The 102,721-nt window shown below is 42.6% G+C and overlaps 1 protein-coding gene across 6 annotated transcripts; it reads right to left on the bottom strand.

Annotated features, from left to right (window-relative positions):
- Nucleotides 1–41,924: 41,924 nt before the first annotated feature.
- spsb1 (splA/ryanodine receptor domain and SOCS box containing 1) lies at nucleotides 41,925–102,279 on the bottom strand. 6 transcript variants are annotated; one of them, XM_069918407.1, is made up of 5 exons: nucleotides 102,177–102,248; nucleotides 100,005–100,074; nucleotides 62,569–62,616; nucleotides 59,584–60,415; nucleotides 41,925–43,235 (listed from the first exon to the last, which is right to left on the bottom strand). In XM_069918407.1, the coding sequence occupies exons 4-5, from the start codon at nucleotides 60,272–60,274 to the stop codon at nucleotides 43,108–43,110; spliced, it is 819 nt and encodes a 272-aa protein (XP_069774508.1). In that variant the 5' UTR covers nucleotides 60,275–60,415; nucleotides 62,569–62,616; nucleotides 100,005–100,074; nucleotides 102,177–102,248; the 3' UTR covers nucleotides 41,925–43,107. The 6 variants fall into 6 exon arrangements, with proteins under 6 accessions (XP_069774508.1, XP_069774507.1, XP_069774512.1 ...); XM_069918406.1 differs by lacking the exon at nucleotides 100,005–100,074 and having other exon boundaries at nucleotides 102,177–102,279; XM_069918411.1 differs by lacking the exons at nucleotides 100,005–100,074; nucleotides 102,177–102,248 and adding an exon at nucleotides 99,463–99,484.
- Nucleotides 102,280–102,721: the final 442 nt, after the last annotated feature.

Raw genomic sequence — 102,721 nt, 5'->3', positions numbered from 1 at the left:
CCTCTCTCCGAGGGGCCTCATCTAACACCCGTTCCAAAACCCGGCCAAACAAATTCGGTGACTCCGCAAAACCCTGGGGAAGGACCGTCCACTGGCACCGACCCTTCCGTCCTGTAAAGGGACCCTCCTACCCAAATGCAAACACGTCCCCACTGTCCACTGCCAAAGGGGAGGTCCAGAAGGCATCCCCGAGACCAACCACACCAAACCACCCACCATGGGGGTCAAACCCACCCATCAACGCACAAGGGCAGGCACAACCGGACAACGGATAAGAACAACTTTGTTTAACTCTCTTAAATCCCGCACCAATCGACATGTGCCGCCCATCCCTTGGACAGGTAGAACCGGAGCACCAAAGGGTGACATGCAGGGTTCGAGCACACTGTCTTCCACCAACCGGTCAACCACTGGCTGCAGACTCCTTCGGCCAGCCACAGGAATCGGACACTGTTTTCGTCGAACTACCTGGTCGGGGTCCTCCAGAGCAACTTGCAGGGGAGGAACATCCAGCCCTCCTCCACTGCCTCCCCTCACCCATACCCCAGGACCCACCAGTCCCCGATCCTCCTCCGTCAGCACACAAAATTCAACCCCGATCCCCGTGGTCCGGCACCGACAGCCAACTGGTCCTGCAAATCACGTCCCAGCAAGCAAACCCCAGGTTGGGGAACTCGCAAAACATCCTCTGTCACTATCCCTCCTCCCATTTGTATCTTTACACTCTTTAATTTGGGGGCTGCAAAATCTCTCCCCCCCCCCCCTCCGAAATCATCACTGTCTCCTCTGTTCCAACACCCCCGGGCCGTCGCAAAACATTAGACCGGGCTGCCCCGGAATCCACCAGAAAAGTCATTCTGTCTACCTAAAATGGATGAGAGGGGTGGGTGGGGGGGGTGGCTTGGGAGGAGGGAGGGGGGAGGGGGAGAAAAAGTCACTGTATATGTGTGAAAAAGAAAAAGTGTATATCATGGCTAATGTGATTTATGGTGTGAAAAATAAAAAATTTAAAAAAAAAGAAAAGTCATTCTGTCACCGTGGGGTCCCACGCCCAAACCTACCAATGGTTCTCCGTGCAGCCCCACAGCATGCATCAGCTGAGAATTGTGACCCCCCCCCATTCATAATCTGCCTCCATCAATGCGCAAGATCGCGTTTCCCTGGCCCGCATCAGGCATTCCCTCTTAAAGTGTCCCTCCTTTTTACAATATTAGCATACTAATGCTCCTGTTTCCCAATTTCTGCCAGGGTCTCCATGGGGTCCCGGGAACGGTCGCCATCCCCGGAATCCTCCTCTACCCTTACCTCTGTCCTGGTCTCCACTTCCCCACTCCCGGCGTTCCTCCCAACATCCAGGAGCCGACACACGGTTCCTCACACTTCCTTGCTTTACATCCACAACTTTCTTTACTGCCTGCATCAAAATCTTAGCCTTTCCTTTGTTTTTTTTTCTTCAGACCTCTGGACATATGCCCTTTGTGCGATCTGCAAAAGCTGTGATAGTCCCTGTTCATGTCAATTCTCCATCTTTTGTAATTTCTTCCTGATATCTGGAGCTAAATTAGTAACAAAACCCGTCAATACCAACTGTTCACCTGCTGGGATTCTATATCCAACCCCTCATATTGCTGTATGGCCGAACGTAATCTAGTCAGAAATGCAGAGGGGGTCTCCTCGGGACCTTGGGGAACCTCAAATCCCTTCTCAAAGCTCTGTCCCCCTGGAACAGACTCCTTCATTCCCTCCCCTAGATTAACCCTGTACTCATCCATTTGCGTGCGACCATCATTAGTAGTCTATTATAGACATTAATTCATCCCAGGTATATATATTAGGCCCCAAAAATTGATCTAATTGTTCTGCACATCCCAGAGAGGTCATTTCCTTTTTAAAATTGCACACCTCAGTACTAGTCAGAGGCACGTTTACGAATCCGAGACCCCCTCCATCCCCTCCCAAGGGAACCTCCCGTAAAGGTCTCATCCAGTTAGTTTCTGGCTTATCTCCTCTTCTATGATGGTTAGATTCCTGCCCTCTGGGAGATAAATCAAAGAGTCCAGCCCCTTCCTCCCGAAGGGCCTCACACTGTTCTTCTGAATGACCCTCACAATCAAAGTCTCCTCCCTCTCGTGTCGATTGAGGCGGTAATCTTGCACTCTGTGAGCGAGTCCTCATACCACTCCTACTTTCTCCTTCTTTCTTTAACTGTGGAGGAGGAGGGGAAGGTAAAGAAGGGTAAAACATAGGGGAAAAAGGGGAATGGGAGCTGGCACAAGGGAAACATAAGGTGGAGGAAGGGAATGTAGCACATCCCATCCCTTTATTTTGGGGGCAAAAGGTTCCTCATCCTTCTTATTTGTAAGTTTCTTCTCATCCAAAATCATCTGATTAGATGATCCACTAAGCCAACAGGCTGCATATTCCCTACTCCCAGTATTGTCTCCTTGATTTTGGTAGAGCCAGGTGTTCAATGCCTGACACATCCAGTCCTCGTCAGCTCCGAACTTTGGCCAATATACCGAATTCCCTTTTATCGGATTCTTAACCCATTCCTGACAACAATACCTGACCATGGTCTGCTTATCCTTCTCACGGGTTTTCCCCGCACTACAATTGGATAACATTAGTCCTAACGGAATATGTTTCGGTATTTTATCCTCCCATCCTTCTTTAGGACTTTTTCCCTTGCTACTTCCTCCTCCCATATTGGCAAGAAAATAAAATTCCTCTTAGCGGAATCCAGTAGCTATTCCTAGCACGCTTCCTTAACGTCCTCCCATCGTTTGTTCTCAATGCCTCTTCTCGGATATCACTCGCTTCGTCCACTGACCAGCTACCCGTTGTCTGGGAGTCCAGCTGAATCAGCTGGGGTGCACCTAATCCGTCGTCAGGCGCTCTGTCAGTGGAGGGAGTGCGATCCCGGACGAGACCCCAAGTTGTGAGAAGCAGAAGCGCCTTCACAGTTTTCACTCGAGACAAAAATTGAGAACAAAGAACATTTATTTTACAACAATGCAAAGTTGGGTGCTTCCCCTTACCCTGGGAATACACACACATACTGGGGCTCACCCAACTTTTATCCAGGCAGGAGATGTCCTTCCCCGGGCAGGTTTAACAAAAACCAGAGAAATCGATAGAGGTCTGCTGGCAACACAGCCATTCAACTTTCAAGCATCTAATTTAAGTACAGGTTTTCCTCAGCTTACGTTCAGGCACTCCCATCATAAGTGGAAAAGGCTAGTGGGATCAGTGTGAGGACCGACATGGGACTTTCAGGAGACCGCGGGGAAGTGGGATCTGTGTGGGGACTGATAGCGGGCTGTCAGGAGACCGCGGGGCAGTGGAATCAGTGTGGGGATCGACACAAGGCTTTTGGAGAGCGCGGGGCGGTGGGATCAGTGTGGGGATCGACACAAGGCTTTTGGAGAGCGTGGCGCAGTGGAATCAGTGTGGGGACTGAGAGCGGGATGTCAGGAGAGAGCTGTACATTGCAGTGGCATCAGTGTGGGACCAACACAGAGTTGTGGGGAGCCACTGAACATCATCGCCTCTCCAAAATCCAAAGTACAGTATGAATTTGACCATCGTAACTTTGAAAATTGTAAGACGGGGATGATCTGTACCAGGTTTTCTCTGGATCTAATAGTCAATAAGAACAATGAGGAAATGGTTCATTTCCATCTCAATTGTTCTCTGAAGTTTCCAGTGAAAGATCATCAGAAAACCATTTTTAGTTTAGCTTCCCACTGTCATGTAATTAAACCAAACCACCAACCAGCAGGAACATCTGAGCCACAATGCGATTCATGGGAATCTGATTTTGGAGGGAAGTGAACATCACAACAAGGGCCCACATCAAATTGTCCCCTCTCCAATGTTCTATTTCCTCGAATTAGATATTTTGTGCGTGAGTTCCTCAAACATTGCATTATAATCAGATTCCAAGTTTCTTCTCAGTTCAAATAATATTACAAACACACGAAAACATTTCAACCAGATGAGGCAGAATGAGCAGGTGAATTTTGACCGGCCATTCTCAACAACTCTCCTGCACTGCCAAGGTTGTGTCCTGTCTGAGAGGAACCCCTTCTGCTCTGTGTGACATCGATGCAGGGAAATCAGGCCAGGAATCCCAACAACTTGAAGGGAGCAACAGATTACCCCAAAGCCCTGCACTGACTGGCATCTCAGTGAAGGCTGTGGAAGATGCACCAAGAACAAGGGCAGAGCTCCATCCACAGTCCATCTGTTCCTCGTGGGCAAAGCCTGGGGAAATCACTGGGGCGCCCGACTGGCTCAGTGACCATGGACCTGTCAGGGTGGGAAATACTTGTCGTTTGAGACTGGAGTCTGGAACAGTGAAACATGAAGGTCAGGAGACACTGCAATTGTGATCAAAACATGATGTTTCTCATACTTCACCCCAAGATCGCTCTTCTGACCAGGCAGAACATCCTCACAACATCTATCTCACATTCTTCTATGATTCAGAATAATTATCTCTAATTTTTCTGAACTCCAGAGAACACAGGCAGGGTTGCATCTTCTTGTCATCTCCAGTTTCAGCAATTAAAGTCAAAACCACAGGCACATGTCATGTGACCCTTTCTGAGTAGAGTGACGCATCCAGGTTCCATTTACTCAAATGGCCCACCCAATGAAAAATGAAGGACATTATCCTAACACAATTCAACCTTAATATACAATGAAAACTGGGTGTTCACATGTTCCACCGCATGTCGGGGTCAGGTTCTGTCTAGTCATGCAGTCGCTTGAGCAATACAACAAAGTGCTGGAGCATCTCAATGGGTCATGACGCATCCACAGGAAGCAAAACGCAGCCAACCTTTTGTGCCTGAGGTCTTTCATCAGGAATGTGGAAAAACAGCTCGATGGCTGAATAAAAAGGTGAGGAGAGGGGGAAGGAGGGGGTTGTGTGTGAAGGAAACGTCACCGCCCTGCCTGTCTGGAACACGTCCTCCTTGTCTGAAACTTATTCAGAAGTCACATCACCTGTCAATCAAGGTTGGACTACACTCACCCATTAGTGCACACCTTGCCGTTGGTTAATATAAAGCACCTTGGGTCATTATTGGCTCAAAGCACAGATGAGCACTGTGCATAACACCAACACACAGCACATCCTTTCTTTCTGCCTCGTGGTCCAAGCCCCTGACATCACTCTATTCCAGGTCACTGCTGTGAACATCATTTGAAATGTTGAGGATAAGGGGTGCACTGCATGGAAGCTGAGTCATTAACTCTGTTTTATGTCTGAATGAAGTGAATTTTGTGTAATATTGCACTTTATAACATGATAATTGAATTTTGATGAAGATCTACCGGGACCAATGCCTGAAGAGGGCGCACAAAATCAATGAACCGGTGCGGACTCGAAAGGCCAACATGGCCTGTTTCCGCTCCGTAAATGGTTATATGGTTAATACTGCAAGAGGTTGGTACTCAGAGAGAGCTGCAACTCCTTGGTCAGGGTGTGTGTGGGTGTGGGTGTGTGTAAGAGTCCCTGTTTGTAGTGTGTAAGCAGGTCGAGTATAGGTTACCATTGTTGGAGTCCAACCAAAGTCCGAGATGAATGTTTATATTGTAGCTTAAGTGAAATAGTGATTGAGTACCGTTTAACACTCCCCATTTGTTGCCTGTGTGTTAATAGAAGTTGCTTGTGATTGAAACACTCGTGTCTAAACTCATCTCTCTGTGATCCCACTGAACCCGATACTCTTCCCAACATGACAGAAGGGGGAGATGGAGAAGCACAGGCTACAGGGTGGCTAACCTTTCAATTTAGACATACAGTATGGTAACAGGCTATTTCGGCTTACGGGTATGTACTGGAGGCGTCGGTTAATTGGGAGGCATGGACTCATGACCCAAAATGGCCTGTTACTGTGCTGTGTGTCTAAAAATTGAAAAGTTGGCCACCCCTGGGCTTATAGGAGGGAAGGTAAATGAGAAAGCTGAGAAGTTATGTGCGAGAGGGCAAAGGGTCGCACTCTGAAAGGGGTGGGAAGCTGAAGAAAGGGAAACAGAAGGGTGGGAAAAGAGAGGGACAGGAGGAGGGGGTTAACAGAAATTGCAAGTTAATATTAATCACCTGCTTGGAGCCTGCAATGGAATTGAAGCTGTTCCTCCAATATGCAGATGGCCTTGATTTGGCAGTGAATGAAGCCATAGACAGACATGTCTGTGTAGTGCGTGGAATTAGAGATGGAGGTGAGGATGAACTGTTTCTCTCAGTGAATCTGGGGAATTCTCTGCCCAAAGGAAGCAGTTGAAGCTGCATCAGAGGAGATGGGGAAAAGGAAGGTAGATGGTGTCCAGATCAGCCTTGATCTGAGTCAACGGTGGAGCAGATTCAATGGGAAGACCTGCTCCGATTTCTCACATGCTGAGATAGGGTGAAAAACTTCCTTTTGTATTCCATTCAAAGGCTAACAATCACCAAGCTCCTGTGCCTATTTCCATAAACAAGAGAGACAGGAAAGGAAGACCATTCAGTGGTCAAGATCCATCAGCTCCTCTGATGCAGCAGCCTCCACTGCTCCTGGAACCTCTGCCACTTCTTCCTGCAGTTCCCACACATCATCCAGCAATGTGCAGTCAGCCATGACTTGCCTGACAATCACCTGTCAATAATTTTCAGTGAGCACAATTGGCATATCCAGATAGACCTGACAGGGGTAGAATCCTGTTCCCATCTGTCAGGAATTTGTACGTTCTCCCAGTGTTTGCGTGGGTTTCCTCCAGTCCCTCTCAAATTCCTAAACATGGGTGAATTTGAATGTAATCGGGCAGCACAGATGTGAATACCCAGAATTCCTTTCTATTGTGCTGAAATAAAGAAGGCTAAAATGTAAAAATATTAACTTTGAAAACTTTATACATTAAAAATGAACTCCCATTTTGTGTTAAACTCAATTAAAATATTTTTAAAAGAGAGAATTTTATCCATTTGATTTAATAAAAATATCCTGTCCTTGATGTACTTATAAAATGCTGAGGGATTTATTTCACTTGCTCAGCGAGATTTTCTACCTCCTCCCATCATTTAACGAGGAGCCTTTACACTTTCGAGAATCCTCAAAGACCTCTCCCACTTTCAATTTTCGACACCTCATGTTCTTAAAAAATCAATATCCCATGAAATCTGGGATCCTTGGACTCTCTTTCCTCACCTTTCGTGTTGGTTCTGAACTCTCACTCAGTGACTCTCCTTTCCGAGATGTCAACCACCTCTTCCCAGTCCCGTTCACGGCAGTCTGGGCGAAAAAAAAAAAATCAGACACACCGAGCACCGTTACACACAAATATAGAGTCTGTAGAAGTTGCAGAGTTGAACAGAAAAAAATACTGCTGCAATTTGGTCTTTTCAACCGACTCTCACTTTCTTCAATGTGAAATTGATTCACCAAAGTATTTCGAGTTAAGAACCATCTGCGAAATTTATCAGAGTTGAATTAAACTCACCTGAAGGGCAATTCACTGCATGTTTGAAGTACAAAAGAACAATAGAACAAAAGGAATAGGATCAGACCATTTGGCCCATTGAGCCTGCTCTGCCATGGCTAGTCTGGTGACCAGCTCAGCTCCAGCCTTTTCCCCATCCCCTTGAATTCCCCTCCTGTGCTAAACAGATTTATTTTTTACCTGCAAAATTTTAAACTCTTGCCTCTCAACAAAAGGTTTTTTTTAAAAGAACAAAAAGCATTAATACATGGTCAACTCTTTAATGACATCAATCTGAAATGAAAATTTTATACAAAAAAAAATCAAGCAGTTAACTTAAAAGGATCAAAGAGGTGTGGAGGGCCTGAACAAGATGTACATCTTGTGTGCTTTGAAATTAAAATTGCAATCAATGAGAATCAGATGTTTTCTTCCAACTAAATTCAAGTTTATTTTCTTAGCAGTCACAAACCATTGATTTGGGGCAGTTTTTCCCAATCCTGGTCTCTCAGGCCTAACTAAGCACACACATGCATTCTCAAAAATGTATTTTCATTGAAATACTTGAATAAATGATGGATTTGCATGCTTCATGCAAGTTTGTTGACATTAATTATATTTAGAAAAATATATATATAGTGCCCACACGAGCTTCTTCCTCCAAATTCTCTCATTCATTCCCAAAATAGGTTCTGTTATAATCGTGGCCACTCGAGTGAAATCGGTTTTCACCCCCTTCCCCACTACCGGCATCAGAAGGTCGATGACAGTTTATCCTACACACAAGGACGTCAAGCAGATACTCCTGTTGTGGCAATATCATTGTATGCAAAACACATTAACGATGAGTACAAATTTAAATTAACACAATGTTTCAAGAGAAAAAATGGATAATAAATATAAAAGGATAGATATCAAACACAGATGCAGTTGTGTAAATAATTTGCTGTTTCAACAGCACAGGCTGATCTCTGGTGGTCTGAGAGCAGCTTGTGGTAGTTTTCAGAGCTCAAGGAGGTTCAAGAGCCAGAGAGGAATTGGAAGAACACTCTCCTTGAATCGAGAGGTGCTGCACTTTTAGCTTCTGAGCTTTGCACCTGAAGGCCAGCCAGAAGAGATTGTGATCAAGGTAATGGGGGTCCTTTATGATGTTCAAGGACAAGGTTCCTTTTATTGTCACATAATGATACATTAAAATGTAACAAACATGATATGCTTTAACTTTTGTCTGCTGCAAGGCACTCCAAGATTTGCTATGAGCCTGGCACCCCTTACAATTTGAATGAGTAAGATTTCCTCGAGATAACGCCTCATGAAGATGTCTGCAATGAACAAGGGGCGATTTCTCCGATTTACTTGGCTCAGGCTGTCACTTTCTACATCGTTCTGTTTTCCAAGGCACTTGAATTTCCACACTCTCCTGTGATGCAACCAGAATCAAGTGAAGAGACCGAGAGGGATACAGCACGAAAACAAGCTCCTCACCCTATTGAGACCACAACAACCAGCCACCATCCTACACAGATCCACGTCCTTTTCTCATCAACTCCTCCTGATTCAGCGCGTCCTCTGCGCAGCAAGGATAATTTAGGATGGTGAGGTAACTGACCAAGGGATGTGGGAGGAAAACTGTGCACCCAGACGAAACCCACACAGTCACAACACTGCCCAGACAGGACCCGAGGTCAGGAATGATCCCTGGTCTCTGGCGCCATGGCTCTATCAACTCACCAAACTGTGCCATACAAGATTGACAAACAATTCTGTGTCACTGCAAATGCAATGACCTGGCATGGCAACAAGCCATTCAGCCCGGCTGTTCAAGCTTGTCCCATTTGTCTGCCCACATCCCTTTAAACCTTATGATGAAAAGGCATTTGGATGGACGCCAATAACCGTGGTTCCCGTCTCTACCACTTTCTCTGGCAGCTCATCCCACACACCCACCATGCTGTACTCCTCGAGTCCTCTTCAAATCTTTCCCCTCTTCAAATCTATGCCCTCTAGTTTTTGATCCCCTTCCTCTGAGGAAAACACCAATGACTATTTACCTTATCTCTATCATTTAATAATTTTATAAACCTCAATAAAGGTTTCCCCTCAGCCTCCCACATTCCAGGGAGAAAAGTCTGAGCCTATTATTACAATTCAAGTGCACCAGTTCCGGTCATGGAGCTTAATTGATTGTTTTCTAATTGTTGGCAACTGTTGATGCTGGACTATCGACAATCTTCAGAAGAATGGGGAATGATTAGCCATTGGAGCCTCGTCTCTTATCCAATTCAAACCAACTGCAGGATGTGACATTAACATTTTGCCAGGAATTGGAAGGAGTTGAAAACATGCAGAAACAGGGCTAAAGTGTTTCAGTTCCATCCTGGAACTTGAAATGAGCAGATCCCCCTCATCAGAAACAAAATAGCTCCACACCTGGACTCTTTTCAAGGGGCAATTACCCAAGCCCTCAGATTTTAGCTTTCTAAACCCTACAAATGCTTCCTTTTCCTTTTTGACTAAATCTCTCAAACCTTGACATCCTCATCATTCTTCCTCAAAGAGATGTTGGGACTGAGAAAGGGCAATGGCCTTGGATATCAAGGGGAGGCTGCTTGTCTGCCTGTCCATCTCTCTCCCTTGATGATGGTTATTGTCTGGACTTACACGGCACGTGACTTGCCTCCATTAGCCCATGCTCGAATGTTGTGTGAACAGAACTGAATCTTGTGCAACCACCAGTAAATGTCCTGAACATTGCAATGGAACAGAGGTCATTGATAACCATGGAAGAAGGTTTGCATCCAGGGCATCACACTTAGAAACTCCTGTTCTGCTGACCTTCCACCACCACAACTATCCTCCTCATAAAGCCTCAACATCACACCCATGTTCTTATATTCCATTTCTCTTGAAATGCATTTGCCTTCATCACCACTGATTCGACATGCAAGTTAACCTTCATGAGGACACCCAGGTCCCTTTGCATCTGGGAATTTTCAATTTTATCCCCATTTTGAAAATACCCTGCCATTTTATTTCTTCTGCCAAAGTTAATGACTGGACACTTTTCTCTAACTAACCCTTTCCTCACTGGAAGGGTAATGGATACAACACCTCGTTGCAATGTCAGACAATAGTCTCCATCCAATGCCATCGTTGAAGTCTGTTGCAATGCAGGGGACCTTTGGTGCCCTTCAGCAAGATTAGACTTTGACACAAGCTATTCACATTACCTCAGAATTAATTCTAACAGGGCAGCATGGTTAGCGCCAGCGACTGGGACCAGGGTTCAAATCCCGCGTTGTCTGCAAGGACAGAGGCTGTACGTTCTCCTCGCGTCTGCGTGGCTTTTTCCCAGGAGCTCTGGTTTCCGCCCACCCTTATGAAATGTACCAGGGATTGAAGGTAAATTGAGTGCAATTGGGCAGCACAGGGCAAAAGGCCCTTTTACCATGCTAAATGTCTAAATTTTTAAAATTAAATAAATATATCATTGAAAAGGGGCAGCACAGTTGGCGTAGCGGTTAGCTCAACCCCTTAACAGCATCAGCAATTAGGATCGGTGTTCAAATCCCGCCCTGTCCGTTCGGAGTTGGTACATTCTTCCCGTGTCATCCAAGAGGCAGAGGATCATTCGGATCAATTCTGGGGAAGGTCTGACCTGTTCAAAAAGGACAAGCAACATCTGAACTGGAGGTGGACCAATATCCTGGCAGGCAGGTTTGCTCGGTCGGGCTGCTGGGGAGGATTTAAACTAAATTGGCAGGGTAGTGGGGGGGGGGGGGGCGTTGGGAATCAAAATGTGAATGCAGAGATTAGGGTGGAAGGACAAAGCATGAAGCTATGTGCTCTAAGTTAGTGATGAGTATTAGAGATAAAGGAGTATACAAGGAGGATACAGTATGTGGACCGGCCGACGAGAGGAAAGGCCATACTGGATCTGGTTCTGAGGAATGAACCTGGTCAGGAGGCAGACCTCTTGGTGAGGGAACATTTTGGTGAGAGTGATCACAACTCCCTTAGCTTCAACATAGTCATGGTAAAGGAAATAAATAGTCAAACTGGGAAAGTGTGCAACTGGAGAAGGGCTAATTATGAAGGGATGAGGCAGGAACTAGTGAGAATAAATTGGAAACAGATGTTTAAGGGTGAAAGCACGGAAGTAATGTGAAGGAAGATTAGGGGCAACTTGTTCAGGGTTCCAAGATAGGTTTGTCCCACTGAGACAAGATGGTAGGAAAAGGGAACAGTGGCTGATAAAGCAGATGAGGAAGGTCATCAAGAGGAAGAAGAAAGCATATATTAGATAGAGGAAACAGGAAAGGTTCATGAGAAGATATGATTGCCAGGAAGGAGCTAGAAGAGCTCAAAGGGGCATGAGAAGGCCTTGGCATGTAGGATTAAGGAGAACCCTAAGGGTTCTATATGTAAATGAAGAACAGAAGGATGACAAGAATGAAGGTGGGCCCGCTAAAGGACAAAAGAGGCAAAATGTTCCTGGAGGTGGAGGAGGTTGGGGAAGTGCTAAATTAATACTTTGCTTCAGTATTCACAAAAGAAAAGGGCTTTGATCATGGGAGGTCAGAAAAGACCAGGTCTGTGTTCAGAGAGCATGGAGAGTAAGGAAGAGGAAGAGTTGGATCTTCGAAGAAACATCAAGATCGAGGAGCCCCCGGGGCTGGACGTGATATACCCCAGGCTGCTATGGGAAGTGAGGGAAGAGATAGCTGGGGCAGTAGCTATGATCTTTGAATCTTCTTTAACTGCAGGGGATATGCCGGAAGATTGGAGAATGGCAAATATAGTTTCCTTGTTTAACAAAGGTAATAGGGAGAATCCTGGGAATTATTGACTGGTGAGTCTTACATCAGTGGTGTGTAAACTATTGGAGAGGATTTGAAGGATTGGATCTATGAATATTTGGAGAAGTACAGTCTCCTCGAGGATAGTCTGTACAGCTTTGTGAAGAGAAGGTCATGCCTCACCAGCCTTATTGAGCCTTTTGAGGAGGTGACAAAAGAAATTGATGAGGGTCGGGGGATAGAGGTGGTCTACATGGATTTTAGCAAAGCATTTGACAAGATCCCCCGTGAGAGACTCATCCAGAAAGTCATGAGGCATGGGATCAGTGGAATTAAAAAATTGTCTGGATAAAAAATTGGTTTGTAGGAAGAAAGCAGAATGTCGTCGTGGAAGGAAAGTATCCAGCCTGGAGGTCAATGGTTAGTGAAGTGCCCCAGGGATCTGTTCTTGGACCCCTGCTCTTTGTGATTTTTATAAATGAAGAGGCGGAAGGATGGGTCGGTAAGTTTGCAGATGACACGAAAGTTGGAGGGTGGAGCTGAAGGTTGTCAAAGGTGACAAGAGGATATAGACAGGATACAGAGTTGAGCAGAAAGGCAGCAGATGGAGTTCAATCCTGATAAGTGGGAGGTGATGAATTTTGTAAGGACAAATCAGAAGGGTGAATACAGGATTAATGGTCGGTTATTTAAGGGTGTGGATGAACAGAGCGACCTTGGGATTCAAATCCGTGCATTCCTCAAGGTTGCCACACAGGTTGATAGGATAGTTAAGAAAGCCAAAGGGATGCTGGGATTCATTAATAGAGCAATTGAATTCAGGAGTAGAGAGGTCATGTTACAACTCTCTGGTGAGACCACACTTGGAACATTGTGTTCAGTTCTGGTCACCTCATTATAGGAAGGATGTGGAAGCTATGGAGAGGATGCAGAGGAGATTCACCAGGATGTTGCCTGGATTAGGAAACAAGTCTTAAGAGGCAAGGTTAGCAGGGCTGGGACTTTTCATACTTTTCATGTATGTTGAGAGAGAGGAGACTTGACAGAGGACTACGAGATTATAAAGGGCAGAGATAGGATGGACACCCAGTACCTGTTTCCCAGGGCAGGAATGACAAACACCCCAGGACATAATCACAAATGCACAAAGTTAGGAGAGGTAAGATTGGGGAGACATCAGAGGCAAGTTTTTTAAAAAAAACAGAATTGTGGGTGCCTGGAGTGCCTTGCTGATGGTGGTGGAGGCTGAAACATTGGGGGCATTTAACAGACTCTTATACAAGCACATGGATGAAGGAAAAATAGAGGGTTAAGGGGTAGGGAGGGTTTTTTTAAAAAGGGATATACAATTCAGTACAACATAGAGGGCTGAAGGGCTTGTACTGTGCTGGAGTTGTCTATGCTTTATATAAACCTCCTTTGAAGAAGACCGCAGAGCCCACCTCACTGACAAAAGACAAAGGAGGAAAACCCAACACCCAACCCCAACCAACAAATTTTCCCCTGCAACCGTGTCTGCCTGTCCCGCATCGGACTTGTCAGCCACAAACGAGCCTGCAGCTGATGTGGACATTACCCCTCCATAAATCTTCGTCCGCGAAGCCAAGCCAAAGATATCTGTGTGGGCTTTCCCCAGCAGCTCCGGTTTCCTCCCACCATTCCAAATACTAAAGGAATAAATTATAGACTCTTTATCAGAAGCAATAACCTACTCCTTTACCTCTTCTGAATGAGAGTGCAAGTGATGCAAGGGGCTGAGAAAGTGCGAAGCAAAACTTGTTGTGGGAAGAGCTGCTGAATTAATGAGAAAGTTGATGCAAAATCTGAAAGAACAGGTTCCCCTGTTACTAGGCAGCAACCAAACTGAAAATTGAAAACAAGATCCTTACCGACACCCAAATGTCACAAGTCCCCAAACAGTGCATGGTTCCCTTTGAACCACGACAGATTGTTTTGTGTGCATTGTCTGATCAACCTGTCACCACAAGAAAATCATTCAACCATCATGGTAACTGAATAATGCAGTGTAACCGGAAATAAAACAGGCTGCAAGTACCTTGCTAGCAATCAGGTGGAAGTTGTTTAAAACAGAAAATAAGAGGAGGCCAATCAGCCTTTCAAATCTGCTTCACCATTCAACAAGATTATGGTCATCTCAATATTACATTCTGACTGTCCCCTGCATTGTGTTTAGAAATTTACCTCTTTAATGTACTTAGTAACAGCCTTGAAATCCTTCTGTTGTGGGAAATTTTTAATCAGTTTCCTCAGCTCAGGCTTCCACAATCCCTGACCCTGGGGGAAACTGCCCCATCTACCCAATCTCATCTGTCATCCCTGTCAGAATTTCATACATTTCAGTGAGTCCACTCTTCATTCTTCTAAACTCGAGCGAAAGCAGACCCTGTCGATCCAATCTCTGCTCAGACAACAAATCTCTCAATGTGGTTTGTCCTTACAGAATAAATGTTGGCCCTCTATTGAAAATTAAAGATATACATGCCTCCCACCAATTCCTTTGCAGTCACAAAGCTATACAGTCTGGGCACACACCCTTTTCCCACTGTCCATGCCATCCATCGACACTAATCCCACTCAGAGAGATAACATGCACACCCAGACAGATTTACAAAGAATTACCACAGCTGAAACTCATCCCTCAGGTGAAAACAAACCAGCTGCAAGGCAGCAATAAACACCCCATTCTCAAACAGGCATGTGGATTTCATGCTTAAATAATGGTGTCTGAAAATGAAAATAACGCTGATTTATAATATTTCATCTCATTTTCCTTGCCCCAAAGCAAATATTTGAAGATCCACTTGGTCCACCTCATACTGAGAATTTCTCATGTCAAATTTTGTGTTGGGCTATCTATCCCTCTGGATTGAATGAATTAATCTATGAATACCTCGCAAACAGCGAGTTGTGAGAGGAATGCAGAGGGTCAGACAGCATCTGTGGGTAAAGACGATCAGTCCACGTCTTGTGTTGGGAACCTTGACAGAAACTCATTGAAACATTCTTGAATTTTTCCCCTGTCCACAGAGAATCCTCTCCTATGACAGCATTTGGCATTTGGCCATGCACGCGATGTGGCCTTTCAGACTTGGCCAGTGGCATTGGCTTGGAAGAAAACACTGATATTGGATCATTTATCCTTCCAGTCCTTTAGTAAATGCAAAATAATTTGTGGAAACAGCCTTGAGGTGTCTGCTGTCGTCAAGTTTATTGTTGCAGTGAACTGTTTGTAGAGTAGACAGCCGACCCCTCCTCTTGGCTCTGCCCCAATATAAACCCTGTTTTCCCACCTTACCCCCAAATGGCCTGAAGACCTAGCCATTAGTTGTAAGCTAATAAAAGTGTGTTTGTGCACCTCACAAGTCTCCGAGTACCATCGATCACGTTACAATTGTCATCTGACTGTATGAAACAGGTTCTCTGGTCCTCGGTGCAAAACACGCACACATAGCACACATACAAAGAAGTAACACACATACAGGACAAGAATTTCATCCACAAAAATACTTTACATTTTAGAGTCACGGATGGTTAGTGTGAACAGTTGCTTTGGTTGTTCAGCAAACTAATTGAGAGCGAGATCAGTGCTGATTGGTAGACCATGGGTTTTGTGCCAAGGTGAACACCTTGATCTTCAAAAAGCAGTAAAAGTCTAAAAAATCCAGGTGCTCAAAATCTGGACAAGCCGAGAATCTGAATTCTCAAAATTTTTAAATTTACCGGGCTTCTGTGTGCGTGCATGGGTAAGTACCATGTATGTACAGCGGCAACAAGCAACCACACTTCGTACAGGGAATCTTATTGCAAAGAAATTCATTTGTCGACTGTATTTTTCTTTTACAAGGTTCATATTAAACAGAATGTCAAGCATTACATGCTTCTTTTTTAAAAACGTGAATAAAAGTCATGTTTTCATTTTTGTCGTGTTGACATTTTTCTTTAAGACTGCTTGCTTTGAAAAATGAAGCATGCTGTATTTGCTATGAATAAACTATCAAAATTTACCTGTTCATCTCTTCTTTATTCCTCTTTAAATTTTAATGGCACTGCTCGAGAATCCAGAACAACCGAAAATCTGGACCAACCCAATCCCTGAGCAGGCCCCTTCTTCCCCGGAGTCTGTAACCTCTCACAGCTGCTGCCGATCATAGGCACAGACCCCACGGTCAGATCTCAGATGCACATGGAAGGAAAAATGTATTGATCTCTGACACTCTTCGCTGGGCCTGCTCTGGTGCAAAACAAGTGTTGAATAAAAAAAAATTTAAGCTCTTTGTTACGTGCTAACCAGCTGCATCACATCTAGTATGGAGAAACCAATACTGCTGAGCAGAAAGTGCTGGAAAAGGTAGTGGACACAGCCCAGGACATCATGGTTCAAACCTTCCCCACCATCAAGAACATCTACAAGGCACTGCAAAATCAGTTGACGCTTGCGAGTGGATTCGCAAATCCAAATGGAGAGGGGAGATGTGGTTGTCCGACAAGGGATAAAGGACAACTCAGGAGGTGAAGGGGAGATTGGGGATAAATAAGATAGAAATAGGAGAATAAAGAAAATGTTGGATGTTGTAGGAATGTTGTCTTATAAAGAGTTGAAAATAAGAAAACAGAAATGGAAAAGGAGGAAAGGTAATGATGGAAAAACGGAAAGAGAAGATAAACAAAATATAAAAGGGCTACGCTGAACTATATGTCTTTAAATATTAATGGAATACATAACCAAATTAAAAGGAAGAAACTACTAAATTTAAATGAATAAATGTATTCCATTAGAAAAAATAACATATAGGTTAAGAAATAATATTGAAATATTCGAACAAGTATAGGAGCCTTACATTAAATACAATAGCGAAAACCTACCGGGGACAAACATTACCTAAGTTGATGGAAGGAGAAGGAAAGAAAAGAATGGACTCAGTAGAATTTCTGGTGTAAGTTTGTTGAATGACAACATTGTCTGACTGGCTTAATGCAACCTAGATTGTATACCTAAAATGGATGAGAGGGGGGGGTGGGGGGGTGGTTTGGGAGGAAAGGGGGGGGGGGGGGGAGAAAAAGTCACTGTATATGTGTGAAAAAGAAATAGTGTATATCATGGCTAATGTGATTTATGGTGTGAAAAATAAAATATTTTAAAAAAAGAACATCTACAAGGAATGCTCCCATTGGAGAACAGCAGCAATCATCAAGGATCCACACCACCCAGCACATACTATTTCCCACACTTGCTGTCCAAGAGCATCCAAACAAAGACAATGCCACTTGCTTCCTGACAACACCCAGCAATGGTTATACCATTTGCATTCCAAATCACTTGCTACGTCAGCCCGTTCTCTCCTCTGCTGATGTGTAAAGGACACCAGAGATTCTTGGAAGTATTCACTGTTCCAGACTGACACTCCTGGAGACCACTTTTTAATTTATGTACAGATCCTTTGGGAATCTCCTTAACCCAACGTGCCATTTCAAGGCCACTTTTATCCTCCACACCAACCCCCCACACCCCCCCATTCCTTTATCTTCCTTGAGGTTTCTCTAAGATTTCAGCTTCCTAAACCTTGCGTGTTTCCTTTCCCCTTTTGATTAAATCTGCAATATCTCACCCAAGACTTAAACCTTGCCATCCTCATCTTTCTTCCTCACAGAGATCCTGGGACCTCGAAATGTCAATGTCCTTGGATATCAAGGGTAGGCAGCTCATCTCGCCCCCTTGGTGATGATGGTTATTACCTAGACTTTAATGGTACGTGACTTAGCCCCATTAGCCCATGCTTGAATGTTGTACGAGTAGAACTGAACTTTATGCAACCATCAGAAAACGTCCTCAACATTGCAAAGGAAGGGTGATCATTGATAACCATGAAAAGAGGTTTGCATCCATGATGGTGCACTAAGAAACTCCTGACTTTGCACCACCACAACCATCTTCCTTTGTGTGTGCGTGATATGCAGTGACCAGGCTGACCAGAGTTTTTTTTTAAAAAAAAAATGCCATTCACTCAAATGCTGCTTTGTTGACAATGTGATCTGGTGCCACAAGGATGGCAGTTCTGCCACAAGTAGAAACATTCTCGGCCTTCTTCCCTCTCTCTTGCTCATCTTTGTGCCAGTCTTCCTCCCCCTGCCTCAATCCACCAACCACTGCACTCGTCTGAAGCTGAAAGACAGATCTGCCAAAATCAATGCTGATGAGAAAGTCCTGAACCCACAATTCTACATAACCCAAGTCACCACATCATCACCAATCTACAGTTTGCAATCTCACAGCAGCTCAGGCTGGCTAATGGTGAAAGGATCTGCTGTACTGCAGGCCACGGACATGCCATACCAAACAAGGCTAATGCAGCACTTTATTGCTGAGGATCTATCGAACCTGGCCAATGGTACAGGCCCAATTATTTAATTGGGAACATGCAACAGCCAAGTGAATGCATTAAAATCAGTTACTCATGGGCTAAGAAACCCTCCTCTCCCTGATCACAATGTGGCAGATATCATTTCTGGTCCACTGAGTGAGTCTCAACAGGAACAAGAGGAACAATGGGACGCTGGCATAGCAAGTCCATTGCAGGACCAGTCATTGGTTCACTCTTTCAAGTGAAATCACAGAATTAATCAAATCAAGAATTTGGAAAAGCTGGGTTCAGTAACAGTAACCCCGAAACTTTCAGAAAGTTTAGAAAAACCTAATGACTGAGGTCCTTCAGGGAAGGGAAACCTGTTGTCCTTACCCAGTTTGGCCAGACCTAATGTGGTCAACTTAAATGCCTCTTTAGTTCAGGGTAATGGCAAAAAATGGCAAAATACTGGCGAATGAGAAAGACAATGTTCATCTTGGAAACATGAACCTCGTGCCTCCATTGGATGGCGCGAAGCTCACGCACCCCTTTGACCTTCTCAGTTCCCTTCCACTTGCTGTCTAAGAGCATCAGAACAATGTCACTTGAATCCTGACAAAACACAGCAGCTCTCACCAATGCGTTCAGATTGGTCCAGCATTGATAATCGGCCACCCTTTCGCAAACAAAATTAGGAAGGATTCAGCAGGTCAGGTAGCATCCATGGGGAGAAGGAGACAGTTGGCATCGAGTCGGGCCCTGTTTTCAAGAGGAGAATGGGAAGGGAAAAATACCAAGTGGAAGAGGGGGAATGGAGTGGAGGTGCAAAGCAACAAATAAATATTCTCTTCAATTAAATATTAGGAAGATTGAAGCAATACATTCAACCCGACTGAAACTCTCCTCTGGCCCATGTCAAATTGATCACAACCTTTAGTGATGTATTTGAGCTTGTTCATGGTTTCTGAACATTAGTGTGACATGAAGTACGTGGCCTCTGCTTTCTCACCTGTCCTTTTGATCAAATGCACTCTCGCCTTTGCCGCCCAGGATCAAAGTTACGGAATTTTTTCCCTCAACATCCTTGCTTCTTTGCTCAAGCACATTTTAGGGGCAGCCAAATCTGGCCCTTTCATTGTATTCTTGGAACTTATTAAATGGTTAAATGGCTGTTGTTGTTTCCCAAAAAGCACATTTGGAATAAATGTGTGTGGGACAGTATCAAAAGGCAAATCTCCAACATTTACTCCAGAGGAAATAAAGTTATTTCACATTGGCCACATCAAGGATTGGGTCTGGACTGTTGGGATGTTTATTGTTGTGTAGTTCTGGTTCTTTGATATTATTCCAGCACAATAATTAATAAAAGTTACGGCACGGGGATACAAGGCAAAGTAACAGGCTATTTGGCCCAACCATTCATGTGGGAAGGCTGGAGGCAAAGCCATGGACATTCAGGGACCTGAGGTGCTGAATGGGGATGGTTGGGGCTGGGGGGGTGGGGGGGGGGTGGGTGGTGAAGAATGCTTCTCTTTCTCTGGCTGTCAGGGAGCACTGGGCAATTTTTGGTGATAGCTAAAATTTGTCTGTATTTCGGTCGTCTAAAGGACATTTTGTGTCATGACACATTTTTTTGTTTCATTGCATGACAGTAAAATAATCTTGAATCATTGCAGTGTAAACCTCTGCTCAATTCTCTCACATTTGCTTGTTCACCTTCCCTCCAGGTGCAACTGCAACATCCACCTGAACTATTCCCCATGGTAGCAACTTCCATTTTCTACTCTCAGGCCATTTAGAAACTAGTTTGTCCTGTCTAATACTTACCGTGATTTATTCCACAGCAGTAACCTTCTATAATGCTCTTTCCCACTAGTGGAAGAAATTGAAGGCATTCAAATATATCAGAACTTGCAAAATTTTCCATTAGTTCAACTCTTCAACCTTGTTCATTATGAACAAGTTTGGGCCCGTTTCCATGCCAACCTTGTTGTCTACCTCAGCTCGTCCCATCTACCAACATTTGGCCCAAGTAGGTGACATTTTTAATGAATGATATGGATGAATTGGCATAATGGCAACAGCAGGTTAATCCTGAAAAATGCAAGCCAATGGGAGTAACAATCAGGTGGGGCCTCGGAAGTGCTGGGGATATGAAGACCTCAGTGCACCCAAGGATTTCCAAAATGCAAGACATTTTGTTGCATTAGCCAGGACACAGATGACAAGAGTAAATAGGTAATGCTGCAACATTAACCTGAAGCTCAAGTTGTGAGGGTAGTTCTGGTCATTGAGCAACAGAAGGGATGTAACTACTGAAGAAGTTGCAGAGAAAAATCAATTTGGATGCAAAAGTAAAACACAAAATTCTGCAGGCACCTTGGTTGAACTAAAACATCTTCAAGTCCATACCTTGAAGAAAGCCTCAAGCCCAAAAACATTGGTTACGTATCTTGAATTTTGTTAGATAAAGTGCACTGTTTGACCTGCTGAGATTCTCCAGTGTTGTATATTAACTTGGATGTGGCCTGGAACAGTGTTTCAGTTATGAAACTTATCCTTGTTTTCATTGGAGAGAAGGAAGAGGGAGTGACAACATTATCAGGACCAGTACAAGGGAATCTTTCCCCATCAGCAGATGTGTCTATGACCACGGTTAAATGGTGTGGGTCTTTAACGAGCAGAATTGGAAGGTGATCGTATGTAGTTCTGCTTTTATTGGCTCCAACTTCAGTTTGAAGATGAGTAGTTGGAGACTTGATGATTGCCACTTCCTGAGTGGTGGATGCAGTTTCAATATTTGTTTAATGATTTGTGAGCCAAGTTCTGGAAAATGGGATTAACACAAATAGGTCCTTGATCAGCACCAACTTGGGTTAAGGTGCCTGCTTCCGTTCAACACTTATGCTTGGCCCATTTGCAAATTTTAAATCATGATTTTGAATCAGGTAAAAACACAAATGCTGGGGGAACTCAGCGGGTCTCAGTTTTCACAGGAGGTCAAGATATATAACTGATGTTTTAGGCCTGAAGTAAAGGGCTCAGGCTTGAAACGTCAGTAATTCATCTTTACCTCCTCTGAAGGCTGCAAGACCTGTTGAGTTCCTCGAGCATTTCTGCGTTTACTGCAATCACAGCATCTGTGGACTTTCAGGGTCTTTGCCCTCAGACAGCTCCAAGAAAAGTGCAGAGAACAAAACAAAGGACTCTACATCACCTTTGTTGACCTCACCAAAGCCTTCGACACCGTGAGCAGGAAAGGGCTTTGGCAAATACTAGAGCGCATCGGATGTCCCCCAAAGTTCCTCAACATGATTATCCAACTGCACGAAAACCAACAAGGTCGGGTCAGATACAGCAATGAGCTCTCTGAACCCTTCTCCATTAACAATGGCGTGAAGCAAGGCTGTATTCTCGCACCAACCCTCTTTTCAATCTTCTTCAGCATGATGCTGAACCAAGCCATGAAAGACCTCAACAATGAAGACGCTGTTTACATCCGGTACCGCACGGATGGCAGTCTCTTCAATCTGAGGCGCCTGCAAGCTCACACCAAGACACAAGAGAAACTTGTCCGTGAACTACTCTTTGCAGACGATGCCGCTTTAGTTGCCCATTCAGAGCCAGCTCTTCAGCGCTTGACGTCCTGTTTTGTGGAAACTGCCAAAATGTTTGGCCTGGAAGTCAGCCTGAAGAAAACGGAGGTCCTCCATCAGCCAGCTCCCCACCATGACTACCAGCCCCCCCACATCTCCATCGGGCACACAAAACTCAAAACGGTCAACCAGTTTACCTATCTCGGCTGCACCATTTCATCAGATGCAAGGATCGACAATGAGATAGACAACAGACTCGCCAAGGCAAATAGCGCATTTGGAAGACTACACAAAAGAGTCTGGAAAAACAACCAACTGAAAAACCTCACAAAGATAAGCGTATACAGAGCCGTTGTCATACCCACACTCCTGTTCGGCTCCGAATCATGGGTCCTCTACTGGCATCACCTACAGCTCCTAGAACACTTCCACCAGCGTTGTCTCCGCTCCATCCTCAACATTCATTGGAGCGCTTTCATCCCTAACGTCGAAGTACTCGAGATGGCAGAGGTCGACAGCATCGAGTCCACGCTGCTGAAGATCCAGCTGCGCTGGGTGGGTCACGTCTCCAGAATGGAGGAACATTTTTTTTTTTATAAATTTTTTTATTTTTCACACCATAAATCACAATAGCCATGATATACACTTTTTCTTTTTCACACATTTACAGTGACTTTTTCTCCCCCCCTCCCTCCTCCCAAGCCACCCCCCCCCCACCCCCCCCCTCTCATCCATTTTAGGTATACAATCTAGGTTGCATTAATTCAGTCAGACAATGTTGTCATTCAACAAAAATACACCAGAAATTCTACAGAGTCCATTCTTTTCTTTCCTTCTCCTTCCATCAACTTAGGTAATGTTTGTCCCCGGTAGGTTTTCGCTATTGTATTTAATGTAAGGCTCCCATACTTGTTCGAATATTTCAATATTATTTCTTAAACTATATGTTATTTTTTCTAATGGAATACATTTATTCATTTCTATATACCATTGTTGTATTTTCAAATTATCTTCCAATTTCCAGGTTGACATAATACATTTTTTTGCTACGGCTAGGGCTATCTTAACAAATCTTTTTTGTGCATCTTCCAAGTCAATTCCAAATTCTTTATTTTTTATGTTACTTAGGAGAAAGATCTCTGGATTCTTTGGTATATTGTTTTCTGTTATTTTATTTAATATCTGATTGAGATCATCCCAAAATTTTTCTACTCTCTCACATGTCCAGATTGCATGAATTGTTGTTCCCCTTTCTTTTTTACATCGAAAACATCTATCAGATACTGTTGGGTCCCATTTATTTAACTTTTGCGGTGTAATGTATAGTCTGTGTAACCAATTATATTGTATCATACGCAGCCTCGTATTTATTGTATTTCTCATCGTTCCAGAACATAATTTCTCCCATGTTTCCTTTTTTATCTTTATATTTAAATCTTGTTCCCATTTTTGTTTAGTTTTACCATTTGTTTCCTCATTCTCTTTTTCTTGCAGTTTAATATACATATTTGTTATAAATCTTTTGATTAACATTGTATCTGTAATCACATATTCAAGGTTACTTCCCTCTGGTAAACTCAAATTGCTTCCTAATTTATCTTTCAAGTAGGATCTCAGTTGGTAATATGCCAGCGCTGTATCTCCAGTTATATTGTACTTATCTCTCATTTGTTCAAAGGATAAGAATCTACTTCCTGAAAAACAATTTTCTATTCTTTTAATCCCTTTTTTTTCCCATTTTCTAAAGGAAAGGTTGTCTATTGTAAAAGGGAGTAGCTTATTTTGCGTCAATATTAGTTTTGGTATTTGATAATTTGTTTTATTTCTTTCTACATGAATCTTCTTCCATATATTGAGGAGATGGTGTAATACTGGAGAAGTTCTATGTTGTACCAATTTTTCGTCCCATTTATATAATATGTGTTCAGGTATCTTTTCCCCTATTTTATCTAATTCTAGTCTCGTCCAGTCTGGTTTTTCCCTTGTTTGATAAAAATCTGATAGGTACCTTAATTGTGCGGCTCTATAATAATTTTTGAAGTTTGGCAATTGTAAGCCTCCTTGTTTATACCATTCTGTTAATTTATCTAGTGCTATCCTCGGTTTCCCCCCTCTCCATAAAAATTTCCTTATTATTTTCTTTAACTCTTTGAAGAATTTTTCTGTCAGTTGTATTGGCAATGCCTGAAATAAGTATAGTATCCTTGGAAAAATGTTCATTTTAATACAGTTTATCCTTCCTATCAGTGTTAGTGGTAGCTCTTTCCAATGCTCTAAATCGTCCTGTAATTTTTTCATTAGTGGATTGTAATTGAGTTTATATAATTGGCCTAGATTTTTGTTTATTTGCACACCTAGGTATCTTATTGCCTGCATTTGCCATCTGAATGGGGATTCCAATGGAGGACCATTTCCTTCCCAAGATCGTGTTATATGGTGAGCTCTCCACTGGCCACCGTGACAGAGGTGCACCAAAGAAAAGGTACAAGGACTGCCTAAAGAAATCTCTTGGTGCCTGCCACATTGACCACCGCCAGTGGGCTGATATCGCCTCAAACCGTGCATCTTGGCGCCTCACAGTTTGGCGGGCAGCAACTTCCTTTGAAGAAGACCGCAGAGCCCACCTCACTGACAAAAGGCAAAGGAGGAAAAACCCAACACCCAACCCCAACCAACCAATTTTCCCCTGCAACCGCTGCAACCATGTCTGCCTGTCCCGCATCAGACTTGTCAGCCACAAACGAGCCTGCAGCTGACGTGGACATTTACTACCCCCTCCTTAAATCTTCATCCGCGAAGCCAAGCCAAAGAAGAACAATCACAGCATCTGTGGACTTTCAGGGTTCACTCCATTGAGTTACATCACCGCAAAATTTCAAGAGATGCCTCCCCTAAAGATGTTCTCCTTCTCCCTTCCCATCTTCACATGTTCAGTGTGTGAGGGAAGCACATCCCAACCTTTACCAAGGATTTTCTTTTTAATCTGCAGTGTTCAAGACAGATGCAACGGTCACAAGTGACCCCTTGAGCGCCAAATCAAATCTGCCTGCTGTGTGTAGAACTGAATGGATGGGTGCAGAATATTACATTTCAATTTTTTTTATTTATTAAATTTTTTAAAATGTTTATTTTTGAATTTAGATACAAATCACAGTTAAAGGCCATTTCGGGCCAAGACCCCGTGCCATCCAATTAACCTACAGCACTGTATGCTTTGAAGGGTAAGAGGAAACCAGAGCACACAGAGGAAACTGACACAGACACAGGGAAATAGAGAAAAGGGTGGCCTGGTTAGTGTCGCGGTGAGGGCAGCGCTGTAACAGTGATCAGGGTTCGAATCTAGCGCTGCCTGTTAGGCGCTTGTACGTTCTCCCCGTGTCTGCGTGGGTTTTCCTCAGAGGGCTCCAGTTTCCTTCCACCATTCTAAAGGTTATAGGTAAACATTATCAACATTAACTTTATAACCCGATAGTAGCCAATATTCTTTTAATCTCTCATTCAACTTATTTAAAGATATTTCTGGTCTCATTAAAAATGATATCATCAGCAAATAAACTAATTTTATGTTCGTTTTTACCTACTTCAAATCCTTTAATTTCATTATCAGTTCTAATTCCTTCTGCAAATAGCTCAATCGCTAATGCAAACAAAAAGGGTGATAATGGACAACCTTGTCTAGGCCTTTCAAGCAAAAAGGGTAATGAAATTTGTTTATTCGTAATCACTTTTGCTTTTGGTTGATCATACAATGCGTTTATCCAATTTATAAAAGTATTTGGAATCCCAAAAGCATAAAATGTCTCAAATAAAAAATCCCATTCTAATCAATCAAATGCTTTCTCTGCATCTAATGCTATTGCTACTGTGGGTGTCTTCCTATTTTGTGCTATATTCCCCAAAGTTTGCAGAATCCAACATCGTAGAAATCTCTTCATTTCTTGTTCTTCATCACCTTCTTTAAGTTCAACAATTTTTATATTATTTCTTCAAATGAAATTTTCTAATATATCGATTTTTGGAGTTAATTCATCTTTTGGGTGGCTGCTTCAGCTTGAACTTTCTTCATTTGCTCTTTAACATGCTGAATTTCAAATTCATTACCTTTAATTTTTGCATCCATCACTTCAAATTTTTGTTCCATTTGTGACAACATTCTCTCTACCTTCTTCATAGAACCCTGATTTTCAATTATACTCTTATTACACTTCTTAATTTCTACTGTTAACTGTAGCAAAATTTGCTGGAAAATATCCATATATTTCTTCATTTCAGTTGTGGATATACAAGACTCTTATTTCTCCTGTTTTTTGGCCAAAACTCCGTTCAACATACATTTCTTCTTCTTCTTCCTGCTCCTCCTCCTCCTGATCGCTGGAGCTGGAGGCTTCTTCAGCTTTTTAAAAAATTGCCTCCATTTTATGTGTGCGAGGAGTCTCGCATATGCAGTGTCACCTCTACACCCATGGCAGGCAGCTATTTTCGAGGGAGGCCTTATATAACATGTCCAAGGTCTCTCCAGCTCCAGGCTTATCCCCACGGTCACCTACCCTCCAGAGAGTTCCAGGATCCTTCTTCAAGGTAGGCCTCTCTTCTTTATCAGCTTCTTTTTCTTGTTCAAGTTCTTGAAAAGTAAGTCATTTTATTTTAGGTGGCATTGAATATTGTTCTTTAGGCCTTAAATAGCTTTCTCTTCTATATTTTTTCCCCAATCAGTTCAGGCTTTTTAACTTGTTTAAAAAAACTCTTTTGGAGAGAGTAGAGAATTCAAGTCAAGCCCCACGTCATCCCATGGGACGCCTCCCAACTTCCATTTCTTAATTACATCACGAACTGAGGAAACTGCCACCTGAAAACACTTTGCTCTCTTCTTATAGCCTCTGCTTTGTGGCCATCATTTATTTTAATTTTCGGAGCACAAGGCAGCTGCTTCGAGGAGCCCATGACTGCTGATTGGTGGGACAAGGTTGGAGGAGTCAGGGTATTCATAAAGCTAAGAAATTTGCATTACCTGCCCTTTCCCAACAAAAGGCCCTTTTAAATGGACTTGTAAAATGGGGTTAACCGGGTAATTTACTCAGTTGAAGATCCAGGTTCAGGGCAATTTGAAAGGGTGGAACCTGGCAAAATCCACTCAGGTCCCAGACCAATCTCTGAGGTGGTTAGGGAACCCAGTAAAATTTACCCAGGCATCCTCCTCCGCCGCCGATTTGAAAGGGGAAATGGCTCAACCGGTTAATCTGGAACTTAAAACAGAAAGGGAGCAGAAAGAACCCAGGGAACAGATAGGTTAGGCTGCTATTTGAAAGGTGCAGGAAACACACACGACCCTGTAATGTCACCCCAGTCCCAAGAGGGCTACCTGGGTGCTGGAATTTGAAAGAGCCTTATGACTGTGAACAAGCTCCTACTAGTTCATTAAGGTCGCAACCTTGGTTAAAGTTAACTGAGAACTCAAATCTCTTGGGGTGCCCAAACTTTTTCAAGGTGCTGCTTTCCTAAAATTATACAAACAATCTTGCTTAAGATGTTGAAAAGAACATGTTATCTTTAACTTTTTGAGATCAGTTCATTTTCTATTCACTTAACTATTCACAGGAACAGAAATTTTGATCAGGGGCGCCCAAACTTATGAATATCACAATACATTTAAAAGCTGAGTTAATACCCAATTCAATTCTCAGCTACTTGGATCAATTTATAGAAAATTATTACTTGATGAAAATATGCCAAATTGGTGAGTCTGGAACCAAGCAAAACTGAAAGGTGACCATATAAAGGTCTGCTTTTCTTGGCGCCACCTTCAAATACTCCTGAAACTGCGGTGGGTCTCTGTGCAGAAGCTGGAGTTTGAGAGCTTGAAGTGGCAAGAACTAGTGAACTCTCAGCACAATTTAATGCAGTGCATTGATTATGCAGGTAACCAAGTTCTGCATTCCCAATCTTTACAGCGTTCCCAAGCTGTCAAAACACCAATCAGAATGTTGAACCTCCCTGTATTACCCCAACTGGAACTCAACTCCAGGACCATCAAACACATGGCTGCATTTTCTTTTGCACCATGGTAATGACACTTATCTACCCTTTAATTTTTACATTCTTTCTTCCCCAACCTCTCGCATTTGGCCAATTCAATTCACCATCCCTGGTTCACCAGGCCCAAATGGCCTTGTCCAAATCCTCCCACCCAATTTTCTCTCTGCACTCGATCTTCATGAAGACCCAAGGACAAGAGAAACACAAGCAAGGATTAAATACTGAGGCTTTACAAGGCATTGGTCAGACCACAATTAGAGTATTGTGAGCAGTTTTGCATCCCATATCCAAGTAAGAATGTGCTGGTGTTGGACAAGTTCCAGAGGAGGTTTATGAGAAAGATCCTGGGGATGAGAGGGTTAATTTAGGAGGAGCATTTGATGGATCCAGATTTTGGAGGGGGTGAAATCTCATTGAAACCTACCGAGTATTGAAAGTGCTGAATGGAGTGGATGTGGAGGTGACGTTTACAGTAGTGGGAGAGTCTAGTGCCAGAGGGCATGGCTTCAGAATGAGAGCAGAGGTGAGGAGAAATTTCTTCAACCAGGGGTGGCCAATCTGTGGGATGAGTTGTCACAGACGGCAGAGTATATATTTAAAGCAGAGGTTGAGAGTTTCTTGATGTGCAAGGGTGTATTTTTTGGGGGTGGGGGGGGGGGGTGCTGGGAAGCAAGAGAATGGAATTGAGCAAAAACACATCAGCCATGATTCAAATTATGGGCCAGACTCAAACCCAATTCTGCTCCTGTGTTTTATTGAAATCTCGACTATTTCTTATTCCCAAAGAAGCTTTTCCCCCCCCCCAAAAATAGACTATTCACAAAAAATTATTGACAAAAAAAAGTTTACACCCATCTAAGTACAGATTAAATGCTTGTCCTGCATGTGCGTTGTTTGTCTGTAGGCATGTTATGTCTGGTTGTGTCTCCACATGTTTTGCACAGAGGACCGGGTGTTTCGTCGGGTTGTACTTGGCAATCAGATGACAATAAACTTATCCATAATGACCATTCATGACTATTGTTACATTTGTTTTCTAAATGCACTATTACTACCACTGTGGCAGCTTGTCTCTTCTCCTGCCCCCTCCCCCAGTCATTTGAGGGACTTCCTCTCGGTCTCAGACTGTGTATCAAGGCCAGAAGCTCAAATCCAGCATCCGAGTGCTCAATCTGTCAAGCAGAAGTGATCACTCTCCTCCATTCCCTGAAGACGAGAACAACCGCCTACAGGTGCCTCAGAGGCACCAAAGCAACATCAACGCCATCTACTTCAAATTCCTTTCGGCCATTAACAGGCTTACCCTTTTGGAGAAATCCAACCACCTCCTCAAACTCGTTCACCTTGTGAAACTCACTGAGAACGACTTCTTTCACCCCATGGACTTTCTCCAGATCAAAAGGTGCAACGGTCTGCACTCGTGGAACCAATTAACAGCCATCTTTTGTGGGAGGTGCTAAATGCCCTATTCTTGTCTTGCTTGCATCCCCTCCTTCAACTCTTTTCGGCTCCAAAGGTAACTGTGATGGGACCACTTTTTTGCATGGTTATAGAAACTCAAAACTTCCAGTTTGGTTGTCAATTTCCACCCTGTTTTTTACCTTCACTCTTCCCTTCATTTCCAATGAGGGGATAGGCTAGACACACAAAAAAACTATTGCAAGCCCAGATTCCTCGAATGATCTCCATTATAAACTCCTTACACTCCAAATCCGATGGTCTTTTTAAAAAAGGAAACTTGCCCTTCAAACACTGCCATCAAGCACCATTTTCATCACCCCCATTCCCATCAACTGCTTATGGTGCCACTCAGCAAGACATCAAGGGCAATTTGAGGCTAATTAACCCAAACATCTTGGAAAGTTTCAGTCACCTCAGGGTGGTCCTCGGTCTCCAAGACACCCATAAAGTTGGACAAGAACAAAGGTCTCTGCTCAATTCAGTGCATGAAGAAAAACAGTTAACATTCAAATGAACACATTTCAAGCTTCTGTCCTGTTCCTAATTACTCATGTAATGAGTCAGCATTTCAGATGAACCCATGATTTCTTTACCAGCAGTTGCCAAATTAAAGCAACATTGTGTTACTTCATTGTCCTATTTAAAGTGTGCACATCAAGCTCAAAAGAGGTCATTTATTTCAAATATTTAGCAGTGCTGGAACGAAACCCTGTTTGGGTGTCTGGATTCTACCACGCAATTCATTTTGTTGAGGCAGTTTTCAGATTTTAAAACAGACATTCCAAAGAAAATGTTTTAGGAAGCAGTCATTTATATCCTATTTTACCACATATGGTAAAATGGGAACTACTGATAATTGGATTAATTTTGCACTTTGACCAGCAACAAAATTCGAAGGAATTCAATTTTCAATTGAATTTCAACATACAGTACAGTAACAGGCCCTTTCCGCCCACGAGCCTGTGTCACCCAAACACCCCAATTAACCTACAATACCCAGTACGTTTTGAAGGGTGGGAGGAAACTGGAGCACCCAGTGGAAACCAACATGGTCAGGGGGAGAATGGACCAACTCCTTACAGAGAGCACCGAATTTGAACCTGGATCACTGGTGCTCTTAAAGCGTTGTACTAACCACGACTTTTCTTCCCCACTCCCTTGATCCTTTGAGAAATTGTAATGGAGGATTTTGACCAGCTCATGCAAGAAGGGAAGCAGTTGCATCAGAAGACATAATCTAAATTCTACCATGAGGCCCAAGATGCATATGAATTAGTAGACATAATCTAATTTACACCATGAGGCCCAGAGATGCAGTTTCCTTTTGTTGGTCGCAGACTGTCAGGAGATCTTGAAGATAATTAAATCATTTATTCAAAGAGATAAGCTATGAGTAAACAATTTTTTGGGTAATATATAAGCCATGGTCCCACTGCTGAAGTGGAGACTCCAGAAGAACTTCTAGAGTCCAGCCAACATCCCGGTCGGGGGAGGTGGAGAAGCTGCTACCTGCGCCCCGACAACCTACTACAAGTGTGCAGTCGTTGCCTCGCCTCAGCAGTTGGGACCAGTCCAGGCTTTGATAAGTATAATTGGGAAGGGCTTGCATACTATAATTCAAAATCAGCTTTTGAATTTGTAATAAACACTTGTATAAACTGAACTGCTCTCAGTGTGTGTGTCTATTTTCTTTCGGTAACTCAAACACTGTGACCAATCTAAAACGAACAAAGTGAGAGGCACAAGTTTACCCAGGACAGAAATCAACTTGTTTTTTTTAAATACTTTATTTTGATTCTCATCAACTCGCAAAATTCAAACAGTATAATCTTTCAACATTCATATGACATACAAAGTCTGAGTTTATCCCCTCCCACCTCCTGTTGGAATCTAGGGGTTAAAACATCATGGAATATATGACTATTTAACAATCTTATATTTACTTCATGTTTACAATATATATGACTATGTAACAATATTATATTGACTTCATGTTTACTGGTGGAATCTAGGGGTTAAAATATCACGGAATATATGACTATGTAACAATTTTATATTTACTTCATGGTTAAGGGAAAAGAGTAATGTTCTTTGGCTTGGCTTCGCGGACGAAGATTTATGGAGGGGGTAAATGTCCTCGTCAGCTGCAGGCTCGTTTGTGGCTGACAAGTCCGATGCGGGACAGGCAGACACGGTTGCAGCGGTTGCAGGGGAAAATTGATTGGTTGGGGATGGGTGTTGGGTTTTTCCTCCTTTGTCTTTTGTCAGTGAGGTGGGCTCTGCGGTCTTCTTCAAAGGAGGTTGCTGCCCGCCGAACTGTGAGGCGCCAAGATGCACGGTTTGAGGTGATATCAGCCCACTGGCGGTGGTCAATGTGGCAGGCACCAAGAGATTTCTTTAGGCAGTCCTTGTACCTTTTCTTTGGTGCACCTCTGTCTCGGTACAGCATGAGCAAAGTTGGCTGAGTCCAGTAGGGGTAGAATTGTCTGCTCCCCAAAAGAGGAAATGGATGAAACGATTTAGGAATGCTTAAACTGAAGGAGGTGTTGAGTAGCACAGGAGACACAGGTCAGACCAGAACAAAGAGTATCCTGTAAGAAACAAAGGGAATGGAGAGGAAAGCCAGTCTAGGAAGAAGATTAAGGCATGAGGAGGTGTTAAGGAGAACAGATTGGAAATATCTGGGGGAGGAATTGATTTCTGTTCAAAACAATAGGATGGTCTGATCTTGAGGATTTAAGATAAGAGGTCTACACCCTAGATAAACTGTAGAATAGGAAATTGCTGGTGATATACTTTATGTAAAAAATCTAGCAAAGGAAGCCAACTTTTGTTCTGTATGGTAATTTGGATCTATATAAACTGAGCAGACTGGACAATAGGGGTCAGTCTTGGTGAACAGCTCACTGTGCAGGTGACCTATGAACTAAAGACTGACCCAGAGCTCTTTTAAGCTTTATTCTTGTGCTGTGTAATAAACTGATTGTTGAACCGAATACCTTCTCCTATCACTTCATTCTAAAGAACACGCTGGACTCAGACGACACATAGACTAAATTAAGGGTAGGGTAAAGCCAGAGTCCGACACTCCCCACCACCCTCTCCACCCCACTCTTACCTTTGTCGATTAAATTCTACAGATCCAACTTCTGGTGTGTCATAGACTCCTACAGAAACCTAGGAAAAAAACCAACCAGGAAATAACAAAGACTAAATTAAAAGGAACTAAAAAAAAAGGCAGGTTGCCTGCACCATTTCCCACTTTCTTGGTCACTTTCAGTGTATAATTGTACTGTACCATCCTGTATCTGGTGTTCATGACCTTTGTCACATTGTCCAGACACAGATCTTGCCACCACCCTTCATTGATTGTTGTGCCCAAGTCCGACTCCCATCTCTCCCTCAGCCTGTGTAAGCCCGGCTTCAGGCCCTCACTTTGGAATATGGAATACATGTGAGAAATAAATTTACACACATTCCTGTCGAATTAGAATCTCAAGAAATGAACTATTAGCCTTTTATTCATGATTCCTTTCTTTATCATTCCCATTGACTTCACCAATAACAAAACTTTGAAAATCAACCTTAATAACTTCCAGCAGGTTCAAATCCAAATGGTAAGGGGGAAAGTGGTGTAACTCAAGGGGAACTGGACCAGCAGTCAGGAGCTTGAAACTATTGAACCAGAGAAGAATTTAAATTCCTCAATTGCTGTGGGATGGAAGTTCAAGAAATTATGTAAATATGGAATAAAGACTTGTCTCAGGAATAGTAAACATTGAATTACTGGATCAAGGGGAAAATCTGCCATCTGCAGGAACATCTAGTGTCATAAACTCATCCTGGCCGGGTCTTATCTATCCTCCATTCAAGACTGATTAGAAACAGAGTAAATTTCACCATTGAGAACAATCCCACACCACATGAAAAACAAATGGAAAAGCCTGTGGAAGCTGGTTCCTCTCAGGGCAACAAGCCCGCCAACCACCAACTCCAATTATGAGGATCACCGAGGAAGTGAAAGACAAGAATAAGCTGAGTGCTTCCCATCATACACATCAACAAAGAAACCAAAAAGATTGTCACAAGGCCATCAAAGCAGAAACATGGAACTAGTCAAGTTCAAATCAAGTGTGTCAAATCTCTCTGGGAATAAAGTACTTGGAAACATTCAACAATACACGACTGGCTTCTAACAAACAATCCAATTCTGCAGATGGGAACAAAATCTGATTCCTTACCTGGTCTGATTCAACACAACACAAGAAACGATCTGGTTCCCACATTGTGTCCATGTCAACCAGAAGTGAACTATTGGTTCATCCCGGTTCTTGGTCTGTGGGCCTGAAGGTTCTGGCTCTTCAATTGCTCATCAAGGGGTTCAACTGTATTAGGAGAAGGGTGGTGTCAGCCGACGAAATGAGAACTTAATTTTCGACTGAGCACAGTTTTGCAAGATATGGGAAGTGATACATCTTTTCTGGAGGTGCTGCTAGAGCTCCTCTAATGGCAGCACTGCCACGTGTGTAGACCCAGGAGAGCAGAGGCACAGTACTGCTCAGAAGGGTTCAAACACCCTTTCGTAATGCTAGCCACTCCATACAGACTTTGCATAGCCCATTGAAGGAGTTGGAGTTTATAAATAAAATTGTGTACTGCCAAGATGGCGACACCTGTGCTTGGCATCAACCATAATGGGCTGAAGACTCCAAGGAGCAAGACTGGTGTAGAGCACCAAAACAGGGAGAACATGCCCCCCCCCCCCACCTACCTGTAGAGAAGAAGCAAATGACCCTATGGCAGCAGAGCAAGGTACTCAGAGGCTGAGGAACCCACACAGGCTGCAGGCGACTTGTGGTCAGGGGACCCCACCCCCAGGGCTGTGGAAGACTGACTCCTGGGAACCAGGTATCAGAGCCAGGATGAGAGAGCAAGAAGGGCCTCGGGCACTGATGGCTTCCTGATTATTTTAGAGGTTAGGATCTGAAGCTCAGGTTGCCAATGGATTGATCAGGAATGCACAGACACTGAGTGACGCTGAAGGGACTTTTGCTTCTTTTTCTCTCTTACAATAAGGGCGACCAAGCTCTTGGCAACTCTGTTTTCCAGCCAGCCAAAAGTTAAAAATTTTAATGTTTCATTAGGACAATAAAAGGAACCCTGAACCTACAAATGAAAATGCCGGCTCATTATTGATCTCTGCACAGGTTCAGTGATGAACAGAATTTTCCTGATTGATTAACTCGCAAGAAATGCTCATTTCAGTTCAGTAACTGGACATGGTTAACAATGTCATTAACCCTTTTTACACTGAAAAGCCGTGGTATTCCCGTAGGCATAACCAGTCTTTGGAAGTCAGCTTACTTGTTCACACAGAACCGAAAAAAGCCGGCTCCATGAGTCAAATATGCTCCACCGCTGAGACTACCTCCCTGGATGAATCAAAGGCAGGCAAGTCTTGACCACACCCCCTCCATCCACCTTACGATTCTTTCACATACTCAAAGAAAGGCAGATGAAACCCAGCTTTAAACCTCTATGTAAAAGGGACTGTTAACTGCTCTTTGACAAATAACCAGTTATTTATTCACATGACCTTTCAATGTAAAAAAACAGACAGAGTTCCTTCATATGTTATGTTATGTTATTTGTGAATTGTGTATACACGTTGAATAAACAGAATCCATCAAGTCTCAATCCACCCCAGTAACTTCCACTGGATTCTTAAAATATAAAGTCCGACGAAGTCATGCACCACAGATGGAGGTCTAGTGACCCACTGCCTCAACACCTGCCATCAAGCATCCAATTACATTGGTTCCATTTTCCTTCATCATCAACTGGAGTTTCTGTTCTCACCAAACAACACCTCTGCCACTCGCCAACAGTTGGAGCAATTTATATTTGCCAGTTATCCAACCAACATACTTGGTACCCAAGGAAAACTCAAAGTCAGAGATGAGGAAGCAGCCTCATTACAGTAGTTTTATTCCAGGTAAAACAATTGGTTAAAGGTTATTGCACCATAACAGATGGTGCATTCGATGACATACACCAGAAATGAGGCATGAGAATTGGATGTGACAAATGCAAATTGTTTGTAGGATTCAGATCACTTCAAGTGTTAGATACAAGAAAAGTCAATTGTGATGGCTCCAAAGCCATCAAAAGGATTATTTTAAGCTTTACCCAAAAAAATTTTTTGGCTCCATGGTCAATAAAAAAATTGTCAAAACACAATGCTGGAGAACTCATCAGGCCAAATTTGATAGAGCAACTGCAAAAATACAAAACCAACATAGATAACTTGTTAACTATGCCTTTTTACTATACAAGGACAGTTTGATCTGCTGAATTTCTCCAGCATTGTGTTTTTATTTCAATCATGGTGTCAACAGATTTGTGTTTTACCTCTTCACATTAGACTTTAATTGACGATGCATTTTAAATGCAGTGGCTTACAATTCTGTAAATACTGGCCACCCATACAGTCCTATCACAGTCCAAAGGACCATTCAGTCCATTTTTGATTTGGGAAATCCAAATTGTCCCATATTTCTACTTTTTCCATTATTTTCTTTGGCAACATTCCAATAGCAATTTTCATATTCTTTGCAGAATCCAGGGTGAATAATCTGTGCTTAGAGGATTCCTCACCATTCCCAATATGGTTCAAGTAGATCAGTATTGGGGAAAACTGAAATAGTAACTCAGGATCTTGCAGCATAGAGGTCTGAAAGTTGCCATCAAGGCCAATTGCTTCCACCTCTTCTTTCTTTGGCTTGGCTTCGCGGACGAAGATTTATGGAGGGGGTAAAAAGTCCACGTCAGCTGCAGGCTCGTTTGTGGCTGACCAGTCCGATGCGGGACATGCAGACACGATTGCAGCGGTTGCAGGGGAAAATTGGTGGGTTGGGGTTGGGTGTGGGGTTTTTCCTCCTTTGCCTTTTGTCAGTGAGGTAGGCTCTGCGGTCTTCTTCAAAGGAGGTTGCTGCCCGCCAAACTGTGAGGCGCCAAGATGCACGGTTTGAGGCGATATCAGCCCACTGGCGGTGGTCAATGTGGCAGGCACCAAGAGATTTCTTTAGGCAGTCCTTGTACCTTTTCTTTGGTGCACCTCTGTCACGGTGGCCAGTGGAGAGCTCGCCATATAACACGATCTTGGGAAGGCGATGGTCCTCCATTCTGGAGACGTGACCCATCCAGCGCAGCTGGATCTTCAGCAGCGTGGACTCGATGCTGTCGACCTCTGCCATCTCGAGTACTTCGACCTCTATAATATCAGGATCTACACAGTTGCCTGAGTCCATTGGCACTGAAGCCTTCATCTCTATTCCAGTCATTAACTTAATTTCTTCTGCTGGCCTCATCTTCAACACATTATTTCAACTGGAGTTCACCCAAAATTCTCTTGCCCCAATCTATCCCACAGCAAGTGACCCTGATTCAGCACCTTAATGTTAGATTGGCTTCTAACAACTCCTGTACATTTGACAGAGTTGGAATGAAATGCTGGAGAAAACAGCGGAACAGTCTCAATAAAGGGCTCTGGTTCAAAACTTGCACTGGCTGATTCTCTCAGTGGAGGTTCCTGACCTCATTGTTTGCTGAGGATTCCAGCACTTGCATTTTTTGTGTTTTTCCACACTTAATGGCTGATGCTTAAATCCCACTCCAGGACATTGACCAATTCTACTTCATGGTTTATGCCAATGGGCTATCAAACAATTATCATTCAATTGTGAATGGAGAAATATTGCCCTTGGTATTAATGCGTACATTAAAACATTGCCCATAAACTATCGCACCACTGATGGCTGCAAACCAACCATGCATATCACAAACAAAATTGGAATGGTTTAGCGAATGCCAAACACTTTGAGAGAGGTCTCGGAGCTTTTCAGTAGAAGCCAGCAATTAAAATTTTGCTGCCAAAATCTGGCCCTGCATTGGGGACTCATTCAAGCCTATTGAACTGTTGGCAGAATAGGCTGTGGGCACCTGGAGTGAAGAAAACAGCACCAACACCACTCCTATTTGCCGATGACACCACAGTTGTCAGAATCACCAAACGGGGATGAAGAGGAATACAGGAGGAAGGTAGATCATTGAATGATGTCACAACCACAACCTTGCGCTCATGTCAGCAAAGGTGTTGGTTGTGGATTTGAGGAGGAAGATTGGACATATTAAGTATTTGGACAGTTAAGGGCTGATTAAGGGTAGTCAGCATGGGTTTCTGTGTGGTAGGTCATGTTTGATAAAATCTTACTGAGCTTTTTGAGAAAGTTACCAAGAAAGTAGATGGAGGTGGCTGTGAATGTTTGTCTACATGGACAAGGTTCCACATGGGAGGTTAGTTCAGAAAGGTCAGACACAAGGCATCGATCGAGAGGTTGTAAATTGGATTTGAAATTGGTTGTTTGGGAGAAGTGGATGATTGCTTCTGAGACTGGATGCCTGTGATTAGTGGTGTGCTTCAAGATTCTGTGCTGGGACCAGTGTTGTTTGTTGATCTGGATGATCAGCAACTTTGCTGATTAACACTAAGATTGGAGGCGTTGTCGACAGTGATGGAGGCTTCAAAGCTTGTAGAGAGATCTGGACCAACTGGAAAAATGGGACAGAAAATGGCAGATGGAATTTAATGCAGACAAGTGTTGTATTTTGGAAGGATAAACAGATAGGACATACACAGTAAATGGTTGGGCACTGAGGAGTGCAGAGAAGCAAAGGGATCTGGGAATACAGATAAATAATCCCCTGAAAGTGGCGTCAGGTGGACAGGAAGCTTTTGGCATCTTAGTCTTCATAAATCCAAGTACTGAGAATGCATAGGAGTTGGGATGTTATAGTGAGATGGTCTAAGATAGTGGTGAGGCCACATTTGGAGTATTATTTGCAGTTCTGGACACCTAACTGCAGGAAGGATATCAGTAGATTGAAAGACAGCAGAAAAATTTACTAGGATGTTGCCAAATCTTCAGGAGTTGAGTGGAAGGGAAAGATTTAATAAGTCTTCATTCCTTGGAGTGTAGAAGAATGAAGGGATATTTGATTAGAGGTTTACAAAATTATGAAGAATTTCGACAGAGTTAATGCAAATAGTCTCTTTCCACAGATTAGGAGATATAAATACAAGATTACATGGCTTTAGGTTGAAAGGCAGAAAGGTTTTAGGGAAATTTTATCACTTAAAGTGATGGATGTGTGGAATGAGCTGCCATCTGACATTGTAAATGCAGGCTCATTCATGAGTTTTAAGAATAAATTGGATAGATACACAGACTGGGTGCAAGTTGATAGGACTAGTAGAATGATATTTCAGCATGGATGAGCAGGGTCAAATGGCCTATTTTCTGTGCTCTTATGGTTTCAAGTCAGAAGAACATGAACCAGTCCTCATCGAGGGCTCAATAGTCCAGAAGGACTTGCACTCAACATTAGCAAAACAAAGGAGATGATTTGTGGAGTTCAGAAGGAAGAAATCAGAACACTAACCAGTTCTCATTGAAGGGTCAAGAACTTCAAATTCCTGGGTATCAACATCTCCACGTTGATGCACCAGCGGCTATACTTTGTGCGGTGTTTGAGAAGTTTCGATATGTCACTGAAGACCTCTGCAGGTGCACCATGGAGAGCATTCTTGCTGGTTGCATCACTGTCTAATATGAAGGTCCCAACACAGAGGACAAGAAAAAAAATCATGGGCATCAGACTGCACTCCATCGAGGACATCAACAAAAGGCAGTGTCTTAAGGAAGCAGCCTCTATCCTCAAGGGACCCTACCACCAAGCCCTCTTCACTCTGCTAACATCGGGGGGGAAAAGGTACAGGAGCCTTTAGACGAGTACTCAGCAGCACAAGGACAGCTTCTTCCCCGCTGCCATCAGATTCCTGAACAATCAGTGAACCAAAGACACTGCCTTACTTTGACTTTTCATGTGCTTTAGAAAAAAATGTTTGTAAGGCGATTTATATGAATACTGCCACAAAATAATAAATCGTTCATGACAATTGTGAAGCTCTTTGGGAAATTAAATGGGGGTGAGGGGCAGGGGCGAAAAAAAAACTAGCAAATCCAGTAATTAAACAAAAAAAAAATCAGACTCTATATTTGCCATGTTCACTTTAATGCTTCTCAAACATCACAGAATCAAATGGGAACTAGGACTCGAGAGAGTGTTGAGGGCAAGAAGGGCCTTGGGTGCTGAAGGCTTCCTGATTGTGTTGGAGGTTTGATTGAAGAGCAGTCTGTGCAGCTTCAGAGATTGAGGGAGCTTTGGAGGGAAATCCACGGTTACTCAGCGACTCTGAAGGGATTCTTTGGACTTCTCTTTCTGTCACAGCGACACTAATGGTAACAATTTGTCTGCCTTACAGCAGGCAGAAGACAATTTCATGTAATAATAAGTTCTGTGTTATTGCATGACAATGAAGGAAACTCCCTGGACCATGCTACTCTAAGAACCTTTAGATTTATCATTACCTGCATTTACACATTTTCCAATCTAAATAGACTTCATTAAAATGGTTGTATACAGTATCTACAGCATAAAGGATAAAGATTTTATTTTTTAAAAATCAGACAAGATTGCAATGTTGAAAATATTGAGATCAGTCAATCCGTTAAGTTTATGAAATAACATTGCTTCCCATGGCGAGTGAGGACTTGTTGACTGAACAGATTACTTCAGTTTGCACAATATTCAAAGGATGACAGGATTTAAACCATGTGTAGATGAATGAATATTGCAATTATATTTGAAACCATCTACAAGAGCATAAAAATGTTGCTTTTCACATGCCCAAGATCCCCAGCCCAGAGTTTAAAAGATGTCAATTGTTGGAGCAATCTTGATGTTCAAGAAATCAGAGAAGAGTTTTTGAAAAGGGGCGATGGTGAAAGCTTCATTGACTGCTCCAGCTCTTCAGGCAGAGTCAGACTGCAGCTCATTCACCAGTTCGTGTTTGCTGTGGACATTTCAATTTTCTTGTAAAACAGCCAAACTACGAACAGTGTTGGCTCTGGTTAAAATAATACTCCTTTCAGGAAAGCTCAAACTTCAGAGAAGCCGGGGTGGGGGGGGGCGGTCGCAAGTGTTTGGCTGATGTTTACTTGCCCGCACGAAGATGAGTGACAAAAACCAACCCTCCTTATCAAAAGGAACTACTTGCATGCAAATGACACCCTTGATCATCCAGTTAACAGGTGCAGAACTGACAGTTAACATCATATTCCACAGTTCAGTCTGAACAGCTTCAGCAATGACTAGAGTCACTATTCAAGTACAGCCATATTATGCCACCACTCACCTTCACACAGCAAATGGAAGCTTCAGATGAGCCTCAAATCGACCAATTTAAATACACATTTTGCATAGATATACTACACAGGCAACTTGTGAACACGCCAGATGTAATTTTTGTGGGTCACCCTACAGCATTTCTCCATTCGAAGCAGATTCAAAATGTAGTAAAAGTCCAAAAATCCAGATCATCCAAGAATCCAGACTCCTCGAAAACTCACGGCTGAAACCCGAACCACCCAGTATCCCGACTTCTCGAAAACTCTCGGCTTTTGTGTACGTGCATGAGTAAGTGCCACAGAGGCAACAAGTGATCATGCAGAAATTACGGAAATATAAGAAAAAATGTTATTTGTTGGTACTTTGTATTTTATATGAAAAATTGTCGTGTTAATAAATTATCAAAATGTACCTGTTTATTCTCCTTAAATTTGAATTTTAAAAGTACCACCCAAGAATTTGGAAAATCCGAACCGACCCAATCCCCCATCAGTCCTGATTTTTGGACTTATACTTTATGTCAATTGGTTAACTGATTTCAAAATAAATCCACATTGTACTTGATACATAGGGTTTCTCTCTTTCAAAAGTTCACAAAATAGCTTCCAATTCACGACAAGGCACCCCACAGAACACATCTGTCCTTTTGTACATTGGACTCATTTTACACCATGTCAACAGCATTCTTGGTGAGGATCCCAGCTGCTGAACTGAAACAAGAAAACTGCAGTGGAACAATTACATATCCAGGAAGCAGAGTGCAAAGATGAAGTGAGAATGACCACCCTCAAATACATTGTCTGTACAAGAAAGAGCAGTCACTTTGGGTCAAAGCAGTGATATTTCTCAGGCAAGTTGCAACCAATTTTAAATACTCTCAAAAGTAAACAGTAGCCAACTGAGAATGTAAATTTTATTTAATGATAATTTTAAAAAAACAACCATTTTATCCACATATTGCACATCAAAACCAATAGGCACTGGATCACCTGTGGACCAGGCAAATATATCCCCGAAAACTAACCATTTATGTAGTTAACTGCAAAGTGTAACTATTAGGAGAGAGTTTTCCACCAGTACAGCTTGTAAAAGAAAGTCTTTGTGATTCAGATTTTGGTATTCAGAAACCACATTCCTCTCATTCACAATTTGACACGTGAGTGCACTCCAGCAGCGAATAAAGGGGCATTAGGTCAATTCAAAAGATGTAGCAATGAACCCAGACTGATCACAAAGTTAGACTAGGACAATTTAATGTTAAGGTTTGATTGTTTTTATTTTTCAGGAGAACAAGGAATTCAGACCAGGATCAAGTTTTCTTTGGCTGGAATACACCAGCACAAATGGACTGAATTCTACCCCACGTCTTCAGCACTCAATGCAAATTACCCCAAACCCACTTCCACCACCCCAAAATACTCTAATGCAGCCTTTCTCAATGGGAGCTCCACACCGCAACCCCGCCCACCGAAAGCTGCAACACCTTGAAGTACAAGCCTTGATTTCTTTTAACAAATACTTTGCACTGTCGGTAGGAGAAAAGTAAGGAAGAAACCAATCTTCACAGGGAAGGGGGGGGGGGGGGCCCATAAACTTTAAACAAAGTCCCAAATGGGCCAGAGCCCAAAAAGGTAGAGAACAGCTGCCCTAAAAGACATTTCTCCTAAAAGATGTCGAGCAGGTTTTGAAGAAATGCATTTTTATGCCTTTTTTTTTGGAAAGTAGCAACACATGGCAGAAAGCCTAGGATAAATTTCTATTTTGACAAACTGAAATGTTGATTATACTAATTTTTAAAAAGAAAGCTGCCTTCAAAATTGTAAAATAAAAACATCTTTGAGGATTTGGTTGATATTCAATTTCAAACAAGAATCATGGTAAGGTTTTCCCCACTGAAAAAATAAATCTCATAACTTGTAAAATCTGTGGACCCCAAGTATAACTGGCTGAAAACAAATTGCCAAGTTTCAGGGAATACAAAACCAGAGCTTGAAAATAATGCCCACCACATGGATGGAAGATAAATGGATTAACCGTCCATGTACAAATGTCTCTTAGGGTTTCAATCCTTTTCTTACTCTGTCATTGGTACATAAGGTAGCTCTTCAGGGATGATGGTAGTGGTAGTGACTGGATTTCATTCAAGCGATCCTTGCCAAGAGCAACCCGTACTGAACGCCGACACAGATCCATCAATGGCAGTGGCTCCGCTGAAAAGAGAACAAAGCGTGTTACATTTAAATGGCATTGTTCATTAACTATGGCCAGAGCAACAATCTGCTGGTTGAGTTATATTTGTGGGGGTAGGCAGCAAACAACAACTTTATTAACAACATTTATGTCATGATCGCAAACTATCTGAAAGTAATCATATTGCAAATAACACAGACTTTATCGTACAAGGTTTCCGTTCAGTCTATTTTGATGCATGTCATAAATAGGCTTCAAAGTCAACTTGCTTCCCAAAACCTTCCAAATTTCTGCTTTTCAAGTGCATATCCTGAAAATATGATGAGCTTTGAGGTGGACTTTCAGATCAATCATCTTGAGGAAGCCAAGACCATTCAAAAATAAATGGTCTCAAATACTGAAGAATTTAATCCCAGTACTTCTCAATGGGGACCCAATGGTCCCATGGAGGCCACAGCAAATTTACCGTTAAAAGTCGACGTTTCCTTTCACCTCACGCAACAAATATTTTCTTGTTGTCAACAAAAGACAAGTATAGAAGAAACTTTGGTTTCACGGGAAAGGGAAAAATTTAACTGAGCAGAGACCCAAGGGGGCCATAGCTAAAAAAAGGTCAAGAATGGTAAGGATTCTCGAAAGGAATTTGGTCTCTCTCATTTTGTCTGGGTCTCAAATTTTATGTATCTCAATATAATTTTAGTGCAATGCCAAAAACATTTCATTTGTGATTATTTTTGGAGCAATAGTTTGGAGAAAATGGATTAAATGTATAAATGCAGAAAACCAGATTTTTTGATGATACATCATCACCCTAAAACACTCACAAATTCTTCATACAAATACTCTGACTCAGCATTTGTTTTTATCTTTAAAAAGGAGGTGCGGCTCATTTTCAGATTACTCCAACCCTGATAAATTACATCAATACTTTAAAAAAAAAGCAGGAGTTTAGTAGCTCCAGAAATTGAAATGATTGCATTCAGCCATAATTTTATGTCATGAGAACAAGCCTTAAAATAATCGCAAAACCAAAAACAAAGAAAGTCAATGAATGTCCACCCATTAGATGCAGTCTCTTCAGTTCAACCGATTGAAATGCTGGGGTGTAGCAACAAAATATTGTAGATGATGGCCATCTGAGAAACGGAAAGCGATCAGGCTGACAGAGCTTGGATTTGAGGCAATTGAGTGCAAGGTTAATTACTTAAAAAAGAGCTGACAGATGAAGTTGAGATCCTGCAGATGCAGGAATCTTGAGCCAAAAACAAAATGGCTGGAAGAACTTGTCAGGTGAGGCTGAATGGAAGCAAACATGTTAGGTCGCTCAACACGAGGTTGGGCAGATTGTTTCCAATCAACCCAATTCAGAGGAAGTGGCAAAGCTGCACAATTTATCCAGGTACGGATAAATTTTACCACTTCAAGTGGAGGGCAGACGTTGATCATACAAGGGAGAATATTAAACGAGTTTGACATCACTGGCTAAGAAGGATGGAGAAAGGAGCTGTGGAAGCTGATTTGGGTCTTTTGAAGTGAAGTTACACAAAAATAATCTTCAATGTTCATCTTCCTTTGACTTTACCAACACCAAACTTCTGATCGAGCCCACTTTGGAGCAACCAAACTGACTAAATCAACATGACTTGGGAATGTTATTTGCGCTCGACTGATGAAGCCCAGGTCTCCACTAGCATCCAAAAGTGGCAAAAGGAAAAATTCAATTCTCTCCTGCCTTCTCCTACCCCAAGCAACCAATGTGCCTTCTATAATCCCAGCAACTGCACTCAACGCCTCAAAATAAGGAACCCAGATCATATTGTGCAAGACTCACTAAAAAGTTGAAGTCATAAATTTGCAACCATCATTTAGAAACATATTGACAGTGCCCCATAATTGAGGAATTCAGGACACTTAAGTGGGTTGTATATATATAAAAAAAAATAGAGAGAGTGCAGAGAAGGTTCACGAGAATGTTGACAGGATTTCAGGGTCTGAGTTACAGGGAAAGGTTGTGCAGGCTGGGGCTTTTTTCTCTGGAGCATAGAAGATTGAGAGGGGACTTGATAGAGGTGTTTAAAATTTTAAAAGGGACAGACAGAGTAAATGTGGATAGGCTTTTTCAATTAAGAAAGGGGGAGATTCAAACTAGAGGACATGGTTTAAGATTGAAGGGGGAAAATTATAAGGGGAACATGAGGGGAAATTTCTTTACGCAGAGGGTGGTGGGGATGTGGAATGAGCTTCTGGCAGACGTGGTCGAGGCGGGATTATTGGTTACATTTAAGGAAAGACTGGATCGTTACATGGATAAGAGGGGACTAGAGGGGTATGGACCGGGTGCTGGTCAGTGGGACTAGGAGGGTGGGGATTTGCTACGGCATGGACCAGTCGGGCCGAACTGGCCTGTTCTGTGCTGTAAGTGGTTATAAGTGAGAGTAAGGACATTTCAGAATGTTTTCTCCTCTTCGTGATTAAAAACCTTGGAAGATGTTAGGATTACCTGGTCCATAATTCCCAGGTCCATAATTCCCACTGCTTTGCTGCTATAGAAAGGTTCTGTCCAAGAAGCCAAAGACCCACAAGCATATTCTGGACAATCAGTTTGGGATCAGGAAGCATCAGCATCCTTGCCCAATGGAATTGTCAGTTTTTAAAAACTTCAAATAAAACCCCACCTCCAACAGTTACCAGTGGCCACGGACATGCAAGAATTTTTCCTGTCTTATCCTTCTCTTCAAGTCACCTATGCCTGCCTGCACAGGGAAGTCACAGTAACGTGGCAAAGTAGAGCAGACGATCAGGCTCCAAGGCAGCTGATCTTCAGACCTCACTTGCACGCAGAGCAAACATGATATAATAATTAATTTGTTGACAGCAAACAGAAGAAAGTGCAATAACTCACTGAAAGGTTTGGTACACACAAAACCATTGAGAATAACAGAATGCTTTCAGGGTGGGTAGGTGGATTGGCCACATGGGTGTAATTGGGCTTTGCAGGCTCTAAAGTCTTGTTACCATGCTGCATCTCCAAAAAGAAAACAGGTCAACTCCCATCAGCTGCTTCAGGGCTTGAGTCTTGGTTATCAGCCCTGGAAATCTGGCACTGCCTGGTTTCAACAACACAGGAGCAAAGCAGCTGACAGTGCACTGCAGTTTCATGAACAACAGAACTACCTGTTCAAGCTGTTGAACAGAGGACAGCCCTCCATTTATTCCTCGAGTATTTCGAGACATATTTGTGTGACAGATTCTGGAAATTCTTGTACTAAATGCAGCAGTTCAGGGAGTTTGCACAACCCAAGAATCTGCAGGAGCATTCATGGAACAAACTAAACCAGTGTATTTTGGCATCGAGCGACTACTGGCCTCTGAGGATTGAATTGCTGTTTTAGAGCATACGCCAATCTGACAACACGCCTTGGAGAAACTGAGCATTCCATCACTTGTCCAGTCCCTCCTCTGCAGGACACACTGTACATGGCCAAGAAAACCTGCCTGACATACTCAGACAAAACTTCACTTGAAGATAATAGCCAAACTTTGTTTTTCTTTGTGGCTTTAAAATTGAACATTGAAAGCCTTTCACTTGAAAAAAAATCAGCCACTTCAAATCTGCAAAGTAATTCTGCAGTGTAACCCAGAGTGCACAGGTACAACAAAACTCCATAAAGTGATAGTTTAGATGCTAGTTGAGCAAGACTTCTGGGCCATTGGATGTCATTCTATTTATCTCATCATTGATTTTACATGTTAGGCAGGTATACAATAAACTTTTCAGTGAACCCAATGGATTTGAAAGGGAGCAGGAAAGATGCAAGTATTCTAAATCCTGGTCTGGCCATGAAACTCCCAACCACATTCTTGACACCTGGTTTCGAACCTAAACCTTGATGCACACCAGACCAGTCTCACCCCCCCTGGTCCTGGACCCCTGGCAGCAAGGGCTTGTGGGCCGAAAGGGTTTGTTACAGTGCTGGATGTCTAAATTTAATTAGAAAGTTAAATTTAACATTGAAATTGAACCAAATCGGAGAGAAAATGAACAAAGTGGAACTGACAAGATGTTACAAATTTAAGGTGCCATTTCAAATGATGCAAGCTCTTTCGGCACTGTGTCTAACCAGCATTCTGATTGGTTGCATCACTATCTGGTCCAGAGATGTCAACACTCAAGACAAGAAAAACTTCAGAGGGCTGTTCACTCTGCCTGCGATGCGACATCATGGGCACCAGACTTCACTCCAGCGAGGACATCTCCAAGAGGCAGTTTCTTAAGAAAGCAGCCTCTATCCTCAAGGACCCCCACCACCCAGAATGTGTCCTCTTCATTCTGCTACCATCAGGAAAATGGTAGAGGAGCCTAAAGTCGAGCACTCAGCGCCACAAGGCGCAACTTCTTCCCCACTGCCATCAGATTCCTGAAGAACCAATTAAATCAAGAAACTGCCTAGCTTTGACTTTTCGTGCATTATTTTTATTCATTTTTTTTTTGCAAGGTGTTTGAGATGAATGTTTACACTGTGATGCTGCCACAAAACTCATTTCGTAACATTCAGGACAATAAATTCTGAATTGGACAAAAAGGTTATTGTTGAGAAGATGAGTTACAGCAAAAAGTCTAGTAGGCAAGTCCCTGCAGGATCAAAGAATGAGGGGCGATCTGACAGTTTACAAAATTCTGAGGGTAAATCTCGGGGAATGCAAGCAGGATTTTTCTACTGAGGATGGGCGAGACAGGAACGAGAGAACATGGGTTAAGGGTGAACAGTGAAATGTTTAAGGAGAACACGAGGGGAACTTCTTCAACTCAAGCTGCCAGTAGAAGTAATGGATGCAGGTTCATTTTTGACAAAGAAAAGACTGGATAGGTGCATGGATGAAAGGGCTCTGGTCCTGTGGAGGTCAATGGGACTCAGCAAAATAACAGTTGGCATGGACAAGATAGGCCCGTTTCTGTTCTGTGGAATCAGTCCTTTGCCCCCAAGTTATTTAGATTTGCAAATTATTGGTACTATTGACCTGACGAAGAGCCCAGACCAAATAGTTGCTTCCCCTCAACTTCCTACGGATGTGTTGCATGACCTTCTGAGTTTTCACCAGTACTTTTACAGTGCACCTGACCCCAGCATCTTCAGATTTGGTTCAACCCCACAATGACTAATGGTCACTTGAATCAATTCCTGAAGATCCAATTCTCCTGGATGCAATAGGTAAGCAGATAAAACGAAATGGCCCACTCAATTTACAGACACACCGAAGTACAAAGAGAGCAAAACGTGATTCTGAATAAGATTTCTCAATGGAATGACCAACAGAGGAGGAGCAGTGCAGAACATCCAGTCATATTAGGAATAGCCCAGAATAAAGGAGCACATGACATAATCCTCCCTCGACTGGATGCCTAACCTGTCAAAAAGCTCCTGCCTCACCTGGGCAGAGTCTACAGACACCCACATCAAGGGACTGTCAGGAAGGGAGACCAACAACTTTCAGGTGCTCCTTTTGCAGGATCTACAAGCAAATTTGCAAAACTGAAGCATTTCTCATTGGAGAATTTTGCCACATGTACCAAAATTCCATATTGTTCTTGCTGCTACAATGAGGTCCTGCTGGTGCCATTAGGTTCAGCAGTATTCTCCCTGGTCCAATGAACATTCAGAACAGCAATATTTAAAAAAAAATTTCCAGCACAGGTTGAAGCAGATTCTGGCCATTTGAACCCTCCCATTACACACAAATTAATCTGCAACTCCTATATGGTTGGTGGAAACTGGAGCACCCAGGGAAAACCCACGCAGACACAGGGACAGTGTAGAAATTCCTGAGAGACTGCGTCAGATTTAAACCCAGGTCACTGGCTCTGCAAAAGCATCTTGCAAATTGCTCCTCCCCAAAACATAAGGTAACAACAACTTGTTGCCAACTGTGGAGACTAAATGGATCAAAAAAATTAAAGTGCATGTAAATGGGATCCTTCCTCTCATGTCCTGCCCTGAAAATTTCTTTCAAATTGCCACCAACACTGGAAAATCATCATATAATTTCAACAAGACAAGCCAAACAAAAGTGAACACTAATTTTACAGTGGACTCATTTGATAAACTTCACAAGCCACAGGGAACATTTTAATATCGTGCACCAAAGTCCACCTACACAGGATTGTTCCAACAAATCTTCAGGCTTCAAAACAACTTCAGATCTTTCAAAAAGTCACCCACAGTCTTGCATTGGAGTGCATCTTGTGGGGGAAGTAGATAATCATTTGCACTGGTTTACTATGTCTAGACAGAAGAATGTTTTTTTTGCCAACTTCTGTGCCTCACAATCACACTCTATGAGTCAGTCACAAATGAAAATGCAGAAATGCTGGGAATTAAATGCCCCCACCCCATCAGTTTGTTTTCTATTGTTCCCCTTCATTGAACTTATTCCATCTCCAGGCAAATATTTGTATCCTGGCATTTTTAAACATTTACTTCATCATTTTATCCCCAACAACTGGAGTGTGCGGGAGAGAACCAGACTTTCATGTGTGCCATCTGACTAACAATACTGCTCGTTTTGCTAAGCAGTAGCTAAACTCAGTGTCACTGACTGCAAACTACATTTTACCTCTTCTCAATAAAAAGTCTGGACCAAAAGGTTGACTGACCATTTCTCTCAATGGATGCTGGCTGACCCATTCAGTCCCTCCAGCTTCTTGTTTGCTCAAGATTCCAGCATCTGCAGTTTTTAGGGTTTTTTTTTAGTGCTTAGAACACACATAATTACCTACAAGTTTAAAAAAAACCAAATTTACCTTTTCTGCTCACAACCAAATATGCAGATCGCACTATGTTTCTATGCAGGGGTAAATCGCGAGCCAACTTCTGAACCTGAAGGAGGTGGGGTGAGTAGCACAGTCGTACCACCATGACGTGAAACATGGGCTGAGTGTTGGTGGAGATCTGTGCAAGCAGTCTTGAGACTCAAGCAGATCTGCACAATTAATTATTAAAAAAAAACATATGGCCAATCCTCCTTTACACCTTTTATGAAGAATCTTAAAAGCATTGCTAATTTTCACTGTCAAAGGACCTCTTGTTTCACACCTTGTGGTCTGGAGCTCTCATCTGAGACAAAGAGTTCTCTCCACCTTTCTTTGCCCAAAATAAAATTTTTAAGCATTTTTTTTTGGTCACTCATCTACCATAATATTTCGTGTTCAATCTTTGAAGCAACACGTTAGAGGCGCTGAATCAAATGTGTTTTATGTGGAAAGCATCTATGCATAGATCCAATCAACAGTCATCTTTAGACACTGTACTATATAGTCTTCATCCAATTACTCTCTCCCTCAGATTCTTCAAGCTCCAAACTGCTTAATTTTTCTGGAAAAAAGGGCAACAAGATTAGCACAACGCTGTTCAAATCCGGTGCTGACTTCAACCAGTTTGCACATTCTTCCCGGGTCTGCATGGATTTCTTTCAGGCGTTCTAGTTTCCTCCCACCTTTCAAAACATACAGGGGTTGTAGGTTAATTGGATGGCACAGGCTCATGGGCCGAAAGGGCCTGTAACTGTGCTGTATGTCAGAATTTACATTTTAAAAGATTTTAAAAAATGTCTTGATGAACAAGAACATAATCTTCCAAACGTCAATCATAGTCAACAGCGGGTGCAACAGAAGGCACTGAAGTCCCCATGCTTAAAATCTCTTTACAATCTAGTTCATTTTTCAATTCTAATCTTCACGTAAAATTGACGAGAGAGATGAATGTAATCAACAACAATTGGTCATTCTAGTGCACATATAACTGTTGTGTTGTGACAAAGCACAAATATTTTCACAGTCATTTATTTCAGAAGGGGAGGATGTCCCCAAGTTTGACCAACATCTTTGCCTGATATTTACAAATCTGTTATTGTATCAAAATCTCAGGCCAACCATTTAACCGTACTTGATCTTGCAATCATTCTGCTGGTGTAAATTTTACATGCCCTACTTTCTACCTTTTTAAATGAACTTAGGCAGCCTCCTGTGACATCGAAAAACTAATTAGCACCCATCTCCGATTTGTCTTAGAACAAGTTGAGACAAGGAACCTCAATAGTGAGCAGAAACAGAGATCCTTGGCAACTCAGATCCAGCATTTAACAACTTAATTTGATGGATTTAAAAACAAATCACTCAATTCCACCAAATTGCCATGCCAAGACAATACTTGCTGATGGTCTCTCCCAAGTTCAGATTCCAAATTCTGAATTTAATTTACCCATAAATTTTATGTTTTAGGGTTGAAGCAATCCTGTAACCTTCCTTGTCCGATAAAAATCCTTTGGTTTTTAATGATAAACCACTAAGTAAGGTGACTTTTCGTTGGGGAAAGCAGAGTGTCTACCAGAGTACCTTAAAAATCTCACACCGTCTCCCTGTGAGCAAACAATGAGCGGGTGGAGGGACTAAGTGTCATGTTAAATCCCAAGAAATGGAGACCTTCTCAAGAGTCTTTGACCAAAGCTGACAGGGGCAATATTTACTTTTCGACAAACAGCACAGTAAAAGTCTGTGCTACCCAATTACACCCAAATGACCTACAACCTGGTCTGCTTTGGAAAGGTGGGAGGAAACCTGAGCACCACGCAGACACAGGGAGGACGTACAGTCAGCACCAGATTCGAACCCCGGTTTGCTGGTGCTGTAACAGTATTGCAGTAACCGTGCTGCCCGATCATGGAAATGAAAGGGGTTGAAGAAGCTCGGGAGGGGCTAAAAGGGAATAGCTCTAATTATGGAAATCACTATTGCTTTTGAAACAAACTACACAAATTTAGAATTTATTGCTATTTTTTGCATGGCCTGGACCCAACAAATTAAAAGAGGGGATTACATTTTTTGTTTCAACTGAACATTGAAAGTGTTCAGTGGTAGGTGATGGTAATCTTACTCCCTCTGTTAAAATACCTAGTTCCAACGAGTTTACGAGTTGCCATTGGCCTTCTGTAGCATGTCCACATGTGTGACATACACAGGAAAACACCAAAGACACCAGAGAACACAACAGCACAGTACAGGTCCTTTGGCCAATATTTTCCTACCAAAAACTCTAAACCCTTACTACCTCATAATGCTCTATTTTCATTTTATCCCTGTGTCGATCCAGGAGTTTCTTAAATGCCCCGAATGTTTCAGCCTCCATTACCACTCCACTCCAGGCACCTACAACTCATTTTTAAAAGAAAACTTACCGCTGATGTCACTCCTAAACTTTTCTCCCTTAACTTTGTACAGATGTCCTCTGGTGTTTCCATTCCTGCCTTAGGGAAAGACTCTGGCTGTCCATCTTATCTATGCCTCTCAGAATTAAGACTTCTATTAAGTTTCCTCTCATCCTTCTTCGCTCCAACAAGAAAGGCCAAATGGTGCTAACCTTCCCTCAAAAGGCTAATTTTCCAATCCAGGTAACATTTTGGTAAATCTCCTCTGTGCACTCTGCAGTTTCCACATCCTTGCTATAATGAGGTGACCAGCACTGAACACAATACTCACCAGAGATTTGAAGAGTTACCAAGTGTGGTCTCACCAGGCTTTTGTTGAGTTGCAACATGACCTCTTTTGAATTCAATTCCCCAATTTATAAGGCTCAGCATCCCATTGGACTTCTTAATTATCCTAGCAACCTGCGAAGCAGCCTTGAGAGTTGTCTGGATTTGGACCCCAAGGTTCCCCTGTTCATCCACACTCATAAGTAACCAACCATTGATCCTGTTGTCAGCCTTCTGGTTTATTCTTCCACACCCTTATCCAGATTGAACTCCATCTGCCACTTTTCTGCCCAACTCTACATCTGGTCTATGTCACCTGCAACAACCTTCAGCAGCATCTATAACTCCTCCAACTGACCAACTTATCCTTCTGCCTTTTCATCTTGGCAATTTCCGGAGATCACAAAGAGCAGGGGGTCCCAGAAGAGATCCTTGGGGAACACCACTAGTCACTGACCTCCAGGCAGAATACTTAACTTCCACGACTACTCTCTGCTTTCTCCCTGCAAGCCAATTTAAAAAAAAATCTACAGTCAAGGTTTCATGGATCCCATGTCTCATGACTTTCTGGAGGATCTTGTCAAATGCCTTACCAAAATCCACGTCGACTAAATCTACCTCCCCTCCTTAATCAACTTATTTTGTTTTCTACTCAAAAAAAAATTGGGCTCATGAGACACAACCTTCCCCTCAAAGCAATGCTTACTACACTTGGAATAGAATCCACCTCTCTAAATGCTCATAGATCCAATCCTCATGTGTCCTTTCCAATAGTTTGTACACCAATGACCCAAGATTCACCTGTCAATAATTCCCAAGATGCTCCCCATTATCTTTTTTTTTTTAAAACCAGGAGACCACATCTGCCTTTCTCCAATCCTCTGGCACCTCCCTTGCAACCAAGGCTGACTCAAAGATCGTAGCTAACACTCCAGCCATCTCTTCCTTCCTGGCGTATATCACACCTGGCACTAAGAACTTGCTAATCTTAATGCTTTTTAAGGTGGTCCAACATTTCCACTGACCCAATTTCAACCAATTGCACGAGAGCACAGTCTCTGAATATCATGCAGTCCTGACCTGCTGTGACTTCATCGCTGCCAAGCTCAATCCTGCACCTCCCAGCATCTCCTAAAATTACGACAATGACACTTCAAAAAGTTAAGTCCACGTCATCTGTTTAAGCAATTCAAGTTGTGAAATCAGGAAGTTGCAAGTTTTGGCACAAAAGCTACTGCAATTCTGTTGGCAGTTACTGGGGAAGGTGAGGAGTCGGGCCCACATCTTCACCAACCCGGGAAAAAAAAGATCAACTGAATTGTTCCTGTTTTAAAAAAAATGCAAAAACAGGAACTAAACAATTTATTGTGCCCTCTCTTTGAGTCATGCAGTCTCTGGGAAAGCTTTTCACAAAATACTCAGATTCCAATTATTATCAAGATTGACAGGCTATTACCCCAAAAAGCAACCAACAGGACAGCATTTGGTTATCATTGCAAGCACTTTTCCTCATACTTGGTCAACCAACAAGCTAAATCATGCACCATCTACAATCCAAAGTACTGGCCCACTTAGGCCGGACAAACAGTTTTCAATCACGCCTTATTTCACAGCTTTTCCACTCCGTTTTTCCAACGGACTTGATCTGTGATCAGGTGGAGGAAGCTAGTTTTCAACAACCCCACTTCAAAGACTTGGAGATCAATAAGCTTCCCAACAAAGACTTCCTGAATGGTTAACAAATAGGCTATTGTCATGTCAGATTTATTCAGAACCAATGCCAAATGAGCTCCAAGGCAAGTTACCAGTTGTGGGTCAAGTTCATACTGGACTCCAAACCTCTTCATATGAATAGACTAATTTTTTTTTAATCTACTGGAGAGGATGCAAAAAAAAATGGCAAGGGACCATAAATAAAATCTTAAGAGCTATTTGACTGATGTTAAATCAACCCAGGGTACAATTTTTTTTAAAATTTCATATATTTAAAGTGAGTTCAGAAAGGAAGATAATTTCCGGAACCAAAAATCCACACTACTCCAGGGGCAATTTATGCATCAAAAACGCTTAAGAATGTTTGAGGGGAAATTAAAGTATTTGACTGTGGAAGACAGCCCAAACCAAGTTTTTTAAAAAATGTAATGACAGTTTGGAGGTTGTAAGCATTCTTTGAAAAAGTTTGAAGATTTTTCTCATCCAAAACTTATGGCATCCAGCTGGGTCACGAGTCTGGACTCGTGTCTCTCAATGAGCACGACTCCCAACAACCTGCTCCCCAACAAAGGGCAGACAAGACCCAAACCATTACTTTCAAACCACGGAACCAACCCTAACACACACCGATTCCACTGCTGGCAACCCTCACCCATGCTGCTTACAAATGGTCTGCCACTTGGCAAAGATGAACAGACACACGAAAAATGCACCATTTTCATGTAGGAAATGAGCAACACTACTTTAGTCTGAACCCATTCGCTGCTTAAACCTCACTCTCAGTAATCCGTATTCTTTAACCCAGCACTTGGAAAACCTCCGCTCACCTCAACATTTGTCATGCCCCAAATGACATTCCGTCCACCTCTTGCTGTGTTTGGAAAACCTCCGCTCACCTCAACATTTGTCATGCCCCAAATGACATTCCGTCCACCTCTTGCTGTGTTTGGAAAACCTCCGCTCACCTCAACATTTGTCATGCCCCAAATGACATTCCGTCCACCTCTTGCTGTGTTTGGAAAACCTCCGCTCACCTCAACATTTGTCATGCCCCAAATGACATTCCGTCCACCTCTTGCTGTGTTTGGAAAACCTCCGCTCACCTCAACATTTGTCATGCCCCAAATGACATTCCGTCCACCTCTTGCTGTGTTTGGAAAACCTCCGCTCACCTCAACATTTGTCATGCCCCAAATGACATTCCGTCCACCTCTTGCTGTGTTTGGAAAACCTCCGCTCACCTCAACATTTGTCATGCCCCAAATGACATTCTGTCCACCTCTTGCTGTGTTTGGAAAACCTCCGCTCACCTCAACATTTGTCATGCCCCAAATGACATTCTGTCCACCTCTTGCTGTGTTTGAAAAACCTCCGCTCACCTCAACATTTGTCATGCCCCAAATGACATTCCGTCCACCTCTTGCTGTGTTTGGAAAACCTCCGCTCACCTCAACATTTGTCATGCCCCAAATGACATTCCGTCCACCTCTTGCTGTGTTTGGAAAACCTCCGCTCACCTCAACATTTGTCATGCCCCAAATGACATTCCGTCCACCTCTTGCTGTGTTTGGAAAACCTCCGCTCACCTCAACATTTGTCATGCCCCAAATGACATTCCGTCCACCTCTTGCTGTGTTTGGAAAACCTCCGCTCACCTCAACATTTGTCATGCCCCAAATGACATTCCGTCCACCTCTTGCTGTGTTTGGAAAACCTCCGCTCACCTCAACATTTGTCATGCCCCAAATGACATTCCGTCCACCTCTTGCTGTGTTTGGAAAACCTCCGCTCACCTCAACATTTGTCATGCCCCAAATGACATTCCGTCCACCTCTTGCTGTGTTTGGAAAACCTCCGCTCACCTCAACATTTGTCATGCCCCAAATGACATTCCGTCCACCTCTTGCTGTGTTTGGAAAACCTCCGCTCACCTCAACATTTGTCATGCCCCAAATAACATTCCGTCCACCTCTTGCTGTGTTTGGAAAACCTCCGCTCACCTCAACATTTGTCATGCCCCAAATGACATTCCGTCCACCTCTTGCTGTGTTTGGAAAACCTCCGCTCACCTCAACATTTGTCATGCCCCAAATGACATTCCGTCCACCTCTTGCTGTGTTTGGAAAACCTCCGCTCACCTCAACATTTGTCATGCCCCAAATGACATTCCGTCCACCTCTTGCTGTGTTTGGAAAACCTCCGCTCACCTCAACATTTGTCATGCCCCAAATGACATTCCGTCCACCTCTTGCTGTGTTTGGAAAACCTCCGCTCACCTCAACATTTGTCATGCCCCAAATGACATTCCATCCACCTCTTGCTGTGTTTGGAAAACCTCCGCTCACCTCAATATTTGTCATGCCCCAAATGACATTCCGTCCACCTCTTGCTGTGTTTGGAAAACCTCCGCTCACCTCAACATTTGTCATGCCCCAAATGACATTCCGTCCACCTCTTGCTGTGTTTGGAAAACCTCCGCTCACCTCAACATTTGTCATGCCCCAAATGACATTCTGTCCACCTCTTGCTGTGTTTGGAAAACCTCCGCTCACCTCAACATTTGTCATGCCCCAAATGACATTCCGTCCACCTCTTGCTGTGTTTGGAAAACCTCCGCTCACCTCAACATTTGTCATGCCCCAAATGACATTCCGTCCACCTCTTGCTGTGTTTGGAAAACCTCCGCTCACCTCAACATTTGTCATGCCCCAAATGACATTCCGTCCACCTCTTGCTGTGTTTGGAAAACCTCCCCTCACCTCAACATTTGTCATGCCCCAAATGACATTCCGTCCACCTCTTGCTGTGTTTGGAAAACCTCCGCTCACCTCAACATTTGTCATGCCCCAAATGACATTCCGTCCACCTCTTGCTGTGTTTGAAAACCTCCGCTCACCTCAATATTTGTCATGCCCCAAATGACATTCTGTCCACCTCTTGCTGTGTTTGGAAAACCTCCGCTCACCTCAACATTTGTCATGCCCCAAATGACATTCCGTCCACCTCTTGCTGTGTTTGGAAAACCTCCGCTCACCTCAACATTTGTCATGCCCCAAATGACATTCCGTCCACCTCTTGCTGTGTTTGGAAAACCTCCGCTCACCTCAACATTTGTCATGCCCCAAATGACATTCCGTCCACCTCTTGCTGTGTTTGGAAAACCTCCGCTCACCTCAACATTTGTCATGCCCCAAATGACATTCCGTCCACCTCTTGCTGTGTTTGGAAAACCTCCGCTCACCTCAACATTTGTCATGCCCCAAATGACATTCCGTCCACCTCTTGCTGTGTTTGGAAAACCTCCGCTCACCTCAACATTTGTCATGCCCCAAATGACATTCCGTCCACCTCTTGCTGTGTTTGGAAAACCTCCGCTCACCTCAACATTTGACATGCCCCAAATGACATTCCGTCCACCTCTTGCTGTGTTTGGAAAACCTCCGCTCACCTCAACATTTGTCATGCCCCAAATGACATTCCGTCCACCTCTTGCTGTGTTTGGAAAACCTCCGCTCACCTCAACATTTGTCATGCCCCAAATGACATTCCGTCCACTTCTTGCTGTGTTTGGAAAACCTCCGCTCACCTCAACATTTGACATGCCCCAAATGACATTCCGTCCACCTCTTGCTGTGTTTGGAAAACCTCCGCTCACCTCAACATTTGTCATGCCCCAAATGACATTCCGTCCACCTCTTGCTGTGTTTGGAAAACCTCCGCTCACCTCAACATTTGTCATGCCCCAAATGACATTCCGTCCACCTCTTGCTGAGTCAGCACATGCAAGATTCCCATTTATGCCTAATTATAAAACTAATTCTTTTCAAATTTGTCCTCTTCCCCTGCCTCCCCAAAAAGGAGGAAATTGTGGGGAAAGTGTTTATGAACGGATATGAACCTATCTGATCTCCTCTTGCATTCCTTGTGACTTGGCAATTAGAAATTGTTTAATTATACTGGAGCGACAGCATGGTTGGAAGTAAAAGCACCATGCTGGAGAAACTCAGCAGGTTAAACACAGTCCTTTATGTAACAAAGCTAAATATATATAACCAACATTTCAGGTTTGAGCCCTTCCTCATTGCATTTCAAAAATATAGACAGGCACCCAAAGCACGTCTGCCTACATTTCCACCTTGAAGGGCTCAAGCCCGAAATATTGGTTATAGAATTTCTTGTTGTTACACGAAGGACCAGCTAAGTTTCTCCAGCATGGTGCTTTTAATTGTACTGGAGATTTGTTGACGAGTTGCTCATTGATGAGCTGTACTATCTCTATTATTCCTTATTCAAGCAGCTGGGTGTGCAGCACGATCAGTGTCAGTTTGAACACCTCCCATCCTTAAAGCACTTTGGCTTTTGACAAAATGTGCAGAAGAAACCAGAAAAGAAAAAAACCCCCACAGAAATATGCAATTGCTCCAAATGTGCTCTCAGCCTTCATTCTACATTACAACCATCAATAGATTTGTGCACATTATTGACATAATGGTGACAAATGTTATTTCTGCAAGGTACTGGAAGAATGTTGCTACCACAGAATCAGGTCACTCTGTACGCCAATGAGTATGAAAGGACTGCAGGCAAATAATCTTCAAATTCCACCCATCTAAATTGACTCCACCTCCCTGAGTACGCCGTATTTTTGTTAAATATCACTGTGTCCATGTGAATGGAGATCATTCTGCAAAAAGGTACTTGGAAGTATCACATATTGTCCAAGCACTTTCCCAAAGTATTGGGTACGGATTTCAAAACACTTAGAGAAACATTCTTTTTGTAACTGAACCAAAGCATACTTGGCTTCCCAATGAAATAACCGCAAGATGGCCAACTCGTGTGTGAAGTTCTATCAAGATCGCCCAAGGACAATAAAGGAAGTGGAGTAATTTCAAAACCTGATTGAACACCCAGTCTAGTTTATCATGCACTTAATTGGGATTTCCCCCCCGCAAATAGCCAGTACATCATGAAACTGAATTTTATTAAGATGGTCTTCTTCATACCAATTTGAAGAAACCAAGATTTGTGAAGTAGGCAGAACATTTTAAGGAGTTGGATTTAAAACTTGTCTCAAGTTAGTCAAGCTGTAAACATGGATTCAGTCATAAAGAGTGAGAGCTTACTTACGCTCAAGTCCATTGATGTAGCGCAGTTGGATTTCACAGTGGCCCCAGACAGCACTAACAACAGGGTAAAGCTTTTTCCCTTTGAGTCCTCTATATGCTACACCCAGATAATGTCCATTCACCATATAACTCAGAGTTCCTTCGTCCATATCCAAAACTACCAGGAATGCATCTGGCACAATAAAAGTCTCATGAGGTTCCAAAAAAGCTGGATAAGTCTGGCTTGGCTGATTTTTGCCATCAAAGTATAGTTTGTTACGTCCAAGATCCCAACCCCAGGATTCACCATTACTTCCAACAAGTGCTGTGTATCCTACAGAGTGCAAAGGAGCATCGATTGTAGCAACGCCAACCACTGCATGTGTCCCCCGCTGTCTCATAGCCCAAGTAATTTCCCACACATGTAGTCCTTTGGTGTATCCAATTTTACCTCTGATGCCATCGGTACTCTGTGCCACTGGATGCCGATGAAATATCAACTTATCATCTTCTTTTACAAATACATTCAGAGATCGATCATCATTGTTCCACGAGTGCAAAAGCTGGACCTCGCCGGAAACAGGCGGCATATCCAGTAACATGTCGAGTCGAGCTGGCTTACAATAATCAAGCCCCTGTTGTTCGTGTCGAAGAGGTCTGTAGGGATCTCTCACATCCACAGTTTTGAGTCCAACAGCAACTCTTTGCCCCATTGTTCAATTCAGAGTGGAAAAAAATGCAAAGTCCAACCACCAAACCTCCTTTCACCAACTCTTCCAATTTTCTTGGCCACAGATCAAACTCACAGGTTGGTAAAAAGATACCAGTTGATGGTGGATATTCAGCTTTACTTCCTGAAGCATAGAATCAAATTAAAAGGACACGTCAAATATTCATTCCTCAGAAATTGACTATTAGACAAGTTCTAAAGTGAACTGTCAGACAAAACTTGCTAATCCAAAGCATAAACAGAACTGTTAAGATAATCATTAAAGTTAAAAAAGGTTGGGTAATTCTCTGAGAGAGAAGCATTTGAGAGAAAATAAAATACATCTCCAAACTAACCCAGGGGCCAGGCAGATTTTGTCTTCAATTGCGGGGGAAAAAAATTCATCATCTCCCATTGTGCCAAATTTGAGCCTAATCTGCCATTTTTAATATGGGATTCCATGAGCCTTCATTATCCCCCTCTCCTAATGAACCTTCTGGTGAACTACGTCAAATTCGTAACAAAAGTCAGTGGGTAACATGCCTCAGATGCCAATTACTCAGAACCTTGCGTCCCAAAGAATGTTGTTTCTACGTTCAATTTAAAAAAAGAAACCAGTGATGCGGTCAGACTAACTGACTTGTTATTAGAACGTCTGAATTCCTTCGAGGGGACTGACACCATACCAGCAGTTTACCAAACCACACCTCTGGCACCAAAAAGAGGAAGGCTTTGGCAATTCTTCTCTTGTTTCTTTTCACAGATGGCTGAAAATTTTATCCACACATCATGCCCTTCAATCCCCTCATCCTGTTTAAGAAATTGCAATTGATAACACCTGCTTCCAATCTCACTTTTTTCCTTGTGCCATCTCCCTCAACTCACAAAGTTCTGAAATCTACTGACATCCATTTTGAATGAACTCAAAACTGCACCCACACATCCTCCAGGTACATAATTCCACAAATACACACATTTCTCAAATTTGTTCCAAATAACTTCCCATCTTCTCTCATTCTGAGGTCAGGAGTTTCCCAATTCAGAGACTCCTCAGCCAAGAGAGCTTCCTCCCTTTTAAACGGTTCAAGGATTCAAGTTTCAATCAGATCTCATCCGGAACACAAGAATTAACGTTGTTTACTCAAATTCTCCTCATAGCCATTTCCAGAAGTGAATCCTCATTGCACTCCACATGACAAGTCTATTGTTAGACAAGGAGATTAAAACTGCATGAATAGTGTCGTCTCAGAGACCCGACAAAATATTCTGTTACTTAAATCTCATTTTCAAAGGCTTTCATGATCACTACCTGCACATCCATGCGGATTTACAAGCAACCCCAGTCCCCTTGAATCATAAAACCTGATCGCTCAGTGTTCACAAACACTGGTTTTCTTTTGTGCAATGTGGATAATTTAAACTTGCTGTGTGCTTTCAGTTTTGCTTCTGGCCATTCACTGCCGATAGTACTTTGAAGCCTCTTCTCATCCTCCCTGCCGGCAATCCCACCTAGTTTACCATCTGCAGCAAATTTGGAAATGAAGCGCAAAGGAGACAAAATGTCAAATTGTTGATAGAAATCATGAACAGCTGGGGCTCTACACAGATTCCTGCAGTACTATTCTAGTCACAGGCTACCCACGTGACAGACCCATTTACTCGGACTTTGCCTTGTCCAACACCCACTTCTCATTCCATCAAAATATATCACCCATCCCTTCCTCGTATGCTCTTCGTTGACCAACACCAAGAAGGATCTTAATGGTAATTTGTTGTGATGCATTTGGATTTCCAAAATCTATTTGAAGCAGAGACAAAATTCATGCTGATTTAAACAAATTTGACGTATTTCAACTATCTATGCAAACTCAGCTCAATCTTCAGCCATTTTGAAATTACATCCCTCTTTACAGACATAAAACTAAAATTTCCCTCCCTTGCAAAGTGGGGTTACATCGGTCCTCCCAGTCTGGAGGTACAGAATCCATGAAAATTTGATGAGAAATGGAATGTTCACTATCTCATGCCATCACTTACAAAATTCTGGAATTTTGATTCTTCAATTTTTTTTTTTAAAAATTGCAATGCATTCACAAAAATAGTTAGGCTGCAATTTTTTTTTTGCAACTTGCATCCCAATCCATCTTTGTACAACATGATAGAGAAGTCATCTGACATTAAGTGCAACAGCCAGAAAAGTTTCCCCAACAGGACAGTTTTCATAGCAAAATATACTAAATAAATCATTCTTCAGGTCAGGATTTAAAATCACCTTTATCATACAATGAAACAGCTTACCTCACATTTCTTTAATTACCACAGTGCCGTAACATGCTTCCAAATGATCTGGATGGAAACAAAATCAAAACGCTCAGTCACAATTTCTCATCTGTTCAGAAGTGTATTTTTTCAATCTAGTAGAGTGCAGGGTTCGACATTAGGATGCAGTTTGCTGTCACAGAAGACTAACCAGCTTTAAGGCTCTGAAAATACGTTGTACTTTTCACAATTCTTTTATTATCATGTAATAAAACAAAATAATATTATTCAAAAATTTACAGGGGTTGTAGGTTATTTGGCAGCATGGGCTCGTGGGCTAGAAGGGCCTGTTACCATGCAACATATCCAAATTTTAAATTACACAATATTTCCTTTGTCTGTTGAAAGATGGAGATGCCTTTAGTACTGACTAGTGCTCAATACAGTAAGAGAGATCCTGAGTGCCATGGATTCGCCTCCAGCACTCCCATAACCTCTGCAGCCACACAGATTCCTTTTCAATTCGTTGGCAACCCTCAACTCCAGAGGAAACCTTGAGCACAAGGCCCTTTGGGAGCCATTCTTGCACTCATCCCCTCGTAAATCTCAGTTCTGATCCATGGTTCCCATGAGCCAGTGTCTAACTGTCTGCATGGGCCCCCTGTCCCCAAGTTGGCCACAGCCGGTGCAGGTTCTTTAACTACCAAGCCCCTCGACGGTCTGCTGCAGTGGTTACATTCCATGTCGGGTCTTCTCCTCTGCTTCTTCTCAAGGAGTGGGGGGAGTTCTGATTTTGGTGCCTTGTACTGATCTGCTGCTCCCCCAGAGTCTGCAACTGCTCAAGGCTGATGCCAGCACAGCCGCTGCAATCTTGCTCACACCATTGGCTCCTTGAACAGGCCTTTTAAAGTCTGTATGGAGTAGTCAGCATTGGGACCCTGCGAACGAGCACCATCTCCCCACACCCCTAGGTCTACATCAGCAACAAAACTGCCATTACAGAACCTCTAGCAACATCACCAATTATATTCGGATCCAATGTCACAAATTTACAAATTAAGCAAAAACTCTTCCATAAGGTACATATTACCAAAGCAATTAGTGCAAATATGATGACAAGGGCCAACTTGTCCTGTTTGTTCAATATTTGCAAAATATTCTTGGTCAGGAAGGTATCCACAAGCAATTAAAATACAATGTCATGCCTATAACATATGTACACACACACAATGTTACAAGTCAGCAGGTGACAAACAGACCCAACCTTAAGGACAACACAAAGGACAGACTTCTCACCGTACAAAACCAAATGGTCAAAACAATTCAGGAATACTTAAGTTACTAATTCTTCCAGAGTGGTCATTTGCATTACTTGGATAAAGATAGCTTGGAAAATGGGTTTTGATTAATTAAATGTTGTGAGATAAAGAATAAAATCTAGATGCTCACCTTAGATGCGATTCAGATAAGTAATGCTAGTTTTAATAGATTAAACACTTTATTCATCCATCTAGTGAGTCTGGAACCTCATGACCTACTGCTACAAAACACATTAGTCAGCAGAGAGAATGATAAAGTGTAGGTTTCAATTTGATAATAAGCAGAAAAGGAGACCAATTAGAAGCCACAAGTGTCAAGGCCACAGGAAAAAGAATTTCAGGGTTGTGTCATGTCTATGAGCTCTAACAATAAATCTGAAGGTAAAGATATTTACAACTACAACAACTATGCCTCTTACCCCCCCCCCCCCCCCCCCCGAAAGATCATGTCACCAGTCCCATTAGTAATGCCTTTGTAGCATCAAGGAGAAATATATAGAATTCCATGTGATAATTCTTTGGGAGCTATTTATTACATATTAAATTCCCCCAAGAACCAAAAAGGCATCCAATCCAAAAACATTTATTAAAAAAAATAAAATTTGCAAAGATTTAAGGACTTTGTGAAAATGCAATGAAGATCTAATAGTCAAGATTTCCAAAGTCGCACACAAAAATGTGTTACTGTGCGATGAAATATCCTGCAACTCATGCACGATTTTTCTTAAATCCTGGCAACTGAAACTAGTCGAGGCACCAGGCAGCCAAGAATTTTCAGAGTTAAAGATGGAATGTAGAGACAAGACCAGCTCAACTCCAGTATAATAGAAAAGGGAAGATGCTCAAGTTCAATGAGAGATCAAAATATTTAAAATAAAAATCAACAATGAAGTCCAGGATAAAAGTTTATTCTTTCTTGCTTTTACCACTGAAGTGGTGCATCTCTGGGAACGGTGCAGATATATGACAAATTTTCTGCTGATCAAAGATATTGGAAACATACACACACTGGGTCCAATGATTAAACTGTTCAAGTCGCACATTAGCTGAGTTCGGATTCCGCTGGTCTCACCATTCTCAGTGGTCTACGAAAATTAAAGGTTTGGGACAGGATCAAACATTACAGCTGACCCTTGTATTCAAGAGTTGTGTTCGTAGTTAACTCTTCAAATTGCAATTTTCGGTGCTGAAACTCCCGATCAAAATTGTGCTTCAAGGCAGCAGGCTGACCACCTCCAAATAACCGCAAGCACACAGGAAGAGACTCCGATTCCTCATTTCAGAGGATGACAACCCACCAGCCGAACTGGACCTGAACATGCATTGGCAGTGATTGGATCTTAATTTCATACATATGCAAACATCAAATACACTCCAGTTACAGACTCAAACCTGGCAGCCACTGAAGCAACCATCTGGAAAAAAATGGAAAATGAAAATCTTGGAATTCTCTGCTATGTGTAATGTCAGCCTCACTGGGAGAGATAATGGCATTTTAAATTGAATTTCCCTTGGGCAGCCTCTTTCCACCATCCCTTCCACTGGTTTGAACAAACATCCTGGATCGCCAGACATCCTGTTAGCTTGTGCACGGAGACATTTACTGCAGAGATATTTTAAAATTAAGAGAACAAATGGCAGATGCTGTAAATTTGAAATCAACAACAAGATGCATCAAAACACCTGGTATCCGGCAACTATGGGGATTGGGACTGTCAATGTCGACTGAGTGAATTTTTCGGTTGCTTGGGACCAACTTACAATGTCCAATGAATACCTTCATTAAGAATCAAGCATTTTAAAAGACAAAAATTCCATAGTGTTCTCTAAAATATTCTGATCAAGGGCCCAACCAAGAAATGTTGGTTATTTATCTTTACGCTATAAAGGACGCTGTTTTGACCTGTTGAGTTTCTCCAGTGCTTACTGAACAAACTTCATTTACCTGAATATATAAACCTTAAAGCATATTACTTTATTTTCAGTCACATTCTTTGAAAACATTTAACTGTCACTGCATCTGCAGGTTCCTCCCCTTCTATGAGCCGCATGAAAGACAAACAATAACATAAGGGATAAAGTCTGACTAATTTACTAAATAATATACTAAATAAAGATAAAACTCTTTTCTGTGCTGCAATGTTCCAAGTTTCTTACAAAGCAGGGATAAGGAGATATTTTAAGAGTCACCCAATGGCGAGCGGCATCTTCATCCTGGGCGATGCCATTGCTGTTTCACCCAGCTTTATTCAAACAGCCGCTACATGCAAAGCCTGACCAAGGCCCTCCGCTGGCTGAAGATTTGCTCCCATCTTCAAAGGTTTGTGTCACTTTTGAGAACATTTACAATTCTAAGAATTCTCGGTTCTATTCATCTATTTATTCATTTATTTATTTATTTATTTTCCTTTAAAAAAAATTTTTGCTGGTTGCTCGAAGTTGCTGCAATTCCATATAACAGGGGTTTGACTGCACTGGAAACAGCAGGTCGTGAAGCATTGCTGGAAAGAAACAGTTAATATTTGAAGTCTAAAATGTGAATGCTTTTCCTTTCCACAAATGCTGCATGGTCTGCTCCCACTCCAATCTAAAATAGCTGGACTCGAACACTGCCTGCACAATTGCAACAGAAAACATGATTTCTATCAAGAGATTGCTTCAGAAGATTTTCCTAAAAAACTTCCTCGTTAATTGCTGGGAGCCATGCAAAAATCTTTAACAAGATAGAATATGGAATCCCTATCATTTGTATTTTGCAGTACCTTGTAGTTACATCTCAAGATTCCAAAACAATTTCGCTCTGGATAATTGTGAACTAGTTTTTGCACAGGAAAAGTGTGCAGCCAACTTGCATCAAATACATTCTTTCTTGGAAGCTTCAGACAAGTTTTCTGGCCAGGAATTATGACTCCTTATTTGATGTAATGCACATACAAGATTTCAATTTGGGTCACGAGCTCGGCAAGCTACCGGAAAGGGAGAGCAAAAGTAGCAAGAGGAAAAAAAAAATCTGCATTGTGTGGACTTCAATTTCAATGCATTATTGCTAAAAGAATACAGAAGTGTCAAATTGCTCTCCTGTGATAGTTTAAAAGTGGGGCAAGATCAGAAGGGCAACCCGTGGATCCTAACATCTTTGGAGCAGCAATGCTTCAGGTGGAGATTTGGCACCAAGATCAACTCCAATCCTTATCACATCAGTTGGAGTGAGAGTCCAGAGGATCCATGCACAAGAATACAATCTTCCCCATTTTTTGTAAAATGACCACTCAACTGAAAAATTTGAGCCACCTTTCACCAAGTCTCCAATTTAAACCAGCAAGAAGCACAAAACGTGGTCAGGTCCTTTCCTTTAACTGAATTTAACATGAAGTACCTTATAGACGGCTTTATGCACTGAAATACATGCTTCAGTGTCACTTTAAAAGTCGTATTACTCTCGAAACTGACGTGCAAAATACATTTGTAAAAACAATCAAGCTAAATATCTGCTGCTTGCCCCAGATAGAGATATCTCTCTATCTCCCAGTCTCAGGAAATATACCAAGGCATTAAATGACCCATCCTTTCCTGGTCACATTCCTTATCCCCCTTACGCAGAGCTAAGAAACAACCCTCCAGACTAAAGGGACAATTTCTTTCACATGTCTATCCGAAGGCATCTGAAATACTACTCTTGTATCTGATTCTATCACTCCTTACAGCCTGCTCAAGACACCTACCACTCTAAAATATTTGTCTTCAAAACAGTGCTCAAAATTTATACTTTATATTTATCATTTCATTGGCTTGTGAAACCAGAGGATACAGCTGTACGAACACAAAATTTGTTTGCATTTATGCCCTTCATGACCCGATGTCCCAAAGCACTCAGCCAAAGTCCAATCTTTTATGTGGTCAAAAAAGTACCAATTTGTTTACAAGGCTCAAACTCATAACTGCAGCTAAAGTATTGCACATACAGTATAGAAAATACTCCAATTTGAACTGGTATTCATATCCATGACTAATTATCACACCACACACGTTTACATACAATTTCACTGAAGTTATTTAGATGCACGCAGATTGCGATGTTGCTTAGACTGGGAACAGGAGGTGGCCATGCACTTCTGCGTCAAGACCCAAAATACCTTGTCTATTAATATTGTGGCTGGAGGGTGGAGAGGCAGTGTTTTATGCATAGGTCAGAAGATAGCCATGCACGTCATGAACACTGCATGAAACCAGTTGGACCATTTGACGAGTCGAAAAGCAAGTCAACAATACTGAAAATGGCTTCAGGCATTTCACAAATGTGTTGAATCAAATCAAGATTTTCATCTTGGGCCAGATACAAGGATAAAGGATAGAGAATCAAACTTTACCTGAGTTGTTGCAGTTTTCAAAGGAGTTGGATGCAATTTGAGCATCTCAAGCTGGTGGTTGTTGGGGGGGGGGGGGGGGGGGGCTGCTAAGTGACTCCAAGAATGGAGTAGTTCACTGTCAGACTGGATGTGATTACAGGAAGAGGTATGGTCAGGGAGCAATTTGTAAACAAAGATAAAATGCTATAAGAAAGGAAGGGACTTGGGAGACTGAAAATTGTTGTCAACTATCTTATCTTTGAATCACCACCAAATTCAGCCAGACTGCACACGTCCACATAATGCCCATTGCAAATCAATCATCACAGGTGATCATGAAACTGGAGGATGGACAGTCACATGCTCATTTACAAAACAGATGTTTCTGAACTCACTTAATTCATTTGAATCAAAAAAGTAGATTAGAACAGTGATTCTCAATCTTTTTACCACCCCCACCCTCCCCTCACAGGCCACCTTAAGTAATTCCTTTCGAACCACAGAGGTCCAAGGTCAAAGGATGTCATTGCTGTGATTAGTCAGGGTGGCATGTGAATGGGGAAAAAAGATAACCATTGATTAGAAAAATCATGATTAAGGATCTTCAATGCACACAAGCACTTCTCAAAGTTCTCACTGGCTCAGAAAACTACCCAAAAATATAGTTGCAAATGGGAAAAAAAACAGGAACACAAAAGAAAATGGAAACCTTTAATCCAAATAATGCAAAAAAACACCAGTTCTGGATACACATTATTCACTTTGAGAAGCAAATGCATTTTACTTTTAGTAACAAGAATTCTGGCCAGCAATTTTCTCTGTTCCTTTATTATAGGAAACGAAAATATTGTGAAACCAGCATGGAAAAAGTTTAATATTTTTGGCAATCGCCTTTCCGCTAAAAGGGACCAAATTCACCCAGTTTGACACCAAGAAATCAACCCATCACATCAGCAAAAAGGCCATCTTCCTCCAATGCAAACTTACCAGCAAAGATCACTGGAGATTCAGAGCAGCTGTGGCTAATTTCGACTCTTTTTGGGCCATTTGTAATGAAACTAAACCAACAATCCAGCTGAGATGAGGTGACCGCAAGCAAGTTTGCTAAAATTTGCCCACAATAGCTTTAAACCGAAACCTTTCAGATTTCTGCTGACAATGCTGGTCTGCTCTGCACAAGCATCAAAATTACTGAACACAAACAAATGCTACATTTCGTTAAAAAACCCTACACTTGATAGTTTTCAAAATGCCAAATGCAAATTTGGGTCCTGAAGTTGATGGCTACCTAAACACAGACAACCATCACGAAGAACACATCCCACACTGCTATCTCACTGCTATCTTTGGGAAGAATGTATAGTAGATTGAAGTCCAACACCTTGAGGTTCAAGAACATTTTGTTTTCAACACAATCAGTCCCTTTGAACCTTCATTTACAACACGAATCACTAAAATGTTACACCATTTTTTCTTCACTGAACACAATTTAACTTTTGTATTCATCTCCTTTTCAGGTATATTCTTGCTGTCTTTTTGTGGACAGGGTACCTGTTCAGCTGCAGCAAGGATTTTAGTGCCCAAGTACATATGACAATAAACTCTGCATCACAATAATGGCCCCAATGTCAGGTTTCAGCATCCATTTTTTTTAACCCCAAAATGTTCTTGAGATGTTAGCACTGTGGCACACATTGAATAACTCCCAAACGCCTGGACCCAACACAAAGCAAAAGCAGCATCAACTCTAACTTTCACTACGCTCACTACGTTAATTTGATCATTCGATGATTCACTCTCCAACTGCAAAATCATTGCTGTTAAGTGATGGACACAAATTCCTGTACTGGGAACTGCATACCCCACAATACACTTATGTTAGCACAAGGGCGGTATGATTAAAGCAATGCTATAACAGTGCTTGCGACCAGATTCAAATCTGGCGCCATTTGTCACGAGTTTGTACTTTCTCCCAGTGTCTGTGAGGGTTTCCTCTGGATGCTGCAGTTGGTGCCTTCCCACCCTTCAAAAGAAAAAAATGGAGGCTGCAGTTTAATTGGGGTATGGGGCAGTGGTCCAGAAAGATCTGTTAATGTGGTTTATGTCAAAATTTTGCATGTACTGATGTCCAAGAGCTTTGGTTGAAAGCAGCTTCCAGGAAGTTGGGGGGTGGGGGGAAAAAGAGATTATCAATAGGACAGGCTGTAAATGTTTTTTTAAATGAAAATGGGCTACTTCTCACACACAGACAACCTGGAAGGACAAGTCCATTTGTTAGCGCATATTTCAAATTGAGCAATCTTTTAAAAAATTTTTTTTTTCTCCACCTCCTGACATTGAGACAGCACATGTTGCCCGGACATTTCCAGCATTCTGGTAAAAGCAATCACATGCAATTTATGTACCAATTGGACCGTTCTCCACTTTTAGTCATTTAACTATTAAATGTAGAGCTTTCAACTGGAGAAAGAATTTAAGTGACCTGTACTCAATTCTAAACCTGCTTCATCTGATTATCAGTGAGTCTTATCTCTTCCTGAACAGAATGCAAGATTTTCCAACACACCTACTTTCGATCACTGTTACATTTCATGTTGCCATAACTTTCTTGAGGGCACAGCTGTTATACCACGCTTCGAACCATTCACATAAGCTATCAGCTCTAGCCTTTGGCCTGTTCTATAGGTGGTCACTCGGCAGTTCTGCAGAAATGCTTCCTTGTCAGGGGTCAAACGTCAAACCAAAACTAGCCACCAAACTGCAGGTGATCAGCAAGTTGCTATGGGTACAGAATGGTGAGTGAGAGAGTGATTTACATTTATAGCAAGCTTTAAACACAAGATGTTGAGTCACAATGGGATATTTGGGTCATTTTTTGAATAAATAAATTTCTTCCTCTCTCCTTGCATCAGCAGATGCTGGATATTTTATCTATTGTGGTCAAAGTCATTTAAACTACTTTTGGCCAAATACATCCAAACTCATCTTTAATACTTGAGAAGGAAATGTAAAAATTATGGAAAGCAAAGCAAAATAGAAGTGCTGAATGTGAAAAACTAAAACTTGGCAGATTACTTCAGCTATTTTGGTGATCACAAGCCCCTCTTGTTCAAGGGGTTTCTTGATCCAGTTTTCAGGACAATGAAGAGAAAATATTTGAATGCAGTGTTTTATAAAGCTGTTTTTCTCACCCCATTTCATCAAATTAACCAGGATCAAGGGATTGCTGAAGACTAGAAAGAAGTTTGATCTGGAATTCGTTACTTTAACTGTTGGAAACTCCCTGCAACCAATGTACAAAAGCCTTCTTCCCAAATCTTTTGTCACAGATCTATAGCTACAGTTCCAGAAATTGTCATTCTCAGAAATTACGAGTATTAACTGTACTTCAATGCCAGAGTGATGAAGGCACAAGAAATTCTCATACAGCAAGAGCACAAAATTTCAAACCAAATTTCACATTTTATGAAACAAGTTCAAGCCCCTCTTCAAATTGCAGGCCAAAAGATTGTGCACTCTTAACCATAGGAACATCGGAAGTAGGAACAGGAGTAGGCCAAAAATGGCCCATCGAGCCTGCTCCGCCATTCAATACAATCATGGCTGATCCAATTTATGACCTAACTCCACCTACCTGCCTTCTCCCCATATCCACTAATTCCTCTATCATGTAAAAATTTATCTAACCGAATTTTAAATATGTTTAATGAGGCAGCCTCAACCACTTCCCTGGTTAGAGAAATCCAAACATTCACTACTCTCTGGGAAAAACTATTTTTCCTCATCACTGTCCTAAATCTACTCCCCCGAATCTTGAGACTGTGTCCTCTCGTTTTAGTTTCCCCGGCCAGCTCAAAAAAACCTTCCTACATCTATCCTATCCATACCCTTCATAATCCTATACCTTTCTATAAGATCTCCTCTCATTCTTCTGAACTCGAGCGAATACAATCCTCGATTATTTAATCTTTCATCCTAAGTCAACCCCTTCATCCCAGGGATCAAGCTAGTAAACCTCCTCTGGACCGTCTCCAAAGCCAGTCTATCCTTCCTCAAATATGGAGACCAGAACTGGACTCTGTACTCCAGGTGCGGTCTCACCAGTACCTTATACAGTTGCAACATTACCTCCCTACTCCTGAATTCAATTCCTCTAGCGATGAAGGCCAACATTCCATTTGCCTTCTTAATAACCTGCTGCACCTGCAACCTAACTTTTTGCGATTCATGCACAAGCACTCCCAAGTCCCTCTGCACAACAGCATGCTGTAGTTTTTCACCCTTTAAATAATATTCAGCTCTTTTATTTTTCTTGCCAAAGTGAATAACCTCACACTTACTAACATTGTACTCCATCTGCCAGACCTTTGCCCACTCATCCAGCTTAACTATATCCCTCTGCAGACTCTCCACATCCTCATTACAATTTTCTCTTCCACTCAATTTGGTGTCATCTGCAAACTTAGCTACACCACATTTTGTCCCCTCCTCCGAGTCATCAATGTAAATGATGAACAGTTGTGGGCCTAACACTGACCCCTGCGGCACCCCACTTACCACTCTCCGCCAATCTGAAAAACTCCCATTTATCCCGACTCTCTTCCTCCTGTCAGACAACCAATTTCCCCGAATCCAGGCCAATATATTTCCCCGAATCCAGGCCAATATATTTCCCCGAATCCAGGCCAATATATTTCCCCGAATCCAGGCCAATATATTTCCCCGAATCCAGGCCAATATATTTCCCCGAATCCAGGCCAATATATTTCCCCGAATCCAGGCCAATATATTTCCCCGAATCCAGGCCAATATATTTCCCCGAATCCAGGCCAATATATTTCCCCGAATCCAGGCCAATATATTTCCCCGAATCCAGGCCAATATATTTCCCCGAATCCAGGCCAATATATTTCCCCGAATCCAGGCCAATATATTTCCCCGAATCCAGGCCAATATATTTCCCCGAATCCAGGCCAATATATTTCCCCGAATCCAGGCCAATATATTTCCCCGAATCCAGGCCAATATATTTCCCCGAATCCAGGCCAATATATTTCCCCGAATCCAGGCCAATATATTTCCCCGAATCCAGGCCAATATATTTCCCCGAATCCAGGCCAATATATTTCCCCGAATCCAGGCCAATATATTTCCCCGAATCCAGGCCAATATATTTCCCCGAATCCAGGCCAATATATTTCCCCGAATCCAGGCCAATATATTTCCCCGAATCCAGGCCAATATATTTCCCCGAATCCAGGCCAATATATTTCCCCGAATCCAGGCCAATATATTTCCCCGAATCCAGGCCAATATATTTCCCCGAATCCAGGCCAATATATTTCCCCGAATCCAGGCCAATATATTTCCCCGAATCCAGGCCAATATATTTCCCCGAATCCAGGCCAATATATTTCCCCGAATCCAGGCCAATATATTTCCCCGAATCCAGGCCAATATATTTCCCCGAATCCAGGCCAATATATTTCCCCGAATCCAGGCCAATATATTTCCCCGAATCCAGGCCAATATATTTCCCCGAATCCAGGCCAATATATTTCCCCGAATCCAGGCCAATATATTTCCCCGAATCCAGGCCAATATATTTCCCCGAATCCAGGCCAATATATTTCCCCGAATCCAGGCCAATATATTTCCCCGAATCCAGGCCAATATATTTCCCCGAATCCAGGCCAATATATTTCCCCGAATCCAGGCCAATATATTTCCCCGAATCCAGGCCAATATATTTCCCCGAATCCAGGCCAATATATTTCCCCGAATCCAGGCCAATATATTTCCCCGAATCCAGGCCAATATATTTCCCCGAATCCAGGCCAATATATTTCCCCGAATCCAGGCCAATATATTTCCCCGAATCCAGGCCAATATATTTCCCCGAATCCAGGCCAATATATTTCCCCGAATCCAGGCCAATATATTTCCCCGAATCCAGGCCAATATATTTCCCCGAATCCAGGCCAATATATTTCCCCGAATCCAGGCCAATATATTTCCCCGAATCCAGGCCAATATATTTCCCCGAATCCAGGCCAATATATTTCCCCGAATCCAGGCCAATATATTTCCCCGAATCCAGGCCAATATATTTCCCCGAATCCAGGCCAATATATTTCCCCGAATCCAGGCCAATATATTTCCCCGAATCCAGGCCAATATATTTCCCCGAATCCAGGCCAATATATTTCCCCGAATCCAGGCCAATATATTTCCCCGAATCCAGGCCAATATATTTCCCCGAATCCAGGCCAATATATTTCCCCGAATCCAGGCCAATATATTTCCCCGAATCCAGGCCAATATATTTCCCCGAATCCAGGCCAATATATTTCCCCGAATCCAGGCCAATATATTTCCCCGAATCCAGGCCAATATATTTCCCCGAATCCAGGCCAATATATTTCCCCGAATCCAGGCCAATATATTTCCCCGAATCCAGGCCAATATATTTCCCCGAATCCAGGCCAATATATTTCCCCGAATCCAGGCCAATATATTTCCCCGAATCCAGGCCAATATATTTCCCCGAATCCAGGCCAATATATTTCCCCGAATCCAGGCCAATATATTTCCCCGAATCCAGGCCAATATATTTCCCCGAATCCAGGCCAATATATTTCCCCGAATCCAGGCCAATATATTTCCCCGAATCCAGGCCAATATATTTCCCCGAATCCAGGCCAATATATTTCCCCGAATCCAGGCCAATATATTTCCCCGAATCCAGGCCAATATATTTCCCCGAATCCAGGCCAATATATTTCCCCGAATCCAGGCCAATATATTTCCCCGAATCCAGGCCAATATATTTCCCCGAATCCAGGCCAATATATTTCCCCGAATCCAGGCCAATATATTTCCCCGAATCCAGGCCAATATATTTCCCCGAATCCAGGCCAATATATTTCCCCGAATCCAGGCCAATATATTTCCCCGAATCCAGGCCAATATATTTCCCCGAATCCAGGCCAATATATTTCCCCGAATCCAGGCCAATATATTTCCCCGAATCCAGGCCAATATATTTCCCCGAATCCAGGCCAATATATTTCCCCGAATCCAGGCCAATATATTTCCCCGAATCCAGGCCAATATATTTCCCCGAATCCAGGCCAATATATTTCCCCGAATCCAGGCCAATATATTTCCCCGAATCCAGGCCAATATATTTCCCCGAATCCAGGCCAATATATTTCCCCGAATCCAGGCCAATATATTTCCCCGAATCCAGGCCAATATATTTCCCCGAATCCAGGCCAATATATTTCCCCGAATCCAGGCCAATATATTTCCCCGAATCCAGGCCAATATATTTCCCCGAATCCAGGCCAATATATTTCCCCGAATCCAGGCCAATATATTTCCCCGAATCCAGGCCAATATATTTCCCCGAATCCAGGCCAATATATTTCCCCGAATCCAGGCCAATATATTTCCCCGAATCCAGGCCAATATATTTCCCCGAATCCAGGCCAATATATTTCCCCGAATCCAGGCCAATATATTTCCCCGAATCCAGGCCAATATATTTCCCCGAATCCAGGCCAATATATTTCCCCGAATCCAGGCCAATATATTTCCCCGAATCCAGGCCAATATATTTCCCCGAATCCAGGCCAATATATTTCCCCGAATCCAGGCCAATATATTTCCCCGAATCCAGGCCAATATATTTCCCCGAATCCAGGCCAATATATTTCCCCGAATCCAGGCCAATATATTTCCCCGAATCCAGGCCAATATATTTCCCCGAATCCAGGCCAATATATTTCCCCGAATCCAGGCCAATATATTTCCCCGAATCCAGGCCAATATATTTCCCCGAATCCAGGCCAATATATTTCCCCGAATCCAGGCCAATATATTTCCCCGAATCCAGGCCAATATATTTCCCCGAATCCAGGCCATTTCCCCGAATCCAGGCCATTTCCCCGAATCCAGGCCATTTCCCCGAATCCAGGCCATTTCCCCGAATCCAGGCCATTTCCCCGAATCCAGGCCATTTCCCCGAATCCAGGCCATTTCCCCGAATCCAGGCCATTTCCCCGAATCCAGGCCATTTCCCCGAATCCAGGCCATTTCCCCGAATCCAGGCCATTTCCCCGAATCCAGGCCATTTCCCCGAATCCAGGCCATTTCCCCGAATCCAGGCCATTTCCCCGAATCCAGGCCATTTCCCCGAATCCAGGCCATTTCCCCGAATCCAGGCCATTTCCCCGAATCCAGGCCATTTCCCCGAATCCAGGCCATTTCCCCAAATCCAGGCCATTTCCCCAAATCCAGGCCATTTCCCCAAATCCAGGCCATTTCCCCGATTAGACCACACAGTCCCAACCATCCCAGGACCATCTATCCACCCCACAGACAAATTCTGCACCAAACCCAATAAAACCAACATGTCCCTGGATTGGACTATAGAACTAGGGCACTAGAAGCTTGTTTAAAGTAATTGGTTAAGAATAAAGACTCCAGTGACGCTATTGGCAGAATTAAAAAGGACAAAAATATTTGCAACCTTTACAATTCTTCAAAGGACCACAGAGAACAAATCTTGGTCACACCACCGGTTTAATGATGTGTCTTGAAACCCCATTCCAAGAGCGCAACTAAAATCCTTCTTGGTACTGTCCTTTTGTGCAACTTTGAGACAGATCAGAACAAGACATGCACCTGTTATTTTGGCATTACTCCTCACCAAGAAACCTTGCGTGCTGTCTCAGACGAAATCTTCACCAGTTATTTCCAAAGGAAAGCAGTGGGGTTATTCTGGGCTTCCTAACTCATTATAACATGAATCACACCTTGCTATTAGTACAAGGAGTAAGCAACACACAATGTTTCTTCTTTGGCTTGGCTTCGCGGACGAAGATTTATGGAGGGGGTAAAAAGTCCACGTCAGCTGCAGGCTCGTTTGTGGCTGACCAGTCCGATGCGGGACATGCAGACACGATTGCAGCGGTTGCAAGGGAAAATTGGTTGGTTGGGGTTGGGTGTTGGGTTTTTCCTCCTTTGCCTTTTGTCAGTGAGGTGGGCTCTGCGGTCTTCTTCAAAGGAGGCTGCTGCCCGCCAAACTGTGAGGCGCCAAGATGCACGGTTTGAGGCGTTATCAGCCCACTGGCGGTGGTCAATGTGGCAGGCACCAAGAGATTTCTTTAGGCAGTCCTTGTACCTTTTCTTTGGTGCACCTCTGTCACGGTGGCCAGTGGAGAGCTCGCCATATAATACGATCTTGGGAAGGCGATGGTCCTCCATTCTGGAGACGTGACCCATCCAGCGCAGCTGGATCTTCAGCAGCGTGGACTCGATGCTGTCGACCTCTGCCATCTCGAGTACCTCGACGTTAGGGGTGTGAGCGCTCCAATGGATGTTGAGGATGGAGCGGAGACAACGCTGGTGGAAGCGTTCTAGGAGCCGTAGGTGGTGCCGGTAGAGGACCCATGATTCGGAGCCGAACAGGAGTGTGGGTATGACAACGGCTCTGTATACGCTTATCTTTGTGAGGTTTTTCAGTTGGTTGTTTTTCCAGACTCTTTTGTGTAGTCTTCCAAAGGCGCTATTTGCCTTGGCGAGTCTGTTGTCTATCTCATTGTCGATCCTTGCATCTGATGAAATGGTGCAGCCGAGATAGGTAAACTGGTTGACCGTTTTGAGTTTTGTGTGCCCGATGGAGATGTGGGGGGGCTGGTAGTCATGGTGGGGAGCTGGCTGATGGAGGACCTCAGTTTTCTTCAGGCTGACTTCCAGGCCAAACATTTTGGCAGTTTCCGCAAAGCAGGACGTCAAGCGCTGAAGAGCTGGCTCTGAATGGGCAACTAAAGCGGCATCATCTGCAAAGAGTAGTTCACGGACAAGTTTCTCTTGTGTCTTGGTGTGAGCTTGCAGGCGCCTCAGATTGAAGAGACTGCCATCCGTGCGGTACCGGATGTAAACAGCGTCTTCATTGTTGGGGTCTTTCATGGCTTGGTTCAGCATCATGCTGAAGAAGATTGAAAAGAGGGTTGGTGCGAGAACACAGCCTTGCTTCACGCCATTGTTAATGGAGAAGGGTTCAGAGAGCTCATTGCTGTATCTGACCCGACCTTGTTGGTTTTCGTGCAGTTGGATAATCATGTTGAGGAACTTTGGGGGACATCCGATGCGCTCTAGTATTTGCCAAAGCCCTTTCCTGCTCACGGTGTCGAAGGCTTTGGTGAGGTCAACAAAGGTGATGTAGAGTCCTTTGTTTTGTTCTCTGCACTTTTCTTGGAGCTGTCTGAGGGCAAAGACCATGTCAGTGGTTCCTCTGTTTGCGCGAAAGCCGCACTGTGATTCTGGGAGAATATTCTCAGCGACACTAGGTATTACACACAATGTAAGCTGCTGCTTTTCACATGAACTGATCCTGCAATTTGACACATTTTAAGGCTTGCCCGACAGTTCAGTTACCAACCCAAGTACAGAAAGCAATTTACCCTTGGTTAATATCTCAATTGTGGAATTATCTGCATTGATGATGTTGTTGCATTTAAGATTGATTGAAGATTTGTGTTATATGCAACTACACCATAGAAATGGGAGAATCGAGTCTTCCAATTCTAGTACAGGCCAATAAAATTACGAGTATTAACAGTACTTCAATGCCAGAGTGATGAAGGCACAAATCTGCACCTTGAATCACTGCCAGCAAACGCTGTAATGAAGTCAACCAGGCAGCTAGAAGACAGAGCATAAATTGAATTTTAATAGTGATCTTGCATGTCCATTCTCACAAATGCAAAATTAATGTGAAGTCTGCAAAATGTAGCTCAGCAGGATCATGGAATGCAGGTTTCATTTGCAGGATCAACTGCATTTGGCACAGCTCTTCAATATTGACTGCCTCCTCATTCATTCCACGTTCCTCACTGAAGAATGATGGCCAGCACACACAGAAGAAAAAGTGCAGCGAAGTTCTAGAGTACAAATTATATTTGAACCCCACCCCACACACACAAAGCACAGATGTACTTGTCCAAGTTGATATCAACCTGCCATTTCTTTGCCCACATTGCATCCAAATGAATCCTTGGACAACCTTCCTCACTACCCACAACTCTGCTAATTTTTCTGTTCTCTGCAAGAACACCAGTGAGTGACCTCTGTTCAGATCCTTATAAATTATGTTCAATTACAACTGGGCAAAAAAAAAAGTGTTATGTTTTTGTGATTAGTGCAGTAAGCGGATATTCAAGAGAGTGCTGGTGGTTGGAAACCACCTCCTCTTCAGACTGGGCACCCTCTGACTAGATGGCATTTACATCAACATTCTGTTTCCTCCCTTCTCTTCCCACCCCACCCCCAGCTATTTCTCTTTGACTTGACTCCTTTCACTGAGCCAAAAGAAATTCTCACCTCTCATCTTATCAGAGCCCATGAACACCTTCTGTTGGTCTCGCCTCCTCCCCCCCAGCCAGTCATCAGGTCTTTATTTTTATACCTTCCTGTTCTTTGCTTATTCCTTGAGGAAGGGCTCAGGCTCAAAACATCAGTAATACATCTTTACCTCCTCTGGACACTGAGACCTGCTGAGATCCTCCAGCATGTGTTTTCACTTGAATCTAGAGGTGCTGGATGTCAAAGGTAGTAGTGAGAAGAGGTTGTAATCAGTGTGGTGGGGGTCTGAAGGCAGCCATTGATTTTCAGAACTAAATTTGCAGTGGACATTGTGAAAAATATAAAGTGCAGGGATTTTAACAAAGTATAGCATTTATGTTTATTAATTTGAATATAGGTGCAGAGTCAACTAGCATTGTCAGCAGAAATCTGAAGGGCTTTGGTTTTGAGCTCTCTTGGGAAGCTTAAAATTTTAGCAAACTTGTTTGAAGCGAGCTCATCGCAGCTGGAGTGTTAGTTTTGCTTCATTACAACTGGCCCCAAGAAGAGTTGAAATAAGCCAGTTGCTCAGAATCTCGAGAGATTCTTGGTGAGTCGTGTTCATGATTAAACAAGTCTCCCAGCGTCCATGGGAGGTAATGATATAGACTGGTAACTGACATCTCAGACCCGAGCTCTTCAAAGAGGATCTTTACCTGCGATGGGCACAGTGAAACCTGCTGAGTTCCTCCAGCATTTGTGTTTCTAAGTACAATCACAGCATCTGCAGACTTTCATGCATGATGCCTTTTGGCTAATCTAATGGCTTGATGTCTTGGTGTCACAAACTGGATGAATGTGGCCCTTCTCAGACAATTGCCAAAAATAATAATCTTCTTTATGCCTTGAACTTGTCATCTTTTTTTTTAAATTTTTTATTTTTCACACCATAAATCACATTAGCCATGATATACACTATTTCTTTTTCACACATATACAGTGACTTTTTCTCCCCCCCCCCTTTCCTCCCAAACCACCCCCCACCCCCCCCTCATCCATTTTAGGTATACAATCTAGGTTGCATTAAGCCAGTCAGACAATGTTGTCATTCAACAAAATTATACCAGAAATTCTACTGAGTCCATTCTTTTCTTTCCTTCTCCTTCCATCAACTTAGGTACTGTTTGTCCCCGGTAGGTTTTCGCTATTGTATTTAATGTAAGGCTCCTATACTTGCTCGAATATTTCAATATTATTTCTTAACCTATCTGTTATTTTTTCTAATGGAATACATTTATTCATTTAAATTTAGTAGTTTCTTCCTTTTAATTTGGTTATGTATTCCATTAATATTTAAAGACATATAGTTCAGCGTAGCCCTTTTATATTTTGTTTATCTTCTCTTTCCGTTTTTCCATCATTACCTTTCCTCCTTTTCCATTTCTGTTTTCTTATTTTCAACTCTTTATAAGACAACATCCAACATTTTCCTTATTCTCCTATTTCTATCTTATTTATCCCCAATCTCCCCTTCACCTCCTGAGTTGTCCTTTATCCCTTGTCGGACAACCACATCTCCCCTCTCCATTTGGATTTGCGAATCCACTCGCAAGCGTCAACTGATTTTGCAGTGACCGCTATTTCCCCCCACCCCGCCTCCCCCAGAAAAGATTTCACTTTTCATATGTCACAAAGGTCACTCTTTTAATTCCCTCCTTATTCTCTCTATTCCATTACCTTCCCTTATTAATTCTTGTCTATACTATCTATATTTTCCTCTAAGTACAGATACATTTATGTATGCTCATTGTCTCTATTCACTCTTATACCTCTTTACCCGCATACATATCAATCGTGATCATTTTTACTCTCATTACCCGTCTTCATCCCTCAGTCTATTTTTGTCTTTACCCACATACATATCAATCGTGATCATTTTAACTCTCATTACCCGTCTTCCTCCCTCAGTCTATTTTTGTAATTGTTCTGCAAATTTTCGTGCTTCTTCTGGATCCGAGAATAGTCTGTTTTGTTGTCCTGGAATAAATATTTTCAATACCGCTGGATGCTTTAGTATAAATTTATACCCTTTCTTCCATAAAATCGCCTTTGCTGTATTGAACTCTTTTCTCTTCTTTAGGAGTTCAAAACTTATATCTGGATAAATGAAGATTTTTTGCCCTTTATACTCCAGTGGTTTGTTGCCCTCTCTTACTTTTTCCATTGTCTTCTCCAGTACCTTTTCTCTTGTAGTATATCTTAGGAATTTTACTACAATAGATCTTGGTTTTTGTTGTGGTTGTGGTTTTAAAGGCCAATACTCTATGTGCCCTTTCTATTTCCATTTCATCCTGTAGTTCTGGACATCCTAGGGTCTTAGGGATCCACTCTTTTATAAACTCCCTCATATTCTTGCCTTCTTCATCTTCCTTAAGGCCCACTATCTTTATGTTATTTCTTCTGTTATGGTTTTCCATTGTATCTATTTTTTGAGCTAGTAGTTCTTGTGTCTCTAGCTTTTTATTAGATTTCTCCAATTTCTTTTTTAAGTCTTCTACCTCCATTTCTGCTGCTACTGCCCGCTCTTCCATCTTGTCCATTTTCTTTCCCATTTCTGTTAAGGTCATCTCCATTTTATTTATTTTCTCTTCTGTGTTGTTTATTCTTTTTCTTAAATCCTTAAATTCCTGTGTTTGCCATTCTTTAAATGACTCCATGTATCCTTTAATAAGAGCAAGTATATCCTTTACCTTGCCTTTCTTTTCTTCTTCTATTTCTCTGTACTCTTCCTCTTCTTCTTCCTCTGGGTTGGCCATCTGTTGTTTCTTTGGTGCCCTTTCCTCCTCTTCTTTCTTGTTTCTATTGTCTTCTGTGGTCTCTTCTTGCTGCAGGTGTTCTGCAGCTGTCGTTGCCAGCTGTGGAGATCGATTCCCCAGCTGGTCCCCCCTCCCGTCGGTGTGTTTTTTTTCATTCGCATCGCGCATGCGCGATACTTCGCGCATGCGTGGTTGCGCACTTTTACTCGGCTCAGCGAGCCATTTTTGTAGTCCATTATTTACCGACCTGAGGGAGCGGGTTTCTCTCTCCGCAGTGGGCCTCTTCGGACAGGTAAGGCCTTCACCTTTTTCCTCCTTTGTCTTCTCTTCCTCTCTTCTTACCGTTGCTTTCGATTTTTCTTTTTTTGTCGCCATCTTCTTTCCACCTTTATACTCACTTTTCTGTAACTTTTATTTCTGTGCCTTTGTGTTTTTCTTTGTTTTTCCTGACTTTTCTGGAGAGGGCTGGAGTTCACCGTCCGGCCACTACTCCATCACGTGACTCCTCCTCGAACTTGTCATCTTCACAATATTTTCATTCCTTTATGATTGGAAAAAGGAATTCTCTTCACTGAAAATAGCTTCCCAATTTGTTAATCATTGAGATAATTTTTTTTAAAAAAGATCACTGCATTTGGATTATATTTTTTCATTTTCTTTTGCTTTTTTAAAAAAAATAAAAAGCTTTGCTTTCAAGTTACAGTTTTCAGAGCCAGTCAGAACTTTCAGCTCTGCATGTGTGCACTGAAGATCACTGATGAATCTTCTAATCCATTCCTTGGATCTACTGACTCAAGCAAGCGAGTTGTTTTGGAAACGAGCCATGTGACTATCCATCCTTCAACTTTTTGGCCACTTTTCCATGGGCCTGCTCCTCAAAGGTAGAGCCAGAGGTTGCACACTAGACATAATTATTGTTCCCGCACATTTACCAGAAGGCACCTCTGTTACAAACATGTGATCATAGCAGTTAGATGCCAAAGTTGCCTTTTATTCCAACCTTGCAGTCATAGAATGGTAACAAAAGCTGGGAAAATTTTCCATCGGGGCACCATCTTCTACTCATGATGGTTGATTTGCAATGAAACAGATTTTTGTGGTGTAAACCTTGCTCACAATGCCAGGGGCTCTGGGAGAAATAGCAACAGGGATTGAGAATTGGCTGTTTGACAAAGTCTGGAGGAGGCGCTCTCAAATCCTCGAACTACATTAAGTTGGTTGCCACAGGAATCTGAGCAGGGGCTCAAATACTTGTTCCATGCTCATGACCAATAGGACATGGACAAACGCAGTCTAGCTAAATTCTGTGGTGATGCAAAGATGAGAATCAAGAATGTTCAGTCTGGAAGATGGGATAAGCAATTGGTTAATTATTTGACACCATCTGGTGTCTGATGGGAATAATAAATGCTGAATATTCTGTTTTTGTTGAAACATGAGCCAGAGGTTATGAAGCTCATATTATCGAGGGTTTATCCAACAAGTAACTGGGTCAGCAAATAATAAACCTGCCTCAATTGCTCAGGAGATGGAGGACATTGATCTTGTACCAGATGCAATGTTCTAAGCAAAACTGAAGCTTTTTAAAATCAAATTTTTGTGCCTAAGTATGCTCCACTGTCAATTTATTAGATATCGACTTGCAATTTTACACCCAAAGATTATTCATAATGAAAATATTTCTGCAAGTCTTGTTTCTTAGTGACCACAGCATTTGACATGCAACTGGATGAAATTTCCATCTGATTACTGCATTGTGTTATCCAGTATATTAACTTTCTAATTGCAGAACCCAAGTATTTAATGATCCAATTAATAAATGGCATTGTAGCCTGAGCATTTGTATTTTTGTGGAACCTGATAACCATTTTCGAGGAGGCTTAAAAAAATGGTCTGTACATTTTTTTTGAGATTTTGAAATTGACTTTTTTTTCCAACCCATTAAGTTAGTTTAATAACAGAAAAACAGCTCAAACCAATTCATGCAAGACAAGTCTGATGTTTGGCTTACTGTCTGTAATGCTCAGTAATTCCCCAAACTACAGCAACACACCAAGTAACTTGATTGAGGCTTCTTTGATTGCTTTCAGCTTTGAGGGAAATTTATTTGTAATGTTTTCTGGAGGCCAAATTTGCAAATATTGGGATTCATTTTGTTTTGTAGTGAAGAAGATATGCCTTCAAAAACAAGTTGATACTTGTGATTGATTCTCCCGTTTGGAGGTTCAGAAAAGCTAAATGTGCTTTTTTTGTTAAAAAGGGATTCAGACTGAATGAATTATAGCCCCTGTTTATGTGGTCTTTCAAACAATGATCTTTGAGTTGTTATAGTTCAAAAATAGCTCGTCCATTAGCTTATTCCCACTGAAACTTCTTTTTCCAATTAATCAGCATCTTCCTTTGTATAAATTTTATCTTTGAGAGACCATGCCTCTTCCTGGAATCGCAGCAATGTCATCTTTTTCACAAGCATCCAACTCCTTTCAGAACTGCCTCTTTGGTAAAGCTTTGATTGTCTATCCTTGTATCTGGCCAGAGATAACAATCTTCATTTGATTCAACGCATTTGAGAAATGCCTTGAGCCATTCTAAATATTGTTGACTTGCTCTTAGATTAGTCGAGTTGTCCAACTGGTTTTTTTGCGATGTTCATGATGGCCATGACTGCCTTCTGTCATACGCACTCTTGGCTAAATGCATTCAATACTACCTCTCCACCCACAATTAGATGACCAGGAATTTCTGGTCTTGACGCAGAAGTGCGTGCACACCTCCTGTTCCCAATCGAAGCAACATCACTATCTGTGTACATCTTACTTCAAAGAAAACCCATGCAGTTACTTTTAAATTTGTGTTGCAAAATATTTTGCAATTTCTGTCGTTGCTTCCATCTATTTTACCATTGACCCAGATCTTTTTGTACAAGATCATCCATTTGAATCCCAGTTCAGATACTTGACCATAATGGAGTGCTGCATTGTCACAGGTACAGCACTTTGGTTTGGCCCAAATTGGTGCCCATTTTGCTGCTTAAAATATTGTACTTCACCCATTATCTTCATTCATTGGATTCCTTGGCCAGTGATCATTTAAAACAAAAGGAACCAATGAAATCTGTTAAGGCACTGTTCATCAAGAGTAAGGAATCTCTCCCACAACCAATCACCCCCAAGGCAAGGGTTGCAGATCCTAGATTAAGGGTCAGCTGGAGTGGGGAGGGGGGGAGAAAAAAGTTAGCCTCTAAAGAACTTGCTCAGATGCTCTGGCTTGCCATTAAGACAGAGGCCAATATTATTACTCCACAAGACAACCAACTTCCAGTGGCCAAAAACACACAAATGCTGGAGAAACTCAGCAGGTCAAACAATGTTTTTATGTGGCAAAGGTGAAGATACAGAACCAACATTTCGGGCTCGAGTCCCTCATCAAGATGATGCATCTGGAGGGGCTTCAACCCGAAATGTTGGTTCTGCATCTTCACAGTTGCCACATAAAGACAGTGTTTGACCTGCTGAGTTTCTCCAGCATTTGTGTTTTTTCACTTAACGACAGTGTCAACAGAATCCTGTGTTTTACCACCAACTTCCAGTGACCAATTTATGGGTGGAGGACAAATAAATTTTTAGTGCACACAGTCCTTGCCAGACATCCTTTGTCAAACGATTTAATTACAGAATTGTTGGTAAAATGATAGAAAACAGAAGGCAGATGTTGCATCAAATCAATATGCCTGAAGCACATCCTTGAGTTACAATAAAATAGCAATGTAAAATAAGTTCAAGTCTTTGATGGGGTTTCTTATTCAGAGGTGAGAGAGCACCACCAAGACATGGCTGACAGCCAGGGGTAAAAATCTTCTTTAAACCCATTTCTGTGGAACACCATGCACAATACAAGTCTAAGAAACTTCCTTCAGACATCGTCTACCACTGTGACCACATCCTCTTCAATTTAATTTCCTTTTGCAGTAAGTGGCTTGTAGCATTTTTATCAGATTCTTCTTCACACAAACCACAGTGTTCCCTTCTGTTCTCTGTTCTTAGAATTCAAGTCGTTTGTACATGCCACTCAGTAAAAACTAGCTCTCAAATTCAATAAACATGGTTTAACCTTCATTATAGCCTTCAACATTTTCGTCAGAACATTGGTCTGAAATTGACCAACTTGCCATCTGACAATCTTGCTTAGTTTCCACTGGATTCTTGAATGCCATCTTGGGTTTGCCACAAATACTGAACAAAGGAACAGAGTACATAAATTCCAACACAAAAGAAAATGCTCTTTTCTTGGAGCAACACCATTAAAAAAATTCTGCACACACCGATCCATATTCTGAATTACAGAAACACAAATCTGAATTGCAAGAGGCTGTGAAGGATGTTCAAAGGCACAAGATGAAGGCTACCTGGAGTTTCCCCAAGCAAGATTATCCCCATGCTGATTTTGAGAACTTGCTGTCCCAATACATGAACGGTACTTACAATAATCGTTAGGCCACAATTAGAAGCATTTGGTTGCAGATTTAGGCAAAAGGACCAGATCCAGAACGATAAGGCTCAGATTGCCTACCTTGGTCAGGACAATACTGTTGGATAGTGTTGGAGAAAGTGCAAAAGGGAAGACTCCAAGCTTCCTCTGAAGGTCCAGTCAAGACTAACGAGATCATATACAAACAACTTTAAAGACAAAAAAAGGCATTATGAAATCATATGCCAAGACTTCCAGTCGCAAATCCCTCCCACATCAGCCAAATCACGTAAATGGATAACCATTTCTATTATCAAGGATAAACTGAACAGCATAAACATTTAAGATTGGCTTCTCCAATGACGGAGACACTATAATTACACCAAAGACTTGGTTGGCATCAAAAATGCATTGAACAATTTACCGTCTCAGTAATACAAATTGTCATCGAAGCCTATGTCTGACGCAAAACAACAGTTCCTGGATTGTATCCAGGTTGAAATTCTAACACAAGGCAGCAAGATTACTTTGGCAACCTTCCACCAGTCGCTCAACGGAATTTTGCATGCAGAATATTAATTTCTATAACCCAAGAAAATTCATCTTTTTGGAAAGTAGCAAGTATTAAAATAGAACAGTCATGATAAAGCAAAGGGACCCACAGCACTGCTGTTAAGAGTCCAAAAAAGGAAGACTGAAATTTTTAAGTCTGGTGAAGCATTCTAAATTAATCTGCCTAGATCAAGGTGCTAAGCAACTAGTTATTCAACTGACTCAAATTAAGATTACAAAGCACCTTTTAAAAAGTTGCAGCTTTTTACAAAAACACATTTTTGCCGACATGTTGGAACACAAATTCCATTTAAAACCAGGTAGGTGTCAATTTACACTGCAAACCGTTTATGCAAGGTTCACTGGATCAGACAATTATCAGAATAAAACCAAGAAGCCAAAATAAAATAATGACGACACATGTCTAGGCATCGTATTCATACAATAACCTTCAAATGCTACTTTTAGCACTCACAGAAAACATTGAGGTATCATAGCTTGAAATGTGGCACCAAGTCTGCAAAAGACTTGGTGCAAAGGCAGAAATAATTAGACATCCTTGAGGTTTTACAAGGTCTTTCGTGTCCCTTTCAGTACACTGAGCATATTTCAACCAAAGTATTTTGCATTGTAGACAACAAAAACCTCACATTTCAATACTGGGATTAAAAAAAAAAGTCAAGAGTTCTCAGAGTCAAACAGCTTGGAAACTGGACCTTCAGACCAACCTGTCCATGATCACCAAAATATCCCACCCACACTCATCTCAACTGCCTGTATTTAGTTCACAACCCTCTCAAAATACTTTATTCATGTATCTGACCGTGGAACATTTTAATGCACCTCAAGACAGGACAGAATATTTAATTGCGTTTAAAGTGAACTTCTGGCATGGAAGTTCAACAACATTAAAAATTTGATGAAGTGCAGTTTTTACTCTCTGGTCCAGTTCAAGGAAATGATCTTTTCTCCACCTCACAATAGAATCCCCAAAGAATTCACCTCTATTTTTAATTTTTCTCCACTTTTGCTGCATTTAGTGCAATATACAAAGATGACAAATGTTAGAGGGTTGCAGGTTAATTGGGTGTAATTTGGTAGCACACGTTTACAAGTCCAGAATCAGCTTCCACAGTGCTGCAAATAAAAATAAAAGTTTTCCTTAGCTCAATGCCCTTTTGTACTTCATTTTAGCAAATCCTTTTAATGCCCCTCGTATTTGAGCCAATTTGCAGACACTATTTTTTCCCCACTTGAACTCATTTAGACGCACACATTGCCAGATTATCAGCCTTCGTAGTCCTCAGATATCCAGCCCCAAGTTCTTCAATTTCCTTTCCCTTGAAACATTTTGCATTTCTATTCTTTACACTTCCTTCTGATCGGAGTCATTCACCTTCCTGATCCATCATCTTCATTCTCTCTGACCTTACCTGTTTTTCCCCCCCACCATTTTTGTTTCTCAGCTCTTACTCTGAGAGGGTCACTGACCTGCGTAACTGTCTTTCTCTCCATCCAAGCTGGCTCCCCTACTGACTAGACATGATGATGTCATGTCTTTTTTGGGGAAAACCAATGTTTATTGCAGTCTGAAATCTCATTGGTCAAAACTGCAGTTGCATTCATCATTCTCTCCACATCTCTCACCTCCTCCAGCCATGCAACTCTCCAAAATCTCTGCTCCTCCCACTCTGGCCTCTTCCATTTCATTTGAGTTAATCCACTTCCATTTAGTGTATCTTTACTTCCAACCTCTTCCAATTCCCTCCAAGAACATGTCCACTTCATGGTCCTCCTGAAGAGAAACTTTCTCACCTGGCTAAACACTCCTTGTAGCTCAGCAAGACAATGAGGACATGCACCACAAATTAGAAGTTGCTTCTATGATATTTTGAATAAAAGTAAACTGGCATTCTTTATTAAGGATAATCAGGCATTCTGCCAAAAATAATTTGACACAGTTCCTGAAATGGTGAATAAATACAACACCGAGTACCTCCTTAAACTCGGAGTTTTTTCATGCCACTTCAGACAGTTATGAAAATGTTTCAAAATTCCAATGACCATTTCCTTCCAAAAATTAAATTAGTATACTTTAGACAAAATGTTGTCAAAACCAAAGCTCTAATTCTGACTTGGACACAATGATTTTTTTTCCTTCTCCTGTTGTAGCTTCCAGGACAAGGTTTACATTAAAAAAAACCTGCATCTCAAAACCACCATGACTCAAAAGGGAGTAAGTAGATAAGTAAATCTGCAGTCACTGAGGTCAAGTTTAGGACACAAGAAGGTTGGAGAAACTCAGGTTACACAGTATCCATGGAAAATAAAAGGCAGGACGTTTTGGTGGCAAAAACATAAAAGGATATTTAGGCATCTGCCTGATTTTTGTCACTTCTGGAGGATTTGTGCCCAACTTTCTATGGATGTTATGTGGCCTGCCGAGTTTCTCGATCATTTAATAAAAGGGGCCAATTAAATCTGTTAAGGCACTGTTCATCAAGAGTAAGGAATCTCTCCCACATTAGACACAACTTTATTTGCAGAAGCTACTTGAACCAGCAAGTTCTCACACTTGGCTTTTATCCAGGGTTTCTATTGACCTTTTATCATCCCTGCAACTCACTATATAATTCAAGATAAAAGACCAGTTCTGAGAATGCTTCTGAATTGCAGGCTATAAACAAAACAAAGCTGAAGTTTTTGATGAGAATGGATGGGAAGATTCCAGACATCACAATAGTAAAATAACATCAGGACAGGAAGTTACTGAATTTAAATTTAGACACCAGTTTCCCAGTTGCCAACGAGTCCACTACAGCACAAGCCAGACAAAGCAATAGCATTGCCAATATTATTTGTGCAAGTACAGCTTTAAACAAGGTACCTGTTCCTGTCGATCATCTAGTGACACTTCCCCCATCCCCCACCACCAATACAAATTGTCAACTGTAAAAGAGGATTCTTCTGGAAAGTTGCCCACCAAAGGAGTGATGAACAGTGAGTCAACAATCAATTCTCAACTTTTTGGAAAGTAAACAGTGACAATGAATCATTTCATTGATTTCCAAATATCAATTGCATTCTGAGGTTCATGGAGCACATTTGGGATGCAATTGTAAAGTGGTTGGTCATTTGACCTCTCCAACCTAATCAGATGTCAATTTTTCAGCTTCCACTGAATGTCTTCATGTCATCAGAATGGATTGTTTGCTGAAAGTGACCAGAATGTCAGTATTTAACATTCTCAAGCAACAAGATGGACCTCTAAAATCCTCTGACAATTAAAGATCCACAAAAATACAAATAAAAAAAAATTTCCTCTTTCCAATCCCGAGAACTCTTTCAACACACAGAAAATGATAAAAGTTCATTCTTTGGCTACCTTGAGAAGTAGTATCTGAAGACCGATATCGCAAGCCAGAATAAAGCTCAGCCTTCTGGGCAACATCCAAACCTGCCCCTGCACAGGCTTTTGGGACGGACTCCCCAAGACCACACAATGGAGGCCCAAGGAGATCAACTGGGCAAAATTCTCCTCCAAATCAATTAGCAAAACAAGCCAACTAATATTAATGCAGAGGCCCTCATGACAGTCAGCTCCAATGGATAACCAACAACTACCACCACCATCCATCCCCAGCCTTGCTGAATCTCAAGTCCCACTGAAACCAAAGAGGTTCTCAGAAGAGAGCAACATGCCACTGATACATGGAAATCTCTGATCCTGACTTCTCAAAACTGAATTGTGAATGGCACACACAAGCCAAGGCGAAATGGTGTACAAGCCAGAACCTTCAATCGATGCACCCATCCAACTAAAATGATTTCAGGTCAAAACCCACAAAACAGTTTTTCCACAGTTAATCCAAATAACTGGAGTCTCTCTGCCATCTTGACAGCCTAATATTGTCTGAAAATGTCCTTGCACAAAAATAAATGTGAAGCCTTTAGGAGAATAGTGTCAACTGAGGACCAGTATTGTTTCACAAGATAACCTTGTTTCAGGTGGCACGCAAGTATTGCAGGTAGTGCAACACTGTCACCCTGTCAGTGACTGAGACCAAGTCTTCAACTCCCTACTGTTCAAAACGTATGGGGTTGCAGGTCAATTAAGGTGGCACAGACTCACGGGCAGAAAGGACCTGTTACTATATAACCACTTACAGCATAGAACAGGCCAGTTCGGCCCTACTAGTCCATGCCTTAACAAATCCCCACCCTCCTAGTCCCACTGACCAGTGCCCGGTCCATACCCCTCCAGTCCTCTCCTATCCATGTAACTATCTAGTCTTTCCTTAAAATGTATCCAATGATCCCGCCTCGACCACGTCTGTCAGAAGCTCATTCCACATCCCCACCATCCTTTGCTTGAAGAAATTTCCCCTCATGTTCCCCTTATAATTTTCCCCCTTCAATCTTAAACCATGCCCTCTAGTTTGAACCTCCCCCACTCTTAATTGAAAAAGCCTATCCACGTTTACTCTGTCTGTCCCTTTTAAAATGTTAAACACCTCTATCAAGTCCCCTCTCAATCTTCTATGCTCCAGAAAAAAAAAGCCCCAGTCTGCACAACCTTTCCCTGTAACTCAAACCTTGAAATCCTGTCAACATTCTCGTGAACCTTCTCTGCACTCTCTCTATTTTGTTTATATCTTTCCTATAATTTGGTGACCAAAACTGTACACAGTACTCCAAATTTGGCCTCACCAATGCCTTGTACAATTTCATCATAACCTCCCTACTCTTGAATTCAATACTCCGATTTATGAAGGCCAACATTCCAAATGCCTTCTTCACCACACCATCTACCTGAGTATCAGCCTTGAGTGTACTATTTACCACAACTCCTAAATCCCTTTGTTGCTCTGCACATCTCAATAGCTTACCATTTAATGCATATGACCTATTTAGATTTGCCTTTCCAAAATGTAACACCTCACACTTATCTGTATTAAATTCCATCAGCCATTTCTCAGCCCACACCTCCAGCCTTCCTAAATCACCTTTTAATCTACAGCCACTGCAACCGTGTCTGCCTGTCCCGCATCGGACTTGTCAGCCACAAACGAGCCTGCAGCTGACGTGGACTTTTACCCCCTCCATAAATCTTCGTCCGCGAAGCCAAGCCAAAGAAGAAGAAAGAATCTTCTTCACTGTCCACAACACCACCAATCTTTGTATCATCCACAAACTTGCTTATCCAATTCTCCAACCCTACTTCCAGATCGTTAATATACAAACAATAGTGGACAGAGGGCCGATCCATGAGGAACTCCACTAGTCACTGGCCTCCAGTTGGACAAACAATTTTCTACCACTACTCTCTGACATCTCTCATCCAACCATTGCTGAATCCATTTCACTACCTCCTCATTTATACTTAATTCCTCCACCTTTTTTCCCTAACCTCCTGTGGGGAACTTTGTCAAAAGCTTTATTAAAGTCTAAATAGACAACATCCCTTCATCAACCTGACAAAACCATGCTGATTACTCCCTAGCAATCCCTGTACCTCCAAATAATTGTAAATACCATGCTTTAGGTCTGAATTGAAAACAAAAATCACCAAGTTGCTCAGAGATAGATTTTGATAATTTTCCTTCAGAAAGGTCACACTTCCAGAATGACACATTTCGAATGGTTATAAATAGTACAAAGTTCACTGTTTCATGCCATTTTCCAGATAACCATATGTAACCATATACAGCACAGGCCAGTTTGGCCATACTAGTCCATGCCGGAACAAATCCCCATCCTGAATTAACTATTTTCGTAGTGCACTGAAAGCAAAATTCATCGTAGCTTCGTTGTTCCGCATTTATCTGCTGAAGGAATGGCTGTCCTTGAAGAATTGCACAACTTAATGGAGGATTCATTTAAAACAGGAATCAATGCAACACTGAACAACATGACAAAGATGAAAAGTCTATTTTAAAAAGTTAGCCGACTTCCAGACCGACAATTAGAATTGGGCAGCACAGCAACCTCAAGACAAAGGAAGTTCATCACAGATGTACCAACTCAAGATCAGCAAGTCATTTAATATGGCAATGAAAAACCTTAAGTCAAGCATCTGAGGAAGAGTGCTCTCAACTATTTCCAACTGCCGAACATACCCAGAATTATTTTATCAAAATACTGAAGATATTTCACTCCAGCTTGTATCATTATAAAATTCCTTTCAACACCCTTCAGGTTAACTTGCCCCCTTTCCTCCCCCAAGGATTCAATAATTATAAAATACATTTACAATAACAGTAATTCCTACTTTCTTTCAGTTTTTTGACAAACCTTCCTCTTGGCTTTAAGACAATGAAATCCTTTCCACCTTGCTAAACCAAACCACATTACCCACTTTTGTCCCCCAAGGACGTGTGATTTTGGTTTAAAATTTCACTCAACAAGTGCAATGTTAAAAAAAAATGTTTCTGCTGTTCCAGAAACCTCCAATGGCCAGCATAGAGAGACTGTTTCGATCTTTATCAAGCCAAACGTTGAGAGCCCGACCTACTTGTACTCAGTCTGATCTTCAGGCCTCAAAGTCACATGATGTTCACAGAAGACTACCCCAGACACTGTCTGGGAATCCATTTGTGATGGAAAGAATGGAATGAATCTATTTGTCTATTTATCTCAACAGCTCTGAAGACATTTTGAACTAGAGGATTTTCTGATGAAAGTCTGGCACCATGGTCAACATGGTTGATAGGCATCAACTGCATTTTGCAAGTTAAAATTACGACAAAGCTCCCAGTACCCTGATCCCAGACATTGTTTCCCACTCCCTTCATTCAAAGCACCCACTGGTGCAAGGGTTGATTGATGAACCTTTCCACTATGACCAATCCATCCAATAGCTCAAGTCAAAGCAAAAAAATCAAAGCCAAAAATTAAGGGGTCCAAAATCCAGTAAAAGGCTACTGAAATTAACAAGAAACTGATTAGTCACCTGCAACAAAAAAAGTTCTTAATTCAGGATAGCTACTTCGATTGAGAAGCACCAAGGATAGTTTCAAGAGGATCAAATACTACTATAAACACCTTATTGAAGCAGTTGAGAGCTCAGATCAGGGTTCTAAAGTCTGCAGAGCAAGGTCCAAAAAAAGCCTTAAGATTTTAGATGGAAGGCTCAACAGAAAGATTTCTGATCTGCAAAAATCCTCAGGTTAATTTTGAGAGCAACTCTCAATGTGTGTTTTAATTAGGTATCTGAACAGTGAGGAACAGGCACGAACATGGAGGTCAACCTCAGGTCAGCCTTGATCTTACCCAAAAGTGAAACTGACTCAAGACCCCATCACTGGCATTCCCAACTACACAAACATCAAATTCTGGCATTATGCTAAAGCCCTATTGTATCTATTCATAACTGCATTACTGACCATGAGATGCATGGAAAACCAGGACAAAAAGACCGAGGTGCATTGTGACCTCCAAAGTATCCTTTCTCTATATTAGTACTTTGCAACACAGTTATGTGAACAAACAATTTTCAGACTGACAACATTAATCAAGACTTGCCGGTAACATTTCGTAAGCACATGACACTTGTCACCATTTAAATATCTCTATGACTTTAACTGAAGCTCTTGGGCCAACTTTGGAAGTGGACACTCCTAACTGAGTAAATCAGTCAATATCTCAGGCAGGTCAGAGCCAAGTCCTTCTCTCCATAGCACCAAAGAGGCTTATTACACGATATGGGTATCAGAGGGTAAGAAGCTGCAAAGGTACAGAAACCAGGTGTGAAATCACTTGGTCCAGTTCTGCACACTTCAAATTGGAAAGCCTGACAAATAGACAATTCTGCACAGCTCCGAAGCCCTGGTGACCAACATTATTTTTTCTGCCTTCTTCCTATTAGCCACAATTTCCTTGGTACCTTCTTTCATTGACAAAGAGCTACAGCATTTCATAGACCAGCCATTCTCAACCTTTTGTCAGCTCTGCCTGCCCCCCCACCCACCCACCCAGAGGACTCTGCTCAAAGTACAAGGATCCCCTTCCCTGTGAAGCAGTCAAGTTTTGGTTTCTTCTGTACTTCTCTCCAACCAAACACACACACAAAACAAAATTCACACAAGCAGAAATGAAAATAAAGCTTTCACTAAAATGTGCTGTTTCCCTCAAGGGGGTTGTAGGGCCCCCATTGAGGATGGTTGCCAAAGATCCCTTCCATTGATATTCTCATTTCCACAAGGATGGACAAAATGAACAATATTGTATTCAAAAACAGTATCCAAGAGGAAACCACCTATTTTTTGAAGTTGCATTTTGCTTTTCGATGCACTCTCAACCACTTTGTTTTAGAAAAGTACAAGTCACCAGAAATCCAGAACAACTTCTCCCAAAACATGTTCTGAACACCAACCCAGCACTTTCCATCCGAGAATAATGGAAACTGCGCAAAACACTCAAAATTCAACAGAACACATGGATAACCTGAAACAGGAAGGACAAGTTGGTGCTGAAGTAGCCAATGGTTGTATAATTTGGCCTGATAAAAGGTGAAAGCCTCTCTTGCGGAGAGATGGACACAGCTGTGTAATGCGGTACAAAAGACAAGCAGAGCAACAGGTTTAACGTAGCACACACCGAATCACCAGCCACAGAAATGATGCCCCCTATTGTCGTTGGGATGTACAAGAAAAGCAGTAACACTCCTATTTAAGTGCACCTGAAATGGCACAAACTCAATTTACACAAGTTGCTTTTTAATGGAATTAATTATGCAATTCAATGAGCAGCTATGGCTTAAAAAAGCAGATGCAAATCATTCAAAGATCAAATATGACAATTATTGGGACCATAAGTGCAATTATTCACAAGATACACAGCACATTTGTCAACATTCAATACCACACACCCACCAAACCTCAGCCCCTCTGCACTGAAACAGAAGAATCAACCCCTTGAATTTGCACATATACTTACCATCTTGCATGCTACATTTTAAGACGGAACAAAATCCAGCACATTCATTTCCCAGAATCCCTTAATGACAAGTCAAAGACTCTTGAATGGACAAACATTAATTCTACTTCTCTTTGAAACTTGCCAAATCTCTAGCAATTCCCATGATAAAAATCTTTCTTGCCCCAAAAGCTGTTAAACGAAAATGAGTTGCTACAAATTGCATGGATAAATATTTATAATCACTTCAAAACACTCCATACTCCATCAACTCCACCCAATTAACTAGTATTTCAGCTCTTGTAAAATTCCCTTTCCTTGTCTCACTGCCCCCTTCCTTTAAACCACATGCAACTTGTAGTTGGATAGCCACACAGTCATCCATTTGTCAGCTCTGCTCCAATAATCCATCTCTTTCAGGACCTTGCTCATCAAGATTTCACTTTCTAAACTCTTTAAACTCACCAAATTGATAATGTTGGAGTTTATCATATGGATTGTTCGATATGCACCAAAATGATTACTTGCTGCAGCCTGGTTAAAGTATAATAGTGAACATCAGGTTTAAAAGATACAAAATACAGTAAAATTCCAAAAATACGGACCACGCAAGAATCCGGACTTCTCAAAAACTCTTTTGGCTTTTGTGTGTGTACACATGAAAACACCACAGATGTCCAGCAGCAACAAGTGACCATATGGAAGGACGAGAAATTTTTTTTTTGTTCTTTGAATTTTATACGAGGAACTGTTTCATTAACAAGCAATAAAAATTCACCTGTTTACTCTCCTTAACTTTAAAAGTGCTGCCTGGGAATCTGGACAGACCCAACCCATCTAGATTTTAGGACTTTTACTGTCTGGATATACAATTACTACAGTACAAGATTACTATCATGCAGAGTCCTTTGTGGGGTAGGAACAGTCCATGATTTGTGTAACAAGGGGAGATTCAAGAGCCTGATAGCTGTTCAAAAGGTAAGCTTTTGACAGAAAAGTTTGTATTACGATTGTCCAAGCTTTAATTATGTGGTAATATTCATAGAAATCACCAACAATTTGGAAAACTGCTCATCCAGCACCAATTGCAAATTTTTTTAAACTTGTCTGCTAAAGTTTACAACCTTTATTTTTCTCTTTACAGAGCCTTAAGTATATTTGAACTGTCGTTTTACAAAACTGCAAAGCTGAAGCAACTAAGACTTTTATTGCAAATATACACTGTATTTGTGTATATGACAATAAACTTTTCACAAGTTCCAAATGTGGCAGACTATTATCATAGAACACATTAAAAATATTGATTGTTAGAAGATTGGAGCAAAGCAGAGAAAAGGCAAACTGCGAAAATATTACTGTAACTTTAACATTCACGATAATGAACCCAGGGACAAATTTATGCCTTCCAGCATTCTTTCTCTTTCTCTCCTCTTCTGCATTCACTATTTTTAAGCAACACTGGGAGATCCAAGTAGTTGTACAATGCCAAAAATACACATCGGTTGCAGTTTAAAAAAAAAGCAAAAAGAAACTCAAAGCTACAGATGTGAATGTACAGATGAAAAGCATTGAACAAAACTGCAGAGAACACAGTTCCAAGGAGGTTTAAAGTCTTAAAACAGAATTATGTACATTGTTGTGTTGGTACACATTCTGATTTAAAGTGTACACTAAAAGAGGTGACAAAAACATTCAGGACAACCCCACAGGCAGGAGGATAGCTCTGTAAATGGAGAAGGAAGTGGTTGGGGGTGGGGGGGGGTGGTAGTTCAGTCAAACGCAGGAGCGCAATCGATGCAGTCCTAAAACATCTGGAGAATATATTCTGTGGCAGCAACAATTGAGGAATAGCATTGCCAAGGACCATTCTGTGGGGATTATGAACTTCCCAGATCAGAGAAAGACACTGAAAAATGGTCATGAGAGAGTTAAGTGACTGGCACAAACCTCAGGCTGAGACTCACACACAGAGCATAGCCACAAAACAACACCTGCCAGCTTGACATTCAGCTGTTGGGTCATCTGCCTTCAAGTGGATACAAAAGATTCAAATGCACACATCAACTTCAACCTCACCCTCAAATTCTCTTGGACAATTTCCAACATTTCTCTCCCCATTCTGGGACTCAGCCTCACTCTCAGAAGACAAACCTCAGCAGCGACCATCAAGGATCCACACCATCCAGCATGCGCTCAGTTCTCGCTGCTGCCATCAGGAAAGAGGTATTGGTGCCACAAAACCCACACCAGCAGGTTCAGGAACAGCTGCTCCCCCTCCACCAGCTGACTCCTCAATGACAAGCTCAATCAGGCACTCATTGAAAGACTCTTACTTGTGCACTTTATCGATCATTTTTCTCCCTGTATTGCAGTTTTTTTTTATGTGCAGTTTTTGTTTGCACTACCAATAAGAGGTCATTCTGCCTCAGCTCCAAGAGAAAGAATCCCAGAGTTGGAGTGATGCATATAATGCACTATTGACAATAAAGCTCAAACTATCCTCTGATGGCAAACCCACCTACTCTCACAGCCGTATCAATTACACCTCGTCTAACCATCTTCAAAGACACAATCCCCCTTCTCTTGGGTTTCTCCATCTGTGCTGCCTCTCTTCAAGACGAGCCCTTCCACCCCAGCACTTCTCAAGCAAGTCACGGAAAAAGCAGCTTCCCCTTCACTGTGGGGGATGGTGGTCTGGCCACTTCTGCTTTTGCCCTGCCTGACCCCCAGACAAATCAAGGGATATGGTTCCTACAGTCCTCGTCTATCACCTTTCTAACTGCGCACTTTTTTTTTTACTTCCTCAATACAATTTCAGTTTATCTTCCCCTCCCCACCCGTTTCTCCTTTTTACCAGGAAGAAATTTCTTCTGCAACTCCCTGACTCAACCCTCCCTATCCCCAGGCACCACCTCCATCCAGGGATAGAAACAAATGGGCAGAGATTTGCATGCACTCCCTCCATTACACTGAGTATTCCCCATATCACTCCTCCACATCTGCAAGATCAACTGAATGGTTTGCTGAACATCCCAGCTCTCCCCACAAAAACCATCCAGAACTCATGGTTGCAAGCCATTTCAACTCACTTCCACTTTCAACACCCTTCTCTCTTTAGCCACCTACATTCCCGAAGCGGCTAAATGCAAAGCAGAGGAATAGTACCTCAGTCTCTCATTTCAGATATCACTCACTCCCTTGGTTCCTTCTCATATACCCAGATCTTAACCCACACACCTTCTTCCAAATCTCAATGCCACTCCACACCTGAACCCTCTTAAATACTTCACCCCTCCCACCCAAAAAATAATTCTGGCTCAACTTGTTGTCCACCAAACATTCTTCCTACCTCCCCATCCCCCCACCCATTACATCAAATGTTCCCATCCTTCAGGCTGCACTCAGTTTTCTCATCAGATTCCATAATCCTCAGCCCTATGTTACATCCACTGACCACCTCCCAGCTTCAACTGTTACCCTCGTCTTTCCCAACCCAGTCCATACTCGCCTCTTATTTTGAATATTTTATTTAAGTTTTCCAGACATGTATTTACGTCAAAATACAAAACAGTCACATAACAATCGATTATACATGATGGTTTAGTAGCACCAAAAGACCGACCAACCCCTTCCACCCCAAATAATAACCCCACGAAAAACAGAAAAAAAAAAGAGTAAGGAAAGAAGAGAAAAACAAAGCAGCAAACCTGGTTGCCAAGGTATCACCAGCATCCACTCAATTCCAGCCTTTTCAATTTTTTTTCCAAGGAGTTAGATCTTGCAAGGTTTAGGGAAAACAATTTATAAATTTATACCTACATTATGCAAAATAGGCACCAAATTTTCAACAAGTGTCATTTATTCCTTAAATTATATGTAATCTTCTCAAGAGGTATACAATTATACATTTCTGCGTGCCATCTTTCCAAACCTAGACACATATCTCTTCTATACATATTCTTACAACTGCTAATGCAATTTTCACAAATTCTTTTTGATATAGATGGAATTTTGGTCTTAATTGCTGAAACGTTACCCAATTAAAAACAACATTGGGTCTTCCTTGTTGTATCAGCTCAACACTTTCCACCCTGATGCAAAGTCCTGAGCAAAATATCAACCATTCCTTTCCCTTGGCAAAGGCTGCCCAGAGTTCCTCCTGAAAATTGTTTGGTTTTGCTCCAGATTTTCACATCTGCAGTCAGACACCTGATTATATGGTTGGGAGAGGGAAGAATGAGCTGGGGGTGTACAGACCAATGGACAAAAGGTGTTAATTGGACATGGATGAGACAGGAAAGGTGAGAATTGACTGTGGGGGGGTGGAGGAGAATTGACTGTGGGGGGGGGGTGGAGGAGAATTGACTGTGGGGGGGGGTGGAGGAGAATTGACTGTGGGGGGGGGTGGAGGAGAATTGACTGTGGGGGGGGGTGGAGGAGAATTGACTGTGGGGGGGGGTGGAGGAGAATTGACTGTGGGGGGGGGTGGAGGAGAATTGACTGTGGGGGGGGTGGAGGAGAATTGACTGTGGGGGGGGTGGAGGAGAATTGACTGTGGGGGGGTGGAGGAGAATTGACTGTGGGGGGGGTGGAGGAGAATTGACTGTGGGGGGGGTGGAGGAGAATTGACTGTGGGGGGGGTGGAGGAGAATTGACTGTGGGGGGGGTGGAGGAGAATTGACTGTGGGGGGGGGTGGAGGAGAATTGACTGTGGGGGGGGTGGAGGAGAATTGACTGTGGGGGGGGTGGAGGAGAATTGACTGTGGGGGGGGTGGAGGAGAATTGACTGTGGGGGGGGTGGAGGAGAATTGACTGTGGGGGGGGTGGAGGAGAATTGACTGTGGGGGGGGTGGAGGAGAATTGACTGTGGGGGGGGTGGAGGAGAATTGACTGTGGGGGGGGTGGAGGAGAATTGACTGTGGGGGGGTGGAGGAGAATTGACTGTGGGGGGGGTGGAGGAGAATTGACTGTGGGGGGGGTGGAGGAGAATTGACTGTGGGGGGGGTGGAGGAGAATTGACTGTGGGGGGGGATGGAGGAGAATTGACCGTGGGGGGGATGGAGGAGAATTGACCGTGGGGGGGATGGAGGAGAATTGACCGTGGGGGGGATGGAGGAGAATTGACCGTGGGGGGGATGGAGGAGAATTGACCGTGGGGGGGATGGAGGAGAATTGACCGTGGGGGGGATGGAGGAGAATTGACCGTGGGGGGGTGGAGGAGAATTGACTGTGGGGGGGGTGGAGGAGAATTGACTGTGGGGGGGTGGAGGAGAATTGACCGTGGGGGGGTGGAGGAGAATTGACCGTGGGGGGGTGGAGGAGAATTGACCGTGGGGGGGTGGAGGAGAATTGACCGTGGGGGGGTGGAGGAGAATTGACCGTGGGGGGGTGGAGGAGAATTGACCGTGGGGGGGGGGGGGGGTTGTTTGGTGCTCTGTGGAAGCAGAGCCAAGGGACACCCACCCCCTCCAGTTGCACAAGTCCAAGGAGCAGGTGGGACGGCTCCAAGAGTCCCGAGGTGAAGGAGTCTCTGCCCGGTCCCGAGACCCTGTGACTGAAGCTGGGGGGAGGCATCTCTGGGCGGAGAGGGGGCCGTGGGAGAAATTCCAGGGCCCCAGTTCCGGGAATGGCCCCGCCAACAGCCGCGGGACGACGTCGACATCCAGGCTCCAGGGGAGAAGAACCCGGGTGGCAGAGCACGGGCCAGTACAGAGCCCGCGGGCCGAACGGCCGGCGCCCTGTGAGTCGGCGCGCGAACTGGTGGTCGCACCGTTTCATCGGCCGGCGGGCGCTACAGAAATGCAGCGGAGCGACGGCGCTGTGGGGGGCCGAGACCCCGGGTGCAACCCAATCCTTCCTCCCCCCCCCCTACACCGTACCTGTGCGGATACCCGCGCCTCTCCTCAGCCCGCAACCGAGCACCCCGATCGATGCACAGCCGCGGCGATGGCGGCAGCACCTCCCCACCCCCTCCCGCCACCTTTTATCCGCCCGCGGCCGTAGCACCGCCAGTAAACGCGCACCTCAATCCCGGCGCCGTAATAGCCACAGGAAACGCGCAGCCCCATTCCGCCACCGCATGACCCGCAGTGAAGCCGCACACTCAATCCCCAAACCGTAAGTCTGGCAGTAAAGGCGCACTACAATCCCAGGGACCGACAATCCGCAGGAAAGTCGCACTCACCAGCAAGGGCGGGGAGCCCAGACTCACAGCCCCAGCTCTCCCTCCACCATCAGACTCCTCAACCACAGACTCAATCAGGGACCCATGTAAAGACTCCAACTTTTGCACTTTATTGATTTGTTTTCATTCTCTCTGTATTGCACAGTCAGTTTGTTTATATTTCTTTATCTGTTTAAGTGCGGCATAGCAAGCGTGCACGTTAACTGGTACAGCACCAGCCATCGAAACTGGGGTGCAGAT

Source organism: Narcine bancroftii, chromosome 2, assembly GCF_036971445.1.
Source record: "Narcine bancroftii isolate sNarBan1 chromosome 2, sNarBan1.hap1, whole genome shotgun sequence".
Lineage (NCBI taxonomy): Eukaryota > Metazoa > Chordata > Chondrichthyes > Torpediniformes > Narcinidae > Narcine > Narcine bancroftii.
The sequence above is the reverse complement of the archived record's forward strand: the minus strand, read 5'-3'. Positions and strand labels throughout refer to the sequence as shown.

What these genes read in the sequence shown, in the direction of transcription:
- spsb1 (XM_069918406.1), bottom strand. Translation starts at nt 60,274, where the DNA reads ATGGGGCAAAGAGTTGCTGTTGGACTCAAAACTGTGGATGTGAGAGAT. An exon ending in CTACATCAATGGACTTGAGC is followed by an intron (nt 43,236 to 59,583) that starts GTAAGTAAGCTC and finishes TTCTCTTTTCAG; the next exon opens with CGGAGCCACTGCCATTGATG.